The sequence below is a fragment of the Bubalus bubalis genome, chromosome 6 (assembly GCF_019923935.1).
Source record: "Bubalus bubalis isolate 160015118507 breed Murrah chromosome 6, NDDB_SH_1, whole genome shotgun sequence".
NCBI lineage: Eukaryota > Metazoa > Chordata > Mammalia > Artiodactyla > Bovidae > Bubalus > Bubalus bubalis.
In genome coordinates, this window is record NC_059162.1 from 32163668 (window position 1) to 32307846 (window position 144179).

General features: G+C 40.9%; 3 protein-coding genes and 1 long non-coding RNA gene across 4 annotated transcripts; 2 read left to right on the forward strand and 2 right to left on the reverse strand.

Annotated features, from left to right (window-relative positions):
• The first annotated feature begins 24470 nt into the window (after positions 1-24470).
• On the forward strand, positions 24471-37432 carry LOC102401144 (acidic mammalian chitinase-like). Its single transcript, XM_044945439.2, has 10 exons — positions 24471-24495; positions 26644-26673; positions 27674-27878; positions 28208-28264; positions 29991-30156; positions 32023-32147; positions 32774-32897; positions 33059-33241; positions 34204-34320; positions 36479-37432. The coding sequence occupies exons 1-10, from the start codon at positions 24471-24473 to the stop codon at positions 36725-36727; spliced, it is 1281 nt and encodes a 426-aa protein (XP_044801374.2). The 3' UTR covers positions 36728-37432.
• A 1464-nt stretch (positions 37433-38896) lies between these two features.
• Positions 38897-46535, reverse strand: PIFO (primary cilia formation). The gene is made up of 6 exons (XM_006069480.4): positions 46495-46535; positions 46096-46238; positions 45384-45482; positions 44497-44627; positions 42955-43072; positions 38897-41559 (listed from the first exon to the last, which is right to left on the reverse strand). The coding sequence occupies exons 1-6, from the start codon at positions 46511-46513 to the stop codon at positions 41491-41493; spliced, it is 579 nt and encodes a 192-aa protein (XP_006069542.4). The 5' UTR covers positions 46514-46535; the 3' UTR covers positions 38897-41490.
• A 13376-nt stretch (positions 46536-59911) lies between these two features.
• On the reverse strand, positions 59912-92504 carry CHIA (chitinase acidic). The gene is made up of 11 exons (XM_025288112.3): positions 92375-92504; positions 90271-90300; positions 88212-88413; positions 68242-68298; positions 67112-67277; positions 63297-63421; positions 62749-62872; positions 62281-62466; positions 61426-61545; positions 61196-61337; positions 59912-60250 (listed from the first exon to the last, which is right to left on the reverse strand). The coding sequence occupies exons 1-11, from the start codon at positions 92397-92399 to the stop codon at positions 60009-60011; spliced, it is 1419 nt and encodes a 472-aa protein (XP_025143897.3). The 5' UTR covers positions 92400-92504; the 3' UTR covers positions 59912-60008.
• Positions 92505-129615: 37111 nt separating this feature from the next.
• Positions 129616-132046, forward strand: LOC112585477. The gene is made up of 4 exons (XR_003109857.3): positions 129616-129963; positions 130346-130477; positions 131502-131566; positions 131900-132046. It is a non-coding gene; the product is annotated as an uncharacterized LOC112585477 (long non-coding RNA).
• The last annotated feature ends 12133 nt before the right edge of the window (positions 132047-144179 follow it).

Sequence of the window (144179 nt, forward strand, 5' to 3'; positions counted from 1 at the left end):
AGGAACAGGACAAATATATGTAAGAATTTGAGGGCAAAAAAAAAAAAAAAAAAAAAGAGTAAGTTATCCCTCTCTGTCTTTGCTTAAGGAGGGACCCTTGTTCTTACACTAAATGAATGAATGCAACCAGCAAATAAATGCAAAGTTAGTTAATGCTTCTGACTGTCAAAAAGAGTATGACATAGCCAATTAGTTGCCTCACTCTCCAAACAGAATATAGCCCACTGTACATAAACCATCCTGAATTATGTACGCTACTCAATGATGGAGCTTATTAAAATGGTTCCTGGGCTTGAGCCCAACCTTTTCTTCCTATAAAGTGAAATCAAGATAGCATGGCTTGGCTGTCAATAATAGGTTCTTAAGTATGCTTGAGCTTTGCTAGCACTACCAACATTAACATTTACTTTCAGGGCAATCATGGTAAAGCAGAATATGATAAGTCACCAGAGAGAAGGAAGAGGGTAAGAAAGATGGGTAAGAAAGGCAGGATGAGGGAGCCTCTACATCAAGGCATATGACCTAGCTCACTGTTCAGGAACCACCATAACTTTGTGCCCGTGAGTCACTCTCTCCCTCTTTATTATTATTACTATTTTTTTGCCCTTGAAATAAAATCAGATCACCTGACTTGATTGTTTTTGACTAAAGTAAACAGGGACATGTTTCCTTCCCTGCTAATAGATCTCACTACCCTACCTTATCCCTCCCTTCATCAAGCCTACACTCATGGCACTTCAATGGTTTTGAGAGGAGGAGCAGATGGAAGTGGGATTCCTGGAGAAAATTCTGAAGTTTTATCAGCCTCAGTAGGTTGGGATTCTACAGAGAGCATTAAAAGGACTCAAGGAAATAAAAGATAGCAAAACTTTCCTACTGCAAGCAAAGCAATAGTTTACAAAAGACATTCTTTTCACAGATGTATTCCTCTAGCTGCTCTCTGTTGCTTTAAGCTCTGCTCCTCGTGCTGACAGTTGAGATAAGTATGTATTTCTCTTGGGATGGACCACCATATGGTTTCTCTTTTGTATCCTCACAGTTTAGAAACTCAGCACAGCTCTTGTGCTTCTACTTTGAATAAAGAATATTAACTAATGTTTAATGAGAGTTTGAAATTCCCTAGCCAAGTTGCAAAATGGCAGAGTATAAGAATGTACATTCATCTTCTCCTGTAAGAATTCCAAAATTACAACTCGCTACTGAACAACCATCAACAGGCGAATGTTGGATCCCATCAAAAAATATACGCCACGTCCAAGGACAAAGGAAAAGCCCCAGCCAGACGGTAGGAGGGGTGAAATCACATTTAGACTCAAACCCCATACCGGCCAGAGATGCTCAGACAAAATCTTGTGCACACCAGGAAAGCCCACAGAGACTGAGTCAGATCAGCCTTTGAGTGTTTGAGTCTCCTACGGAGGTACAGGTCAGCAGTGGCCTGGTGCAGGGCCAGGGGCTCTGGGTGCAACAGACCTGGGTGTGGCATGAGCCCTCTTGGATGAGGTCGCCATTAACCCCACCATAGAGCTGCCTAGCAGATGACCCACAAACAGCAGAACAATTATATCAGATAAATTCTCACACTGTTAAGAAAGTTCTAGGACCCACAACAGATTTCCCAACCTGGGGATCTGGCAAAGGGGCTGAGAACCTCCAGGGAATTTGACTTTGAAGGCCAGTGGGATTTGATTACAGAACTTACACAGGACTAGGGAAACAGACTCTTGGAGGGCACAAAAAACCCTTGTGAGCACTAGGACCCAGGAGAAAGGAGCAATGACCCCACAAGAGACTGACACAGACTTACCTGTGAGTGTCCAGGAGTCTCCAGTGGAGGTGTGGATTGGTGGTGGCCTATCACAGGATCAGGGGCACTGAGTGTGGCAGTGCATGCATGCGACTTTTTGAAGGAAGTCACCATTATCTTCATTATCTCTACCATATTTTGGTCTCAGGTCAAACAATAGGGAGGGAACACAGCCCTGCCCATCAACAGAAAATTGGATTAAAGATTTACTAAACATGATCCCTCTCATCAGAACTAGACCCAGTTTCCCCCACAGTCTCTCCTATCAGGAAGCTTCCATAAGCCTCTTATCCTTATGCCTCAGAGGGAAGACGGAATAAAAATCACCATCACAGAAAACTGACAAAACTGATCTCATGGACCACAGCCTTGTCTAATTCAATGAAACTATGAGCCATGCCATGTAGAGCCACCAAAGACAGATGGGTTATGGTGGAGAGTTCTGAAAAAAAGTAGTGGTCCATTGGAAAAGGCAATGGTAAACCACTTCAGTATTCTTGCCTTGAGAACTCTATGAACAGTATGAAAAGGCAAAAAGATAGGACACTGAAAGATGAACTCCCCAGGTCAGTAGGTGCCCAAGATGCTACTGAGAACAGTAGAGAAACAACTCCAGAAAGAAAGAAGAGACAAAGCCAAAGCAAAAACAACACCCAGTTTTGGATGTGACTGGTGATGGAAGGAAAGTCCAATGCTATAAAGAACAATATTGCATAGAAACCTGGAATGTTAGGTCCATGAATCAAGGTAAATTAGAAGTGGTCAAACAGGAGAAGGCAAGAGTGAACATCAACATTTTAGGAATCAGTGAACTAAAATGGACTGGAACAGGTGAATTTAACTCAGATGACCATTATATTGTGGGCAAGAATTCCTTAGAAGAAATGGAGTAGCCCTCATAGTCAACAGAAGAGTCTGAAATGCAGTACTTGGGTACAGTCTCAAAAATATAAAATAATCTCTGTTAGTTTCCAAGGCAAGCCATTCAATATCACAGTAATCCAAGTCTATGCCCCAACCAGTAAAGCTGAAGAAGCTGAAGTTGAAGAGTTGTATGAAGACCTACAAGACCCTCTAGAATCAACACACCCAAAAGATGTCCTTTTCATCATAGAGGACTGGAATGCAAAAGTAGGAAGTCAAGAGACACCTGGAGTAACAGGCAAATTTGGCCTTGGAGTACAAAATGAAGCTGGGCAAAGGCTAACAGAGTTTTGCCAAGAGAACACACTGGTCATAGCAAACACATGCTTCCAACAACACAAGAGAAGACTCAACACATGGACATCACCAGGTGGTCAGTACCGAAATCAGATTGATTATCTTTGAAGCCAAAGATGGAGAAGCTCTATATGGTGAGCAAAAACAAGACTGGGAACTGACTGTGACTCAGATCATGAACTCCTTATTATCAAATTCATACTTAAATTGAAGAAAGCAGGGAAAACCACTAGACCATTCAGGTATGATCTAAATTAAATCCCCTACAATTATACAGTGGAAGTGACAAACAGATTCAAGGGATTAGATCTGATAGACAGAGTGCCTGAAGAGCTATGGACAGAGGTTCATGACATTGTTCAGGAGGCAATGATTAAGACCATTCTCAAGAAAAAGAAATGAAAAAAGCAAAATGGTTGTCTGAGAAGGCCTTACAAATAACTGAGAAAAGAAGAGAAGCTAAAGGCAAAGGAGAAAAGGAAAGATAAACCCATTTGAATGCAGAGTTCCAAAGAATAGCAGGGAGAGATAAGAAAGGCTTTCTAAGTGGTCAGTGCAAAGAAATAGAGGAAAACAATAGAATGGGAAAGACTAGAGATCTCTTCAAGAAAATTAGAGATACCAAGGGAACATTTCATGCAAAGATGGGCACAATAAAGGACAGAAATGGTATGGACCTAAAAGAAGCAGAAGATATTAAGAAGAGGTGGCAAGAATACACAGAAGAACTATACAAAAAAAGATCTTCATGACCCAGATAACCACAATGGTGTGATCACTCACCTAGAGCCAGACATCCTGGAATGCAAAATCAAGTGAGCCTTGGAAGCATCCCTACAAACAAAGCTAGTGGAGGTGATGGAATTCCAGTTGAGCTATTTCAAATCCTAAAAGATGATGCTGTGAAAGTACTGCACTCAATATGCCAACAAATTTGGAAAACTCAGCAGTGGCCACAGGACTGGAAAAAGTCAGTTTTCATTTCAATCCCAAAGAAAGGCAATGCCAAGGAATGTTTAAACTACCACACAATTTCACTAATCTCACACGCTAGCAAAGTAATGCTCAAAATTCTCCAAGCAAATCTTCAACAGTATTTGAACCAAGAATGTCCAGATGTTCAAGCTGGATTTAGAAAAGGCAGAAGAACCAGATATCAAATTGCCATCAACTGAATCATCGAAAAAGCAAGAGAGTTCCAGAAAAACATCTACTTCTGCTTTATTGACTATGCCAAAGCTTTTGACTGTGTGGATCACAATAAACTGTGGAAAATTCTGAAAGAGATGGGAATACCAGACCACCCGAATTGCCTCCCACGAAATCTGTATGCAGGTCAAGAAGCAACAGTAAGAGCTGGACATGGAACAACAGACTGGTTCCAAATCAGGAAATGAGTACATCAAGGCTGTATATTGTCACCCTGCTTATTTAACTTATATGCAGAGTACATCATGTGAAATGCCAGGCTGGATGAAGTACAAGCTGGAATTAAGATTGCTGGGAGTAACATCAATAACCTCCAATATGCAAATAACACCACCCTTATGGCAGAAAGTGAAGAAGAACTAAAAAGCTCTTGATGAAAGTGAAAAAGGAGAGTGAAAAAGCTGGCTTAAAATTCAACATTCAAAAAACTAAGATCATGGCATCTGGTCCCATTAGTTCATGGCAATAGATGGAGAAGCAATGAAAACAGAGAGACTGTATTTTGGGGGGCTCCAAAATCACTGCAGATGGTGACTACAGCCATGAAATTAAAAAATACTTTCTCCCCTGAAGAAAAGCTATGACCAACCTAGACATCCTATTATAAAGCAGAAACATTACTTTTCCAATAAAGGTCCATCTAGTCAAAGCTATGATTTTTCCAGTAGTCATGTATGGATGTGAGAGTTAGACTGCAAAGAAAGCTGAGCACCAAAGCACTGATGCTTTTGAACTGTGATGTTGGAGAAGACTCTTGAGAGTCCCTTGGACTGCAAGGAGATCCAACCAGTCCATCCTAAAGGAAATTGATCCTGAATATTCATTGGAAGGACTGATGTTGAAGCTGAAACTCCAATACTTTGACCACCTGATGTGAAGAGCTGACTCATTGGAAAAGACCCTGATTCTGGGAAAGATTGAAGGCAGGAAGAGAAGGGGACAACAAGAGAATGAGATGGCTGTATGGCATCATTCACTCTATGGACATGAGTTTGAGCAAGCTTCGGTAGTTGTTGATGGACAGGGAAGCCTGGCGTGCTGCAGTCAATGGGGTCGCAAAGAGTTGGATACGACTGAGCGACTGAACTGAGCCAAGTTTAAAAATTGAGATCACTGATCCAAAACTCCTAAAGCTGAAACTGACTAGCTAGTGGTCTTAAAAATAAATGTTAATAAGTACACATTACTATATATAAAATAGATAAATAACAAGGATCTACTGTATAGCATAGGGAACCATGTTCAGTATCTTGTAAAATGTGTAATGGAAAAGAATCTGAAAAAGAACCTGTGTAAATATAAAAGTTTATATATATAAAACTGAATCAGTTTGCTGTCCATCTGAAACTCATACAAATGTGTAAACCAATTACACTTCAATTAATGATTGATTGAAATCAATTTTAATTTTAATCATTGAAATTTTAATCATTGAAAAAAATGATTAAATATAAAAATAAAATTGCAAAAAAATATAAAAATTGTTAACAATAAAAAGTAAGATGGCAGGGCTTTTACATGGTGTCTTCTGCCTTGTTAAGCATTTTTAAATCTGTCATCTTACTGAGTCTTTAAAACAACTTTTCTCTGAGAAGTGAACAGGAAAGGTATTACCACACCATCTCACAGACCACTTAACTAAGGCAGAGATGCGTTTGATAACTTGTCTCTGGAAATACAGGGACTTCATGAAGATCATGGCAGAATCTAAACCTGAAGCCAGGATTCTTGACTCCTCCTGGATGGTTCATTTCCCCTTGGGTGAAATTACTACTCAGGGAAACAGCTCCAAGTGTCTAACACTATTTAATAGTCAAATACTAGTACGTTAAATAGACATATACTACTATGCTTTCTGTTTCAGTCTCCAAATGAGTAAAATGGGAGTAATGATAGTACTGAATACATAGAGTTATAGTGAGAGATAATGAGTGAACTTAACTATTTAAGAATTACTCAGAGCAGTGCTTGAAACATGACAAGTGCTGAGTAAGCATTGTGTGCATGCTTGCTAAGTTGCTTCAGTTGAGTCTGGCTCTTTGCAACCCTATGAACTTATAGCCCATCAAGCTACGCTGTCCATGGAATTCTCCCAGTAAGACTATTGGTTGGGTTGCCATTCCCTTCTCCAAGTGATCTTCCCTACCCAGGAATCTAACCCATGACTCTTATGTCTCCTGCACTGCGACAGATTCTTTACTGCCTAGGCAGCAGGGAAGAGTTCATTTAAATCAGAGTTTTCCAGCTTTAAGTTTTCATTTTAGCAAAAAGCACAGACATGGAACAACATACTGGTTCCAAACAGGAAAAGGAGTATGTCAAGGCTGTGTATTGTCACCCTGCTTATTTAACTTACATGCAGAGTACATCATGAGAAACGCTGGGCTGGAGGAAGCACAAACTGGAATCAGGATTGCTGGGAGAAATATCAATAACCTCAGATATGCAGATGACACCACCCTTATGGCAGAAACTGAAGAAGAACTAAAGAGCCTCTTGATGAAAGTGAAAGAGGAGAGTGAAAAAGTTGGCTTAAAGCTCCACATTCAGAAAACGAAGATCATGGCATCCAGTCCCATCACTTCATAGCAAATAGATGGGGAAACAGTGGAAACAGTGGCTGACTTTATTTTGGGGGGCTCCAAAATCACTGCAGATGGTAAGTGCAGCCATGAAATTAAAAGACGCTTACTCGGAAGGAAAGCTGTGACCAACCTAGACAGCATATTAAAAAGCAGAGACATTACTTTGTCAACAAAGGTCTGTCTAGTCAAGGCTATGGTTTTTCCAGTAGTCATGTATGGATGTGAGAGTTGGACTATAAAGAAAGCTGAGTGCCGAAGAACTGATGCTTTTGAACTGTGGTGTTGGAGAAGACTCTTGAGCTTACCTTGAACTGCAAGGAGATCCAACCAGTCCATCCTAAAGGAGATCAGTCCTGGGTATTCACTGGAAGGAATGATGTTGAGGCTGAAACTTCAATACTTTGGCCACCTGATGCGAAGAGCTGACTCATTTGAAAAGACCCCGATGCTGGGAAAGATTGAGGGCAGGAAGAGAAGGGGACGACAGAGGATGAGATGGTTGGATGGCATTACCGACTCAATGGACATGGGTTTGGGTGGACTACAGCAGTTGGTGATGGACAGGGAGGCCTGGCATGCTGCAGTTCATGTGGTTGCAAAGAGTCAGACACGACTGAGGGACTGAACGGAACTGAACTGATTTATAAGGTGTTTAATTATATCTTGGAAGAACAGAGGTACCTCTAAGAGATACTGTCAGCCCTGAATTGCCTATAAATTACAGGTTTGCTGTAACACACAAGGATCTCATTCAGATCCTCCCCTTCCCTCTTTAGATTTAAACAGAAAAGTTATTTGGAAATCTGTGGTTTCTTAAGCAATCTGCAACTCCCCAGGGAGCTTTCTCAGTGAGAGTTTCTGACTCTATTCCTCTGGGTAGTAGGTTCTGCCCACCAGCTGACCTAGTACTTCACCAACTAGGCCAAGTACCTGCCAGGTCTGGGGCACTTCAAGCCTGGCCTTACCTCTGCCTTCATACTCATCTCATCTATGCCTTTGCTGGAGTGTGGGAAATGAGATCACACCATCAAAAGAAAGGATGAGACTCTCTACAAAGCTCTCATTGGCCTGAAAGACACGTAAATGAGGAAAGGACTGTGAATAAAAATCTTTTTACCTTCAAGAACAGGTTGAACAAAACCTTCCACAGCAGCCCCCAAGCAGAAATTCCAAACAGGCCAACAAGAAGCACACAGATTTTTAATATTTCCAGCACAGTGATGACTCTAACATAAGGGAAATTGCTGCCTCACAGGAAGAGGTTGTCAGTTGAAACACAGCTCCATAGCCAAGGGAAATTCAGGAAAGTCCACATTCCTGTGGACTAGATGGAAACAATCTTCCACTCAGAATCCATCCAAAGCTGGCATTGATGAAGCACTCAGTGTCTTTACTCAAGGAATTCACTCCAAGGGGAGTAATTAGAACAGTAGAGACATTGAAACATAGCAACTTGAGGTCACCTACTCCAACCACTCTCATAATTCAGGAAACAAGGATGAGAATAAAGAAAATCAGCATGAGAGGCTGTGTGAGACTCCTGGTTTCCCAGTCCCTCCAACAGCTGATGTTGAAATGATCAGTCAATCTTTCTTTCCATTTGTTCTGATGCAACTCTTTGCTTCTTTTCCCTCAGAAATAGACAAATGGAAACTCTCCGGGCTCTTGGCAACTGGAACTTTGGAACTGCTCCATTAATTTTTCAAGATGACTTTCTACATTGATTTTACTATAGGCATTGGGATCACTAGAGTCTTACCATGCCTTCTTTGAGTCTCTATTAGTTTTGCTGCCATGGTTTCCACTCCTGAGAATCACCTGACTTTTCTATTGCTTTGGTCACCAGATTCCTGTGCCAGTAATGGTCTTATGGGACGGACTTTGGAAGCACCTGGCTCTTGTGGGAGTACTCCTTAGAATAATCATCTCTTCACTATCCTGATGCAGGCGAACTATAGTCCATATTATTTTGACTGGAAAGCATACAATCAGTTACCTATGAAAGATCACTGACACCATATAAAAAGCCTAAATCCCTACAATCTCAGTTGGAGATGAAGGATCTGGAGACTCCATCCTAGTGCGGATGCTGAAGAATGAAGGATAGTAATGCAAGTCGGCTTAGAGTTGACATTTATAGAATTTCTTCTACTCATGTATAGGGAATGTGTGAAACTTTTGAACAGAAGGCCAAGCAGATCAACAAGCCGAAGGTGATGGTAGTTGCTGACATCCCCAACATCCAGTCTGGCCATGAGATTCCCTGACCTGTCCCAGTGAGTGATAACATGTGCTGTAATTCCTCTGTGTACCACTTGTATAAGAGACATTCATCCTGATACAAAGAGCTGACTCGTTGGAAAAGACCCTGATGCTGGAAATGATTGAGGGTGGGAGGAGAAGGGGGCGACCGAGGATGAGATGGTTGGATGGCATCACCAAGTCAATGGCCATGTGTTTAAGCAAATTTGGGGAGATAGTGAAGGACAGGGAAGCCTGGTGTGCTGCAGTCATGGGGTTGCAAAGAGTAGGACATGACTTAATGACTGAACAACAACAGGAGTGGAAAATGACAATCAGAAATGTTTTAAATCCTTTGCCCCTCTTCAGGTACCTTCAGGACTGTATCCATGACATGACTTATGACCTCCAGGATCCTGGAAGGGCTACATTAGAGAGATCAGCTCTCTCTTCAAATACCAACAGTAATACCAACAGCAATGCCAACCTCAGTGGGTGAGTCCTTGCATAGACCAAACTGTAGACCAAAGATGTTGTAAATTACATGGAGATTCAAGGACAAAAGGGATCATAAATTTAATAATTTTCTTAAAGGAAAATTAAGTTGTTATAATTAGTTAACTAGTTCCTATTTACTAAAAATTCACCAACTAATTAGTATTGTACTAACAATTTTATCAGCTGGGAGACAAGATTAACAACCAGTGCTTTTTTAAATAGAAGAAAATGAAGTACCATTACTCATTTAATCATAAATTGTAAAATGTTTCTCCCACCTTTTCCCTTTCTGTTCCCTTTCTTTATTGCCTATTTTTTACTATTCTAATTCTTATACATGTATGTCATACAGAATTTCAGCCATTCACCAGTGAATCATAAGACAAAAGTCATGAAAAAAAGCCTTAGTCCTTATCTAATATATTTTTTGATGGGAAAGGTATATCTAAAGCCTATATATTGGTATGTTATTAAAAGAAGCTTGTTGAGATAGAGACATACTATTTCAAATGAGGGTGTATCAGTGATGCTCTAAAATACATTGCAATTACTTTGTACCACAGAAACAACCATACAACAAAGTTTATTTAATATCTAATTACTGGGCCACCGACTGAGTGGAGCCTCTAGCTAAACTGCCTGCCTTTGTAGGATTATGCCAAGAACTTCTAGAAGGACAATGGGGCCACAGCTAAGAAGCTCATAGTTGGATTACCAGCCCATCATCCCGAGGAACACTTGCAATCATGAAATTCATGCTCCGTCTGGCCCTGGCTCTCCTGGGACCTCCACCAGGCAGTCTGGATTCTGAGCCTACAGTGAGGTATGCTCCTGGAGACTCTAGAGAGAAGGGGGTAGGTGGCTTTTCCTTAGTCCACAGATTTAACAATATAAACAATATTCAACACTTCTAGGTTCATTTAACTAGTGGTTGAAGCTACTAATGGATACTTATGGATATTTTGAAGGGAGGCTAGATAAGCATTCATATTGGCTACTTTAGTTGGACCTCTGCTCTTTTAGGTTGGATTCCAAACACAGAGAAAGCAGGGAGGAAAAGATATCATCAGTAAGATTATATCAATTTATAGGTACTTCTAAGTGACTGCCAAGGTATTCTTTGATTTGAGAGCTTTTCCTCAAAGCAGAAAAAAAAAAGCCAACCCAAATGTGAGGAAGAATCAAAATCCTGAATTAATTTTACTGTTTTTTCCTATTTCTGCAAAAATAAAAAATGCCATTGAAATTTTGATAGGAATTGCATCAAATCTATAGGTGGCTTTAGGTAGTGTAGACATTTTAATACTACTAATTCTTACAGTTCATGGACACAGATGTCTGTTTATTTGTGTCTTCTTTAATTTCTTTCAGCAATGTTTTGTAATTTTTAGTGTATGAGTCTTTAGCCTTCTTGATTACGTTTATTCCAAAAACTTTAATTCTTTTTGGTGCTGTTGTAATTGATACATGTTTCTTAATTTACTTTTCATGTTTATTGTTCATGTATAGAAATGTAACTGATTTTTTGTATATTGATTTTATATCCTGCTACATTGCTGAACACGTTTACTAGTGCTCTTTGTGTGTGTGTGTGTGTGTAATATATTGGGTTCCCTTGTATAAAACTGTCATCTGCAAGCAAATACTTTAAATTCCTTCTTTCTAATTTGAATGCCTTTTATTCCTTTTTATTTTTTTTTTAATTGAAATATCATCAATGCGTAACACTGTGTAAGTTTAGGGACCAAAGAAGGAGAGACATGTGCAGTAGAGCACTAGGAGAGTCAGGTGTCTGGAAAACCAAGGAAGCAAATGTTTCTGGAGGAGAAGGTGATTAACTGTATTAAATACTACTGATAAGTAAGATGAAGTCCAAGAATTGACCATTAGATTTAACAGCATGTAACTCATCAACAAGAGTCAGTTTATTACATGGCTTTGTGGCAAAAGCCTGACTAGGTTTAAGAGAGAATGAAAGGAAAAGATTAGAAAAAAAAAAAAACACAAGCCTATCTAAGTGTGCCTTAAAGAGAAGAAGTTAGGAGTAAAAGATTATACAAACTAGAAGCTGGACTTTTGATTTACCTCAATTTTAGACGTATGAAATACAAAAACATAACATTCTTTTGATATCTCTCACCTCCTGATTTTTACGTTATTATTTTCATTAAGCCGAAATTTTTAATATTACATTTTTATAGTAGAGCTAAAGTCATATTAATGTGATGATGCTGGGAGGAATTGGGGGCAGGAGGATAAAGGGACAACAGAGGATGAGATGGCTGGATGGCATCACTGACTCGATGGACGTGAGTCTGGGTGAACTCCGGGAGTTGGTGATGGACAGGGAGGCCTGGCGTGCTGCGATTCATGGGGTCGCAAAGAGTCAGACACGACTGAGCGACTGAACTGAACTGATCACCAGTACTTATACTACAGCTTCTCTAATACTGAATTCTTTCTTTGTTAGCCAATAAGGGCTTATGTTGTTATGGTCTTTTTCTTGCATGTATGAAAAAGCCTGACTTTTGGTCATTAGCCTGACACTTTGTCATTAGCTTGCTGAACATAAAAGTCATGGCTCATTTTTATTCCAGTTTTTTTCCCACAAATTTTGTATTTTTTCTTTTTTTTCCCCTCTGGTATTACATATTGAACAATTTCTTTGCCTATGGTTTTTTAAATTTACTTTTTGTTATTGTTGGCTGGTTTTGCGGTTGAATAGTTTTTTTAAGTAGTGCTGTGGCTACTACAGTCCTTGAATTCTTTCATATTTGAGAACATCTGTTTGTTCCCTTTATATTTGATAACTTTCCAGCATCCAATAGGATAGAATAATACTTTCTTTTCCTCAGAATTATTCTCTCTGCTTTACCCTTTAACTTCAGCAACTGGGGCAGCAACCAGTTCTTCATAAGCTCAGTTACCTTCATGAAGTTGTAGACCTGTGTGTAGCGCTTCTTTCTTCCCACCCTGGGGCTTCTCAGATACAGACTTCTACTGAAACATGGACAAACTTCTACTAGACTTCAGAGGAGTTAGTGTCATCCCTGGGGATCAGGGGACCATGTTGTCTCCACCTTTCTTCCCTGGATAGTCTAAAAACACATTTCACAGGACTTTTAAGAGAGTCCCAAGGGATTGAACATCCAGCTGTCCCTATTAGTGGCCAACTTGAACATATATTTTTGTACTGACTCTCTTTCTTCCTGTAACATTCCTCCATCTTTTCCTCCTGCTCGTTAAATGCTACTTGAAAATAATTTATTCTCATATGAGCTGCTTCCAGGTAAACTTAGTTTTAGATAGTACGCATTGCTCCATTGTGTTCTGGCACTGAATATAGTTGTGAGGATGTTTGAGGCCAATGGGTACTCACTATGCCTTTATTAATCCATATCTTTTAAATTATTTAATACCCTTTCCTTCTGGTGCCTGAGGAGTTAATTATTATTCCTTGAAGTTCCATAACTTAACTAGGATACACTCTGATTATGACGGTTGTCAATTCCTCCTAGAAGACAGTTGAAAGGAAAGAGTTAATTTAACCAATACCCTGAAGGCTGGCTTCCTGGAAAGAAATTTGGCCTGCTGCCTCTGAAAACCAGATGTAGCCTAGGGTTTGACACAATCTATCCTGGCAAAGAAGTGACATGGTAGAGCAGGAATTCAGCCAAGTTTCCACCAAGTAGCAATGCTGTAATCTTAACAGTTATATCACACCAAGGGAAGTCCAAGTATTCTCCCAATCAGTCAATGCTGAGATAGTGGGAAGAGCTGAAAGCCACGGTTTTGCAACACCATTCTGCTATTAGGTCTTATACCCTAATCTTACTAGGAAGACTTTGGTTTTTTAAAAACTAAGAAGTTTAAAAACCCCAGCATCCAAGATCCAGGGTCTCCCTCTTAGACCTAGATTTGCTCTCTACTAGATTATTTTGTGTTGCCTGAGAACAAGATGGTCACAGGAGGATCAGTCACCTGCTATTGCTTTAATCTCTGGGTTTTCTGCCAATAAAAATCAGTTCTGGAAAGCCCAGCTTACATGCTGCTTGATCAATCACCCATAATTGTTTGACAGCTGGTGCAGAGATCTGGATTTCTGCCTCGTGGCATCCAGCATGGCCTTCTAGAAGTGAACCAAGGGACCTGGGACTAAAAACATCTGCCTGGAGTGCTGTGGCCCATCACAGTCAAAGTTGTGGCAGTTGTGGAGTCTAGTGTCCCAGATTCCTGAGAATCCAGAGAAGTGAAAAGAGACTGGGTGGTTAAGATCACCCAGCCTAATATTTGATGGCTGTTATTAGTGATCTTGGAGGAAGTTGCTCAAAAGAGGACTGGGGGAACCTTAAATTAGCATCTCTGGTGAAATCACAACTTGAAAACTTTGATTGGTTAAATATGAAGTGATTTCTTATATGGCCATATGCCATATAAGGTAGGTGCAAACATATAGGCAACTCCTCTGACTCTTTTCCTGTAACTGCTGCTGCTGCTAGCTGCTAAGTCGCTTCAGTCATGTCTGACTCTGTGCGACCCCATAGACGGCAGCCCACGAGGCTCCCCGTCCCTGGGATTCTCCAGGCAAGAACACTGAAGTGGGTTGCCATTTCCTTCTCCAATTTCCTGTGACTAGTAAGGTCAATTCAAAATGGCATGAATAATTAGCATACCAGGGTGCTACACACCCCAGTTAAGTTGGGGCAAAGGAGAGGACAGAACTTCAGTATGTGACATGTGATTAGTTTCCCACAGCAATTTAAGATAATCACAAGTAGACTGACTGAAACAACAGAACTTCTGGGTAGATTCCTGTTGATGTCACATCTCAGAAGTCTATGTGACTATGGCTGTTAAATAAAGGGCTCAAACATGATGAAATTGATAATGGTACTTACCTTGTTTATGGGAAAAAATAGCAACATGTTGCCAAAGGGATGAGTGCAACTGGACTAATCACTTAGTGAGTAAAGTGAAAGTCACTCAGATCAGATCAGATCAGTCGCTCAGTCGTGTCCGACTCTTTGCAACCCCATGGATTGTAGCTGGCAGGCTCCTCAGACTGTGGAATTCTCCAGGCAAGAATATTGGAATGGGTAGCCATTCCCTTATCCAAGGGATCTTCCCAACCCAGAGATTGAACCTGGGTCTCCTGCATTGCAGGCAGATTCTTTTCCATCTAAACCACCAAGAAAGCCCCTTAGGGAGTTAAGTGGAGAGAAAAATAAGGGACAGCAAATCCAGAATACAGTAGTCCCTGCTTGTCTGTGTTTCTCTTTCCATTTCCATGGTGGTCAAGCTTGGCCTAAAGTTATTAAGTGGGAAATTCCAGAAATAAACAATTCATAAGTTGTAAATTGTGCACCATTCCTTTTTGAGGAATGAACTCTCGTGTCATACCTCTTTGTCCTACTCAGGATCCCCAATATCGACACTGTCTTCTGCTGACATCCAAACATAGACATTGTCACAGCTTTGGACTCAGAATCACCCCAAGTTCATGATCCTCCCTCTGATCTATCATCGGAAGGTCAAGAGTAGTCTCATGCTATTTCATTCACCACATGTTAGCTCATCATGTAGGCATTTTGTCATCTCACACCATCACAAGAAGCATGAATACAATATGATGTTTTTAGAAAGAGACACTATTTGCATAACTTTTATTACAGTATATTGCTATAATTTTTTCTATTTTCTTATTGTTAGTTTTGTAAATCTCTTATTGTACCTAATATAAATTAAACTTTATCACAGGTATGTAAGCATAGGAAAAAACATATTATATATAGGATTATACTCATTTCACATGCTAGCAACGGTATGCTCAAAATCCTTCAATCTAGACTGCAGCAGTACACAAACTGAGAACTTGCAGATGTACATGTTGGGTTTTAAAGAAGCAAAGGAACCAGGGATCAAATTTTGTTTGACATTGGAGAAAGAAAGGGGGTTCCAGAAAAACATCTGTCTGCTTCATTGACTATGCTAAAGCCTTTGACCATGTGGATCACAGCAAACTGTTGAAAATTCTTAAAGAGATAAGAGTATCAAACTACCTTACCTGTCTCCTGAGAAGACTGTATGTGGATCAAGAAGCCACAGTTAAAACCAGACAAGGAACAATGGACGGATTTAAAGCTGGGAAAAGAGTACATCAATGCTATATATTGTCACCCTGTTTATTTAACTTCTATGTAGAGTACATCATGTGAAATGCCAGTCTGGATGAATCGTAAGTTGCAATTAGGATTGCCAGGAGAAATAACAAAAACCTCTGATATGCAGATGATACCACACTTAGCAAAAAGTAAAGAGAAACTAAAGAGGTGCTTGATGAAGGTGAAAGGGGAGAGTGAAAAGGCTGGTTTGAAACTCAATATTAAAAAAACTAAGATCAAGGCATCCAGTCCCATCACATCATGGCAAATAGAGGGGAAAAAGTGGGAGCAGTAACAGATTTTACTTTCTTGGGCTTCAAAATCACTGTGGATTGTGACTGCAGCCTACTGCTCAAATTAAAAGACACTCCTTGGAAGGAAAACTATGACAAACCTAGACAGTGTATTACAAAGCAGAGACATCCCTTTGCTGGACCAAGGTACATATAGTCAAAGCCATGTTTTTTCCAGTAGTCATGTATGAATATAAGAGTTGGACCATAAAGAAGGCTGAGCACTGGAGAATTGATGCTTTCTAATTGTGGTGCTGGAGAAGACTCTTGGGAGTCCTTTGGACTGCACGGAGATCAAACCAGGCAATCCTAAAGGAAATCAACCCTGAATATTCTTAGGAAAGACTGTTGCTGAACTTGAAACTCCAGTATTTTGGCCACCTAATGCAAAGAGCTGCTGCTAACTGACTGGAAAAGACCCAGATATTGAGAAAGCTTGAAGACAAAAGCAGAATGGGTGGGATAGGATGACACTGTTAGAGATTATCACTGACTCAATGGACATGACTTTGATCAAATTCTGGGAGATAGTGGAAGACAGAGGAGACTGGTGTGCTACAGTCCATGGGGTCGTAAAGAGTCAGACATGACTTAGCTACTGAACAACAACAATACTTAGGATTTGGTACTATCGATTTGGTACTATCTGAAGTTTCAGACATCCACTGGGGGTCTTGGATCATATCCCCTATGGACAATGGGGGTTACTGGACAGAATGGTGAAGTATTCAAAATAATACCACATTTCTATAAGCTTGGCTGTAAAATGTTTGATCCAATGAGATAGCATGGGAGAGCTGTTGTAGTCAACAATTCCCTGGCACCTCCTGACTTGATGAGTTGGAGGCATTTTGTTTTCTGAGCAGAATTAGTATCCACATGTATCAGCATTAAAGGGGTAATTCTATTATTGCAATGTCTACTATAAGCACAATTGTGTCCCCCAAAGTTTATATGTTGAAATTCTAAGCCTCATGTGATTTTATAGGAGCTAGGGCCTTTAAGAAGATAATTAAGGTTAAGTGAGGTCACAAGGGTGGAACCCTAATCCAATAGGACTGGAAGAAGAAGAGACACCAGAGAGCTCTCATTCTCTTCACCACAAAAGCAACCAGAGGTGGCTATCTATAAGCCAAGAAGAGACCTTTAACCAGAACCTGCTGCTGCTGCTGCTAAGTCACTTCTGTTGTGTCTGACTCTGCGCAACCCCATAGATGGCAGCCCGCCAGGCTCCCCCGTTCCTGGGATTCTCCAGGCAAGAACACTGGAGTGGGTTGCCATTTCCTTCTCCAATGCATGACAGTGAAAAGTGAAAGTGAAGTCACTCAGTTGTGTCCGACTCTTCACGACCCCATGGACTGCAGCCTACCAGGCTCCTCCATTGATGGGATTTTCCAGGCAAGAGTACTGGAGTGGGGTGCCATAGCCTTCTCTGAACCAGAACCTGAGCCTTCTCAGAAACTTGAACTTTCCAGCTTCAGGAATTGTGAGAAAATAAATTCTGCTGTGTTAAGTTCCCCAGTCTATGGTATTTTGTTATGGCAGCCCAATCAGACTAAGACAGTGTCCAAACATAATCTGATGGCTAGTTCATGTCTTATTACCCACAGAAGATGGGATCAGGGAACATGAAAAAGTCAGCCTGAAGACAAAGAGCTTAAGCCTGCTGTTTACTTCCAAGTGGGGGGGTGGGGTGGGTAACTGAATTTCCTACCCAGTGCTATAAATGTCCTGAATAGAGCCATCCCAGAAACAGTCCATCTGTTCTCAGCCATCTGTTAGGAACCTAGTAATCTTAGGAGAGAAAGCTTTCTGAAGTTGAATAATTGAAATTTGGGGACCCAATGCAGGTCTCCCTTCCACACATTCTCTTTTTATTTCCCCAACACTGACTATGCTGCTGCTAAATCGCTTCAGTAGAGTCCAACTCTGTGTGACCCCATAGATGGCAGCCCACCAGGCTCCCCTGTCCCTGGGATTCTCCAGGCAAGAACACTGGAGTGGGTTGCCATTTCCTTCTCCAACACTGACTACAGACAACTGTAAAATCAGGACTGTGCTCAGTGCTAAAGGGTGGGTTGAGACTAACCTGGGTTACTGCTATCTCTACCTGGACATTGAGGGTCTACCCAACTGCAGCTGTGTCCATTACCTTTACCCTGCTCTGCATCCAAAAATTCACTGTGAGGTACTGAGTAGCCATTCTTACCTGGTGCTGGCACAAATGAAATCCTTCAACTATGCCATGACCCATGGGAATGGGCAAGTGCTGATGCAGGATTCCTACCTTGGTGATAGCTCCAGTTCAGTTCAGTCGCTCAGTTGTGTCTGACTCTTTGCAACCCCATGAACCCCAGCATACCAGGCCTCCCTGTCCATCACCAACTGCCGGAGTCTACCCAAACCCATGTGCATTGAGTCGGTGATGCCATTCAACCATCTCATCCTCTGTCATTCCCTTCTCCTCCTGCCCTCAATCTTTCCCAGCATTAGGGTCTTTTCAAATGAGTCAGCTCTTTGCATCAGGTGCCCAAAGTATTGGAGTTTCAGCTTCAACATCAGTCCTTCCAATGAACACCCAGGACTGATCTCCTTTAGGATAGACTGGTTGGAGCTCCTTGGAGTCCAAGGGACTCTCAAGAGTCTTTTCCAACACCACAGTTCAAAAGCATCAGTTCTTCAGCACTCAGCTTTCTTTATAGTCCAACTCTCACATCCATACATGACTACTGGAAAAAACATAGCCTTTACTAGATGGACCTTTGTTGACAAAGTAATATCTCTGCTTTTGAATATGCTATCTAGGTTGGTCATAACTTTCCTTCCAAGGAGTAAGCGTCTTTTAATTTCATGGCTGCAGTCACCATATGCAGTGATTTTGGAGCCAAAAAAAATAAAGTCAGCCACTGTTTCCACTGTTTCACCATCTATTTGCTATGAAGTGATGAGACCGGATGCCATGATCTTAGTTTTCTGAATGTTGAGCTTTCACTCTCTTTCACTTTCATCAAAAGGCTTTTGAGTTCCTCTTCACTTTCTGCCATAAGGGTGGTGTCATCTGCATATCTGAGGTTATTGATATTTCTCCTGGCAATCTTGATTCCAGCTTGTGCTTCCTCCAGCTCAGCGTTTCTCATGATGTACTCTGCATATAAGTTAAATAAGTAGGGTGACAATATATAGCCTTGACATACTCCTTATCCTATTTGGAAGCAGTCTGTTGTTCCATGTCCAGTTCTAACTGTTGCTTACTGACCTGCATATAGGTTTCTCAAGAGGCCGGTCAGGTGGTCTAATAGGTATGGGTAAAATGACATAAATATTTATGGAAGAAGAAAGCCCCTTGCTAGTTGGAAGGAAGCATCTGAAACCAGAGCATCTGGATGAGATGCATTTTCACTTTCACTGGATCCTCTCAGGACAATTTCACTTAGGTTTTCATAAGTTCTTTGATGCAACTCTCATAGGTTGTGGATTCCTCTGCTAATCTTTATGATACTACTTCTACCATCTAGAATAAATGCAATCAGGGAGAGCCAGCGGCCATTCTAGTCTCTCCAAATGTCACTAGTCTTGTAAAATATTCTACTGAGTTACATCACCTACCACCTTACAGTTGAACTGTCACTGAAGGATCCTGGGTCCTAAGGCCTAATAGTCCATAGAGGAGAAATGTTCTTCCTTCTGGGATAGTACTGGCTACCTGGTCATTGGAACTGACATGGGACCAATGTTGTAGTCATTAGTGAGTTATTTCCTGAGCTTTGTACTGCATCCCCCAGCGATGGCTTTATTCAACTCCCTATGATGCTTTTATGCCTTAAGTAAGGAAAATTGTCATTGATGGGTTGATTCTGGATACACATGACAATTTCTGTTCTATGTAATGTGCCCATCAGGGGTTCTTCCTTGTGAATGAATATCTTCCTCTATTGGCCTCAGGCAAATGAGACTTGCACCCTGCAGAAGATTCACTCAATCATTCTTAGGTTTCCAGGACTCTGTGGCCATTATTTGTCCTTATTCAAAGAAGTCACCTTTCTATGAAATAGGCTTCATAATCCTCCTCACCTTTACTTGTAGTCTCATCTTTGGATGATAAAATGCAGAAGAGTTAACTTAATGTGATGTATGGCAGTAGTAATTCCATAAGATATTAATAACATGGAACAATGGTCCAAGAGATGAGACAAAATTAAATAGATAATCATCAGCTCCTGTATTTCACTTACATTAAATTGCAATCATTATACATTAGTTGATTAATACCTTGAAAGACCAAGAACTGTGCTAGAGATATAGAGATGAATAAAATAGTATCTGCCTCCAAGGAACTCCTATTAGCAGGAGATATGGGCTATAAACAAATGACACAAAGCACAGTGCTGTATCTAATAAAATTTTGCATAGGGTTACAAAAAATCAATTTTCCAAATACACATGAGAAAGATGTTACTTGAGTCCATTTCATATGCAGGCTCCATATGAAGCAAAACCGTGGTAAAGTTGCTGCAAGAGATAATAGTCTTAGGCTGCATTAGTAAAAATATTGAATTCAGCAAAATGATAAATGAACAAGTAAATAAAAACACAGAACTAGGAGTCAGAAGCTCTGAGCTCGAGTTCTGGCTACATATTTTACTGTGTAACTTCAGCAAATTCTCCTTCTCAGTTTCCCCTTCTGTTTATAGGAACAATAAAGAAACAATGAAGTCTGACTCGCCTCCTTAATTGCTATTGATAGAGCAAATTGATACAACTGCTTTAAAAAGAAGTGCTTAGCTAAGCAGTAAAGTTTAAGATGCGTGTGCTGTTTCACTTAGCAATCCCACTCCCAGGCATGCACACAAGAAATCTGAAAGTGTGCACCCAGAGTTGGGTAGAGGAATGCTTACAGCAGCAGGTGAGGGGGGAATCTGGAAAAAAAAAAAACACATGTTGTTCTAGACAGAAAGGATAAAGAAATCACAGCATATTCATATAATGAAATAGCATACAGCTGTGAAAAGTAAATAGTTTCTACTTGTAACAACTTGAATGAATCTCAAAAACTTAATAGTGAGCTAAAAACAAGAAAAAGAATATATATTGTATTATTTCACTTATACAAAAAACAAACTAATGAATATATTGTAACTAAATAAGAAACACATTTTAATAATTTATTATAAACTACTTAATATATTGCTTATGGATTCATATGCATATGTGATAAAATTATAAGTAAAGCAAAGAAATGGTTGGCACAAACTTCAGGATAGTTGCTTACTCCAGGGAAGTGAGAAGCATCTAACTGGGGAAGAACATTATAAGATAATTTTCAAAGATAATATTATCTCCTTCAAATTGGGTTTTGGCAGAGTTCCCTCATGGTCCAGTGGTAAAGAATTTGCCTTCCAATGGAGGGGATGCAGGTTCAATCCCTGGTCAGGGACCTAAGATTCCACATGCCATGAGGCAACTAAGCCCCCTTGCACCACGACTACAAACTCGCACTCCACAGGAGAGACCCAGCACAGTCAAAAAAAAAAAAAAAAAAAACAAAACCTGAAAAAAAAGCCTGGGTGCTGGGGACAGGGGTTTCACTTTATTATTTTTCTTTGAAATGTATACCTAAACTCATGTACTATAAAATTGAGAGAGACTAGAAATAGTATGGGTTTATTGAAAAAAGTTGGACAGTATAAGAAAATACACAATGCCAACACTTTTCAATATTTATTATTCTCAAATCTTATGATGATAGTAATTCTTTTTAGCATGGAAGTGCTCAGATGGAAAGCAAGTGTTACAGGGGCTGAGTGGATATCCTAGGTAGTTATTAAGAAGGGATCTTTTATGTGCAGGTCTTTGTATAGGTCCAGGAGAACCAAATTCAACAGAAAATATCTCATTAAGTTAGGTCCAAATATTAATAGGATAAATCTGGGGCTAGTGGTCTTACTGCTTGTTTTTGCGTATCTTTGACTTAACCTTGATTTGGCACAGTTCTGGCTCTTTGTCCCAACCGTATTCTCTTGGGCACTGCATAGAAATGCCTTTCCCAGTTCAACCTGGGACCACTTAATATGAGGAAGCAGTGCAGTGTAAATATTAGGATATTTCTGTTGTGGACACCTCTAACCTTGGCACTGAATCCCGGACCTGGTGCTTAAGATTTGTTTGATCAACTTTCTCATCTACAAAGTTGAAGTGACAGTAATAATCCCTTTTATAGGCTAAAAAAATAATGAAATAGAGCCCTCTGGTTGTTTTTCAGTCATTCAGTATTTACCCTCCATTCTTTTAGAATTTCATTTTGTGGCCAATCTGGATGGAAATTTAAATCCAAGTGCCCTGTCCTTTCCCTAAGTGAGGGACTGGTTCAGACAGAGAGCTTCACAATCAGACCATTTCTCCCAGGACTTGGATTCTTATGTGGACTGATGCATGAATGAAAAGTAAAATTGGAGCTTATTGGTCCTCAGTTCTCCTCATACATTGCTTCCCTAAGAAATGTGATTTCTGTCACATCAGGGGCAGGTTCTACATTCTTATCTTTCATTCTGTGAGCTTCTTCATATTCTCCCAATATACTCTTTTGTGCTTGTTAGAGTTGTATTTTTTGTTGTTGTTTGTTTGTTTTAGTAGCTAAGTCACGTCTTATTCTTTTGCAACCCCATGGACTGTAGCCCTTCAGGCTCCTGTGTCCATGGGAATTCCAAGGCAAGTATACTGGATTTCCTTCTTCAGGGGATCTTCACAACCCAGGGATCAAACCTGCATCTCCTGCACTGGCAGATGGATTCTTTATCACTGGGCCACCCGGGAAGCTCAGAGCTGGTTTTAGTCATTTGTAAAAAATAAATTCTTTAATTATATAAATACCAGAATGATCTCTGGCATATAGTAAGTGCTTATAGTGTTTGCTGATATTACTATTTTTATAACTGAAATCATCCCTGGAAGCACTTCTACCAGACTTTCTCTGGCCCTATTAGTCAGAACCAGATATCCAGGACCTAATCATCACTGGGAGAATGGATACAATTATTTAGTTTCTAAATGTGATAAAAATAAAAGTCAGTGTATATCTACAATAAGTCTGCTAAGGTGCCGGCATCCCATGATGGGCACTCATATGTCCACCACCTGCTTTGCAGGTACCGTCACGGGACAGCATCATGGAAGCAAGCACAGTATGTACTTGACATACTTGAGGCAGTATGTGCTAGAGGACATGAGTGTTTCAGAGGAAGGAGAGATCATTGAGCTTCCAAGAGAGGATCCGAGCTGGGCCTTGAAGAACTGTAATACTGGGGTAGGCAGTGAGGAGAAGGAGAAGACATGACAGGCAAAGTATGGAGAGACAGTGTGAGCAAAGGCAGGCAAAACACGTTGGGGACAATGAACAGACCATTTTGGCCGAGGCAGACGTTTTTAATAGGATAATAGTAGTGCATAATGTTTAGGAAGCTGAACTGGAATAAATTTTAAACAAAAAGTTCCATCAATGGTCAAGTTGCAAATATCTGTATTAAAAGAGACCCCAATAGCATCCCCATCATCTCTATCTGTCTGCAGCACAAAATATTTTTAAACGTTTTCTAGATATAATTTGGAACTGTGGATTAGAGAGTTCTTACTGACCTTCAGAGGGTACATTTTGGGAACCATATGTTTTTAGATAAAATTACTGTATAATCATGACTAAGGTTGCCTCACACTGGGGGGCTCAGTGGTAAAGAATCGGCCTGCTAGTGCAGGAGACACGGAGAAGTGGGTTCGATCCTTGGGTTTCCTCCCTGAAGGAGGAAATGACAATCCACTCCAGCATTCCAGCGTTCTTGCCTGGGAAATCCCACAGACAGAAGGCTACAGTCCATGGGATCACAAAGAGTAGGACATGACTGAGCAACTGAGCACATACATTCCAAAGAACAGGTGTAGAAGGTTCATAAAGTAGCACCTAAAGATGAACTTTTCTTAGGCACTGATTGCATAAGTTATATAAGACTAATTCTACAAAGAAAAAAGGTTTAAGAACAGTTAATACCTTCCAAGGATTTTTAGTGTTTACTTTTCAATAAATACATGCTTTGATGCCAGGCACTAAATGTCCACAGCATAAGAATCTAATCATAATGTTTAAATGGATGTCTATCAGCCCTGAGAACTGCCAAAAAAAAAAAAAAAAAAAAAACCCACCCTATTAAGCGGGTACTTTTTATGGTGATGGTTTCTGCCGCCTCGTTAGGAGATGTTTTGTCCTTATTGAGCAGAGGAGGTGGTGGAGGAGTGCAGGTTGGAGGTCCATGAGTGGTTGTAGGGGAGGAGATCTGTTGACTTACTGATTAGCTATATACACATCTGGGTTAGATGCTCTCCGCTTGGAAGATATCCTTTATGACGACCTGGTAGTCAGATGATATAAAAGGCAAATCCAGGCTCTGCAAGACCAGTACTGACAGCAACCATGGCAAAGCATATTCTCCTCACAGGTGAGTCTGTAATTGGTGTGTGTGTTAATTGCTCAGTCGTGTCCAACTCTTTGCAACCCACCAGGCTCCCCTGTTCATGTAATTCTCCAGGCAAGAATAATGGAGTGGGATCTTCCCTACCCAGGGACTGAACTTGGGTCTCCTGCATTACAGGTGGATGCTTTACCACCTTAGCTACTAGGGAAACCTGAAGTAAAGGTCACTCAGTCATGTCGGACTCTTAGTGACCCCATGAACTATACAGCTCATGGAATTCTCCAGGCCAGAATACTGGAGTAGATAGCTGTTCCCTTCTCCAGGGGATCTTCCCAACCCTGGGATCAAACCCAGGTCTCCCACACTGCAGGTGAATTCTTTACCAGTTGAGCCACAAGGGGAGCCCAAGAATACTGGAGTGGGTAGCCTATCCCTTCTCCAGGGGATCTTCCCAACCCAGGAATTGAACCGGGGTTCCCTGCATTGCAGGTGGATTCTTTCTCAACTAAGCTATCAGAGATGTCCCTCTATAATTGGAGATGGAGCCTTATTCTTGCCTGATTTCTTTTCTCTCTGGATCTGGTAGGCGTGAAGTAGTCTTTACACGGAGCTCTACACTTTTCTATTCTTCTTTCATCATTTCAAATTTCCAAGGGAATCCTGACATGCACAAATATGTCTGCTTCTAATTCTCCTATCTCAATTGACTATGGCAGCATTTCTATCTACATTGATGCTAGAAGCATGGTCCTAAAAGAAAGGCTAGTTTTCTTCCAATGCTTGTTTTACTCTCCCATCTCTTGTTGGGTTCTCTTTTCTCTATTCATCTTCCTGCACCACCTCTTTTTAATTGGTATTATTTTTATTTACATGCTTGTGTTTTTGGTATTTTTCAGAGATGAAAATCAGTAGGAACTGAGATAAAGTTATGCTAGCTACCTTTGTTCCACTCTTTTCAGGATTATTCCTTTTTTATCCCTTACTGTCCTACTATGCTGTTGATATATTATAAAAATATCAGTTAGAAAGTCAATCATTTAAATGGGTTGATTCAGTACATTGTTTAGAGCCCAGTTGTATCCATGGCTTTTTAGTTTACTCCAAACTTTTTATAGCTTCAGCTTGTCCAGATGAGATTTCTAACTCAATTTATAAAACAATCAGATCAAAAATGTTCCTTACACCCTGATGCCACCACCCCGTCCAAAATGAGGACAAGAGGGCAGAGGTACAAGGTTCATGTTTATCTGACAGCTGATGCCCTCTCCTCATCCCAATATGGGAGGAAAGCTGGCACCTGCAGCATCCTCTGTCTGCCTCTATCCTTCCCCCAGAACTGTGGCCGTAAAATCCCCAGGAGACAAGGGGGAGAAGATGAGGCTGATCCTGCCCCTTCCCTGTATCAGGTTCATTCCAGGACCCTGGCCACTGGCCTTAAGATAAGGGCTGGTCCTGTAGGAGGAAAATTACATTCCTTAAATGAAAGCTGCTCAGTATCACAACTAACCCCCATGTGTTTTTCTGGCTTGGGACCCTGACTCCAGAACCGTGCCCTTCATTCCTTCTCTGGGCTTTCATAGACTTGGCCTCGGTGCTGAGCTAAGTCCTCCAATTGTACAGGGTTCTGTCAGAATATCCAGGCCTGGGCTGGTGAGGGAATATTCCTGGGACTCTCCACCTTACATTCCTATGAGTCTGAGATGGGTGGAGGTATGAACGTGACAACCTTGGGCACCTGTGCAAGGAGGCGGCAGCTGTGCTTTTCCCGCAGGGATAAAAGTCTTATATAAGACTAAGCCCAGAGGCTGCCCAGGTGGCCAGTGTGTAGGCATGATGGGGAGGATGTTGTTCTGGGCCTATGAGTCTCCCACTCTTTTTGCTCTTCTTCCTTCCCACACATCATGGGGTATCCCTGGGAATGCAGAGGAGGGTGGGCTTTTGTTTTAGTGAAGCTTCTACATGAGTTATTCCCCCATGCCTTGGACTCTGTGTAGAGGAACTTGGGATCCAGGCCTGAGAAGGATGAAATGGGGTCCTGGAAAATACCACTGATAAATCCAAAAACTCCCAGGCCCTTGACATTCTGAAAGTCTCCTGGGTAGCACCGGATCCTAACTGGGAAGCCCATCTAAGGGTGCTTGTTTCTGAGTTTTGCTTCTTTGTTTATTTCAGCCTTGGCTGTTCTGCTGCAGGTACAACTAGGTAAGGAGTAACACAACCTCCTATCCACACTCCAATTTTCCTGATAGTTACTCTTCTTTCCCTCCTTTCTTCTGACTCTGAATTTCCTCCACCTTTCATGATGTCAGGACTAGGGCCTGTTTTGTGATGTCGGAACTTGAGCTAGCTCCCAGCCTGTTTTGCTTGATCTCAGAAAGGCAGCAATGGGAGGGGGCCTATAGCTCACCTAATCCAGAATAATTCACTTTATAGATGGGGAAACTAAAGCAGAGAGGCAGAAGTGATTTGTCCTTGATTGTTCAGAATCAGGACTTAAACCTATATTCTGATGCCAAGACTAGTAAAGTATTTATTACCTTTGTAGTTTATACTCTTCTTTGTTTTGTCTTTTTCCCCCTCAAATATCTTCACAGTATTTCTAATAACTAGGCATTGGCTGTAGATGTGAACATGACTAAAACCCAGATATGGGGACTCAGGAGACTGGGAAGAGCATGAGCTTTGGAGCAAGACTGCCTGGAAGTAGTGTAGGCACAATCAGTATTTGCGGAATAAATGGATGAATGAATTGGAATTCATCTTAAACTTTCAGCCTTGAGTAGTCCCAAGTCTCATCTGAAAATGAGAATGCTTCCCCCATTAGGCTGTATGGGAATTAAAATTTGCATAAAGCCTCTAAATAAAATATCAGTCATATCATATGCAATCAACAAAAGATATTTGTTTTATTGGTAGTGAAATTGAGTAATCTTTGAAATTATGAATTATTTGAGGGGCATCATTAACCTTACCACTTGCTGCTATGATGGCAAATTTATTTTATTTTATGTGTTGACTTGAAATGATCTCAAACTTTCTGGGTCAAGAAATAAGCTTAGGCCTTGCTGGGATTCTGATGACAAAAGTGTCATGACTGTCTGCCATGTGACCTCGTAGGGACCCCTTCCCCTTGAGGAGCTCATCAGCAAGTGACACAGACAGTGGAGCCCACCACCACAATGACTGCTGCTTTCTCTTGCAGGTTCAGCCTATAAGCTAGTGTGCTACCTTACCAACTGGTCTCAGTATCGACCAGAACCAGCCAAGTTCTTCCCCAAGGATATGGACCCATGTCTGTGCACACACCTGATATATGCTTTTGCCACCATGAATGACAACAAGATTGCTCCCTATGAATGGAATGATATTGATGTCCTGTATCCTGAGTTCCAAGCCCTGAAAGAACAGTCAGTAGGACTTGAATCCAAAGTGAATGGGAATCAATGAGGGAGAGTGGAGAGCCCAAGTTCTGTCCCCAGTTTATTCCCAAATATCATAAGATTCTGAAAGGCAGTCCTTTGCAGATTTCTGACGCATATGTGGTAACCTATGATGTAAAGACTAATGTGGGCAGATGGGAGGAGCACTTGCCATGGGAACTTTAGAGCTTGTACTTGGCTGTTGCCCATTTCCCAGAGACTCAAGAATGGGGATAGAAGAGTTGTTTTCTGCAATATATGTATCCTAAAGCTCACAGAGCTTTCACTTAAATGTGCCTCTTGGTTTCTTTCTGCAGCCACAAAGATCTGGTCACTTTGCTGGCTGTTGGTGGCTGGAACTTTGGCACTCAGAAGTAAGTCTTTCCATGGCCAGAAAATGAGAGTGGAGGCAAAAGAAAGAAACCCTCAAGCTGGAGTGGGAAAATAAGATACCAGTGGGGAGGTGAAAATGAATATTCCAGGGGGAAAGAGCCCAGCTCTTAAGAAGAAACTGTCCGTGGGTGGGAAGGGCTGACTGCAGCAGACCTGGAGAAATAGCAGTAGAAAGGGGGAAATAATGGGGAAACACTCAAAAGACGGTGGACAATGGTGAGTGAGACAGACTGGCTTGGTGACGGAGAAGCACCTGGGCTGCCATAAGAGCATGAGCCCTGGGCTGGGTCATAGGCTCTTTTCTGAGGAAGTATCGAGAAAGGAGGATTGGTAACCTCACAGGCTTTTTGACTCTGAGTTAGAAAAAAGAGATGATGAGGTTAGACTTGACTTGTATGTTGAAAGTTGTCCAAGTCAGTGGTAAGCGACTTTTTAAATTATGAAGTTGATGTCTCCCCATGTGCTGTGTGTGCTAAGTCACTTCAGTCATGTCCCACTCTTTGTGACCTTATGAACTGCAGCCTGCCAGGCTCTTCTGTCCATGGGATTCTCCAGGCAAGAACACTGGAGTGGGTTGCCATGCCCTTTTCCAGGGGATCTTCCTAACCCAGGATCAAACCCATACCTCATGTCTCCTGCACTGGTAGGCGGGTTCTTTACAACTAGTGCCACCTGGGAAGCCCAATGTCTTCCCATAATTATTTTAAAATTAGACAGCACAAAGTTATTTGACATGAAAATTAACTTGCCCCTCTCTTCTTCCCTCCACAATTTTCCCGAGGTAGCCAGTCATGCTTAAAATGCTGGAGCAAAATGTAATGAGTGTTTTTATTCTCACTCTAATAGCCAAGTGAAACTTCTGGCAGTTACCTATCAGGTAACAAGCTAATTCTCACATATAGCATTTGATCAATATTTCTTTTACCTCAAGTCCATTCTGCCAGTAGAACTTTTTCTTATCTTGCTCACAAATCATTTAAATAAGAAAATATTTGCAGGTCAATTCCCCCAAACTCCAGACAATATCTCTGCTCTTTACTTTTTAGATTACCCAGTTTGTGCTAGTCATTTTTTTTTTATTTAAAAAAAGTATAGCCATTGAATACCAGAACTAAAAAAGAAAAGAAAAAAGAAAAAGGAGATGAATTAGGGAGGTTGTGATCCAGTTTACAAAGGGTTTACCACAGGCTTTTTATAATCAGGAACTAACCAAGAGGGTTTGAATATATGTTAATAGACTATAAAATTACGACTATGGCAGAGGCACTAATTTTTCTAGATATTAAGTCACCTTCAAATACAAGACTCACAATATATTCATATATTGGGGGCCAGAAGTGCTTCATTAAATGTATTCACATTTTATAAATCACATCTTAATTTTGGAAACAGTAAATAGAAAAATAAACATCTTAGGATCAAAGAACTGTGGTAGCTAAACCACTGCCCCTGAAAGATCTCACTAATAAGTAAAATGCACATGTACCATTGATCCTATAAACAGAAAAATATTATTCATTGGGTATACTGAAGAAAATAAAATTTTAATTATAAACTTTTCTACTAATTACCATTAACAATTTGAATTCACCTTAGCTGTAAAAATCCAACAGAAGTTATTATAAAATGCATAATAAAATTGATATTCGAGGGTGTAAGGAGGATTTAAGGATCGGTGATGTTAATATAGACAAACTCTCTGCCTAGATTCACCACCATGGTCTCCTCAGCTGCCAACCGAAAAATCTTCATCTGTTCTATCATTGACTTCCTTCGTCAACATGAATTTGATGGCATTGACTTGGATATCGAATATCCAGGGTCCAGGGGAAGCCCACCTGAGGACAAACAGCGATTTACCATCCTGATTAAGGTGGGAATGAAGCACTAGTTCTGTGTCTTTTCGTAGAGAGGCTAGTGCCTTCATGGACTGTCTGTGAGAGTTGCGTTTCCCGGGGATAGCAAATGCTGTTGTCCTCAGAAGTACACTTATGAAGGTGTTTGGGAGTTGCAAGCAATAGAAACAGACTCTCTGGGCAGCTTAAATCAAAAGAGAATTTACTGGGAGGATACAGGTAGCTGAAGGAATCCAATGAAGAAATTCTTTTTTTATTATATGTTTCTGGTAACACAGCATTATAGTTCAACATCTGTGTACATTGCAGAGTGATCACAACCATAAATCCAGTTATTAGCCATCACCATGAAGCTGATGTCTTTCATCTGTTTTGTCCACCCCCCAACTCCCTTCCTCTCTGGTAACCACCAATTCATTCTCTATATCTATGAATTTGCTTTTATTTGTTTGCTGGTTTTTTTTTTTTTCTCCTCAGATTCCATATATGATTAATATAATACAGTATTTGTTTTTCTCCCTCTCATTCATTTCACTTAGCAAAATACCCTTACCTCTATCCATGTGGTTGCAAACGGCAGGATTTCATTCTTTTTTAAGGCTGAGTAGAATTCCTATAACATCTTATGGAAAGATCTAAATGAACTTCTAGGACAAACATATGTGTGTGTGTGTGTGTGTGTGTGTATGCTAAGTCACTTCAGTTGTGGCCAACTCTGCCACCCTATGGACTGCTGCTTGCCAGGCTCCTCTGTTCATGGGATTCTCCAGGCAAGAATACAGGAGTGGGTTGCTATTTCCTTCTCCAGGGGAGCTTCCTGACCCAGGGACTGAACTTGTGTATCTTGTGTCTCCTCCATTGGCAGGTGGGTTTTTTTTTTAACACTAGCACCACCTGGGAAGCCCTGTCATTTCATATATAGGAAGAGAAACTAATACCCTCCTCCCAGGACTTAGTCCTCATCCCCTTTCTTTCCTTATAGCTTAAGAATATGTAAGAATATGTTATGCCTCTTCCTACTGGCCTATAAGGTTTCTGCAGAAAAATCTAACGATAGCCTTATGGGATTTCACTTTTAAGTAACAGATTATTTTTTCCTTTCTGCTTTCCTTAAAGCAGCAAATTTTTTTTTTCCATTAAATTTTACCATTTGTATTACAATGTGTCTTAGAGCATGTCTCTTTGGGTTCATTTTATTTTGAATTCTCTAAGCATCTTGGACCTGGATGTCTATTTCCTTTCCCAGATTAGGAAGTCTTCAGTTGCTATTTCTTCAAATAATTTTATGTCCCTTTCTCTTCTACTTCTGGAACTGTATAATGAGAATGCTGTTCTACTTGATACTGTACCAAAGGTTCCTTAAAGTATCTTCACTTTTTAAAATCCTTTGTTCAACCTGCTGTTCTGTGTTAGTGAGTTCCATTACTTTGTCTTTTGGCTCACTGATTTTTCTACCTCTTCCAAATCTATTGTTGAACACATATAGGGTATTTTGCAGTTCAGTTATACCTTCTGTTTAGTTTTAGTTTTTTTTTTTTTTATATTTTCTAGCCATTTGTTGATTTTGTCTTTGTTTTCTTCCCTTCTCCTCCCAAGTTCAGTATCTTTATGATCATTTGGTTGAACTCTTTCTCAGGTAGATTGGTTATTTCCATTTCATTTCATTCTTTTTCTGAGATTTTGTCTTCTTCTCTTGACTGGAACATGTCTCCTCTTTTTTTTTTCTCCTAATTCTCTGTGTTTGTTTTGATGCATTAGGTAAAGTAGCTAAGTCTCCCAGTCTTGATGAGTGGCTTTATGTGGGGGATATCCTGTGGGGTTCTCACCATAGGGAATAGATAATGAAGACAACCACTAAAATCCACTCTCTTTTCTCTCTCCAGGAAATGATACAGGCTTTTGAAGAAGAGGCTGAAGAAACAGGAAAACCCAGACTGCTGATCACAGCAGCTGTGTCTGCTGGCAAAGAGACCACTGATGCAGGATATGAAATTGCAGAGATTGGAAAGTTAGTGCGATGAGCTTCCCAGGGCCTCCACATCCCAGAGCAGAGATTCCCCAAACATTTTAGTAGAAAGCATTCCCAGTAGTTATGTAAACATAATGTTGAGAAGGTTGGTACCATCAATTGCCAAAAATGTTTGAATATTTAGTGGTTCTGGGATAAGGTGGTGACCCCTTTATATTGTCACTATGGTAGGCTTTAGGGGAAAGAGAAATAAGATTTACGATCTTGGAAAATCTTTATATGTAACAGCAATTTTCACTGACAGTTTCTTTTGAAAAGCTGTAAAATCAAGAAAGCTATTATTGACAAAACAATAGGAAAGCTTTCCACCTGCAGTTCCCATAATCCTAGAGACATGTGTTTCTGAGACACATACTCTAACAACTATATTTCCTTATCTTCTGCTCTGGGTTTGCCCTTAATCTTTCAAGGAAGTAAAGGAGACTTTCTGTCTAGCCTCACGGGAGTCACAGAAGATAACCAGGAGACACCTAGGAAGCCACACTAATGGGATCATATGGATATCTACTTGACATCATGAATTTCCACGGCTATCATTTCTTGCTCTTAAATTGTCTATTAAAAAATGCTCCCGTATCATGATGGCTCAAATTCTCTTGTTCTAGGCTTCTTGATTTCATAAGCGTGATGACCTATGACTTCCATGGTGGCTGGGACCCATGTACAGGACACAACAGTCCTCTGCACGTGGGATCCAAGGATCAAGGCAACATGCATTATTTCAACTGTGTAAGAAAGAAAACCCCCTAATCATATGCAGAAGAAAGACAGGGGAGAGATTAGGAGTGTTGTTTGTTGGAAGGTTTTCTCTTTGTGGGACAATTAGCTAGACATTTTTCATCATGTGGGACAAACACTGGTGAGGAATAACGTCTGTGTTGCTTCTGCAGGAATATGCCATGAAGTACTGGAGAGACAATGGGGTCCCTTCAGAGAAGCTCATCATGGGGTTCCCCACCTATGGGAGGACCTTCCGGCTCAGCACTTCTGACACCTCAGTCTGTGCCCCAGTCTCTGGAGCAGGGTCATCTGGTCCTTACACATGTGAGGCTGGCTTCTGGGCTTACTATGAGGTAACCACCATGGCTAATTCAGGCTAAAATGCCCTGGGGAAAATTCTTCCACTCTCCAAGTCATCTTGTTATCCTTATGTTCTTGAGATCCTGTACCCTGGCAGCTCAAAGCTCAGAGCATATAGCCTGTGGAAAGGCAGGTTGATGGCTGAAGAACACTTTTCACTTAAAAAAAATCAATGTGAATTTCCTTTTGGGTTTAGAAGTATATGGGACCATCTTTTCTATAGCTCAAAACTATACTGAATTCTATTACATCCATGTAAATAGATGGAGAAGGATTTAATAATTTAGCTCAGGGATGGCAAATAATTGGATCTTTTTTCAAATCTGATTTGATTGCATTTACTCAAATCTGAAGCTCTAATACTTGGGCCACCTGATGTGAAGAGCCAACTTATTGGAAAAGACCTTGATGATGGGTAAGATTGAAGACAAAATGAGAAGAGGACTGGAGAGAATGTGATGGTTAGATAGCCTCACTGACTAAATGGATATGAATTTGAAAAGATTCCAGGAGATAGTGGAGGACAGAGGAGCCTGGCATGCTGCAAGCCATGGGGTTGCAAAGAATCAGACATGACTAAGTGACTAAACAACAACTATTCAAATCTTGTGTTAAAAATTCAGACCGATAGAATAGTTAGCAGTTTTTGCCAGAGACTCAAGTGTTTTCAGAAGAATGACCTTATCACTCATGGTCATGCTTACCATTTCTCAACTAAACTGTGGTTATAGAATTGGAATTTCACTTCTTTGTACCTGGTTTCATAGAAATTTGTATCTTTGTTTTATGATATAAAGTTACTTTCTAGAGAAATATGTGAAATTAATGTAGGTATTTCACAATGCCACTTTTTCCATCCCTCTTCCATTTCTTACTATTTTTCCCCTCCTTTCTCGTGCAATGCATGACATAATCTGTGACATGCTCAATGTTGCCTTCTTCCTTCGCTTCATAGATTTGCACCTTCCTAAGTGAAGCCACAAATGCCTGGATTGAAGACCAAAAGGTTCCATATGCTTATAAAGACACTGAGTGGGTTGGCTATGACAATATTAGGAGCTACAAATATAAGGTATGAGCAGTGTAAAAAAATGCAATTCTAGCTTCAAATCCTAAGTTCATCACGAGCCCATTTTACTAAGATCTGTGCCTTCAAAGTTATAAATATGTACAAAGTGGAATAAATCAACCTCATTGTGATTTACCTTTCCCTCAAGACAGAGCAAATGATATGATTAAATACAGATTTAATGATCCAGTGTACAGCATATACTACTATACACTAACATATAGTATAATATTCTAAGGTGGTTAAAATTTATTTCCCCAATTTTTGTCCAGAATTAATCTATACTAACTTCCGTGAAATGATTATATAAGCCAGGCTTAAGACTAATATTTTCATGGACAATAATGAAAATATCCTTTACATTTTTACTTAAATACTTTACAACCATTACCTAACTTGATTCTACACAATCCAGTGAAGTAAGAAATAGCCTCTCTGGTTTACAGATGTGTACACTGAGGTTCATAGATGCTGTGACTAATCCAAGGTTTCATAGCTGGAAAATGCAAAGGCAGTAATGGAACATGTTGTCTGGCTCAGAGTCTAGGCTCTTTCCATAATGCTGCATCTTTACTGAATCTTGGTCAGGAGAAGGTGGTCAAAATGGAGGAGAAAAAGAGCTGTATGGTGCAATGGTTAAGAATCTAGACTTTGGTGTCAGATATACCTTGTCCTCAAGCCCTGAAAGACAGGATGAGTTCCTACAAACTTGTGAAAGAGAAAGATCAACCTAGTAGTTCCTGTAAAGATTAAGCAAGTAATGAAAGCTAAAATGAAATGTAGCTTACCCTAGAATACTAGTATTATTTAATAGTATGTTAAATTAGCTATATATATATATTAGCTAATTTAATACACTATTAATATACTATTATTAATAGTATATTAAGCTATATATATATTGGCTAATTTAATATACTATTAATATACTATTATATTAATTAATGCTATTAATATACCATATGTGTATGTATATACCTAAGAATTTATACGGAGAAGGCAATGACACCCCACTCCAGTACTCTTGCCTGGAAAATCCCATGGACAGAGGAGCCTGGCAGGCTGCAGTCCATGAGGTCGTGAAGAGTTGGACACGACTGAGCGACTTCCCTTTCACTTTTCACATTCATGCATTGGATAAGGAAATGGCGACCCACTCCAGTGTTCTTGCCTGGAGAATCCCAGGGATGGGGGAGCCTGGTGGGCTGCCGTCTATGGGGTCGCACAGAGTCAGACATGACTGAAGCGACTTAGCAGCAGCAGCAGCAGCAGCAAGAATTTATTAACTGGAGGAAGAAAACAAGAATGGAGCTGAGATAGCCCATCAAACCTTGAATTCACAAAGTGCATATCACGTCCTTTCATAAAAGATATATGATCCAGCAATCCCACTGCTGGGCATACACACTGAGAAAACCAGAAGGGAAAGAGACACGAGTACCCCAATGTTCATCGCAGCACTGTTTATAATAGCCAGGACATGGAAGCAACCTAGATGTCCATCAGCAGATGAATGGATAAGAAAGCTGTGGTACATATACACAATGGAGTATTATTCAGCCATTAAAAGAATACATTTGAATCAGTTCTAATGAGGTGGATGAAACTGGAGCCTATTATACAGAGTGAAGTAAGCCAGAAAGAAAAACACCAATACAGTTTACTAACGCATATATATGGAATTTAGAAAGATGGTAACAATAACCCTGTGTACGAGACAGCAAAAGAGACACTGATGTATAGAACAGTCTTATGGACTCTGTGGGGGAGGGAGAGGGTGGGAAGATTTGGGAGAATGGCATTGAAACATGTAAAATATCATGTATGAAATGAGTTGCCAGTCCAGGTTCGATGCACGATACTGGATGCTTGGGGCTGGTGCACTGGGACGACCCAGAGGGATGGAATGAGGAGGGAGGAGGGAGGAGGGTTCAGGATGGGGAACACATGTATACCTGTGGCGGATTCATTTTGATATTTGGCAAATCTAATACAGTTATGTTAAGTTTAAAAATAAAAAAAAAAAAAAAAAAAAAGATATATCGACAGGGTTTCAACCCACCTGCATTTTTCTCCCTAATATCACCTTGTCGCCCTGTACTCCACTGTTTGTTGTGTAGATGCCATTTGATTTTGGTTGCCAAATGCTCTTTGTCCACAGGTTGACTTTCTTAAGGAGAACAATTTTGGTGGGGCCATGGTTTGGGCCATGGACCTGGATGACTTCTTAGGCTCCTTCTGCAAGGAGGGCAAATATCCACTCATACGCGAGCTGCAGTCACTCCTGGGCCTGTCGTCAGCTGGGTCACTACTGAGTTCACCACATTGTTCTAAAGATGATGCAGGTCAAGCTGCAAGAATGACAACTGCAGAGGGACAAGAGTGCATGAGGCAGCCACAGAGCATCTAGACCCTCACATGGGAAAAAGGGACAGGTTTATAGGAAGAAGCTTTTTAGAAATGCATTCTTCAATCAAAGAGGCCAGTCTAAGTTCAGTAGCTATGTGGGTAAGGTTTTGAATATACCTTATACCTCAGAGATGGGCTTTTCTTCTCAGGAAAACTTTGTCTGGGAGGAAGAATCAGATCCTTCAAAGTGAGTCTGATGTATGTGCTAACATTTTATCTAAGGTAAACTGCATCTCTCTCAGTTCTGAGCACCATATCCTAACTTAGAAATAGGCAGGCTGGCTTAGCCACTTCCCTCCTGCCTTAAAGGCAGATATTGTCTTTGGCTGCTAGTGGTGAGGGTTGGAGGTAGGTCTTGAAGAAGAACAGGGATAAAGACTCACATTGCTGACTCAGTAGTGTGTGACAGTGTATGTTCCTTGGCTAAGCATCTCTGGAGAAGGCCTAAAGGTGGAGGCAGAGGTAAAGAAGTGGAAGATATAGGGTTCTCTATGTCTCTGCTTTCAGGAAATTCACAGAATCATTGTTTGTTTGTTTTTACTGTAAAACCTGTTAAAAGATAATTACAAAAAGATGGGTTCAGGACTTTCCTGTTTGTCCAGTGGTTAAGAATCTGCCTGCCAATCCAGGGAACTTGGGTTTAATCCCTGGTCTGGGAAGATCCCACATGCTGCAGGGCAACTAAGCCCATGTGCCACAACTACTGAAACCCACACACTCTACATTCTGTGCCCTGCAACAAGAGAAGCCCGCTGCAATGAGAAGACAGAGCAGCCAACTAGAGAGTAGCCCTGCTCGCCACAACTAGAGAAAACCTACAAACCTACACACAACAGCAAAGACTCATACAGCCTAAAGACACAAATATATAAAATTAATTTTTAAAAAGATGCGCTCAAATTACAGAATGAGGGAGTAAGAGGCAGCAAATTGTGGTGGTAGAGAATGTTCTAGCAATAGAGTAAAATGAAAAACAAAATGTCTGAATTGACAGAGGGAGAAAAAAAACAGCAAAAGGGCAATGTTGAAAGGAAACAAGCAAAAACTAAAGCCTAAGAAACAAAACATAAGAAGATGACAAAAATCAAAATACAGCACTTAAGGTTAACAAGATGACAAAAATACAGATGTATTACTTATGGCAGAAAAATGGACAGATAAGCCTCCCCTGCTAACACAAGTGTTAATTAGCCTCCCACATAAAATCCTTGATCCAGTCACTATAGTGCTGTGTTCATTCCCCCCTTGAGTGGAAACAGAGTAGAAGCCAAGGACTGCTTGGACCACTGCTAGGACTCCAGTGGCCCTGTTCTCCCTTCCACCTTGCTTGGACATCTGTCCCCTTGTAACATTCTTCCTGGCCACAGCTTAGAACTCTCATGGGGCTCAAGTTCTTGGAGAACAAAGCCAATACAGGAGGAAGTCTAGAGTTGTTGCTTCTGGGCTCAAAGATAACTTATGACGATGCTCTGAAGTGATCTTCTTGTTCTTCTAGAATGCACTCCATCAGCCACCAAGACTTAGTATCATCAACAAGTGATACCCAGAAGTGAAGATTTCTGTGCCAATATTGGTGGAGACAGTGGCAGTGGTGGAGAAGGTGGTGGTGATGGGGGCAGTGAAGGAGATGAAGGTTTCTGCACTGGTAAAGCAGATGGCATTTATAGCGATCCTGAAGACAACACCAAGTTCTACCAGTGTGCAGGAGGCAGGACCTTCTACTTCCAGTGTAACCAAGGTCTGGTGTTTGACCAAACCTGCACATGTTGTAACTGGCCTTCAATTTAAAATGTTGGAAAAACTCTACTTTGCTTCTGATTTTCTCATGCTGCATGTCAAACTCCGTCTTCCAATACTCCATGTTGTGTATGTATTATATCAGTCTATCTGTCAATTTGGAGGCCCTACCTTACTAAAACAGCATTATGATTAGGTTTTACTCCATTAGAACCTAAAAAAACTATAAACACCTTGAACCAAATCCATATGTAAAATAAAGATGACACTCCATGTTTTATTTTTTATAATCATCTGTATTTTTTCTTACATACTTGTATATATAGCTCAGCATTTCAAGTGACCCTGAAGTTTAATAGAAGCTATTTTTGTTGTTGTTTTTGTTGTTGTTGTTGTTTTTAATTTTATTTTATTTTTAAACTTTACGATATTGTATTGGTTTTGCCAAATATTGAAATGAATCCGCCACAGGTATACATGTGTTATGGAAGTTAAAATTTTACTTTTTATCAAATCAGACTACTCTTTTGGAAAGGGGAGTTTCCTTCCCTGGCAAAAGCCTTGAGAGTGTGAACCAAACAACAGTGTGAAAAAATTCTCTCACTCTTGTCAACACCTCCAAAGAAGGGGCCCAAGACCCTGTGTCAGAAAAATAACAAATGCTAAATTACCACCTCTGAAAAAAGCTGCATTTATATGGATCCAAAGGAGAAAAGAAAGGGATGTGTGTGAGAGAGGTGAGAAAGGTTAATCTTGACTAATTTCAAGTCATAAAAATACTTTTAACATGATAATAAAAATCTTTAAATCATCAGATCAAATGGAGTAAATGTTTTTAGATTGAAGTATCTAGGATTATCTTAATATTTTAAGTTGATTTCCAGTGAACTCTCACTATTTTCTTCAGAGGATCCTGTCTCCTAAAGAATTAGGCCTCTCAGCATAATTCAGTAGGTTTCACCCTCCAGTGCCTCGTTCACCAGCTAACACTTACCATGGGCTGGCCTTGAAGAGTACAGCAGGTTATAGTTTTCTGAGGCACTAGCAGCATCTCACTCTTTGTTATCCAGACACATGAAGTCTTGCCATCAGGCTAAGTAGGGGACTACTCTGGTAGTCTGGTGATGAAGAATCTGCCTTGCAATGCAGGGCACACGGGTTCAGTCCCTGGTAGGGGAACTAAGATCCATGTGAGTACCTCACATGTTATCCTGTGAGTAACATGCTGTGAGTAACTAAGCCTGTGTGCCGCAACACTGAGCCTGCATACTCTGGAGCCCATGTGCCACAACTAGAGAGCCCAAGTTCCACAACTACTGAAGCCTACATTCTCTGGCGCCCACACGCTGCAACTACTGGGCCCACACGCCACAGTTAGAGCATCCATGCACCGCAAAGAAAGCTCCTGCATGACACAATGAAGACCCTCTGTGCCACAACAAGGACCCAACGCAGCCAGATAAGTAAATAAATAAGAAGGCTAAGTAGGCATAGAAGGACCTTCCCAATACAAGAAGCTAGACCACACTTAATGCCCATTCTGAAGAAACTATACTTGAGTTATTAAGGTTTGTGTTGGAAGTAAAAGGCCTGTCTTCCAGGCAATGTCTGGGCTTCCCAGGTGGCTCAGTGGTAAAGAATCCACCTACCAACATAGGAGATGCAGGTTCGATCCCTGGATGGGGAAGGTCACCTGGAGAAGGAAATGGCAACCCATTCCAGTATTCTTGCCTGGAAAATTCTATGGACAGAGGATCCCAGTGGGCTACAGTCCATGAGACTGCAAAGAGTGGGAGTGCAACTGAGCAAATGAACACACACAAGGCAATGTCTAGATGAGTACTTTGAACATGTCTCTCATGACTTTTGACCTTGGCACACCTAGAGCAACTTGTGAGGCTTTAGGGTATGACTCAAACTGGAAGACGGGAGCAGATCCAAACTACTAGCCTCCCTGGGAAGTCCTTCTCACATTGCAGTCCAGGGCCATGGAGCCAGTAGATGAGTCTACTCTGATGCCTGCTGCATCCCCAGTGCTTGCCACTCTGCCTGAGGCACGTTTGGAATTCAGTATGATGATGACCGATAGACTAAATAGATGATGAAATAGGAAAGGGGGAGGGGGGATTATTGGTTCTTTGAGTTTTACACGAACATGAGGAAGGCAATCAAATCAACAACCCACTCCAGTATTCTTTCCTGGAAAATCCCATGAACAGAGGAGCCTGGCTGGCTAGAGTCCACAGAGTCACAGAGTCAGACTCAACTCAGCACAGCACAGAGAAAGGCAGTCAAATCAGGACCTTCCCACTCCATGCTGGGAAACTTGGACACTTTGAAGCACTCCTGAAATATTTACTCTGCCTTTAAGTGTCCTCTGCATCCCCAAAGCCCCAAAACAAGGCCCAGCAAGCCATTCAAAGCCTTGGCATGTACAGAACAATAAATAGTCTCCTATCACCGGGGCTAGTGGTGTGGTGGGTTAGTTGCCAAGTCCTGTCTGACTCTTGCAACCCCATGGACTGTAGCCTTCCAGCTCCACTTTTCATGGGATTTCCCAGGCAATAATACTAGAGTGGGTTGCCATTTCCTTCTCCAGAGGAGAGGATCTCCCAACTCAGGGATTGAACCCATAACTCCTGCATCACAAGCAGATTCTTCACTGATGAGCCACCAGGGAAGCCCCGGGCTAGTGGTAGAAAACATAAAACTTGTGGCTGGGAATTAGAGGGCGAGGAATCACAAGTATAATATTTCAGTCAAGTGAAGCCACCCCACTGAACATTCAGTAGGAACTAGCCCTTCTACATGAATACACAACAAACCAGCACAGGGAGAAAGAGCCTTGTAAACTAGTGTTTACAGTGTCATGTAGTACTTATGAGGCCCTTGCCCCTCCCTGTGCCCCATGCTGGCAGACAGGAGGGTCAGAGCAATGCAGAAAGACAAGAGCACCTCTGGGCTCTGCATTGCTCTGTCCTGGAGGATCTGTGGTCAGGAGGCGCATGTGAAGGGAGTCGCAGCTTTTCAGTCATAGTACAGGCTTAGGTAGGCCAGACGGTTCCGATGCTTTCTAAAGTCTTTGTCTGTGGGCAGCTGCAATGAAAGAATATTATCTAGGTCAATATTCAAATGAGAACTGACTGCCTCTGGTCTTCCTGGCTCTGTGAAATAGGCATGTATGTTATACCTGTTGTGGCCTAGCTGAACCTCAACCCCATAGTAACCTAGCCTCACATTGCTCTGTACATCTACTCTTTGTCGTCTTACTCTGGAAATGTCATACTAGGAATTATTTTCTACTTGGGAAATTGTCAAGTATAGCTGGTAGGACTTCCCTGGTAGTAGAGTGGGTAAGAATCCACTTGCCAATGCAGAGGACATGGGTTCCATCCCTAGTCCAGTAAGATTCTACATGACATGAGCATCTAAGCGCATGCACCACAACTACTGAGCCCACACCCTAGAGCCCACAAGTCACAACTACTGAGCCCATGTGCTGCAACTACGGTAGCCTGTGTGTCTAGAGCTTGTGCTCTGCAACAAGAGAAGCCATTGCATTAAGAAGTCTGAGCACTGCAAGGAAGAGTAGCCCCTGCCTGCCGCAACTGAAGAAAGCCTGCCCATGCGCAGCAACGAAAACCTAGCACAATGAAAAATAAATAAATAATTAATTATTTTAAAATTATAGCTGGTAAACCTCTTGAAAAGAAAAATTTTATGTTTAATTCTTGAATGTTACCCATAGGCCCTAGCATAATGATGTTAATACATTTGGCATTTAATACATACTTGGAGAATTAATCCCAGGTTCCACGGGAGAATAAAGGGCACCTCTGGAATTATGATAGCTGATATGGACTGAGCATTTATTATGCTACAAGTATGGCACTAAATACTTTTCTACACTATCTCAATCTTTACAACTTTATCAGATAGAGTCTATTATTATATGCATTTTAACACTAAGCACACTGATGCTTAGAAAAGTAAGATTATTAGACAAAATCACACAGCAAGCAAATATGGAACTAGAATTTGAACCCAGGCAGTCTGTTCCTAAAATCCATATTCTTGGCAGAATGATCCACAGCCCTTGATGATCTAACACTAAGTGGTGTGATGGGAAACGCAGTGGCTTAGGAGTCATCAGATCTAGGCTCTATTTGAGCAACTTCAACAAGCCACTTAATCCATCTGAGCCTGTTTCTCCTTAGTCGCAGAGGATAATTATTTTGGACTAACCACAGAAGATTATTTGAAGACTAAATAAGAAAATGTGACTTCTGTTCCATCATACTCACCTTTAAAAATCTAGTGAAATTGGGTGACTCTCCAAAAAAATTCCCATATGTATATACACAAAATTGTGCAAGTAATTTTAGGGGAACAAGGACTTAACTGAAGCTTATTCACAGACTTCTGCTTAAGAATCACTGATACACATGGAAGTATTAGGTAAAGGACTCCAGAGAAGTCCAATCCTATTACCTCAGTTCTCAGGGTTCTTTTCTGTAAACATGGAACCTGAGCCCAGTCTGGAGATCCAAATTTCATTGGCCATCTGACTCTCTTGGGTGGCTTTATCTCTAGGTTGTATGTGGTAGGGCTAGAAAAAATACAGAACATCATATGTAATGAGTTAGCAATCATATATAACCTTCCACCCCTGATCTAGAGTCCTAACCCTTTGGGAAAAGGCAGTCAACTGATTCACACAGGATTCTTTTGCCTGTTAAAGTATTTCTGATTAAGTTTCAGTGTTCAAGGTATCTAGTCTTGACAAAGTAAAAACTCAACTCCAGTTTAAAATATTTCTGGAAGTTCAGTCTCCTTAGCTGAGAGATCAAAAGATCCCAGAAATGGTGGATGATAAAGTTAACACAGTGATGCATAAGTACTGCTCATGATGTAAAATTGAGGAGGAAAGAAAAATGCTAATTTAAAGTATCAACAAACTGGGGTCAGTAAAGTAGAACCATGTACAATTCCTTGACAATGGGATTATTTAATTATAGCCTTTGTTCATAACATTCTTTTGGTATAGACTCTTTGCTGTGGAAATATGTAGAGTGGACATAGGAATCAAGATTCAATATCTCTATTCCTTACTACAACCTTGAAAAAGTTACACTCACTCTCTGATCTTTGAAATTCTCACCAGTAAAAAAAAAAACCTTGACCCCATGCCCTACCATTCCACACATTCTCAACAGCTTCCTCAAGCACAGAGATGCCTCCCTTGGTCTACTGGCCTATGTAATATAGCCACCAGCACCCCACCTTCCCCACCCCATTCTCACTTCCTCTTTGCCCATGATACTGTAGCCACACTAGCCTTCTTTTTTTCTGCACACCAATTTCCTTCCCAACAACAGCCTTTGTACAAGTTCCTTCTGCCTGGGAAACTCTGGGCCTAGATTTTCACAGGGCCAGCTCATTCTTGTCATAATGATTTCAGACCAAGTGTCATTTCCCTAAAAGATCTATCTTGACACTCCTTGCCAAAGTATATAGATTTTAGTCCACCACTCTGTATTATATCATCATCTTGTTTGGTTTCATTCAGCATAATACCAGGTCACCTTACTTCCTATGTGTCTATGATAGCCCCAGCTAATGGCTACTGTCTTGGTATAATTATTAAAACCCCATTTCAAGTCTCAGAAGTGTCATGTGCTGACTAATAAATTATATAGTCACTCTCTTTATTACTATTGATATTTTCTTGTTTGTTTGCTTCTCATCTGTCTGGACTCTAGAATGTGAGCTCCAAGAAATCAGGAATCTTGCATGATGGGTTTAATGCAAAATCTTTGGAACCCACAAAACTGCTTGGCTTTTTATAAATATTTATTGAATGAACCACTATACTCTACCATTCTATAATTTCTAGAGATCTAGAAGGCAAGAGGTTGAATTTTTAAAGCTAGATGGTTTCTTATTTAGAGGGCATGGTTGGGATGAAACTGCTTTTTGTACTTCCTTTCCTATTGCTCTTTGTTGAAGTGCAGCAGAAAAAGGGGCACATACCCAGGATAATAAGAGTCCTTTGAGTATGTCCAAAAGCGAGGCAACAAGGCATTAAATGGAGCAAAATTTGGTTTGTGTGTTTGCTCTCGAACATTGACTGTCTGGTACATGCCTGGGTAAGGTGTCATATCCTGTTTCCAAGAAAAAGATCAATATGTTAGAGGGTGATATATACATGTAAAGCCTTTTAATTAGAAAAAAAAAACAAAGTTATCCTCTCCCTGTTCATGTATCAGCTATGGTTTAACTACCTCAATCTATAGAAATGGCCTACAGTAGGTAGAAAACCAAGATACGTGTATGGTTCAGCTACATAAAGGTGCCTAATGCTTAGGCTGTAGAAACAAACCTATGAGGGTAGAGAGCCATGGTAACTTATTACAGTTACTACCCCCACCATCCCACCATCCCACTCAGATTCTTTTGGAGCCAGTATCCCTCTCCCTGAGCTTAAGTGTCAAGAAAAAGTCTAACAAGAGATTAACAGAAGATAATTAAGACTTGAAATCCAGTTACACAAAAGAATGAAGAAGTTGGAATTGGTTTTTTAATTGATAAGATATTATACTATATATTACATATAATTATATGATGCATATAAACAAAGCTTCTAGTATTTTACAAGCAAGTGTCGCAGGGCTAAAACCTTGCTTTGGTATTATTTCTTCTTAGAATTATTTTCCACTCTCCCAGGACACTCACACACACATTTGCCATGTTAACATCCATGCTTTTAAGGTAGGTTTTTTAGTGGCTTTGCCCAAAAGACTTTTTTGTCTTGAATTTTGGGCATATTCTTTAGGTAGCCTCCAGCTATGCTCCCCAATGCAAATACATTCAGCAACATGGATCACAGTGAAATCTAAGCACATTCAGCCATGTCTAACCTTGCTAACTGGCTTAAACCTCGTGGCTGTTCTGGCACCAAGAGTGTATCCTTTTTTACTGGTCGGGATCTTGGAGAGGTTGTATGCCAAGCCATACTTCTTCAGGTGTTATGTAGAAAACAAACAAAGAAAAAAACACATATAGAGAACATTATAGTTATTAAAACTGTGAACTTAAAGTATTCCTGAATCTTCTCTGCCAAAGTTGCTCTTTCTTTCTTGATTCTTCTGAATCATGACCATAGAATTACATAAGTAACACAAACAGTTGCATTCCTACAAAGGAATGTGGCTAGATAGGTAGAGAGAATGCCATTTCTATACATTCCAGTGAATCCAGTTCTCTGGGTCCCACAGAGCTGAATCTGCTCTAATTCAACTATCAGTATGATCATACAATTTCATAAACTACCTATCAGCACAGCCACTGTCCAGGTTTGGACTAAGAGGAGATACTGAGTCACTGGTCTTTCTGACTGTGAATAGTGAAGGAACAATACTGGGAACTGCATGAGGCCCAGGCTTGCATTTGGTGGGGATGGCAAAGGGGAACAGTGGCCCTTTACTTTCTGATTGTAGAGGACCAGGGCACTTTCTCATGTTGGGACCCTGATGGTCACAAATCCCATAGGGCTTTTCTTTGGGAAAACTTGGGTTTCCTTAGATAATGGTCTGGGAACTGACACCCATCTAAGGGAAGGTGAATACTCACATCTTCTGCTATATAACATCCAGGCCCTCTGTTGGGGGCTCCGCTAATAGGGGGAAATTTGTTTCCCAACAAGCTTTGGGGATGGATGTGAGGAAAGATCTTCCTATTCTGACATGTTCCAAAGGAGTAGTTAAGCAGCGGCTCTGCAGGTAGAGAAAGAAGAGAAACTTCACATGAGGAAAGGCCCCTTGGTCTAAGTAACTAGCTTCAGGGCTAGTTGGGGGTGGGCCACAGGACAGAGCTCTTAAGGGCAGACCCTTAAGAAAATCCATGTAAAGGGTAGCTCAAATCTGTGTAAGGGGATGAACTGCATTTTCCCCTCCCTTTGCCCTTCTTTCCCAGCCTTCCTACTCTTCCTCCTGCCTCTACTGTAGACTCCCCTACTACAACCCTCCTCACCTGCTTTAATGAAGCACATCTCAGGAGCTCCACCAGGCCCCGGGTTTGTGTACTGCGTTGCCCAAGAAACAGAGGCGGGCCTGGCAGCCCCAGCCGCGGAGCTCCCAGAGAGGAGTGGCTCTGAGCTAGCCTACTCAGCAGTGGGGATTCCTGCAGAGCCCGCTTTGGGGCAGGAACTGTGCCTCTCAGGCCAGAACCCCAGGGGAGTGAGAACTCTGAAGCTAGCTGGGCAGGAGGTAGGGGGTTTGCTAGATCCAAGTTGTAGGCTGAAGAGCTTTGAAAGCTGGGCCACTGGAAATGCACTACTGAGGAAGGATGGACTCCTCCATGTGCAGGATGCCCTGAAATCCAGGCTGCCAGGACCAGGAATATAGAAAACACAGCCTCTGCAGTGATGATCTATGGAGGAGGGCTTCCTGGGCAGTGCCAGAAGAGGGGAGTTGGGAACCTAATGGAGCCTAGATAGTTCCGTATTAAGCCTGTTTTAGACCCATTTTTCCTTTTCTTCAAGGCGAAATTCCCATCAGGTTACCCCCTTATACCCTTAAGAGGGGCTCAAGCCTATAAAAGTTCTGGAATCCTTAAGCAGAACAGTAAGAGTACAATGGAATAAAAGAAGTGCTTAAATTTGGAGGCAGTTACTTAATGTTTAAGTCCCAGGTTCCTCAGACGCTTTACCATCTGAGCCACAAGGGAAGCCCTATCTCTAAATTAGGAACAGTAATTCCTTTTTATAGGGTTGTTGAGAGGGTTAAGATAACAGGATTAAAGAGAGTCATTGCCTAGTGCTTGGTAGGTCACAATAGGAGAGATTTTTACTACTGCAACAGTATCTAGCCAGCTTAGGAGTACTCCCACCCTAACCTAAGAAGAAATATCAGGGGGGATGATGACTTCTTTACCTTTGTCCTAGATATTAACCCTAACTTGTTCTCACTTGATTTTAGGATAACTTTCAGAGTTGGCAAGTGTGGCAGGCAACAGAAAGCACAGTGTGATAGTGTGATTGGTACATTCTGACTTTGGCTTCTAAGAATGATCTTGGGATCCACACATACCCAGGGTTAGCACTGTCTACAGGCGTGATTTTATAGCTCTAATGTAGGGTTCCAAGAGAAGTGATCCTGAGTCCTAGAGGATATTTTGGAAACTTAGAGAAGTCTTTTGGGCTTCCCAGGTGATACTAGTGGTAAAGACTCCGCCTGCCAATGCAGGAGACATAAGAGACATGGGTTCGATCCCTGGGTTGGGAAGATCCCCTGGAGGAGGGCATGGCAGCCCACTCCAGTATTCTTGCCTAGAGAATCCCATGGACAGAGGAGTCTGGTGGCCTACAGTCCATAGAGGTTGCAAAGAGTCGGACACGACTGAAATGACAGCACAGAAGCTTTTTCCTTGTTAAAAATTATTGAGGCGATGCTCCTGGTCAGTGGACCAGGAAGGCTGGATACCTGTAGCTCATTGTGCAATTGTACAGCGAATTGTGTCAAGTCCTATATAACAAACACTCCAGTGCTTTCCTGGCCTCTACGAAAAAAAAAATTATATTTGACATACATACAAAAAAGACAGTGTTTTGTTTTGTTTTGTTTTAAGAAGTAATGCAGAAAGCCGATAATATAGGAGAAAGTCTTAAGAGAAACAAAACTTAACTGGAATAATGATATGGTCTCAACATTATTGAACAATTTGCTTCAAGTCTCCTTTCTACTCAAAATATAATTGCAGTAACAATGATGGTAAACAAAATGTAAAGAGACATAGTATTAATTTGATTATTTTCACTGTCTTTAGGAATATTAATATTTTTAATACCCACAGTTTTTTTTGGAAATTAATGTTTACATTATTAGTAACATGAAACAGGTCTCACAAAGTACTTTGAAATTATGACAACATATTCTTCACTGGTAGGTTGGTTTGCTTCAGACTAATTCTCCAGTTGAGAAGAGATAGAAATACCAGATAAAACATACATATTTCAAGATATCAGAGATAGAGCAAAGAAAAAAGAAACTGAAGGGCCAAGACCCTGGAGAGAGGGCAGCCCAAAGTGGTGAGCCCAACAGTTGATGCTCTTGTTCCTTTTGAAGAACATTCACTAATCACAAATCTCACTGAGAAGCAGAGAATTTGAGCAGAACTTTGATCAGGCAGAGGACAGACTGGAAAACACCCTGGACTTTTAGTTAGGAGTCTAAAGAGATACAACTCAGCTACAAAAGTAAATAAATAGAGCAGCTGTCAAAAAAAAAAAATTCTGAAGTTCAGTTTTGTATCAACTCTAGTCCCCAGCTCCATTAAGATAATCTATTTCTACCCTTACTGCATACCCAAAAGTAAATCATCTTGTACAATAGCATTATTTGAGCCCCAAATAATTTGTATGATTTTTTAAGCAAAATGTTCAGCATTCAGTATAAAGCAACTTCTTGTACCAAAACAAAAAACAAAACACCTAAGTAGACATAAACCCAAAAGGAATCCAGAGATTGGAGTATCAAGAGTAGACTTTAACTGTACTTGGCTTCAGGTTTTACAAGAAGGCTGAAGACTGCAGCGTGAACATAGGAAACAAAAGAAAGCAAGGAAATTTGTGATGATGAAGTAGATTCTTGGCTTCTCAGGTAAGAGGCTAAAAGAAAAATATAGATTACACTCTAAAAACAAAGTCAATAAAGACTACAGTGTACTTAGGGAAAGAGACAATTTCCCCCATCAATCTTTATGTTTATGTTACTAATATAACACAAGAGTGTCCACATACATCCAGATTGATGCAAATTTATCAACTTTTCATTAAAGCCAATCCAGACATAGTACAAAGATAGACTGTATTTTATGTATATTTCCTGTATTACTAATTGTGTGATGGTAAAATTCAGAAGTTAAACAGAATTTCAGGTAGCTCTAAGGATTGTCAAGAATTATTGAATCTTTAAATGATGGATTTTTTGGACGATGATCATGTGTAAAGGAAACTTTGCAGGTGACTGCTTGGAACATAATAATAGACAAAATTTTATATGTAGCCACTTTTGATGAAGACTTTTTAAAGACTTTAGCAGGTCCTGTCATGTCCATTTCTAACTATGATGATAGCATCAAGGGATGCCTCATGCTTATGGAGACTGTTGTGGACTTATGAGTTAGTTATCTGCTTTCTTCATCTGACTATGTATGAGGCCATTGTATTAATAAGAATTACAATTCTAGGAAACCACCTCCTCTGTTGAATGGAGATGAGTAATTCAACATTTATATAATGTTTTAAATATATTTTTGTCTCATTTTAAAACATATTGGATTTAATGGTATTATATCAATTCAGCAAATGGTAAAAGTGATAATTGTATTTAAGAAACTAAATGAAAAGATGGAGGAATTTTAGAAACAGTAAGAAAAAAGCAAATAAAAACTGTAGAAATAACTGCCATCACCAAAAGTAAGAACTGAATACATGGGGAACAGAAGATTATAAAAGTTGAAAAAAAATTAATGAAATGAAAAATGAATCAGAAGAATGTATACAGACCGAAGCTTGAGGAGGCAAGGACAGAAAATACAGAGGCAGAGGAAAAAAAGTGAAAAGTTCTAACACACATGTATTTGAAGTTCCACAAGGAATGGAGAGAAAGAGAATGTGGCAGATGCTAGAGTTGAAGAGATAATGGCTGAGAATATTTCAGAACTGACGAAAAACATTAAACCAGAATTTAACAAATGCTATAGTCTACAGCAAGATAAATACAAAGAAAATTTCATTTGGTCATATCATAGTGAAACGTATGAAAAATAGAAAAATTTGAGATTGGCTAGATAGAAAAAGTAGGCTACTTTTAAAGAAGTAACAATAAGCCTGGAGGATGAATTCTTAAGAGAAACAAGAGAAACTAGAAAACAATGGAATAGTATCTTTAAGTGCTAAAGAAATAACAGTAAAAAGGATGGAATACATATTCCATATGAAGACTAACAAAAACAAAGTTAATGTATGTGTACCAAGGATATGAGGGACATAGAAAAACTGAGCAATTACTTCAGATTGAGGTATACTGATGAACACAGTGTAATACAACATTTAATCCTGGATAGGATCCTGGGTGAGATAGGAAAGATACATTGTTGGGACAACAAATTTGAATAGGGTGTGTGGATTTAAGAATAGTGTATCAATCTGATTTTCAAATTGAAAGAGCTGTTCTGATCGTGATTTATGAGAATCTCAGCGGGGGTAAACAGTAGAGTTTTTAGAGGTGATGGGGAATCATTGCAGAAAAAAAGAAGATATATATATGGAAAAAAATAGAAGCAAAATTTAACAAGTGAGGAATTTGGGTGAATGGGGCTGAGGGAATTCTTCGTACTGTTTTGAAGCTTTTTCTTTAGATTTGAAACTTTCAAAATAATAATTAAAAACATGTCTGTATAATTATGGGTGAGAAAGGAAGCCAAGATATGAGAGAAAATATAAGCAAGTGAAAGTGTTAGCCTCTCAGTTGTGTCTGACTCTTTGCAACCCCATGGACTCTAGCCCACCAGGTTACTGTCTATGGAATTCTCCAGGCAAGAATACCAAAGTGGGTTGCCAATCTGTAACGTACAATAAAATATCCACTACCCATATGTAACTACTGAGCACTTGAAATGTGGTTAGCCCAAATTGAGATGTATGTAAGTATAAAATGCACACTAGATTTTAAAAGCTTAGAATGAAAACAAAGTGTACAAACTATGATTTAAGTGTCATATTGGTTACATGTTGAAATGATAATAATTAGATATATTTGATTAAATAAACATATATTTAAGTTAACTTCATATTCTACTTTTTGCTCTTTTAAATGTAACTGTTAGAAAATTTAAACACATTGTTTGGGTTGTATTTCCATTGGATAATGCTGATCTCTATAAATAAAACACTTATAGATCAATAAGGAAAAACAACCTAATTTTTTTAAGTTGGTAAAATGCTTGAATGCACACTATAGACAAAAAGAATATCCAAATGACTAGTAAACATATTAAAAACTGCTCAATATCAACAGTCAAAAAGGAAATGCAAATTAAAACCACAATGACATACCCACCTGATGGCTAAAATTATCAAGATGGAGAAGAGTGCTAAGGACGTGAAATAGCTAAAAACCTTTAATACACTTTTAGCATAAGTGTAAATTGATATATTCACTTTTAAAAATAGATAGTATTTGCTGAAGCTGAACATAGACATCTCTATGATCCAATAATTTCTACTCCTTGGTATGTTTTCAGCAGAAACGCATATAGTTGTGTTCCAAAGACATTATAAGAACATTAAAAAACATTACCAATAATACTCCCCAAACTAGAACAACTGAATGTCCATTAACATTAGAATGGAAAAATATGTTGTGCTATACTCATGTAAATGAACACTATACAGGAATGAAAATGAATAAAATCCTGCACATTTAATAATGTAGATTAATCTTACAGAGTTGAATGAAATAATTCAGACATGAATATTTACACACTGCATGAGCAAATTTACATGATGTTCAAAAATGGGCAAAGCTAATGGAGAAGGAAATGGCAACCTACTCCAGTGTTCTTGCTTGGAGAATCCCATGGAAGGAGAAGCCTGGTAGGCTGCAGTCCATGGGGTTGCACAGAGTCGGACACGACTAAAGCGACTTAGCAGCATCAATCTATATGTTAGAAGTCAGGATGGGAGTAGCTTTGTAAAAGAGAGTGGAAGGAATAACTAAAAGGGAACTTGAGGAACACTTGGAGTGAAAGCAATGTTCCATTTCTTTTTTAATTGAGGTATCGTAGATTTATAATATTATATTGGTTTAATGTGTACAACATAGATTCAAAGTTTTAACAATTATACTCCATTTATAGTTATTATAAAATGTTGACTGTATTCCCTGTGCTGTATGACATATATTTGTATCTTATTTATTTTATACATAGTAATTTGTATCTCCCAATCCCCTACCCCTATTTTACCCAGCCTTACCCCGCCCCCTTCCCTCTCCCCACTAGTAACCACTGGTTTGTTCTCTGTATCTCAGTCATTCTTTTTTGTTATTTCATTATTTTACTTTATGTTTTAGATTCCACATCTAAGTGATGTCATACAGTATTTGTCTTCCTCTGACTTATTTCACTTAATATAATACCCCCTCATCTCCATCCATGTTGTTGCAAATAGCAACATTTTGTTATTTTTCATGGCTGCGTAGTATTGCTTCCATACCTTGGCTATTGTAAATAATGCTGCTACGAACAATGGGGTACATGTGTCTTTTCGAATTAGTGTTTTTGTTTTCTTTGACTGTATACCCAGAAGTGGACTTGCTGGATCATATGACAGCAAGTGACTAACCTAAAATTGGCATTTAACAAATATTAATGCCTCAACCTACCACCCCCATGCCAGGGCTATATCTAACTCCAAGGGTGCCTTTGTGCAAATTTTTTAATGGTGCCCTTTTATCTGGATGGGTATTACCCCTAGTCAAGGTTCATGACTTGTTGAGTGGAGCACTGACCCTGTCCCCACTGGGATCAAGGTTCCTACCCCATTGCTTTCCAATTAGACTCCAATACTGAAGGAATGAATTTTCATATATGTGCTAGAGTTCAAGAATATGATTACCATGATCGAAGTCCCAAAGGAATGGCTGGGTGATCTGTAGCATAATGTTGTTTTCCTTCAAGCTCCTGGATAGGACAGATGGCATGATCTTTGAAAATCTCCGAGAAGCTCTGGACCATAACTCTTCCCTATAGGGACTTTCAAAAACCCTGGCTCTCTCGTGTATTGACTCCATTAGTGACAAATTTTATAAGTGGACTTTAACCAAGACTTTGGACAGTGTAACTCAGACTGGCTGCTAAGCAACAGCCCCACCCTTGAAGTCACCTCTTCAAGTCATTGTGACAGAGCTTTCTACAAGGCAACATTATGGTGTAGAGGAAGCCAGAAAGGCCCAATTTTGAATATAAGCTCTGCCATTTATTATAACTTCATCATCTTGGACAAGTTTTCCCTCAATTTCTTTACCTGTAACACCAGGACAATATTCACCATGCAGGAGATAACCTATATAAAGTACCCAGTCCAGTGCTTGGCTTACTTAACTTGTTCACCATCTCCCTTCCTGCCCTCATTGATTTATTCATTCAATAGGTATGTACTAAACTCTTATAATATGCTCTAGGCATTGGGAATATAGCCATGATCAGAGGTTCACAGAGGTTAATCCTCATTGACCTTAATTCTAGCAGGGGAGGCAATAAAAATGATAAACACATAAAATGCATGTGATATCAGGTATTGATAGGAAAAACAGAGGAATCAGAGGGAAGAAGGGAAAAGGAAGTTTCATGGCCAGAAATGGTGAAAGGTAGCTTCGAGGAAAGGCCTACAGGAAGTGAGGTAGAAAGTCAAATGGAAATCTCAGGAAAGAATACTTCAGCTTGTGCAAAAGCCCTGAAGCAGTAACAAGCCTGGACTATTGGAGAAACAGCACAGATGTCAACATAGTTGACGTAGAGGGAATAAGAAGAATCAAAGGAGGTGAGATTAGAGTGGTCATGGGTGCTGGGTTCTGCCTGTCCTCTTCTTGCACATATTAGGTATACAGTACACATTAATTTGAATGACTAATTAATATGTAAATGTAGCACAAAAATAGGGGGCAAACCAATTTTTTAGGTTGCCATGATTTCTGCATTCTAGAAATGGTGACAGGATTAATCTTTGCAGGAAAATAATGGCATTAGTCTAGGAAACCACTTTGATCTAGCTGGTAGCCATTGTGTTGTTCAAAAATGCTTTTCCTCAAATTCAGCAGTATTTTTCATGCTCTTCATGAAAAAGGTCAGTTTTCATTCCAATCCTAAAGAAAAGCAATGCCACAAAATGTTCAAACTACCACACAATTGCACTCATCTCACACGCTGGCAAAGTAATTCTCAAAATTCTCCAAGCCAGGCTTCAATAGTATGTGAACTGTGAACTTCCAGATGTTCAAGCTGGATTTAGAAAAGGCAGAGGAACCAGAGATCAAATTGTCAACATTCGTTGGATCATCAAAAAAGCAAGAGAGTTCCAGAAGAACATCTACTTCTGCTTTATTGATTTCCCCAAAGCCTTTGACTGTGTAGATCACAACAAACTGTGGAAAATTCTTAAAAAGATGGGAATACCAGACCACCTTACCTGCCTCCTGAGAAATCTGTATGCAGGCCAAGAGGCAACAGTTAGAACCAGACATGGAGCAACAGACAAGTTCCAAATTGGGAAAGGAGTACGTCAAGGATGTATAATGTCACCTTGCTTATTTAACTTATATGCAGGGTGCATCATGCGAAATGCCAGGCTAGATGAAGCACAAACTGGAATCGAGATTTCTGGGAGAAATATCAATAACCTCAGATATGCAGATGACACCACCCTTATGGCAGAAAATGAAGAGAAATGAAAGAGCCTCTTGATGAAAGTGAAAGAGGAGAGTGAAAAAGCTGGCTTAAAACTCAACATTCAGAAAATGAAGATCATGGCAACCAGTCCCACCACTTCATGGAAAACAGATGGGGAAGTAACAGAAACAATGACAGGCCAAACTCACTGCAGATAGTGCCTGTAGCCATGAAATTAAAGATGCTTACTCCCTGGAACAAAAGCTATGAACAACCTAGACTGCACATTAAAAAGTAGAGACATTACTTTCCTGACAAAGGTCCATAGACCTATGGTTTTTCCGGTAGTCATGTATGGATATGAGAGTTAGAGTCTAAAGAAAGTTGAGCACTGAAGAATTGATGTTTTAGAACTGTGGTGTTGGAGAAGACTCTTGAGAGTCCCTTGGACTGCAAGGAGATCCAACCAGTCAATCCTAAAGGAAATCAGTCCTGAATATTCATTGGAAGGACTGATGCTGAAACTGAAACTCCAATACTCTAGCCACCTGATGTAAAGAGCTGACTCATTGGAAAAACCCCTGATGCTGGGAAGGATGGAAGGCAGGAGGAGAAGGGGATGACAGAGGATGAGACAGTTGGATGACATCACTGACTCAATGGACATGAGCTTGAGCAAGCTTGGGAAGTTGATGATGGATAAGGAAGCCTGTTGTGCTGCAATTCATGGGGTCACTAAGAGTCAGACACAACTGAGCAACTAAACTGAACTGAACTGCATGCTCTTCACCAAGTCTAGTGCTCCACATCTTCACATCCCCTCCTCAGTATTATAGGAAACTCCTTTCAAAAAGACTCCCCCAAATCCCTGTGTTTTCTTTTGCTGTTGTTGAGTTGCTAAGTTGTGTCTGACTCTTTGCAGGCCCATGGAGTGCAACAAGCCATGCTCTTCTGTCCTCCACTATCTCCCAGAGTTTGCTCAATTTCATGTCCTTTGAGTCAGTGATGCTATCTAACCGTCTCATCCTCTGCTGCCTCTTTCTCCTTTTGCCTTCAATCTTTCCTAGCATCAGGGTCTTTTCTAACGAGTCAGCTTTTCTCATCAGGTGGAGAACATATTGGAGCCTCAGCATCAGTCCTTCCAATGAATATTCAGTGTTGATTTCCTTTAGGATTGACTGATTTGATTTCCTTGCAGTCCAAGTGGCTCACAGGAGTCTTCTCCAACACACCACACTTTGAAAGCATCAATTCTTCTGCACTCAGCCTTTTTTGTGGTCCATCTCTCACATCTGTATGTGACTACTGGAAAAACCATAGCTTTGACTATACAGACTATTGTCGACAAAGTGATGTCTCTGCTTTTGAATATGCTGTCTAGGTTTATCATAGCTTTCCTTCCCAGGAGCAAGCATCTTTTAATTTCATGGCTGTAGTCACCATCTAAAGTGATTTTGGAGCTCAAGAAAAGAAAATCTGTGACTACGTCTACTTTTTCCCTTTTTATTTGCCATTACATGATGGTACTGGATACCATGATTTTAGTGTTTTGAATGTAGAGTTTTAAGTCATCTGTTTCACTCTTCTCTTTCAGTCTCATCAAGAGGCTCTTCACTTTCTGCCATTAGAGTGGTATCATCTGCATATCTGAGGTTATTGGTATTTTTCCTGGCAATCTTGATTTCAGCTTGTGATTTATCCAGTCCAGCATTCTTCATGATGTACTCTGCATATAAGTTAAATAAGCAGAGTGATAGCCTTTTTGTACTCCTCTCAGAATTTTGAACCAGTCTGTTATTCCATATCAGGTTCTGTTTTACTCCAGGCTTTAGCATTCTTTGGCTGGAAATGTAATTACATTAATAACCCAATTTTACTGGCTCTTGCCTTTACCTGCTCACTGAGGACACTAGTCCCCCATATCAATGTCTTCAATCTCCAAGGTAAGTCATGCAAGTGCTCAGCTATGATCATCATGAGTGCTGTTTTTCCATGTTCTATAATCCTATCTCAGCTCCATTTAGATCATGATATAATCTTCAAATTACTTCACAGTTCACTTACAATAAAATCCAAACTTTTAACCATGTTTCAACACCTTGCATGATCTGACCCTTCCCTAGTTTTCCCTGGCAACACTGGTCTCCCCCCCCCTTTTTTTTTTTTACTGAAGTGACATTGGCTTATAACATTATGTAAGTTTCATGCATATAACATTATTGTTTGACATCTGTGTATACTTCTGCATCCCCACCACCAAAAGTCTTGTTTCCATTCATCATCTCACATTTGACCCTTTCTACCCATTTTTTCCTCCCTTTCCTGCTCTTCCCCCCTGGTAGCCACCAATTTGCTCTCTGTGTGTATGTGTTTTGATTTTTATATCCACAATGAGTGAAATCATACAACATTTGTCTTTCTCCATCTTATTTATTTCACATGGATTAATATCTTTAGGTTTCATTTGTATTGTCACAAATGGCAAGATTTCATTTTTGCTTAATGGCTGAGTACTATTTCATTGCATACACATACCATACCTTCTTTATCCATTCATCTGTCAGTGGTCACTCAGATTGTACCACATCTTGGCTATTGTAAATAGTGCTGCAGTGAACATATGGGTGCATGTATCTTTTCAAATTATGTTTTCATATTCTTCAGATAACTACCCCAAAGTGGAACAGTTGAGTCTCCCAGAGGCAGCATATAATTGAATCTTGTTTTGAATCCATCCAGCCACTCTGTGTCTTAATTGGTGAACTTAATTCACTTGTATTTAAGGTGATCACTGCCAAGTGAGGGCTTAGTACTGCCATTTAATCTTTTGTTTACTGGTTGCTCTGTATCGCCATTGTTTCTTTTCCCTTGTGTTTCTGTCTGCCATTTTAGTTTGATAGTTTTCTATGATTTTTTCTCAGTTTCCTCTTTTCTTACATTTTGTTTCTCTGCTTTAGATGTTTTATGGTTATCATGAGGTTTGTATAAAACATATCACAGGTAAAATAGTCCTTTTTCTGCTAATAGCAGTTTTTTTGCCTGTATGGATTCCGTCCTTTTCCTCTTCCCCTCTTATGTTTTTGTTGTCTCAAATTAACCCTTTTTAAGTTGTGAGTTCATTACCAAATTAAAGTAGGTATGGTAATTTTACTGCTTTTTCCCTTTAACTTTTACTCTATAACTGTTTAACAATCTGTTCTGAAGTTGCAGTTTTCTGATTCCATTTACCACTTTACTCAAAGTTTTGAATTCTTTTGCCTTTTTGTTTGAGTTAGAAGAGTTGTTTTCAACATCTCTTGTAAGGCAGGTTTGGTGATGATGAACTGGAGTGTCTCATATCACCATGATATTGACGTCATCCCTGATCCTTTTTCTAACATTCATCTCCATTTACACCTGAAGGACTTTGTACCTGGTGCATCTCTGTCTGAAATGCACTTTTCCCAGATCTCAAAACAATTGGTTGTCCTGTAATATCAAGGCTCATCTCATATGGGATCTCTCCAGAGAGGCCCTCCTGGAGTGCTCAAACTAAAGTTGGCTCTTCCCTTGGTCACTTTCTATTACTGTTTCATTTTTCCTCTTTTTTATTTTTTGGCTAATTTATTGCTTAAGATTCTTATCAGCAAAGTATAATCCCCATAAGGTGAACTCTTTATTTTATTTACCACTGTGCCTTTAGTACCTAGAACATTATCTGGCACATAATAATAAAGAATCATTGTAGACTCATAAATGAATACTCATTACCCAGAAAGCTGCATGTGCCTCATCATTAACACCAGTACTGCCGTATGCCTTGAGAACACTGAGGTCTGTGTCAAAGAAGGCAGTGAAACATAATAGTTAGGACTGTGACTTCTTTGAATCTGGCTCTGCAATTAATGAGAAGTGAGATGTTGGATGGGTTATTCAGTTTTAGATTAATGTTACCTTCTCTTCCTCACTAAGTTGTTGGGAGAATTAAACAATAAAATACATGTAAAACATTTAGAATAGAGTTTGACTTTCAGCAAGTATGCCAGAAAATAGGAGCCATTATATTCTTATTTTATTAGTTAGGATCCTTTTAGTTGCAAATAAAGAAACAAACAAGCCGGCTTATGTAGCAAAGAGAAATTTATTATATAGTTATAGAGGTGTTTCACAGAACCCAAAGGCAGAAATGCCTCTAGGCCTCAGGAAAGAGCTAGAATCAAGAGTTGGAAAGCCATCAATAAATGTTCTCTCTCCATCTCTCACCATGGCTTTTCTCCATAACCCGCACCCCCCCACCCTGCCTTTAATCTTCTTGCTCTGCATGTGCAGCAACTTTCCCTTCTCCTCAGCTTCTCTCTACAGAGCCTGAACTTACATATTATAGGCAAAGCCACTCTCAGACACTGACAGCTGTTCCTTGTTCTCTGTTGTAGATTCCAAGGGATGATAATCTAATTAGCCCTTGTGAGTCTGATGTCTACCCTGTCAATCAGCCAAGCCAGGGGAGGATGTGATGCAGTACAATTACAGCCGCAAGTGACCACTATATATGGTTTCAAGGAAGGGACCTCTTCTTTCACTCCTGAGAAAAGCAGGCATCCCCAGAGGAGTCCATTGCACAGACCTTCCCAATGCTGACAATTCAGAGGGTTGGACAAGCTCCAGGACTTCAGCAGGCATGGAGAGAATGCCCTAGCCTTCTATTCCTTGTGCAAGTCAAGAGGCCTGTGCCCCTAAGACTCCTAGAATCACTTTGGCTCCCTACCGAGGACCCTCACCAAACTAGAGACCTATCTTCTTCATGACTTCATCCCCTGCCAACACCAAACATGCATAAATTTCCTTCTGACAGCTTTCAACCTTCATAAAGATCAACCTAAGCAAATAAAAGACTTGTGAGTTTGTTGGTGCCATGACTTCCTCACACACACTCTTCTGCCACTCCAAGCCCATGCACAGCCTATATTTTCACATCTAGAAAGGTCTCCACCGAAATCACTTAAAACCAAGGACACTCATGTTTTAACTGATGCATTTTATTGCAGAACTCTGGGTAGGAACAAGGTGTGTTAGGCAAAGGAGACTTGTACCCTAGGAAATGGAGACACAGGTCAGTTTTATGCCCAGTTGCAGCAGTGACAGCTGGTGTCAAAGACAAGCCCGGTTGGGCAATTTTGCTTGTATGTGATTCCATTTACGCAGTTCCAGAAGGCATTTCTGTTATCCGCCACTGGGTAGAGGCCATCGGCTTTGCCAGCACAGTATCCTCTACCCTCAGAGCTGCTGCTCTTATTTCCACTCCCACTTTCTTTTCCAGGACTGCTGTTGGGCTCACTGGACTGAGTGGAGGCGTTACAGGCTGAAACAGCACAAAAAGCAGACCTGGCAGAGGCTCCCAGATTCACCTAGAGGTGAAGAACTAGCAGGCCTGAGGTGAGGTCTGGAGATGGGTTGCTGTTCGCTCTGGGTCCTGACACCTGAGAAGCTCACAAGGTAACTCCATACTTAGGAATTAAGAGCAGCTCTAATTTCAAGCCAGCCCGGTTTTAAATTTTAAAAGTTCTCTCTTATGATGCTAAAATCATTTAAAAAAATTTTTTACTGAGCAATCAGTATATGCAAAATGCTTTTCTAGGATTTGGGTTTAAGTGGGAAGCAGATAGGCTCTAAGAGAAAATCTGGACAAAATTTAGAGAATTGGTACTTCCCCTGAATTATAGATTTAGAAATATGTCAGTATGGGCTTCCCTCTTAGCTCAGACGGTAAAGAATCTGTCTGCAATGCAGGAGACCTGGGTTCTATTCCTAGATTGGGATGATCCCCTGGAGAAGGAAATGGCAACTCACTCCAGTATTCTTGCCTGGAGAATTCCATGGACAGGGGAGCCTGGCAGGCTATAGTCAGTCCATGGGGTCGCAAGAGTTGGACACAACTTAACGACTAAACCCTAAACCCACTCCAGTACTGCTTAGGGTTTGTTATTCAGTCTCCCCAGGCAGGCTGAAGGAGACTTTTAATAAGGGTTTCATAGAAAAGTAAATGCTAATATTGAAGGTCAGCCTAATTTCTTGAGGCTTTTCCACACCTTTAAAACTTAACAGACCTGGAAAACCCTCCCAGCAGAACTGGTTTCTCATTAGAGCATACAATTTCTAACAAGGAAAGAATGTAAGTGCCTCTCTCTCAGCCAGGCAACAGCAGTGAGGAGACTCCTGGGGGCAAAGGGCGTGGGAAGATGTTAGGCTGTCTTGAGTTGGAAAAGGAGCATCTATATACCCTGGGCATTCCCCCACTGTCACTTACTTGCATTCTTCAGGCCAAGAGCATCTTTCAAGGTATTTATCAGGGGGAACTTGCCCTGGTTGCAGAAAGTGCCTGTGAAATCATCCAGGTCAATGGCCCAGACCATGGCTCCTCCAAAGTTGTTCTCCTTAAGCCACTGAGCCTATTTAAGGATCGAGGACACCAGGAGTCATTTTTATTTCTTGAGACTCTGGGCTGAGCTGAAAGCATATTGGAGGGGCTGACCTTACCTTGATTCTAAAGCTGTTAACATTGTCATAACCAACCCACTCAGTGCCCTTGTAGGCATAGGGCACGTTCTGAGAATCATCCCATGCCTCAGTGGCTCCATCTTTCAGGAAGGTGCAGATCTTTAAAAAGTCAAGAGATTCAAATCCTTTAAATATGACTCCCATGAAAAATAAAACATACACCTTCCTCTTTGATTATTTTTTTTCTGTCGTGTCTCCAATTGGGGTTTTCCACAGGTTTCTAATTATGGCCTTTTATCTGCAGTAAATAGCAAAAAGTTGTTATTGAAATACTCAGATGTTAACCTTATTCTTAGTGCTTGATTTTGGGAACCCACATCAGTATGGGAGATAGTTACTTAATTCCCTTATGTGTTAATATAAATGACCTTAAGTATGCAGTCTGTTGTTTGAATGGGCTTCCCTGGTGGCTCAGCAGTAAAGAATTCACCTGCAATGCAGGAGATGTGGGTTCAACCCCTGAGTTGAGAAGATCCTCTGGAGAAGAAAATGGCAACCCACTCCAGTTTTCTTGCCTGGAGAATCCCACGGACAGAGGAGCCTTGCAGGCTACAGTCCATGGAGTTGCAAAAGAGTCAGACATGACTTAGCGACTAAACAACAAACAACAATTGTAGTTTGAAAGGATATTGCACGCTATAAATCTTCATACTGGATTAGGTAAATGAATAGGTTACTTATACATCTGAAGCATCTGGAGTAATATTTGTGTTAAAGTAGGTAAATAGTGGACAGAATGAACATTCAAGTTTCTTGCAGGTTCTAGCCCTAAGGCTATTGTGCAGCCCAGGACATGGCATTCCTAGAGTTCCATGTACAGCCCAGCCTACCTACCTCATAGTAGGCCCAGAACCCAGCCTCCCTAGTGTAGGGCCCGGCAGGACCAGCACCAGAAATAGGGGCACCGATGCCATTGTTGGAAGCGTCTCTAAGGATGAAATTGTGTCCATAGGCAGGGAATCCAACGATGAGCTTCTCAGCCGGGGCCCCATTGTTCTTCCAGTAGTTCATGGCGTATTCCTGAAAAGGTAGCAGGTGAGTTAGAGGCCTGCCCAGCTGAAGACCCCACGCTTAGTTATGCTAGTCCACTGGCCTAAGAGGTAAAATTTAATGATGCTCATGACATAGATTAGTTTGTACTTTTTCAAAAATATTTTGGTGAGGTTATAGTTAATGAGAAAAATCGGTCACTTAGAAGATTTATCCAAATGAGACTTTTGCAGAATTTGTTTGTTTTGTCCCTGAATCTGCATGTAATTTACAACATCTCTGGTCTGCATCTGCATCTGTGTGGAGACTCACCACATTGAGGTAAGTATTGCTGCCAGTGTCAGTTGGATATTTGTAGAGAGGGCTGTTCTCTCCAGTGTAGCCTTCCCAGGAGCCATGGAAGTCATAGGTCATGACATGGATGAAGTCCAGGTACCTGAGGTAGAATAAAGGGTTGTAAAGCATTTCCCATGGCTATTTCCCACACTTACGTGGGCATCCCTGGTAGCTCAACAGTAAAGAATCAGTGATTAAGAATCCACCTGCCAATGCAGGAGACACAGGTTCTGAACCCGGGTAGGAAAGATCCCCTAGAGATGGAAATGGCAACTCACTCCAGTATTGCCTGGGAGTTCCCATGGACCTAGGAGCCTGGTGGGCTACAGTCCATAGGGTCCCAAGAGAGCTGGACATGACTTAGTGACTAAATAACAACAGTAGTTATATCGCAAACTTAAGTGAGCAAAAGATACCACCTCCAAAACACCCTAAACAAAGTCCCTGGGTAGCAAGACAAAGCACAAGTCTACCTTGCAAGAGTGATGCCTACAGGAGGTTTGAGGATAAGGTGAATCACTCACTGGGATAGCTGGGGAATCTCATAGCCAGCCTGGATATTGGAGATGCCAGCAGCTACTGCAGCGGTAACCAGCAGCCTGGGCTTTTTGGTTTGCTCGGCTTCCTGTTCAAAAGCTTCACGTGTTTCCTATAGAATAATCAAGTATAGTAAAGCATCTATGAAACTGATTTCAACTCCTTAACTATTATAAATTTATATTTGTATAATGCTTTACTTTTTCAAAATGCTTTCACATATTTTATCTTACTTTTGTTTCTCAATACTCCTATAAAGTAGACAAGATTGATGGTATTGATTGTATAGCTAATATGTGTATAAGTTAGATAATTTCACCAAAGTCTCACAGCAAACTGTAGCCAGGTCATGACCAAAACCCAGGTCCCAGATGATGAGTCAGAACTCTACTTATATCACTGCACTATGAAGTTATAGTTGCTGTAATAATTTATATCCAGGTTTTAGCAGTACAGAAATTTGCTTCCCTCTGTCCAGTAAATGAGCTACTTTATTGGACTGACATCCCAATAAATGAAATGTTCAATTGGTCGATGAGGAAGCTATGAACAGCCAGGTGATAGGTTCCCATTCAAGGCTAGAGGTTAATTCACCTTTATTTTGTGTGACTCTAATCTCATCCTGAGTACTGAATTCAGTTTTCATAACTGCATTATTAGGGTGTACCAGAGTGTGCTCAAGTGAAGAATGTGTCTAAAAATTGTCATATGTATGCTTGTTAAATGAACTAGGTTATTTAACTAGAAGAAAATTATTAACAAGATATTATAGCTGTCTTCAAATATTGGACCAACCAATATATTGCCAAAGGGAGAAGCTTTATTCTTTGTTAGTTCAGTGAACAGATTAGAACCAATGATTGGAAGTTATTAATTGTGACTGGAAGTATGTCTTGACTAAGAATATAGATGTTCTTTTTGATCACTAGAGCTGTTCAACAAGTAAGTGGATTGATTTTTCAACCAATGAATTACTTGATATTGAAATTATTGGATACTGGCAGACAATCGGGTATAACAGATGGTATAGGAAAAATCTCTATCTTGGGGGAGGATAAATCTATGAAAGCCTTCCTCAGTGATCAATGCAAAGAAATAGAGGAAAACAATAGAATGGGAAAGACTAGAGATCTCTTCAAGAAAATTAGAGATACCAAGGGAACATTTCATGCAAAGATGGGATCAATAAAGGGCAGAAATGGTATGTACCTAACAAAAGCAGAAGATATTAAGAAGAGGTGGCAAGAATACACAGAAGAACTGTACAAAAAAGATCTTCATGACCCAGATAATCACAATGGTGTGATGACTCACACTCACCTAGAGCCAAACATCCTGGAATGTGAAGTCAAGTGGGCCTTAGGAAACATCAGTATGAACAAAGCTAGTGGAGGTGATGGAATTTCAGTTGAGCTATTTTAAATGCTAAAAGATGATGCTGTGAAAGTGCTGCACTCAATATGTCAGCAAATTTGGAAAACTCAGCAGTGGCCACAGGACTGGAAAAGGTCAGTTTTCATTCCAATCCCAAAGAAAGGCAATGCCAAAGAATGCTCAAACTACCACACAATTGCACTCATTTCACACACTAGTAAAGTAATGCTTAAATTTCTCCAAGCCAGGTTTCAGCAGTATGTGAATTGTGAACTTTGTTCACAGCTGGTTTCAGAAAAAGCAGAGGAACCAGAGATCAAATTGCCAACATCCACTGGATCATTAAAAAAGCAAGAGAGTTCCAGAAAAACATCTATTTCTGCTTTATTGACTATGCCAAAGCTTTTGACTGTGTGGATCACAATAAACTGTGGTCAATTCTGAAGGAGATGGGCATACCAGAGCACCTGACCTGCCTCTTGAGAAACCTGTATGCATGTCAGGAAGCAACAGTTAGAACTGGACATGGGCCAACAGACTGGTTCCAAATAGGAAAGGGAGAACGTCAAGGCTGTATATTGTCACCCTGCTTATTTAACTTCTATGCAGAGTACATCATGAGAAACACTGGGCTGGAGGAAGCACAAGCTGGAATCAAGATTGCCAGGAGAAATATCAATAACCTCAGATATGCAGATGACACCACCCTTATGGCAGAAAGTGAAGAGGAACTCAAAAGCCTCTTGATGAAAGTGAAAGAGGAGAATGAAAAAGTTGGCTTAAAGCTCAACATTCAGAAAACTAAGATCATGGTATCCAGTCCCATCACTTCATGCCAAATAGATGGGGAAACAGTGGCTGACTTTATTTTTGGGGGCTCCAAAATCACTGCAGATGGTGAGCGCAGCCATGAAATTAAAAGATGCTTACTCCTTGGAAGGAAAGTTATGACTAACCTAGACAGCATATTAAAAAGCAGAGACATTACTTTGTCAACAAAGGTCCATCTAGTCAAGGCTATCGTTTTTCCAGTGGTCATGTATGGATGTGAGAGTTGGACTATAAAGAAAGCTGAGCACCGAAGAATTGATGCTTTTGAACTGTGGTGTTGGAGAAGACTCTTGAGAGTTCCTTGGACTGCAAGGAGATCCAACCAGTCCATCCTAAAGGAGATCAGTCCTGGCTGTTTCTTGGAAGGACTGATGTTGAAGCTGAAACTCCAATACTTTGGCCACCTGATGCGAAGAACTGACTCATTTGAAAAGACCCTGATGCTGGGAAAGATCGAGGGCAGGAGGAGAAGGGGACGACAGAGGATGAGATGGTTGAATGGCATCACCGGCTCAATGGACATGGGTTTGGGTAGACTCTGGCGGTTGGTGATGGACAGGGAGGCCTTGTATGCTGCGGTTCATGGGGTTGCAAAGAGTCGAACACAACTGAGTGACTGAACTGAACTGAAATCTAAAAGCCATCCTTGCTTTTCTTACTCCATTTTTCCTCAGTGATCTCTTAATTATTTAACTTTATTGACAATGTCAATAAAATATATCAAATCAAGTTCTTGTCCTGAACACCAGTTTCTCATTCATCCAGTGTCTATTGGACATTCTTATGACGCCCTACAAATTCCTCTCACTCATCATGTTCAAAGACAAATTAATGAGTTTTTCTTATTATTTCAAATCTACCTTCTTCCTGTATTTACCATCTTAGTTAAGAGGACCACAGTCAAATCAATTCTCAAGGACAGAAAACTGGAAGTTCTCTCTTTTCACACTTCCAATTGGTCTCCAAATCCTATTGATTCTACCCTCCTAATATCTCATATACTTCCTCTTTCTGTCCTCTCTGTTAGGATCTTTGTTCAGATCCTCAGCATTTCTGGCTTGAGTTATTGTAATGGACTCCTAACTCTCTCCCTGCCTCCCTACCTCCTTGTAATTCATCCTCCATGGTTAAAGTCAGAGTAATCCTTCTAAAACATGAGTTTTGCCATATGTCTAGATTACTTAAGAATCCTTCAAAAAATTAGTACTCATTAGTACCCATGTAGAACCCAGATTACATAGGTAGTTATGACACCTATTAGTTGTTTGATATTAGGTTACTTAAACTCTTTATATTTTAGCTTTCTCATTTGTAAAATAAAGGTTATTATAGTATCTTTTTCATAGGGTACATATGAAGATGAAATGGGTTATGACTTTAAAAACAGCTTATAAAATTGTGTCTGGCACATAACACATGTAATGTTGTTGTTGTTATCAAATGCTGTTGAATGTAGGCATGATATCCAATAATATTTGTGATGCAAAGATCCAATAAGTCAAAACTCCAGTTTACTTTCATTCTGGAACCACTAGATTCTCCTTGCAAAGAATTCTTTGAATTTTCTTGGGCTCAATGCTGCCACCTTCCTCCTCACCTGCACCAAGACAGTGAAGAGATGCTTGTCCTGAGAAGGGCTTCCACGAGAGCCAGGGTACTCCCAATCAAAATCCAGCCCGTCAAATCCATACTGGTGTAGGAATTTGATGACTGAAGAAATGAAAGTCTTGCGGTTCTCTGGAGTGGCAACCATAGCAGTGAAACTGAGGGAGATTCAAAGAAGGCAGAGTGAGGCCTTGGTGGCCATGTCTTGTTGTAAAGTCAAACTCCTATATTTTTGCCTCAAAGCTTTTCATTAGGACCCAAAGCCCAGATAAAAGTATATTGCTGGTTTTCTCCTGTACTTCTTTGTATAACTACTCTGCCAGCCATGGTACCTCAACGTTCTCTTTACTTTGTTATCCAACCAACTGATTTTTCTCCCAAACTGGACCTGTTGCTTTGAACACCTGTCTACCTTGGCTCACTGCGTTGTCTCTCTAAACAGTCTCTGAAGTTCATATGCCCTTAAAAGAGTCTCCTTATTTATTTTCATGACTTTCTCTTCCTTTCTTCCAGAAGGTAAATGGAGAAAAGTGCTATAACGCTCTTCTCAGGCGTTGTGCTTCTGAAATACTTTAAGAAGAGATTGTTTTGAAGTCTCAGTCACTGAATCTCTGTGAATGGAGTCCTGGAATATCCATCTAAATGTAAATATATACAATAAATTGTGTTCTATTTAGTATTGAGATTCTGGTATAGTAATTTATTTAAGTAGCATATTTGTTTAATATACATCCTTAATACCCCATCTTAGGTTATGAACTCTGAAGGAAATGGCAACCCACTCCTGTATTCTTGCCTAGAGAAACCTGTGGACAGAGGAGCCTGGTGGGCTGCTGTCCATAGGGTTGCACAGAGTCGGACATGACTGAAGCGACTTAGCCTGCATGCATGGATTGGAAAAGGAAATGGCAACCCACTCCAGTATTCTTGCCTGGAGAATCCCAGGAAGAGAGGAGCCTGGTGGGCTGCCTTCTATGGGGTCACACAGAATCGGACACGACTGAAGCGGCTTAGCAGCAGCAGCAGCGGGTTATGAAATCTGAAGGGACATGGGTCACACTGGGCTAACCTGTTACCCATAGCAAATTAAATGAACATCCAACGCTCTCATAGAGGACTTACGGGGCAGTTCCAAAGTTCCAGCCTCCAATGGCCAGGAGAATTTTCAGCTGGCTGTTCCTGTAAAACAAAGTAGAGAAAAGAAAAACTTCAAAATCCATGAATCCCTCAATTTAAAATAATAATGCTTTGTATCGGGCCTGATTATAAACTTTAATGCTGTCTTGATAAGATATTCTGTAGAACAATTACCCATCACTACAGAACAATTTCTTTATAAAAATTATTTGTGTTATCATTATGAATGCACAGAGTTCTTTAGCGAAATCTAAATTAGAGGACTGCTTTTTTTCCCTTGATAATAAAAGAACAGTTTATCCATGAGTTAAAAGGAACATGGGCTTCCCAGGTGGTGCTAGTGGTAAAGTATCTGCCTGCCAATGCAGGAGACATGACAGAAGCAGGTCTGATCCCTGTGTAGAGATCTCCTGGAAAAGGGAATGGCAACCCACTCCTGTATTCTTGCCTGGAGCATCCAATGGACAGAGGAGCCTGACAGGCTACAGTTCAGACGATCTCAAAGAGCCAGACACGACTGAAGCAACTTAGCATATAAAAGAGACATATAAGCATACTATAGTTTAAAATATTATAGTAAAAATTTGAGGAAAAAAAATAGGTTGATACTTATGAAACTACAGAGCTTCCCTGGTGGCTCAAAAGGTAAAGAATCTGCTTGCAATGTGGGGGACCCGGGTTCGATCTCTGAGTTGGGAAGATCCACTAGAGGAGGAAATGGCAACATACTCCAGTATTTTTGCAAGGAGAATCCCATGGACAGAAGAGCCTGGAAGGCTACAGTCCGGGGGGTGGGGTGGGGTGGGGGTCACAAAGAGTCAGACACAACTGAGTGACTAACACTATTAGGGCAGCCCCTTCGCGTGGGATGGATGTTTCAGGGCAGCACTTAATGGGTGAGCAGGATCTCCTGAATCTTGTCCTGGAAGTTCTTTTCTGCAGCTATCCCTGCTTCAAACTCTCAAAGTTCGTCTTCCTTCTCTGTTTCTCAGGCCTAATGTTGGAAGCCCATTTGCATCTGAAGTTGCTTCCAGTACTCCTGGGCTAAACTGCAGCAAGTAAGTGTCTTATAAAATTCTCCCTCTCTTCATGGTTAAGCTCTTTAAGACCTTCATTTATGAGTTCCTGTTCCATAGGACTAGGTTTTTTAAAAATAGGATTGTACTGGGAATTCTTACATTCTATCCTATCAGCTGAAATGATAAATGTTGCTTGGACATAATTACTTTCTCAGACTCTGTGATAATGAATATGAATCAATTGGCTTAGAATCATGAACATTTTCTGGACTAGTGGTTCTCAACCATCAGCTTAGATAAGAATAGAGTACAAGGACCAGAGTTGGAAGATAACATTAAAATTTCAGGTGTTAAACCCCTTTCTCAAAGACTGATTCAGTTGGATTAGGGACTGAGATTTTTATCAACTGCCTTATATGTGATTTTGAAGCAAGATCAATAATAAATCACAGTTTAAGAAATACCACTTTGAAAGGCCTTGGGCTTCCCAGGCAGTGCTAGTGGTAAAAAATCTGCCTGCCTTTGCAGGAGATGTAAGAGATGTGGGTTCAGTCCCTGGGTGGAAAGATCCCCTAGAGGAGAGCATGGCAACCCACTCCAGTATTCTTTCCTGGAGAATCCCATGGACAGAGGAGCCTGGTGGGCTATAGTCCATACAGTCGCAAAGAGTGGGACATGACTGAAGTGGCTTAACATGCACACACACATCATAACTCAAATTCTAGTAGCTACATTCTAGATACTGCCACTACTGATGTTTGCAATAGCCCATAGCCTTACTTCTCCTAGATATAACTAACCAAACAAATTAGAAATTTAAAGATACCAAGATTTTCTTGCTTGTTTTGTTTCATTTCCCCACAAAGTAGAACTCTATTAAAATACAGTAAACTCTTCTGATTTCCTGACCTCTGCTATGTCTAATCTTCAGTGTCCTCTGCCTCCTGCTCTCTGATTCAAGTAGTTAAGATGGTTTGCAGTTTCCTAGGTCATAAAAAAGATATCGAGAAGATGGCGGAGGAATAGGATGGGGAGACCACTTTCTCCCCCACAAATTCATCAAAAGATCATTTGAACACTGAGCAAATACCACAAAACAACTTCTGACGCTGGCATAGGACACCAGGCACCCAGAAAGGCAGCCCATTGTCTTCAAAAGGAGGTAGGACAAAATATAAAAAATAAAAAGAGAGACAAAAGAGGTAGGGATGGAGAGCCGTCCCAGGAAGGGAGTCTTAAAAGAGGAGAAGTTTCCAAACACCAGGAAACCCTCTTACCAGCAGGTCTGTGGAGAGTTTTGGAATCTCAGAGGGCAACATAACCAGGAGGAAAAAACAAATAAATAAAACCCACAGGTTACGCGCTTAACTACAACTCCCAGCAGAGAAGTAGCCCAGATGCTCGCATCCACCATCAGCAAGCAGGGCCTGAACAGGGAGGTGCAGGCTGCATTGCTTAGGGTAAGGACCAGGCTTGAATGCCCTGAGGGCAATCTGAGGGAGCTAACGTGAGATAGCAACCCAAACTCTGGGATAGCCAGAAAGAGGGAAAAAAAAAAAAAAAAAAAAAAAAAAGAGGAAAGAGAACTTTCTGGCGAAAAGCTCTAATCTAAAGCTCTGCAGGCCCGCTCACTGAACAAAGGACTGAGTGAATACCAGAGGAGAGCCAGCCGGCAGTGAACCGGCCCACCCCCACTGGAGGCAGGGAGGCAGGTGGGTGACAGCCAGAGCTGGAAAGGGGCAATCTCCGCCCCAGAGATGGCATCCTCTACCAAACTGAGAGCAGGCTTCCAGTTGTTAACCATGTCTTCCTGGGATCCTGGATGGTTGACATCCACCAGGAGGGTCACAGCCAGAGATCAGCTCCCCAGAGGAGACACAGACACACCTGAGACAGTGCTCCCGCTGCGCACCCAGGAAACCTAGTGACTGGAACAGAGGAGGTGATAAGACGCCCGGCCCCACCTGGGGAGACTGAGCTTGCCAAGCACCTGGTCACCTGAGCTACTCGGACCTGGGAAGTGCACAAAACGCAGGCCCAACCAAGTCTGTACCTTTGTGGAGTACCTGAGAACATAAACCTGAGTGGCTTAGACCTGGGAAGTGCATACAACCCAGGGCCTGCCTTTGATAGTTCCCTTGCAGAGCAACTTGGAGCCTGAGCAGTGTAGACCGGGAAAGCACACACATGGTAGGCGGGGGAAAACCCAGTGTGGCCCAGACACTGTGAACACTCCCCACACACGCCAGTGATATTTGTTTGTGGTGCTCCTCCCTCCCCGCAGCACAATTGAAAAAGTGAGCCTAAATAAATGGCCACCTTCGCCAACTTGTGTCGGGGCAGAAGTTAGATTCTGAAGAGACTTGCAGAGGAAGCCAAAATAAACAAAGAAGAAGGAACCACTTTGGAAGTGACAGGTGCAACAGATTAAAACCCTGTAGTTAGCATTGGCTACATTGGACGAGACCTATAGACCTTGAGAAGAAGTATAAGCTGGAACAAGGAACTATCTGAAACTGAACTGACCCCATACTGCCCTCAACAGCTCCAGAGAAATTCCTAGATATATTTCACTATTATCATATTTTAATTTAAATTAAAAAAATTTTAAGTTCTTTATCACTCCTTTCTTTTTTTTAATTTAATTTTATTTTTTAACTTTACAATATTGTATTGGTTTTGCCATATATCAAAATTAAGCCACCACAGGTATACATGTGTTCCCCATCCTGAAGGCTCCTCCCTCCTCCCTCCCCATACCATCACTCTGGGTCGTCCCAGTGCACCAGCCCCAAGCATCCAGTATCGTGCATCGAACCTGGACTGGCGACTCGTTTCATATATGATACTATACATGTTTCAGTGCCATTCTCCCAAATCATCCCACCCTCTCCCTCCCCCACAGAATCCAAAAGACTGTTCTCTACATCAGTGTCTCTTTTGCTGTCTCATATACAGGGTTATTGTTACCATCTTTCTAAATTCCATATATATGCGTTAGTATACTGTATTGGTGTTTTTCTTTCTGGCTTACTTCACTCTGTATAATAGGCTCCAGTTTCATCCACCTCATTAGAACTGATTCAAATGTATTCTTTTTAATGGCTGAGTAATACTCCATTGTGTATATGTACCACTGCTTTCTTATCCATTCACCTGCTGATGGACATCTAGGTTGCTTCCATGTCCTGGCTATTATAAACAGTGCTGCGATGAACATTGGGGTACACATGTCTTTTTCAATTCTGGCTTCTTCAGTGTGTATGCCCAGCAGTGGGATTGCTGGATCATAAGGCAGTTCCACTTCCAGTTTTTTAAGGAATCTCCACACGGTTCTCCATAGTGGCTGTACTAGTTTGCATTCCCACCAACAGTGTAAGAGGGTTCCCTTTTCTCCACACCCTCTCCAGCATTTATTGCTTGTAGACTTTTGGATCGCAGCCATTCTGACTGGCATGAAACGATACCTCATAGTGGTTTTGATTTGCATTTCTCTGATAATAAGTGATGTTGAGCATCTTTTCAGGTGTTTGTTAGCCATCTGTATGTCTTCTTTGGGGAAATGTCTATTTAGTTCTTTGGCCCATTTTTTTTAATTGGGTCATTTATTTTTCTGGAATTGAGCTGTATGAGTTGCTTGTATATTTTTGAGATTAGTTGTTTGTCAGTTGCTTCATTTGCTATTATTTTCTCCCATTCTGAAGGCTGTCTTTTCACCTTGCTTATAATTTAATTTGTTGTGCAGAAGCTTTTAAGTTTAATTAGGTCCCATTTGTTTATTTTTGCTTTTATTTCCAATATTCTGGGAGGTGGGTCGTAGAGGATCCTGTTGTGATGTATGTTGGAGAGTGTTTTGCCTATGTTCTCCTCTAGGAGTTTTATAGTTTCTGGTCTTACGTTTAGATCTTTAACCCATTTTGAGTTTATTTTTGTGTATGGTGTTAGAAAGTGTTCTAGTTTCATTCTTTTACAAGTGGTTGACCGGTTTTCCCAGCACCACTTGTTAAAGAGATTGTCTTTAATCCATTGTATATTCTTGCCTCCTCTGTCAAAGATAAGGTGTCCATATGTGCGTGGATTTATCTCTGGGCTTTCTATTTTGTTCCATTGATCTATATTTCTGTCTTTGTGCCAGTACCATACTGTCTTGATGACTGTGGCTTTGTAGTAGAGCCTGAAGTCAGGCAGGTTGATTCCTCCAGTTCCATTCTTCTTTCACAAGATTGCTTTGGCTATTCAAGGTTTTTTTGTATTTCCATACAACTTGTGAAATTATTTGTTCTAGCTCTGTGAAGAATACAGTTGGTAGCTTGGTAAGGATTGCATTGAATCTATAAATTGCCTTGGGTAGTATACTCATTTTCACTATATTGATTCTTCCAATCCATGAACATGGTATATTTCTCCATTTATTAGTGTCCTCTTTGATTTCTTTCACCAGTGTTTTATAGTTTTCTATATATAGGTCTTTAGTTTCCTTAGGTAGATATATTCCTAAATATTTTATCCTTTTCATTGCAATGGTGAATGGAATTGTTTCCTTAATTTCTCTTTCTATTTTCTCATTATTAGTGTATAGGAATGCAAGTGATTTCTGTGTGTTGATTTTTATATCCTGCAACTTTGGTATATTCATTGATTAGTTCCAGTAATTTTCTGGTGGAGTCTTTAGGGTTTTCTATGTAGAGGATCACGTCATCTGCAAACAGTGAGAGTTTTACTTCTTCTTTTCCAATTTGGATTCCTTTTATTTCTTTTTCTGCTCTGATTTCTGTGGCAAAAACTTCCAAAACTATGTTGAATAGTAATGGTGAGAGTGGGCACCCTTGTTTTGTTCCTGACTTTAGAGGAAATGCTTTCAATTTTTCACCATTGAGGATAATGTTTGCTGTGGGTTTGTCATATATAGCTTTTATTATGTTGAGGTTTGTTCCTTCTATTCCTGCTTTCTGGAGAATTTTTTATCATAAACGGATGTTGAATTTTGTCAAAGGCTTTCTCTGCATCTATTGAGATAATCGTATGGTTTTTATTTTTCAATTTGTTAATGTGGTGTATTACATTGATTTGTGGATATTGAAGAATCCTTGCATCCCTGGGATAAAGCCCACTTGGTCATGATGGATGGTCTTTTTAATGTGTTGTTGGATTCTGATTGCTAGAATTTTGTTAAGGATTTTTGCATCTATGTTCATCAGTGATATTGGCCTGTAGTTTTCTTTTTTGTGGCATCTTTGTCAGGTTTGGTATTAGGGTGATGGTGGCCTCATAGAATGAGTTTGGAAGTTTACCTTCCTCTGCAATTTTCTGGAAGAGTTTGAATAGGATAGGTGTTAGCTCTTCTCTAAATTTTTGGTAGAATTCAGCTGTGAAGCCGTCTGGACCTGGGCTTTTGTTTGCTGGAAGATTTCTGATTACAGTTTCAATTTCCGTGCTTGTGATGGGTCTGTTAAGATTTTCTATTTCTTCCTGATCGAGTTTTGGAAAGTTGTACTTTTCTAAGAATTTGTCCATTTCTTCCACGTTGTCCATTTTATTGGCGTATAATTGCTGATAGTAGTCTCTTATGATCCTTTGTATTTCTGTGTTGTCTGTTGTGATCTCTCCATTTTCATTTCTGATTTTATTGATTTGATTTTTCTCCCTTTGTTTCTTGATGAGTCTGGCTAATGGTTTGTCAATTTGATTTATCCTTTCAAAGAACCAGCTTTTGGCTTTGTTGATTTTTGCTATGGTCTCTTTTGTTTCTTTTGCATTTATTTCTGCCCTAATTTTTAAGATTTCTTTCCTTCTATTAACCCTGGGGTTCTTCATTTCTTCTTTTTCTAGTTGCTTTAGGTGTAGAGTTAGGTTATTTATTTGACTTTTTTCTTGTTTCTTGAGGTATGACTGTATTGCTATGAACTTTCCCCTTAGGACTGCTTTTACAGTGTCCCACAGGTTTGGGGTTGTTGTGTTTTCATTTTCATTCATTTCTATGCAAATTTTGATTTCTTTTTTTGATTTCTTCTGTGATTTGTTGGTTATTCAGCAGCGTGTTGTTCAACCTCCATATGTTGGAATTTTTAATAGTTTTTCTCCAGTAATTGAGATCTAATCTTACTGCATTGTGGTCAGAAAAGATGCTTGGAATGATTTCAATTTTTTTGAATTTACCAAGGCTAGCTTTATGGCCCAGGATGTGATCTATCCTGGAGGAGGTTCTGTGTGCGCTTGAGAAAAAGGTGAAATTCATTGTTTTGGGATTAAATGTCCTATAGATATCAATTAGGTCTAACTGGTCTATTGTATCTTTTAAAGTTTGTGTTTCCTTGTTAATTTTCTGTTTAGTTGATCTATCCATAGGTGTGAGTGGGGTATTAAAGTCTCCTACTATTATTGTGTTATTGTTAATTTCTCCTTTCATACTTGTTAGCATTTGTCTTACATATTGCGGTGCTCCTATGTTGGGTGCATATATATTTATAATTGTTATATCTTCTTCTTGGATTGATCCTTTGATCATTATGTAGTGACCGTCTTTGTCTCTTTTCACAGCCCTTGTTTTAAAGTCTATTTTATCTGATATGAGTATTGCTACTCCTGCTTTCTTTTGGTCCCTATTTGCATGGAAAATCTTTTTCCAGCCCTTCACTTTCAGTCTGTATGTGTCCCCTATTTTGAGGTGGGTCTCTTGTAGACAACATATGTAGGGGTCTTGTTTTTGTATCCATTCAGCCAGTCTTTGTCTTTTGGTTGGGGCATTCAACCCATTTATGTTTAAGGTAATTATTGATAAGTATGATCCCATTGCCATTTACTTTATTGTTTTGGGTTTGAATTTATACACCCTTTTTGTGTTTCCTGTCTAGAGAATATCCTTTAGTATTTGTTGGAGAGCTGGATCGGTGGTGCTGAATTCTCTCAGCTTTTGCTTGTCTGTAAAGCTTTTGATTTCTCCTTCATATTTGAGTGAGATCCTTGCTGGGTACAATAATCTGGGCTGTAGGTTATTTTCTTTTATCACTTTAAGTATGTCTTGCCATTCCCTCCTGGCTTGAAGAGTTTCTATTGAAAGATCAGCTGTTATCCTTATGGGAATTCCCTTGTGTGTTATTTGTTGTTTTTCCCTTGTTGCTTTTAATGTTTGTTCTTTGTGTTTGATCTTTGTTAATTTGATTAATATATGTCTTGGGGTGTTTTGCCTTGGGTTTATCTTGTTTGGGACTCTCTGGGTTTCTTGAACTTGAGTGATTATTTCCTTCCCCATTTTAGGGACGTTTTCAACTATTATCTCCTCAAGTATTTTCTCATGGTCTTTCTTTTTGTCTTCTTCTTCTGGGACCCCTATGATTCGAATGTTGTAGCGTTTAATATTGTCCTGGAGCTCTCTGAGATTGTCCTCATTTCTTTTAATTCGTTTTTCTTTTGTCCTCTCTGATTCATTTATTTCTACCATTCTATCTTTTAATTCACAAATCCTATCTTCTGCCTCTGTTAGTCTACTATTTGTTGCCTCCAGAGTGTTTTTGATCTCATTTATTGCATTATTCATTATATATTGACTCTTTTTTATTTCTTCTAAGTCCTTGTTAAACCTTTCTTGTGTGTTGTCAATCCTTGTCTCCAGGCTATTTATCTGTGATTCCATTTTGATTTCAAGATTTTGGATCAATTTCACTATCATTATTCGGAATTCTTTATCAGGTAGATTGCCTATTTCTTCCTCTTTTGTTTGGTTTTGTGGGCATTTATACTGTTCCTTTACCTGCTGGGTATTCCTCTGTCTCTTCATCTTGTTTAAATTGCTGAGTTTGGGGTGTCCTCTCTGTATTCTGGCAGTTTGTGGAATTCTCTTTATTGTGGCATTTCCTTGCTGTGTGTGGGTTTGTACAGGTGGCTTGTCAAGGTTTCTTGGTTAGGGAAGCTTGTGTCCGTGTTCTGGTGGGTGGAGCTGGATTTCTTCACTCTGGAGTGCAATGAAGTGTCCAGTAATGAGTTATGAGATGTCTATGGTTTTGGAGTAACTTTGGGTAGCCTGTATATTGGAGCTCAGGGCTGTGTTCCTGTGTTGCTGGAGAATTTGCTTGGTATGTCTTGCCCTGGAACTTGTTGGCCCTTGTGTGGTTCTTGGTTTCAGTGTAGGTATAGAGGCGTTTGATGAGCTCCTGTCAATTAATGTTCCCTGCAGGAGTTCCCTGGAGCCAGAGTTTGGACTTAGGCCTCCTGTTTCCAGTTATCGGTCTTATTTTTACAGTAGTCTCAAAACTTCTCCTTCTATACAGCACCATTGATAAAACATCTAGGTTAAAGATGAAAAGTCTCTCCACCGTGAGGGTCACCCAGAGAGGTTTACAGCATTAAATGGAGAAGAGAAGAGGGAGGACGGAGTTAGAGGTGACCCAAATGAGATGAGGTGGAATCAATAGAGGAGAGAGCAGGCTAGCCAGTAATTACTTCCTTATGTGAACTCCACAACTGGACCGCTCAGAGATGTTCACGGAGTTATAGAGAGAAGAGAAGAGGGAGGAAGAAGACAGAGGTGGCCAGGAGGATAAAAGGGGGGAATGAAAAGGAGAAAGACAGATCCAGCCAGTAATCAGTTCCCTAAGTGTTCACCACCATCTGGAACACACAGAAACTCACAGAGTTGGATAGAGTAGAGAGGGGTTAGGGAGAAGACACAGGCGACCTGATAGAGAAAAAGGAAAGTGCAAAGGGGGAGAGAGCAGTCAAGCCAGTAATCTCACTCCCAAGTAAAAAATGGGTACTGAAGATTGGGTTCTTAAAGGTACAAAAGTGGTAACAAATACCTAAAAGCAAAAATTACAAATCTAGAGTAGAGTTTGGAATTTCAAAAATACAATGTTAAAGAAAAGAAGAAAGAAAAGAAATATAGAAAAAGAAAGAAAGAAAAAAAGCAAAGTCACAAAAATTATAAAGAAAATATAGGTACAAAATTGATAACAAATACCAAAAAGCAAAAGTTAAGAATCTAGAGTAGAGTTTGGAATTTCAAAACTTCAGTGTTAAAGAAAAGAAGAAGAAAAAAAAGAGAAAAAAACAAACAAACAAAAACAAACAAAGTCACAAAAATTATAAAGAAAATATAGGTACAAAATTGATAACAAATACCAAAAAGCATAAATTAAAAATCTAAAGTAGAATTTGGAAGTTCAGAAATACAATGTTAAAGAAAAGAAGAAGAGAAAGAAAGACAGAAAAAAAAAGTCACAAAAATTATTTTAAAAAAATAGGTACAAAATTGATAACAAATACCAAAAAGCTAAAATTAAAAATCTAGAGTAGAGTTTGGAATTTCAAAAATACAATGTTAAAGAAAAGAAAAAAAAAAAAGAAAGGAAAAAAAAAAAACAAGGTCACAAAAATTATAAACAATATATATATGAAGTTTGCTTTTAAAAAAATAGGGTCTTTTTTTGAAAAGTAATAGTAGATTATAAAAGTGAAAATTAAAGGATTAATAGAGGACTTAAATTTTTTTAAAAAAACTAAAAAAAAAAAAAAAAAAAGAAAGAATGATCGTAAAAATAGTAAAAATATACCTAGGACTTTCTCTGGTGTTGTTGTGGGTATTGTGGGGTCAGTTCATTTTAGGCTAGTTCCTTGGTCCAGCTTATATTTCTCAAGATCTACAGGCCCCTTCCTATGTAGTCGGTACTAATGACAGGGTTTTAATCTATTGCACCTGTTGCTTCCAAGGTGGTTCCCTCTGTTATAGCTTCTTCTGTTTGCTGGTCTCTTCAGGGTCTGATTTCCACCCTGATACAAAGGGGGCAGTGGTGGACACTTTTTTTTTTTTTAGGCTCACTTGTTCAGTCACGATGTGGGGAGGAAGGGACGCTGCAAACAAATAACACTGGTGTGTGCTCGCAGTGCCTCAGCCACACTAGGCCTGCCCCTGTTCATGGTGCGTGTAGCCTCCCTGCCCACACTGCTCAGGCTCTAGGTTGCTCCACCAGGAACCATCCGAGGCTGGCCCTAGGCTGCTTGCACCTCCCAGGTCTAAGCTGCTCAGGTTCAGGCACTCAGGTAGTCCTCAGAGGCACAGACTTGGTTGGGCCTACATTTTGTGCCCTTCCCAGGTCCAAGCAGCTCAGGTGATGAGGTGTTTGGCGAATGCGGTTGCTGCGACTTATCACCTCCCCGCCGCTCGGTTTTCTGGGTGTACAACTGGCACACCTTCTCAGGCGGATGTTGACCATCCAGAACTCCAAGAAGTCTTAGTTAGCAAAGAAGCCTGCTTACACTTTCGTAGATAATGTCTCTCTGGGGCTGCGATTGCCCCTTTCCGGCTCTGGCTGCCTGTCACTGGAGGGGGATGGTCTGCAGCCAGCTCTCTCTGTTCAGTTCTTTGTTCTGTGTGCAGGCCTGGTGGTGTCTTAGGTTAGGGCTGGCTTTTCGTGTGGTAGATATCCCACAGTCTGGTTTGCTAGCCCAAATAAGTTTGCTCAGATAGCGCTCGGGGCATTCAGGCCAGATCCTTACTCTAAGCGATGCAGCCCTCGCTGCACCTCCCTGTCCAGCCCCCGCTTGCTAGTGGCAGGTGCAGGCGTCTGCGCTGCTTCTCTGCTGGGGGAGTTACCATTGGTCTCGTAATCTGTGGGTTTTAATTGTTTATTTATTTTTCCTCCCTGTTATGTTGCCCTCTGTGCTTCCAAGGCTCAGCACTGACTCAGCAGTGAGAGTGTTTCCTGGTGTTTGGAAACTTCTCTCTTTTTAAGACACCCTTCCTGGGACAGAGCTCCATCCCTCCCTCTTTTGTCTCTTTTTTTGTCTTTTATATTTTTTCCTACCTCCTTTCGAAGACAATGGGTTGCTTTTCTGGGTGCCTGATGTCCTCTGCCGTCATTCAGAAGTTGTTTTGTGGAATTTACTCGGCGTTTAAATGTTCTTTTGATAAATTTGTGGGGGAGAAAGTGGTCTCCCCGTCCTATTCCTCTGCCATCTTAGCTCCTCCTCTCCACTCCTTTAATTCTTATGTTTAAAACTTACTATTACCTTGCCAAAAAAACAAACTCTATTTTTAAAGCAAATTTCATATTTTTAAAATAACTTTTGTGATTTTTTTTTAATATTGTATTTTTGAGAGTCTAACCTCTACTCTAGATTTTTAATCTTTGCTTTTTGGTATTTGTTATCAATTCTGTAACTTTAAGATCCCACTTTTCAGTTCTCATTTTTACTTAGGAGTGTGATTACTGGCTGGAGAAGGCAATGGCAACCCACTATGGGGAGACACAACTGAGCGACTTCACTTTCACGCATTGGAGAAGGAAATGGCAACCAACTCCAGTGTTCTTGCCTGGAGAATCCCAGGGATGGGGGAGCCTGGTGGGCTGCTGTCTATGGGGTCACACAGAGTCGGACACTACTGAAGCGACTTAGTGATTACTGGCTTGATTGCTCTATCCCCTTTTGACTCTCCATTTTCTCCCCCAGGTCACCTCTATCTCCTCCCTCTCCCTTTTAATCTCTACTTAACTCTGTGAATCTCTTTGGGTGATCCAAGCTGTGGAGAACACTTAGGGAACTGATCACAGGCTAGATTGGTCTCTCTCCTTTTGACTTCCTCTCCTCTCCTCCTGGTCACCTCTATCTCCTTCCTCCCACTTCTCTTCTCTGTGGAACTCTGTGAAACTCTCTGAGTGTTCCAGATTGTGGAGAGCAAATAGGGAATTGATTACTGGCTAGATTTCTCTCTCCCCTTTTGATTCCCCCTCTTCTCCTTCTGGTCACCTCCTCTGTCTTCTCTTCTCCATGTAACTTTGTGAACCTCGTGGGGTGTCCCTCACTGTGGAGAATCTTTTCACTAAAATCCTAGATGTTTTATCATTAGTTCTGTATGGATGGAGAAGTCTTGAGACTACTGTAAGAATAAGACTGAAAGCCAGAGGCAGGAGACTTAAATCCAAAACTCAAGAACACCAGAGAACTCCTGACTCCAGGGAACATTAATCAGTAAGAGCTCATCCAAAAGCCTCCATACCTACACTGAAACGAAGCACCAACCAAGAGCCAACAAATTCCAGAGCAAGACATTTCAAGCTAATTCTCCAACAGCTCAGGAACATAAACCTAAGCACAAAAGTACAGGTGGCCAAAAGTCACACCAAACCCATAGACACCTCAAAACTCACTACTGGACACTTCATTGCACTCCAGAGAGAAGAGATCCAGCTCCACCCACCAGGAAACCGATACAAGCGTCCCTAACCAGGAAACCTTGACAAGCCACTTGTCCAACCCCACCCACAGGGAGGACCCTCCACAATAAAGAGGAACCACAAACTTCCAGCATACAGAAAGGCCACCCCAAACACAGCAACCTAAACAAGATGAAAAGGCAGAGAAATATTCCGCAGGTAAAGGAACATGATAAAAGCCCACCAAACCAAACAGAAAAGGAGGAGATAGGGAGTCTACCTGAAAAAGAATTCATAATAGTGATAGTAAAAATGACCCAAAATCTGGAAAACAAAATGGAGTTACACATAAACAGTCTGGAGACAAGGATTGAGAAGATGCAAGAAAAGTTTAACAAGGACCTAGATGAAATAAAAAAAAGTCAATCTTAATGAATAATGCAATAACTGAAATCAAAAGCACTCTGGAGGGAACCAACAGTAGAATAACTGAGGCAGAAGATAGGATAAGTGGGATGGAAGATAGAATGGTGGAAATAAATGAAGCAGAGAGGAAAAAAGAAAGAAGAATTAAAAGAAATGAGGACAACCTCAGAGACCTGTGTGACAATGTTAAAAGCCCCAACATTCAAATCATAGGAGTCCCATAAGAAGAAGACAGAAAGGCCTTGAGAAAATACTTGAGGAGATAATAGTTGAAAAATTCCCTAAAATGGGGAAGGAAATAGCCACCCAAGTCCAAGAAACTAAGAGTTTCTGAAAGAGGATAAACCCAAATTGAAACACCCCAAGACACATATTAATCAAATTAACAAAGATCAAACACAAAGAGCAAATATTAAAAGCAGCAAGGGAAAAACAACAAATAACACACAAGGGGATTCCCGTAAGGATAACAGCTGCTCTTTCAATAGAAACTCTTCAGGCCAGAAGGGAATGGCAGGACATACTTAAAGTGATGAAAGAGAAAAACCTACAACCCAGATTACTGTACTCAGCAAGGATCTCATTCAAATATGAAGGAGAAATCAAAAGCTTTACAGAGAAGCAAAAGCTGAGAGAATGCAGCACCACCAAACCAGCTCTTCAACAAATGCTAAAGGATCTTCTCTAGACAGGAAACACAGAAAAGGGGTATAAACTCAAAACCAAAACAACAAAGTAAATGGCAATGGGATTGTATTTATCAATAATTACCTAAAATGTAAAAGGGTTGAATGCCCCAACCAAAAGACAAAGACTGGCTGAATGGATACAAAAGCAAGACCAGTATATATGCTGTCTGGGGCTTCCCTGGTGGATCAGATGGTAAAGCGTCTGTCTGCAATGCTGGAGACCTGGGTTCGATCCCTGGGTCGGGAAGATCCCCTGGAGAAGGAAATGGCAACCCACTCCAGTTCTGTTGCCTGGAGAATCCCATGGACAGAGGAGCCTGGTATGCTACAGTCCATGGGGTCACAAAGAGTCGGACACGACTGAGAAACTTAAATTTACTTATATATGCTGTCTACAAGAGACCCACCTCAAACCTAGGGATACATATAGACTGAAAGTGAAGGACTGGAAAAAGATATTTCATGCAAATAGAGACGAAAAGAAAGCAGGAGTAAGCAATACTCATATCAGATAAAATAGACTTTGAAATAAAGGCCGTGGAAAGAGACAAAGGACCAATAATGATCAAAGGATCAAGCCAAGAAGAAGATATAACAATTATAAATATATATGCACACCAACATAGGAGCACTGCAATATGTAAGACAAATGCTAGTAAGTATGAAAGGGGAAATTAGCAGTAACACAATAATAGTGGGAGACTTTAACACCTCACTCACACCTATGGATAAATCAACTAAACAGAAAATTAGCAAGGAAACACAAACTTTAAATGATACAATGGACCAGTTAGATCTAACTGATATCTATAAGACATTTCACCCTAAAACAATGAATTTCACCTTTTTCTCAAGTGCACACGGAACCTTCCCCAGGATAGATCACATCCTGGGCCATAAATCTAGCCTTGGTAAATTCAAAAAAATTGAAAACACCTCAAGCATCTTTTCCCATCACAATGCAGTAAGACTAGATGCCAACTACAGGAAACAAGCTGTTAAAAGTACAAACACATGGAAGCTAAACAACACACTTCTGAATAACCAACAAATCACAGAAGAAATTAAAAAAGAAATAAAAATATGCATAGGAAAGAATGAAAATGAAAATACAACAACCCAAAACTGATGGGATTCAGTAAAAGCAGTGCTAAGGGGAAGTTTCATAGCAGTACAAATGTACCTCAAGAAACAGGAGAGAAATCAAATAAATAACTTAACTCTACACCTAAGGCAACTAGAAAAAGAAGAAATGAAGCACCCCAGGGTTAGTAGAAGGAAAGAAATCATAAAAATAAGGGCAGAAATAAATGCAAAAGAAGGAAAGGAGCCCATAGCCAAAATCAACAAAGCTAAAAGCTGGTTCTTTGGGAAGATAAATAAAATAGACAAACTAGCCAGACTCATCAAGAAACAAAGGGAGAAGAATCAAACTAACAAAATTAGAAATGAAAGTAGAGAAATCACAACAGACAACACAGAAATACAAAGGATCATAAGAGACTACTATCAGCAACTATACGCCAATAAAATGGACAACTTGGAAGAAATGGACAAAGTCTTAGAAAAGTATAACTTTCCAAAACTGGACCAGGAAGAAATAGAAAATCTTAACAGGCCCATCACAAGCATGTAAATCAAAACTGTAATCAGAAATCTTCCAGCAAACAAAAGCCCAGGACCAGATAGCTTCACAGCTGAATTCTACCAAAAATTTAGAGAAGAGCTAACACCTATCCTACTCAAACTCTTCCAGAAAATTGCAGAGGAAGGTAAACTTCCAAACTCATTCTATGAGGCCACCATCACCCTAATACCAAAACCAGACAAAGATGCCACAAAACAGATATGAACATAGATGCAAAAATCCTTAACAAAATACTAGCAAACTGAATCCAACAGCATATTAAAAAGATCATCCATCATGACCAAGTGGGCTTTATCCCAGGGACGCAAGGATTCTTCAATATCCACAAATCAATCAATGTGATATACCACCTTAACAAATTGAAAGATAAAAACCATATGATAATCTCAATAGATGCAGAGAAAGCCTTTGACAAAATTCAAAATCCATTTATTATAAAAACCCTCCAGAAAGCAGGAATAGAAGGAATATACCTCGACATAATAAAAGCCATATATGATAAACCTACAACAAACATTATCCTCAATGGTGAAAAATTGAAGCATTTACCCTAAAGTCAGAACTGGACATAGAACAACAGACTGGTTCCAAATAGGAAAAGGAGTACATCAAGGCCGTATATTGTCACCCTGCTTATTTAACTTATATGCAGAGTACATCATGAGAAACGCTGGATTGGAAGAAACACAAGCTGGAATCAAGATTGCTGGGAGAAATATCAATAACCTCAGATATGCAGATGACACCACCCTTATGGCAGAAAGTGAAGAGGAACTAAAAAGCCTCTTGATGAGAGTGAAAGTGGAGAGTGAAAAAGTTGGCTTAAAGCTCAACATTCAGAAAACAAAGATCATGGCATCTGGTCCCATCACTTCATGGGAAATAGATGGGGAAACAGTGGAAACAGTGTCAGACTTTATTTTTGGGGACTCCAAAATCACTGCAGATGGTGACTGCAGCCATGAAATTAAAAGACGCTTACTCCTTGGAAGGAAAGTTATGTCCAACCTAGGTAGCATATTCAAAAGCAGAGACATTACTTTGCCAACAAAGGTCTGGCTAGTCAAGGCTATGGTTTTTCCTGTGGTCATGTATGGATGTGAGAGTTGGACTGTGAAGAAGGCTGAGTGCCGAAGAATTGATGCTTTTGAACTGTGGTGTTGGAGAAGACTCTTGAGAGTCCCTTGGACTGCAAGGAGATCCAACCAGTCCATTCTGAAGGAGATCAGCCCTGGGATTTCTTTGGAGGGAATGATGCTAAAGCTGAAACTCCAGTACTTTGGCCACCTCATGAGAAGAGTTGACTCATTGGAAAAGTCTCTGATGCTGGGAGGGATTGGGGGCAGGAGGAGAAGGGGACGACAGAGGATGAGATGGCTGGATGGCATCACTGAATTGATGGACGTGAGTCTGAGTGAACTCCGGAAGTTGGTGATGGACAGGGAGGCCTTATGTGCTGCGATTCATGGGGTCGCAAAGAGTCGGACACGACTGAGCGACTGAAATGGACTGAACTGAACTGAACCCTAAAGTCAGGAACAAAACAAGGATGCCCACTCTCATCACTACTATTCAACATAGTTTTGGAAGTATTAGCCACAGCAATCAGAGCAGAAAAAGAAATAAAAGGAATCCAGATTGGAAAAGAAGTAAAACTCTCACTGTTTGCAGATGACATGATCCTCTACATAGAAAACCCTAAAGACTCCACCAGAAAATTACTAGAACTAATCAATGAATATAGCAAAGTTGCGGGATATAAAATTAACACAGAGAAATCCCTTGCATTCCTGTACACTAATAATGAGAAAACAGAGAAATAAAGAAACAATTCCATTCACCATTGCAATGAAAAGAATAAAATACTTAGGAATGAATCTACCTAAAGAAACAAAAGACCTATATATAGTAAACTATAAAACACTGATGAAAGCAATCAAAGATGACACAAATAGATGGAGAAATATACCGTGTTCATGGATCAGAAGAATCAATATAGTGAAAATGAGTATACAACCCAAAGCAATCTATAGTTTCAATGCAATCCCTATCAAGCTACCAATGGTATTTTTCACAGAACTAGAACAAATAATTTCACAATTTGTATGGAAGCACAAAAAACCTCGAATAGCCAAAGCAATCTTGAGAAAGAAGAATGGAACTGGAGGAATCAACCTGCCTGACTTCAGGCTCTACTACAAAGCAACTGGTCATCAAGACAGTATGGTACTGGCACAAAGACAGAAATATAGATCAGTGGGACAAAATAGAAAGTCCAGAGATAAATCCACACACCTATGGACACTTTCTCTTTGACAAAGGAGGCAAGAATATACAATGGAAGAAAGACAGTCTCTTTAACAAGTGGTGCTGGGAAAACTGGTCAACCACTTGTAAAAGAATGAAACTAGAACACTTTTAAACACCATACACAAAAATAAACTCAAAATGGATTAAGAATCTAAATGTAAGACCAGAAACTATAAAACTCTTAGAGGGAAACATAGGCAAAACACTCTCTGACATAAATTATAGCAGGATCCTCTATGACCCACCTCCCAGAGTAATGGAAATAAAAGCAAAAATAAACAAATGGGACCTAATTAAACTTAAAAGCTTTTGCACAACGAAGGAAACTATAAGCAAGGTGAAAAGACAGCCTTCAGAATGGGAAAAAATAATAGCAAATGAAGCAAATGACAATTAGTCTCAAAAATATACAAGCAACTCCTGCAGCTCAATTCCAGAAAAATAAACCACCCAATCAAAAAATGGGCCAAAGAACTAAACAGACATTTCTCCAAAGAAGATATACAGATGGCTAACGAACACATGAAAAGATGCTCAACATCACTCATTATCAGAGAAATGCAAATCAAAACCACTATGAGGTACCATCTCACACCAGTCAGAATGGCTGCTATCAAAAAGTCTACAAACAATAAATGCTGGAGAGGGTGCAGAGAAAAAGGAACCCTCTTACAGGGTGGGAATGCAAACTAGTACAGCCACTATGGAGAACAGTGTGGAGATTCCTTAAAAAACTGGAAATAGAACTCCCATACGACCCAGCAATCCCACTGCTGGGCATATACACCGAGGAAAACAGAATTGAAAGAGACACGTGTACCCCAGGGGTCATCGCAGCACTGTTTACAATAGCCAGGACATGGAAGCAACCTAGATGTTCATCGGCAGATGAATGGATAAGAAAGCTGTGATACACATACACAATGGAATATTACTCAGCTATTAAAAAATGCATTTGAATCAGTTCTAGTGAGGTAGATGAAACTGGAGCCTATTATACAGAGTGAAGTAAGTCAGAAAGAAAAACACCAATACAGTATATTAATACGTATATATGGAATTTAGAAAGATGGTAACGATGACCCTATATGTGAGACAGCAAAAGAGACACAGATGTAAAGAACAGACTTTTGGACTCTGTGGGAGAAGGTGAGGGTGGGATGATTTGAGAGAATAGCATTGAAACATGTATATTATCATATGTGAAATAGATTTCCAGTCCAGGTTCAATGCATGAGACAGGGTGCTCAGGGCTGATGTACTAGAATGACCCAGAAGGATGGGATGGGGAGAGAGGTGGGAGGGAGGGTCAGGATGGGGAACACATGTACACCCATGGCTGATTCATGTGAATGTCAGGCAAAAACAACCATAATATTGTAAAGTAATTAGCCTCCAATTAAAAAAAAAAACTGCCTTGAACAATTAAAAAAAGATATTGATAGAGAAAAGAAGGAAGAAACAGAACTAATTTTTTAATACTAGCTAAAGCAGGCAATGTTCTATTTTATCTATAGCCTCAATACTTGAAGTTCAGTTCCTGGACAAGAAGCATCGACATCACTGGGAAGCTTGTTATAAATACAGTGTCTTAGTTTCCACCTGAGACTCACTGAACCTGAACTGCATTTTAAGAATCACTTGTTTGCACATTATTTAATGTCTGGGAAATATTGGCCTGGGAGATACTAACTCAGATATCTCCCCTTTCTCTTACTTTTTTTTCAGGTCATTGAAAGAACTGTAGAGAGCCACATCATTCCATTCAATGGTGGTGATCTCACTGTTACTCATCCCAGCGAAGGCATAGATCAGGTGAGTGCAGAGGCAGGGGTCGATGTTGTCAGGCTTGAAGCTTCCCAGGCCTGGACGGTACTGGGCCCAGTTAGAGAAGTAGCATACCAGCTGGTAGGCAGAACCTGAGGATAGTGAGAAGTAAGAACAATGGCCTGAGTTAGGTACCACTGAAATGTGCTATAAGTGTTAGCCTTGACTCTGTTTGCCTCCCTTTCCCTCAAATACCTGTTCTCTGTGCAGGGTTGGTTAGTAGGAACACCTTCACAAATGAGTTCAAAGCTTCTAATGTGGGAACCAGTCACTGACTTGAGGCTGTGCCGGGGTCCAGCCCCGGCTGATCCAGAGTATTCGAAGGAGAGACGGCTAGGCGACCTATTCAAATGTTAATTAGAGATAATAAAGAGTAATAGAATGAGGATAGCTCAGTAGGAAAATTCAGTGGAGAAAAGAAGCTGAGTGGCTTGGTTTACGCGGAAAATCAATATAACCCGTGACACCAGGTTAGCTCTGACCACGGAGGCCGCAGGCGCCCTCTCGAATAGCGGAAGGTGCCCCACCTTAGACACCTTCTCGAGCGGGTCTTAGAAGCCCAGGCAAATAAATGGTCGCAGAGGACATCCGCGCTCCAGATGGACACTCAGCTGGAAGTTAAAGGGAAGAATGACATGGGGAGACCAAGCGTTGGTGAGCAAGGCCCATAGCTTTATTTTCAACAGGGGTTTTTATACCCTAAGTTACACATAGAGGATAATAGGGGATGCAAAATCAGCAGTCTTTGATGCTTATCAAAAAGCAGGGTTTCTTTCCTGCAGATTTATTGTATACAAATGGTTTAGGTGATTTACATCATCTTCTGGCCAGAGGCCTATTAACATTTTATGACTCTTGACAAGGACTTATCAACAAAGACTTATTTTCTCCAAGAGTAATTATTTTAAGGTTTGGCGCCATCTTCCGAAGATAAGATTACGTTCCTATAGGGGGGATGTGTAATGGGTTTACAAAGGAAAGAATTTACTACCTTAAGGGTCTAAAGTTACTAACACCAAGGCCACTACTTATTTTTTCTACATACCAACTATATTAATTAATGCACATTCAAGGATACAATTCAGGGGATGTGAAAACTTGGCAACAAACATTGGCTCATCAATGAAATCTTTTACTAGTTTTATTCTGACAGTTTCTAATTCTCTGAGAGGTTCTAAGCTATTTGAATATCTTAAGCTTCCCGTGCCTCTGGAGGCTGGGAGACTGTAAACTATCGTATGCATAGCTGTAGGTGTCCGGGTAAACTTGTCAGGCGAGTTAGAGAGCCATCTGAGGGGTTTGGATTTAAACACTCCTAATTGCCCAGGAACTTTATTAATTGGAGCTGTAAGTTAACTCTTTGACAGAGAGAGCGAGATGGTGGTGGGGGACAGCCCCCAGTAAAGTCAGAGGCGAGAGCACAAAGCAATAAAGTAGGCAGACTCTGGTTTTTGGGGGGTAGATGCTCGAGAATATCCGGGGGCACTCCCGAGGCTCGATCCCGCCTTTGCGTATGCCGAGCCTCCTTCCTCATGACCTTTGTCACGAGTGGAATGTCTCTCGCCGGCTCCCGGCAAGGCTGGTTATTTTGAACTTTGACAGATTCACTTTGTGATCTCAGCTAAGCTGGAGAACCACTTAAGAAAAGATGCCTGGTAGTCCTCCTATGAAACCCAGTGAATACCAATGTATACTCAGGTGATTATGCTGAAGAGGATAGTAGTAGCAGCCAATACATCAAACCCATCTGTTTGTGAAGAAGACAGTAGCTTTCTTTCCCTAGTACAGCTTATCTCTTGGTATATTTTTTTTAAGTAATATTGGGATATGAAAAATAGCATTTAATACATTAAGCAGACAAAAATTGCATTTTGTATAATTTACAGAGATTGGAGGTTTATGGTAGGGAAACATTATGTCAAGGATAAAATACAGAGTCCATGACTTACCTAGCTGAGCATTCAGCAGAAAGGCCAGACCTAGAGAGAAAGAAACAACATGAATTCTGAACCAGTTGTCTGTATCTTGCCAAATATAATTCTGAGGCCTTGCGTACCATGCTATGGGTCATAGATGTTTACAACCCAAGTGGCACTCAGGGGTTATGCCAAATAGTAGGCTTTTCAAGGAAGGCAAAGGGATTCCCTGGTGGCTCAATTTGCCTGCCAATGCAGGTGACATGGTTTGATCCCTGGGTTGGAAAGATCCCCTAGAGGAAGGCATGGCAACCCTCTCCAGTATTCTTGCCTGGGAAATCCCAAGAACCGAGGAGTGTGGTGAACTATAGTTCATGGAGTTACAAAAGAGTAGGATACAACTTAGTGACTAAACGACAACAAACAATAAAGCTGCAATTCCTTTCTCTTAGTCAAAAATGAGCATGGCTCCCTATTCTTCCACTTCCATGTCAGTAACAAATGTTATTGAATGCGGAGTAGATCTACTTACTGAAACTATCCAAAATGTACTCCACTTAGTGACTACACACCCATCCGTGCTTCACTGTCCTTAATTCAGATGAATACAGCCTTCACACACAAAGCATCTTCTAAATCAGTGAACTCAGTATCTCTGGGAGCCTTGGGATTTATTTAAACCAACTTTAAGAACACTTCGGAGAAGGCAATGGCAGCCCACTCCTGTACTCTTGCCTGGAAAATCCCATGGACGGAGGAGCCTGGTAGGCTGCAGTCCATGGGGTCGCTAAGAGTCGGACATGACTGAGTGACTTCACTTTCACTTTTCACTTTCATGCATTGGAGAAGGAAATGGCAACCCACTCCAGTGTTCTTGCCTGGAGAATCCCAGGGATGGGGGAGCCTGGTGGGCTGCCGTCTATGCGGTCGCACAGAGTCGGACACAACTGAAGCGACTTAGCAGCAGTAATAACACTTATAGCAGAAGAGAAGAACTAGGAACTGTGAGGCAAGACTCCAGATGGCATTCCCTGGCTTCTACCAGAGCACTTTTTTTTTTTTTTTTTTGCTCACAGTCACATTTTTTAATGAAATATATCTTTAAATTATACAGGGCAGTGACACAGCTTCCTGGGCCCTCTAGAGCTTCTTACTCAATGGGTGTGGGATGAAGCCAAGAACTTGTAAAGTTTAACAAGTATGCACAGAAGATTCCCAGCAACAGAGAAGTTTGGCAAACACTGAGCTAGCATTGGCCCTGATGTCCAGCACTCCTCCAAGGACTCTCTGCAGAGGAGGCAAACTTCAGCACAGCAGTCAGCCTCCTGGTCAGTTAATGATTAACTCGTGTGTACCAGAGCACTTTTGATCTGATTGTTTTATAAATTGAGTTGGAGATCTCATCTGGAAAAGCTGAAGCTATAAAAAGTTTGTAAATCTCAGCTCTAAAGCAACTAATAAGCTGTGGATACTGATTGGGTCTAAACAATGTACTGAATCTACCCATTTAAATGATTGAATTTCTGATATTTTTATAATACATCAGCAGCATAATAGAACAGTAAGGGATAAAAGAGGAATAATCCTGAAAACAGTAGAAAAAAAAGACAACTTGCATAACTGTATCTGAGTTCTTACTGATGTCCATCTCTGAAAAAGATAGACCAAAAACACAAACATGTAAATAAAAATAATACCAATTAAAATGAGTTGGTGTAGGAAGATGAATATAGAAAAGGAAACAACGCAACAAGAGATGGGAGAGTAAGACAAGCACTGGCAGAAAACTAGCCTTTCTTTCAGGACTGTGCTCATGGCATCAAAGAATATAGAAATGCTGCCATAGTCAATTGAGAAGAGAATTAGAAGCAGACATATTTGTGCATGTCAGGATTCCCTTGGAAATTTGAAATGATGAAAGAAGAATAGAAAAACGTAGAGCTATGTGTGAAGACTACTTCATGACTTTCAGATCCAGAGAAGGAAAGAAATCAGGTAAGAATAAGGTTCCTGTGGTGGATTCATGTTGATGTATGGCAAAACCAATACAATATGTAAAGTAATTAGCCTCCAATTAAAATAAATAAATTAAAAAAAAAAAAAAAGAATAAGGCTCCATCCCCAATTACGGACTCACCTGTGAGGAAAATAAGTTTTGCCATGGTTGCTGTCAGTACTTGCAGAGCCTGGACTTGCCTTTTATACCATCTGACAAACAGGTCATCACAAAGGATATCTTCCGAGCAGAGAGCATCTAATCCAGATGTGTATATAGCTAATCAGTAAGTCAACAGATCTCCTCCCCTACAAACAACCACTCATGGACTTCTAACCTGCACTTCCCCCTCCCAACCTCCTCTGCTTAATAAAGACAAAACATCATGTCTCCTAACGGGGTGGTAGAGACCATCACCATGAAAAATACAAGCTTGATAGGTTTTTTTTGGCAGTTCTCAGAGCTGATAAGCATCCATTTAAACATTATGATTAGGTTTTTATGCTGTGGACATTTCGTGCCTGGCATTAAAGCATGTATTTATTGGAAAGTAAACACTAAAAGTCCTTGGAAAGTATTAGCTGTTCTTAAATATTTTTCCTTTGTAGAATTAGTCTTATATAATTTGTACAATCAGTGCCTAAGGAACTTTCATCTTATTCAGTTCAGTTCAGTTGCTCAGTCGTGTCTGACTCTTTGCCACCCCATGAATCGCAGCACACCAGGCCTCCCTGTCCATCACCATCTCCTGGAATTTACTCAAACTCACGTCCATCGAGTCAGTGATGCCATCCAGCCATCTCATCCTCTGTTGTCCCCTTTTCCTCCTGCCCCCAATCCTTCACAGCATCAGAGTCCTTTCCAATGAGTCAACTCTTCTCATGAGGTGGCCAAAGTACTGGAGTTTCAGCTTTAGCATCATTCCTTCCAAAGAACACCCAGGGCTGATCTCACCTAGAATGGACTGGTTGGATCTCCTTGCAGTCCAAGGGACTCTCAAGAGTCTTCTCCAACACCACAGTTCAAAAGCATCAATTCTTCTGCACTCAGCCTTCTTCACAGTTCAACTTTCACATCCATACATGACCACTAGAAAAACCATAGCCTTTGTTGAAAAGGCTATGAAAACTAGATGGACCTTTGTTGGCAAAGTTATGTCTCTGCTTTTCAATGTGCTATCTAGGTTGGTCATAACTTTCCTTCCAAGGAGTAAGCGTCTTTTAATTTCATGGCTGCAGTCACCATCTGCAGTGATTTTGGAACCCAAAAAGATAAAGTCTGACACTGTTTCCACTGTTTCCCCATCTATTTCCTATGAAGCGATGGGACCAGATGCCATGATCTTTGTTTTCTGAATGTTGAGCTTTAAGCCAACTTTTTCACTCTCCTCTTTCACTTTCATCAAGAGGCTTTTTAGTTCCTCTTCACTTTCGGTGCTATTTTATGAACATTCTACCCACACCTGTTCTTTGAAATGATCTTAGTCATGTGTGCTCAGTCACTCAGGCATGTTTGACACTTTGTGAGCCCATGGACTGTAGCCCACCAGGCTCTTTAGTCCATGGGATTTCCCAGGCAAGAATACAGGAGTGGGTTACCAGAAGGAAGTAGGTTCCTTCTCCAGGGGATCTTCCCTACCCAGGTTTCGAACCCCTGTCTCCTGAAATGGCAGGCAGATTCTTTACCTCTGAGCCACCCAATGTGAGGCAATCTTAGTCATGATTATACAGTAATTTTATCTAAGAACATATGGTTCCCAAAATGTACTCTCTGGAGGTCAGTGAGAACTCCTGAAACCACAGGTCCAAATTACATCTAGAAAATGTTCAAAAATATTTTGTGCTGTGGAGAGATGGTAGTGATGATATTGAAGAGTTTCTTTTAATAGAAATATTTGCATCGTGACCTTGTATAGAATTTTTTGTTTAAAATTAATTCCAATCCACCCTCCTAAACATTATGCACTACTATTATCCTATAAAAAAAATTTATGCTTCAGCCAAAATGGTCTATTCTTTGTCCCCAACATGTTTTGCATGCCTTTGCTCACACTGTCTTTCCATACTTCGCATGTAATGTCTTCTCCATCTCTTCACTGTCTACTACAGCATTAGTTCTTTAAAGCCCAGGTCAGATCCTCTCTTTGAAGCTCAATGATCTCTCCTTTCTCTGAAATACTTATATCCTCCAGTGCATACTGCCTGTGCTTGCTTCCATGATGCTGTCTTATGACAGTACCTGGAAAGCAGTTGGTGAACATATGAGTGCCCATCATGGGATGCCAGCAACTTAGCAGACTTATTGTAGATATAGACTAGTTTTTATTTTTATAGCATTTAAAAACTATATTGTATCCATTCACCCAGTGATAATTAGGTTCCCACTCATAGGACCAAAGAAAGTTTGGTAGAAGTTCTGCCAGGGATTTCAGTTATAAAAATAATGTCAACAAACACTACAAGCACCTATATATGCCAGAGATCATGCTTGATGTTTCTATTATTAAGAATTTATTTTTTGCAAGTGAATAAAACCAACTTTGGGCTTCCCAGGTAGCTCAGTGGTAAAGAATCACCTGCCAATGCAGGAGACAGAAGAGATGTGGGTTTGATCCCTGGGCCAAGAAGATCCCTTAGAGAAGGAAATGGCAACCCATTCCAGTGTTCTTGTCTAGGAAATCCCATGGACAAAGAAACTGGAGGGCTACAGTCCATGGAGTCACAAAAGAGTCAGGCAAGACTTAGTGACTAAAATAAACAAACAAACAACAACCAAAAACCCAACTCTAACAAGCACAAAACATTATATTAGAAGAATATGAGGAAGCTCACAGAATCAAAGATAAGAACATGGGATGTGCCACTGATGACAACAAATATCACATTTCTTAGGTTAGCAAAGTAGAAGGTGGGCCTAGGACCAATAAGCTCCGATTTTATTTTTTATTCATGTGTCAGTCCACACAAGAATCCAAGTCCTGGGAGAAATAGTCTGATTGTGTAGCTTTGAGATTGAGCCACTCTTTTGCTTAAGGAAAGAACAGGGCACTTGGACTTAAAGTTCCATCTGGATTGGCCACAAAATGAAATTCTAAAAGAATGGACAGTGAATACTGCAAGACTAAAAAACAGTGTTCGTCAGAGGGCTCCACATAATTATTTTATTTAACCTATGAAAGGATTATTACTGTCACGTCAATTTTGTAGATGAGAAAATTGATCAAACAAATCTTAAGCACCAAGTCCTGGATTCAGTGCCAAGGCTAGGGGTGTCCACAATGGAAATCTCTTAATATTTACTCTGCATTGCTTCCTTATATAAAGTGGTTTAGTTGGTGTCCTAGGTTGAACTGGGAAAGGAGATTCTTTCAGTTCAGTTAAGGTTCAGTTCAGTTCAGCCACACAGTTGTGTCTGACTCTTTGTGACCCCATGGACTGCAGCACACCAGGATTCCCCATCCATCACCAACTGCCGGAGCTTGCTCAAACTCATGTCCATAGGGTGGGTGACACCATCCAACCATCTCGTCCTCTGTCTTCCCCTTCTCCTCCTGCCTTCAATCATTCCCAGCATCAAGGTCTTTTCCAATGAGTCAGGTGGCCAAATATTGGAGTTTCAGCTCCAGTATCAGTCATTTAAAAGAATACTCAGGACTCATTTCCTTTCGGATGGACTGGTTGGATCTCCTTGCAGTCCAAGGGACTTTCAAGAGTCTTCTCCAACACCACAGTTCAAAAGCATCAATTCTTCAATGCTCAGCTTTCTTCATAGTCCAACTTTCATGTCCATACATGACTACTGGAAAAACCATAGCCTTGACTAGATGGACCTTTGTTGGCAAAGTAATATCTCTGTTTTTTAATATGCTGTCTAGGTTGGTCACAGCTTTTCTTCCAAGGAGCAAGTGTCTTTTAATTTCATGGTCCAAGTCACCATCTGTAGTGATTTTGGAGCCCCCCAAAATAAAGCCTGTCACTCTTTCCACTGCTTCCCATTCTATTTTCCATGAAGGGATGGGACCAAATACCATGATCTTAGTTTTCTGAGTGTTGAGTTTTAATCCAACTTTTTCACTCTCCTCTTTCACTTTCATCAAGAGGCTCTTTAGTTCTTCTTCACTTTCTGCCATATGGATGGTGTCATCTGAAAATCTGAGGTGATTGATATCTCTCCTGGCAATCTTGATTCCAGATTGTGCTTCATCAAGCCTGGCATTTCACATGATGCACACTGCAAATAAGTTAAATAAACAGGGTGACAATATACATCCTTGACGTACTCCTTTCCCGATTTGGAACCAGTCTTTTGTTCCATGTCTGATTCTAACCGTTGCTTCTTGACCTGCATACAGATTTCTCAGAAGGCATGTCAGGTGGTCTGATATTCCCATCTCATTAAGAATTTTGCACAGTTTGTTGTGATCCACACAGTCAAAGGCTTTGGCATAGTCAATAAAGCAGAAATAGATATTTTTCTGGAACTCTCTTGTTTTTTCAATGATCCAGCTGATGTTAGCAGTTTGATCTCTGGTTCTTCTGCCTTTTATAAATCCAGCTTAAACATCAGGAAGTTCTTGGTTCACATACTGTTGAAGCCTCGCTTAGAGAATTTTGAGCATTACTTTGCTAGCGTGTGAGATGATTGCAATTGTGTGGTAGTTTGAGCATTCTTTGGCATTGCCTTTCTTTGGGATTGGAATGAAAACTGACCTTTTCCAGTCCTATGGCCACTGCTGAGTTTTCCAAATTTGCTAGCATATTGAATGCAGCACTTTCACAGAATCATCTTTTAGGATTTGGAATTCCAAATTGGAATTCCATCACCTCCAACTGGAATTCCATCACCTCCACTAGCTTTGTTCATAGTGATGGAATTCCATCACTATGAACTCAACTGGAATTCCATCAACTGGAATTCCATCACCTCCACTAGCTTTGTTCATAGTGATGCTTCTTAAGGCCCACTTGACTTTGCATTCCAGGATGTCTGCCTCTATGTGAGTGATCACATCATTGTGGTTATCTGGGTCATGAAGATGTTTTTTGTGTAGTTCTTCTATGTGTTATCGCCACATCTTCTAAATATCTTCTGCTTCTCTTAGGTCCATACCATTTCTGTCCTTTATTGTGCTCGTCTTTGCATGAAATGTTCCTTTGGTATATCTAATTTTCTTGAAGAGATCTCTAGCCTTTCCCATTCTATTGTTTCCTCTATTTCTTTGCATTGATCACTTAGAAAGGCTTTCTTATCTCTCCTTGCTATTCTTTGGAACTCTGCATTCAAATGAGTATATCTTTCCTTTTCTCCTTTGCCTTTAGCTTCTCTTCTTTACTCAGCTATTTGTAAGGCCTCCTCAGACAACCATTTTGCCTTTTTGCATTTTTTTTTTCTTGCTCATTCCCTCTGTACAATGTCATGAATCTCCATCCATAGTTCTTCAGATAGAGTTATCAAATCTAATCCCTTGAATCTATTTGTCACTTCCACTGTATAATCATAAGGGATTTGATTTAGGTCATACCTTAATGGTCTAGTGATTTTCCCTACTTTCTTCAACTTAAGTCTGAATTTTGCAATAAGGAGTTCACGATCTGAGCCACAGTCAGCTCCCAGTTTTGTTTTTGCTGACTGTATAGAGCTTCTTCATCTTTGGCTTCAAAGAATATAATCAATCTGATTTGGGTATTGACCATCTGGTGATGTCCATGTGTGGAGTTGTCTCTTGTGTTGTTGGAAGAGGGTGTTTGCGATGACCAGTGCATTCTCTGGGCAAAACTGTTAACCTTTGCCCTACTTCATTTTGTACTCCAAGGCCAAACTTGCCTATTATCCCAGGTATCTCTTGACTTCCTAGTTTTGCATTCCAGTCCCCTATGATGTAATGGACATATTTTTTGAGTGTTAACTTAAGAAGGTCTTGTAGGTCTTCATAGAACCATTCAATTTCAGCTTCTTCAGCATTACTACTTTGGGCATAGACTCGGATTACTGTGGTATTGAATGGTTTGCCTTGGAAGCGAACAGAGATCATTCTGTTGTTTTTGAGACTGCATCCAAGTACTGCATTTCAGACTCTTCTATTGACTATGAGGGCTACTACATTTCTTCTAAGGGATTCTTGCCCACAGTAGAAGATGTAACAGTCATCTGAGTTCAGTTTACCCATTCCAGTCCATTTTAGTTCACTGATTCCTCACTCTTGGCTACTCCTATTTGACCACTTCCAATTTACCTTGATTCATGGACCTAACATTCCAGGTTCCTATGCAATATTGTTCTTTACAGTATTGAACTTTATTTCCATCACCAGTCACATCCACAACTGGGTGTTGTTTTTACTTTGGCTCTGTCTCTTCATTCTTCCTGGAGTTGTCTCTCCACTGTTCTCCAGTAGCATATTGGGCACCTACTGACCTGGAGAGTTAATCTTTGAGTGTCATATCTTTTTGCCTTTTCATACTGTTCATGGGGTTCTCAAGGCAAGAATACTGAAGGGTTTTCCATTCCCTTCTCCAGTGGATCACATTTTGTCAGAACTCTCCACCATGACTCATCTGTCCTTGGTGGCCCTACATGGCATGGCTCATAGTTTCACTGAGTTAGACAAAGCTGTGGTCCACTTTATCAGTTTGATTAGTTTCCTGTGATTGTGGTTTTCTTTCTGTCTGCCCTCTGATAGATAAGGATAAGAGGCTTATGGACAAGGTATCCAGGAGAATACTGTTGGGATGAAGAGCTAGAATTGTATCAAATTGAGGTCATGTCAAAGATATGCAAAACAAAACAAAACAAAACAAAAAAACAGCAAACCACTAGTCCCAGATTTATCCTATTAGTATTTGACTCTATCAAACCTAACTCCGTTTAGATTTAGTGAGATATTTTCCATTGAATATTGTTCTCCTGGCCCTATATAAAGACCTGAAGATGTAACATCCCTTCTTAATAGCTACTTGGGAGATCTATATGAGTCTCTGTCAAACTTTCCTTCCATCTAAGCACTTGAGTGTTGGAAAGAATTACCATGATCATAAGATTTGTAGAATAATAAAGGTTTAAAAGTGTTGGTATTGTATATTTCCTCATATTCAACTTTTTTTCAATAAGCCTATATTATGTTTAGTCTCCCTCAATTTTACAGTGCAATGTAACATACACTTGAGTTTAGGTATACACCTTAAAGAAAAATATTAAAATGAAACACCTATCCCACCACCCAGGCTTTTTTTCAGCTCCTTCTACCCCCCACCCCCACCCCAGCTGTGCTGGGTCTTCATTGTGGAGTGCAAGTTCTTAATTGTGGCACAAATGAGCCTAGTTGCCCCACAACACGTGGGATCTTAGTTCCTTGACCAGGGATCTAACACTTGTCCTCTGCTTTGGAAGGCAGATTCTTTACCACTGGACCATGAGGGAACTCCCCCAACACCTAGTTTGAAGGAGATAATATTACCTTTGAATATTATTCTGTAATGTTCTTCCCCATTAGATGCTTCTTACTCCCCTGGAGTAAGTAACTATCCTAAATTTTATGCCAACTATTTCCTTGCTTTACTGATAATTTTATGATGCATGCATATGTATCCCTAAGAAATATGTTAATTTGTTTTATAATAATCACTACAATTAGTTTATTATTCAGTTTTAATATAGTCATTAAATTTGATTTAATGTAAGTGAAGTAGTATCATATATATATTCTTCTATTTCTCATTTTTTGCTCACCATTAAGTTTCTGAGATTCATCCAAGTTGTTACAAGTGCAAACTGTTTACTTATTTTCACAATTGTATGGTATTTCATTATATGAATATGCTGCAACTTCCTTATCCTTTCTGTTTAGAACAACATGTGTTTTTGTTTTTTTTTCCATGTTCCTCCCTTACCTGCTGCTGTAAGCATTCCTCTACCCGACTCTGGGTGCACATTTTCAGATTTCTTGTGTGTGCACCTGGGAATGGGATTGCTGAGTGAAACAGCACATGCATCTTAAACTTTCAGTTCAGTTCAGTTCAGTCACTCAGTTGTGTCCAACTCTGCGACCCCATGAATCGCAGCACACCAGGCCTCCCTGTCCATCACCAAATCCCGGAGTTCACTCAGACTCACGTCCATCGAGTCAGTGATGCCATCCAGCCATCTCATCCTCTGTCGTCCCCTTCTCCTCCTGCCCCCAATCCCTCCCAGCATCAGAGTCCTTTCTAATGAGTCAGCTCTTCACATGAGGTGGCCAAAGTACTGGAGTTTCAGCTTTAGCATCATTCCTTCCAAAGTAATCCCAGGGCTGATCTCCTTCAGAATGGACTGGTTGGATCTCCTGGCAGTCCAAGGGACTCTCAAGAGTCTTCTCCAACACCACAGTTCAAAAGCATCAATTCTTCGGCACTCAGCTTTCTTCACAGTCCAACTCTCACATCCATACATGACCACAGGAACAACCATAGCCTTGGCTAGATGGACCTTTGTTGGCAAAGTAATGTCTCTGCTTTTGAATATGCTGTCTCGGTTTGTCATAACTTTCCTTCCAGGGAGTAAGCGTCTTTTAATTTCATGGCTGCAGTCACCCTCTGTAGTGATTTTGGAGCCCAAAAACATAAAGTCTGACACTGTTTCCATTGTTTCCCCATCTATTTCCCATGAAGTGATGGGACCGGATGCCATGATCTTCATTTTCTGAATGTTGAGCTTTAAGCCAACTTTTTCACTCTCCACTTTCACTTTCATCAAGAGGCTTTTTAGTTACTACTTAGCTGAACATTTCTTTTCCAAAGCAGTGGTATCATTTTGCTCTATCAACAGCAAGTTGCCGGTGCCAGCCGGCAAAGTTGATCAGGTCCCGAGAATGTGCACGGCGGGGCTGAGAAAGGAAACTAAAGCAAGAGAAATCTACAACAAAGATGGGGTCGAGAGGTTCAGACACGTCTCCACGAAGGGACGCAGTCTGACACCAACTTTATTCAGCATCTCATATTTATACAGAAGAGCGTGAGAAAGACAAGACAGTTAACATTTTCTTTGTTGACCTATACATCTTACAAACAGTCACAAGAAATCTTGAGAGCATGGGAATGGCACCCTGTTATTATTTCTTACACCAGATAACATTTCTCTGTGCGTGAGAAGTTTGCACAGAACTCTAGGTGCCTGCAGTAAATAAGCGCCTAATCTCTGGGGTGGCGGGACAGAGAGCTATGTTTGCAAGCAAACCCTCAAGGACTGAGGCAGCTCCCAGAGCTGTGTCCTTTGGACAAAGGACCCCGTTCTCACGGGCAGCTCCCCGAAGCAAGTAGGGAGGTAAATTAGACTTCGTTGTTTCTTTATTGTTCCTATAAATGGATGGGGAAACTGAGAAGAGAATTTGCTGAAGTTACACAGTAAAATACATATCCAGCACTTGGGCTCAGAGCTTCTGATTCCTAGTTCTGTGTTTTCTATTTACTTATTTGTTTATTGTTTTGCTGAATTCAATATTTTTACTAATGCAGCTTAAGACTATTATCTCTTGCAGCAACTTTACCACAGTTTTGCTTCATATGGAACCTGTATATGAAATGGACTCAAGTAAAATGGACTCTTGCTCATATGTACTTGGGAAACTGACTTTTTGTAACCTTATGCAAAATTTCATTGTACACAGCTTTGTGTTTTGTGTCATTTCTTTATAGCCCACATCTGCTGACAGGTAAGTTCCTTTTTATTCATGTCTACGTCTCTAGTGACTAGCAAAGTTCTTGGCCTTGCAAGGAATTAATCAACTAATGTATAATGATTTCAATTTAATATAAATGAAATACAGGAGCTGATGATTATCTATTTAATTTTGTTTCATCTCTTGGGCTGCTGTTCCATCTTATCAATATCTTCTAGAATTACTACTGCCATACATCACATTAAGTTAACTCTTCTGCATTTTATCATCCAAAGATGAGACTACAAGTAAAGGTGAGGAGCATTATGACTTCTACCTCACAGAAAGGTGACTTCTTTGAATCAGGAGAAATAATGGCCACAGAGTCCTGGAAAGCTAAGAACAATTGGGTGAATCTTCTGCAGGGTGCAAGTCTCATTTGCCTGAGGCCAATAGAGGAAGATGTTCATTCACAAGGAAGAACCCCTGATGGGCACATTACATAGAACAGAAATTGTCATGTATATCCAGAATCGTTCTTCCCCGGTGGCTCAGAAGGTAAAGAATCTGCCTGCAATGTGGGAGACCTGGATTCGATCACTGGGTTGGGAAGATCCCCTGGAGAAGGGAATGGCTACCCACTCCAGTATTCTATCAACCAGTCAGTGACTATTTCCTTACTAATGGACATAAGCATTACAGGGACTGAATAAAGCCATCATTGGAAGATGCAGTACAAAGGTCAAGAAGTAACTGACTAATGACTACAACACTGGTCCCAAGTCAGTTCCAATGATCATATAGCCAGTACTATCCCAGAAGGAAGAAAATTTCTGCTCTGAGGACTACTTGGCCTTGGGACACAGGATCCTTCACTGACACTCAGTTATATTGGCAGGTAGTGAGTGGTGTAACCCAATAGAATCTTTTAGAAGGATAGTAATATTAGGAGACCCTAGAATGGCTTGCTAGCTCTCCCTGACTGCATTGTATTCTAGACAGTAGATGTAGTATCATAAAGATTAGCAGAGGCATCCACAACCTATGAGAGTTGCACCAAAGAACTCATGGCAACCTAAGTGATAACTGTCCTGGGAGGATCTAGTGAAAGTGGAAACGCATCACATCCAGCAGCTCAGGTTTCAGATGCTTCCTTCCCAACTAGCAAGGGGTTTTCTTCTTCCATAAATATTTATGTTATTTTACCCATACCTAGGTAGGAATCCTGCATCAACACTTGACCATTCCCGTGAGTCATGGAATAATTGAAGGGTTTCATTTGTACCAGCACCAGGTAAGAATGGCTACCCAGTGTCACACAGTAAGTTTTGGACCCAGAGCAGGGTAAAGGCAATGGGCACAGCTGCAGTTGGGTAGACCCTCAACATCCAGGTAGAGATAGCAGTAACCCAGGTTAGCCTCTACCAACTCTTTAGCAGAGAGTGCAGTCCTGATTCTATAGTTGTCTAGAATCAGTGTTGGGGAAATAAAAAGATTATGGAATATGTGGGAAGGGAGACCTGGATTGGGTTCCCAAATTATAGTTGTTCAGCCCCAGAAAGCTTCCTGTCCTTGGATTCCTAGGTTCCTACCAGACAGCTGGAGAATAGGTCAGCTATTTCTGGGACGGCTCTATTCAGGACGTTTATAACACTGGGCAAACAATCCACTTAGTCTACCATTTGGAAGTAAACAGCTGGCTTAAGCAGTTTGTGTTAAGCGCATTCCCTTGACCCCATCCTCTGTGGGTAATAAGACATGAAATAGTATCAGATTATGTTTGGACATTGTCTTAGTCTGCTTAGGCTGCTATAACAAAATACCATAGGCTGGGAAACTTAAAATAGCAGAAATTTGTTTTCTCATGGTTCCTGAAGCTGGAAAGTTCATGTTTCTGACAGCGTTTAGGTTCTGATGAAAGCTCTTTTCCTGGCTTACAGACAGCCACCTTCTGGTTGTTTCTTTTTTTTTTTTTTTTTTTTTTTTCGTGTTGACAAAAACAACCCTTTTTGAACTTTAATTTCCACACAAACTATCTGGGGATCTTGTTAAAGTAGAGACTCTGGATTCAGCAGGTCTTGGGTGGGTCCTGAGATTCTGCATTTCTTTCTTTTTTTTTTTTTTAATTTTATTTTTTAATTTAATTTTATTTTTAGACTTTATATAACTGTATTAGTTTTGCCAAATATCAAAATGATTGTTTCTTTGGTGGAGAGAAAGAGAGATCTCTGGTGTCTCTTCTTTTTCCAGTTCTATTGGATTAGGGCTCCACCCTTGTGACCTCATTTAACCTTAATTCTCTTCTTAAAGGCCCTATCTCCAATACTGTCACAGGAGGCTTAGAGCTTCAACATGTGAATTTAGAGGGACACAATTCTGGTCACAGTAAACATTGCAATAATAGAACTATCCCTTTAATGCTGATACATGTGGACACTAATTCTAATTAGAAAGCAAATGCTTCCAAATCATCAAGTCAGGAGGTGCCAGGGAATTCCTGACTATGACAGCCCCTGAGCGCTACTTCATTTGATCGAACATTTTACAGCCAATCTTTTAGAAACAAATTCTGTCCAGTAAATAGCCCCTTATCCACAAGGGATAAAATCCAAGATCTCCAATGGATGTCTAAAATCGCAGATATTGCAAATCCTAAATATTGCTGTTGTTGCTACTCAGTAGCTAAGTTGTGTTCACTCTTTGTGACCCCAAGGACTGTAGTACACCAGGCTCTTCTGTCCTCCACTATCTTCCAGAGTTTGCTCACATTTATATCCATTGAGTTGGTGGTGCTATCTAATGATTCATCCTGTGTTGCCCTCTTCTTCTTCTGCCCTCAACCTTTCCCAGCATCAGTCTTCCAATGAGCCAGCTCTTAACTTCAGATGGCCGCATTAGATGGCCACTCAGCTTCAGCACCAATCCAACAGAATATTCTAATGAATATCTAGGGCTGATTTCCTTTAGGATTGATTGGTTGGATCTCCTTGCTGTCCAAGGAACTCTCAAGAGTCTTCTTGAGCACCACAGTTCAAAAGAATCAATTCTTCAGCGTTCAGCCTTCTTTATGGCTAAATTCTCACATCCATACATGATTACTGGAAAAACCACAGCTTTGACTATACAGACCTTTGTCTGTATAGTCAAACATTGCTTTTTAACTGCTTTTTAACACACTGTCACTGCTTTTTAACACACTGTCTAGGTTTGTCATAGCTCTCCTTCCAAGGAGCAAGCATCTTTTGATTTCATGGTTGCAGTCACCATGCACAGTGATTTTGGAGCCCAAGAAAAGAAAATCTGTCATTGCTTCCCCTTTTTCCACTTCCACTTGCCATGAATCTTAGTTTTTGGAGTGTTGAGTTTTAAACCAGCTTTTTCACTCTCCTCTTTCACCCTCATCTAGAGGCTCTTTTGCCGGGGTCCAGCCCCGGTGGATCCAGGGAATTCGAAGCGGGGACGGCTTCGGCGAGGATCAGGAAACAACTGCTTAATTAAACGTTAATTAAGGATATAAAGAGTAATAGAATAAGGATAGCTCAGTGAGGAAATTCAGTGGAGAAAAGAGGCTGAATAATTCAGCCAGAAGGTGAGAGAAAGGACGACATGGGGAGACCAAGTTTCGGTGAACAAGGCCCGCACTTTATTTTCCAAAGTAGTTTTTATACCTTAAGTTATGCATAGAGGATAATGGGGGAAGGGGTAGAGTCATGCAGTAAGCCAGGCTTTCTTCCGGCAAACTTATCATATGCAAAGTTTAGGTGATTTGCATCATCTTCTGGCCCGGAGGCCTGTTAACATTTAAGACCCTTTCTTCAGAAAACTTATTTTTCTCTACCCTCCAAAAACATTAGATAAAGTTGCATTCCTACAGAGCAAAGGTGTGATGGGCTATAACAAGACAAAGAATTAACTCAAGGGTCCAAGGTTACAAACACTGCCAGGGACACAGCAGGTAAGGGATATGGAGACTTAGCAGCAAACATTGGCCCAACAAGTGAAAAACCCTTCACCAATACAATTTCTAATCAATCTTTTAACTGTTCAAAGGAATCTGTATTTAGACAGTTTAGAACATCTCATGCCTCTCACAGTTGTGAGGCTCTGAGCAATCACATGTGGCCAGAAAAACCTCTTCAGGCAGGCTAGAGGACTTCCAAAGGAGTTTGTAGGTTGAAACACTATCACACCCAGAAACTTTATTAACTGGAGCTATAAGTTAACTCTTTTTTCAGAGAAAGGTAGTGGGGGACAGCCCCCCCCCCATAAAGTCAGAAGTGTAGGTGAGAGCACAAAACAGAAAGTAGGCAGACTCTGGTTTTGGGGGTAGATGCTCGAGAATTTCCAGGGGGACTCCTGAGGCTCGATCCGGCCTTTGCGTATGCCAAGCCTCCTTCCTCATGACCTTTGCCATGGGCGGAGCTCCTGCTCCTGGCACTCTTTAGTCCCTCTTCACTTTCTGTCATTAAAGTGGTATCATCTATATATCTGAGATTGTTGATACTTCTGCCACAATCCTGATTCCAGCTTCTGATTCATTCAGCTCAGCATTTCACATGATGTACTCTACATAGAAACTAAATAAGCAGGGTGACAAAATACAGCCTTGACTTACTCCTTTCCCAATTTTGAACCAGTCCGTTGTTCCATGTCCATGACCAGTTCTAACTATTGCTTCTTGAGCTGCACACAGGTTTCTCAGAAGACAAGTAAGGTGATCTGGTGCTCTCATCTCTTTAGGAATTTTCCACAGTTCGTTGTGATCCACACAGTTAAAGGCTTTAGTGTAGTCAATGAAACAGAAGTTTGATGGGTTTTTGTTTTTTGGGGGAACTTCCTTGCTTTCTATATGATCCAATGAAAGTTGGCAATTTGATCTCTGGTTCCTCTGCTTCTTTAAAACCTAACTTGTGCATCTAGAAGTTCTTTGTTCATGTACCACTGAAGCCTAAATTGAAGGATTCTGAACAAAACCTTACTAGCTAGCATATGAAATGAGCCCATCCTATATATATTGTTTTTTTTTTCCTATACTTACATCTCTTTGGTAAAGCTTAATTTATATTACACACAGTAAGAGATCTACAACATTACTAAGGAAATAGAAAGTTATAGCAATATACTGTATTCATGGGGTTGCAAAGAGTCAGACATGACTGAGTGACTGAACTGTAATAAAAGTTATGCAAATATGATCTCTCAAAGTATCTTACTGTATTCATACTTTTTGTGATGGTGTGAGATGACAAAATGCCTACTCGATGAGTTAAAGTGTGTTGAATGAAATAACATTAGACTATTCTTGACCTTCTGATGATATGTCAGAAAGAGGATCATCTGCTTGGGGTGATCCTAAATCCAAAGCCATGACAATGTTCATATTTGGATGTCAGGAGAAGACAATGTTGATCTTGGGGATCCTGAGCAGAACAAAGAGAAATGGCACAAGAGTTCATTACTCAAAGAGGAATGGTGCACAATTTACAACTTATGAATTGTTTATTTCTAGAATTTCCCATTTAATAGCTTTATACCATGCTTGACCAGTAGTAAACTACACCACGGAAAGAGAAACAACAGACAAGGAGGGAATACTGTATTCTGGATATGTTGTCCCTTATTTTTCTTTCCATCTTACTCACCAAGTGATCAGCCCAGTTGCACTCATCCCTTTGGTAACAAATTGTTATTTTCTTCCATAAACTAGGATAGGTACTGAGATAGTCAATTCCTAGTCAGGTTGATAAGAAGTCCGGGGGTCTCCAAGGAGAGAAGGGTCTGCAATTCTCAAGGAGGAAGAAAGGACAAACTTCTTTTTCCCCTTTACATTCTTTCAGTTCAGTCAGTTCAGTTGCTCAGTTGTGTCCGACTCTTTGCAACCCCATGAATCGCAGCACGACAGGCCTCTGTGTCCATCACCAACTCCCAGAGTTCACTCAAACTCATGTCCATCGAGTCAATGATGACATCCAGCCATCTCAGCCTCTGTCGTCCCCTTCTCCTCCTGCCCTCCATCCCTCCCAGCATTAGAGTCTTTTCCAATGAGTCAACTCTTCGCATGAGGTGGCCCAAGTACTGGAGTTTCAGCTTTAGCATCATTCCTTCCAAAGAAATCCCAGGGCTGATCTCCTTCAGAAAGGACTGGTTGGATCTCCTTGCAGTCCAAGGGACTCTCAAGAGTCTTCTCCAACACCACAGTTCAAAAGCATCAATTCTTCGGCACTCAGCTTTCTTCACAGTCCAACTCTCACATCCATACATGACTACTGGAAAAACCATAGCCTTGACTAGATGGACCTTTGTTGGCAAAGTAATGTCGCTGCTTTTGAATATGCTATCTAGGTTGCTCATAACTTTCCTTCCAAGGAGTAAGCATCTTTTAATTTCATGGCTGCACTCACCATCTGCAGTGATTTTGGAGCCCCCCAAAATAAAGTCTGACACTGTTTCCACTGTTTCCCCATCTATTTCCCATGAAGTGATGGGACCAGATGCCATGATCTTCGTTTTCTGAATGTTGAGCTTTAAGCCAACTTTTTCACTCTCCTCTTTCACTCTCAGCAAGAGGCTTTTTAGTTCCTTTTCACTTTCTGCCAGAAGGGTGGTGTCATCTGCATATCTGAGGTTATTGATATTTCTCCCAGCAATCTTGATTCCAGCTTGTGCTTCTTCCAGCCCAGCATTTCTCATGATGTACTCTGCATATAAGTTAAATAAGCAGGGTGACAATATACAGCCTTGACATACTCCTTTTCCTATTTGGAACCAGTCTGTTGTTCCATGTCCAGTTCTAACTGTTGCTTCCTGACCTGCATATAGGTTTCTCAAGAGGCAGGTCAGGTGGTCTGGTATTCCCATCTCTTTTCAGAATTTTCCACAGTTTATTGCAATCCACACAGTCAAAGGCTTTGGCATAGTCAATAAAGCAGAAATAGATGTTTTTCTGGAACTCTCTTGCTTTTTTAATGATCCAGTGGATGTTGGCAATTTGATCTCTGGTTCCTCTCCCTTTTCTAAAACCAGCTTGAACATCAGGAAGTTCACAGTTCACATATTGCTGAAGCCTGGCTTGGAGAATTTTGAGCATTACTTTACTAGCATGTGAGATGAGTGCAATTGTGCGGTAGTTTGAGCATTCTTTGGCATTGCCTTTCTTTGGGATTGGAATGAAAACTGACTTTTTCCAGTCCTGTGGCCACTGCTGAGTTTTCCAAATTTGCTGGCATATTGAGTGCAGCACTTTCACAGCATCATCTTTCAGGATTTGAAATAGCTCCACTGGAATTCCATCACCTCCACTAGCTTTGTTCATAGTAATGCTTTCTAAGGCCCCCTGGACTTCACATTCCAGGATGTCTGGCTCTAAGTCAGTGATCACACCATCGTGATTATCTGGGTCGTGAAGATCTTTTTTGTACAGTTCTTCTGTGTATTCTTGCCACCTCTTCTTAATATCTTCTGCTTCTGTTAGGTCCATACCATTTCTGTCCTTTATCGAGCCCATCTTTGCATGAAATGTTCCTTTGGTATTTCTAATTTTCTTGAAGAGCTCTCTAGTCTTTCCCATTCTGTTGTTTTCCTCTATTTCTTTGCATTGACTGCTGAGGAAGGCTTTCTTATTTCTCCTTGCTGTTCTTTGGAACTCTGCATTCAGATGCTTATATCTTTCCTTTTCTCCTTTGCTTTTCACTTCTCTTCTATTCACAGAAGATTGTGCTGCAATTCATGGGGTCGCAAAGAGTCGAACACGACTGAGCGACTCATCTAATCTGATCTGATCTGTGAGAACACAAGCGTGGGCGGTTGCGACACCGCACAAGCAGGGCCGAGAGGAGCTACCCCCACTTCCGAGGCCAGGGGCGGCGGCCGGGAGGAACTACCCCACACAACAATCTGCTGCTGCTGCTAAGTCGCTTCAGTCTGTGTCCGACTCTGTGTGACCCCATAGACGGCAGCCCACCAGGCTCCCTGTCCCTGGGATTCTCCAGGCAAGAGCACTGGAGTCGGTTGCCATTTCCTTCTCCAATGCATGAAAGTGGAAAGTGAAAGTGACGTCACTTAATCCTGTCTGACTCTTAGTGACCCCATGGACTGCAGCTTACACAACAATCTAATAGAAAGCAAATCTAGGTCTAAGAGGGAGACCCTGGACTTTGGATGTTACGGTTTTTTAACTTTTTAGTTTTTAAAAACCAAAGTCTTCCTAGTGAGATTAAGGAATAGGACCTAATAGCAGAATGGTGTTGCTAAACCTTGGCTTTCAGCTCTACCCACTATCTCACTGTTAATTGATTGTGAGAACACTTGGCCTTCCCTTGGTGTGATATATATAACCCTTAGGATTACAGCACTGCTACTTGGTGGAAACTTGGCTGAAGCCCTGGTCTAACATGTCAGCTTTTTGCCAAGATAGACTGTGTCAAATCCTAGGCTACATCTGGTTTTCAGAGGCATCAGGCCAAATTTCTTTCCAGGAAACTAGTCTGCAGGGTATTGGTTAAATTAACCCTTTCCTTTCAACTGTCTTCTAGGAGCAAATGATTAAGAACCATCATAATCAAAGTGTATCCTAGTTGAGTTATGGAACTTCAAGGATAAATAAGTCACTCCTCAGGCACTGGAGAGAGAAAGGTATTGATAATTAGAAGATATGGGTTGATAAAGGCATAGTAAGTATCCATTGGCCTCAAACATCCTCACTACTATATTCAGTGCCAGAACACAATGGACCAATACCTACCATCCAAAACCAAGTTTACCTGAAAGCAGATCATGTGAGAATAAATTATTTGAAAGTGGAATTTGGAGCAGGAGGAATAGATGGAGGAGTGAAACAGGAAGAAGGAGGGCCAATACAAAAGTATATTTTGAGTTGCCCACTAATTGGGACAACTGAATGCTCAGTCCCTTGGGACTCTCTTAGGAGTCCTTGAAATGTGTTTTAAGACTATCAGGGAAGAAAGATGGAGACAACATGGTCCCCTGATCCCCAGGAATGACATTAACTCCTCTGAAGTCTAGTTTGTCCATGTTTCAGTAGAAGTCTGTATCTGAGAAGCCCCAGGATGGGAAGAAAGAAGTGCAACACACAGGTCTACAACTTCAAAAGGTGACTGAGCTTATGCATGATTGCTGCCTGAGTTGCTGAAGTAAAGGGTAAAGTAGAGAGAATAGTTTTGAGGAAAAGAAGGTATTAGCCTGTCTTATTGGACTTTGCCAGAAAGTTTTCAAGTATAAAGTATATGTTCTCAAATATGAATGAACTCAAGGATTGTTGCAGCCACAGCACTATTTGAAAAAACTATTCACTGCAAAACCAGTAAACAACAACAATAACAAAAAGTAAATGAAAAAAACCATAGGCAAAAAAACTAGTTCAATATGCAATGCTGGGGGGTGGGGGTGGGGGAGTAATACTTACAAAACTTGTGAAAAAAATTTGGAAAAAAGTGAGCCACAACTTTTATGTTCAACAAGCTAATGATCAAGTATGAAGACAAAAGTCAGGCTTTTTCATACATGCAAAAAAAATGGAAGGCAGCATAAGCCCTTCTCAGCAAAGAAAGACAAAACGAAGGAAGAGTTCAGTGTTAGAGAAGCTGTAATGTAAGTACTGGTGAAAGCTTAGTTGCTCAGTCACGTTTGACTCTTTGTGATCCCATTGACACAGGGATCCCACCAGACTTCTCTGTTCATGGAATTCTCAGGCAACAATAGTGCAGTGGGTTGCCATGCCCGCCTCCAGGGGATCTTCCCGACCCGAGGACTGAACCGTATCTCCTGTTTTCTCCTGCATTGGTAGGTATATTCTTTACCTGCTAAGCCCCCAGGGGACAACACATTAATTCAAATATGACTTTAGCTCTACTATAAAAAGGTGATGTTAAATTTTTTTGACTGAATGATAATAATAATGTAAAAATCGGGAGGTGAGAGGTGAGAGCTATTGAAAAAGTTTTAAATTAAATTTTTATTAAAAAATTATTAAAAAGTTTAAAATTTTTATCTTTCATATGTCTAAAACTGAGTTAAATCAGTAAGTTCAGCTTCTAGTGTGCATTATCTTTTACTTCTAACCTCTTCCCTTTGAGACACACTCAGACAGGTTTGTGTATTCTGTCTATTATCCTTTTACCTTCATCCTCTCTTAAACCTAGTCTACTCAGGCCCAAGGCATGTAATAAACTGACTCTTACTGATGACCTGTGTGTGTGTGTGTGTGTGTGTGTGTGTGTGTTAGTCGATCCATTGTGTCTATTTGCTGCCCCATAGACCGTAGCCCGCCAGGGTCCTCTATCCTTGGAATTCTCCAGGCAAGAGTACTGGAGTCAGTTGCCATTTCTTCCTCTAAGGGATCTTCCCTACCCAGGGATAGAACACAGGTCTCCTGCACTGCAGCCAGATTCTTTACTGTCTGAGCCACCAGGAAAGCGCCCTATTGACAACCTTCAGTTCATTTCAGTTGCTCAGTCATGTCCGACTCTTTTCGACCCCATGAACTGCAGCACTCCAGGCCTCCCACTCCATCACCAACTGCCGGAGTCTACCCAAACCCATGTCCATTGAGTCGGTGATGCCATCCAACCATCTCATCCTCTGTTGTCCCCTTCTCCTCCTGCCCTCAATCTTTCCCAGCATCAGGGTCTTTTCAAATGAGTCAGCTCTTTGCATCAGGTGGCCAAAGTATTAGTTTCAGCTTCAACATCAGTCCTTCCAATGAACACTCAGGACTGATCTCCTTTAGGGTAGACTGGTTGGATCTCCTTGCAGTCCAAGGGACTCTCAAGAGTCTTCTCCAACACCACAGTTCAAAAGCATCAATTCTTCAGCACTCAGTTTTCTTTATAGTCCAACTCTCACATCCATACATAATCACTGGAAAAACCATAGCTTTGACTAGATGGACCTTTATTGGCAACGTAATGTCTCTGCTTTTAAATATGCTGTCTAGGTTGGTCATAGCTTTTCTTCCAAGGAGTAAGCGTCTTTTAATTTCATGGCTGAACTCACCATCTGTAGTGATTTTGGAGCCCAAAAAGATAAAATCTGACACTGTTTCCACTGTTTCCCCATCTCTTTCCCATGAAGTGATGGGACCAGATGCCATGATCTTGGTTTTCTGAATGTTGAGTTTTAAGCCAGCTTTTTCACTCCCCTCTTTCACTTTCATCAAGAGGCTCTTTAGTTTCTCTTTACTTTCTGCCATAAGGGTGGTGTCATCTGCATATCTGAGGTTATTGATATTTCTCCCAGCAATCTTGATTCCAGCTTGTGCTTCCTCCAACCCAGCATTTCTCATGATGTACTCTGCATGGAAGTTAAATAAGCAGGGTGACAATATACAGCCTTGATGCACTCATTTTTCCTATTTGGAACCAGTCTGTTATTCCCTGTCCAGTTCTAACTGTTACTTCCTGACCTGCATACAGGTTTCTCAAGAGGCAGGTCAGGTGGTCTGGTATTCCCATCTCTTTCAGAATTTTCCACAGTTTATTGTGATGTTGTTAAATCTAATCGTCAGTTCTCAGACCTCATCTTACTTAAATATCATTTAAATATCTTACTTAAATATCAGTAGAATTTGACACAATTGATCACTTTCTTCTCCTGATACATTGGTTTTCCAGACACCTGACTCTGCTGGTCTTCTACCACACACATCCCTCCTTCTTTGGCCTCTAAACCTACACAATGTTATGTGTCGATGATATCTCAATAAAAAAGAAAGAAGTAATAAAAGCATTCAAATTAAAAAGAAAAATTAAAATTATTTGTTTGCAGATGCACAATCTTATATGTAGGAAAACCAATATTTCCACCCAAAATATTCCACGTGCATTCTGTGTGTGAAATCACTTCAGTCATGTCCAACTCTTGCGACCCCATGAGACTATAGCCGACTCTTACCATGGTCTGTAGTCTGAAAGGCTCCTCTGCTCTTGGAATTCTCCAGGCAAGAATACTGGGGTGGATAGCCATTACCTTCGCCAGGGTTTGAACCTGGGTCTCCTGCATTACAAGCAGATTCTTTACCATCTGAGCCACCAGGGAAGTCCAATAGCTTTTTGGCGCTTATCTGCTGGGAGTGCTTGCTAAGCAGCTTCAGTCATGTCTGACTCTTTGCGACCTTATGGACTATAGCTCACCAGGATCCTCTGTCCATGGGATTCTCCAGGCAAAAATACTGGAATGGGTTACCATGTCCTCCTCCAGGGGCTCTTCTTGATCCAAGGATTGAACCTCAGTCTTTTGTCTCCTGCATTGGCAAGTGAATTCTTTACCACAAGCACCACGTGGGAAGCAACCCGCCCCCCCCGCGCCCCCCCCCACACACAAATAGCACTAATAAACCAGTTCAGCGATGTTGCAGGATACAAAATCAATGTACAAAAATCAGTTACATTTCTATACATGAACAATAAACAACATGAGTAAATTAAGAAAACATATCCCATTTACAACAGCACCAAAAAGAATAAAATATTGAGGAATAAACTTAATCCAGGAAGCTAAAGGCTTGTACACTGAAAATTATGAAACATTGCTGAAAGAAATTAAACACAAATAAACACATCTGTGTTCATGAATTGGAAGAATTAGTAGTATTAAAATGTCTGCACTACCTAAAGCAACCTACAGACTCAATGTAATTCCTATTGAAATCTCAATGGCATTTTTTTTAGAAATAGGAAAAAATACCAAAGCTAATTTAGGATTTTGATTCTTTCTCATATTTAGATTGTTTTTTTTCACTTTGGGGAGAAGTTCTCAAATCAAAGAATACCTTGGCAATTCCTTAGAAGTATCTATAAGTTGATATAATCTCATTGATTATATCTTTTTTTCTTACTTTCTCTTATTTGGAATCCAGCCTATGAGAGCTCTTAGTGGGGGGTCCAAATAGAGCTGCCAATATGAGTGCTTATCTAGCCTCCTTGCCAAATAATCATGAGTGTCCACTAGTAGCCCCACTAGTTATATGAACCAAGAAGTGTTGAATATTGTTTATCATGTTAAATTTATGGACCAAGAGAAACCCACCTATCCCCTTCTTTCTATGGTTTCCAGGAGCATACCTCATAGTAGGCCCAGAACCTAGACTGCCTGGTAGAGGACCCAGGAGAGCCAGGGCCAGTAGAAGAAGCATGAATTTTGTGGTTGTAAGGGTTACTCAGGATTATGGTGTGTTCATAGACTGGGAATCCAGCTATGAGCTTCTTAGCTGGGGCCCATTGTCCTTCCAGTAGTTCTTGGCATAATCCTGCAATCACAGGCAGCTTAGCTTGAGGCCCCACCCAACTGATGGCCTAATAATTAGGTATTAACTAGACTTTTTGGTAGGGTGGCTATGTTATCAAAAGAAGCCTTTTGTGATAGAGACATACTATTTCAAAAGAGCTATATCAGTAATGCTCTAAAATGCATTGCAAATATTTTATAGCAGGTAAATTTGTACAGCAAGTAAAACCATACCAAAAAGTTTGGTTAATACCTAATTACTAGGCCATCAACTGGATAGGGCCTCTAGCTAAGCTGCCTGCCATTGCTGGATTACCTCAAGAACTACTAGAAGGACAGTAACATACCAATATTTAGGCTTTGGGGCTTCCCTGGTGGCTCAAGACAGTAAAGAAACTGCCCACAATGCAGGATACTTGGGTTTGATCCCTGAATCAGAAAAATCCCCTGGAAAAGGGAATGGCTACCCACCCCAGAATTCTTGCCTGGAGAATTCCAGGGACAGTGGAAACTTGTGGGCTACAGTTCATGGGGTAGCAAAGAGTTAGACACAACTGAGCAATTAACACACACACACACACACACACAATTTTAGGTATAACCTTCACACCAAAAATATATGACAGAAGGACTTGGTTCATTTAACTAGTGGTTGAGGCTAACTAGTGGACACTCATGGTTATTTGGCAGCGAGGCTAGATAAGCACTCATATTGGCTGCTCTAGTTGGATCCCCCACTAGCGGTTGTTTTTTTGTTTTTAGTAATTTTTCTGGTATGAGTCATTGGTGAATGGTGAATGGCTGAAATTCTGTACCGTGTACGTGTGCAAGAACTGGAATGGCATGAAATAGGCAAAGCAGAAAGGGAATAGAAAGAGGGGAAAGGTGGAAGAAACATTCTATAATTTATGAAAAAAAATGAGTAATTGTGCTTCATTTTCTTTTATTAAAAAAGCACTGGCTGTTTTCTTGTCCCTTATCTAATACAACTGTCAGTACAGGGTAATTAGTTGGTGAATTTTTAGTAAATAAGAACTAGTTAATTAATTATAAGCGCTTAATTTCCCACTAAGGGCTTCCCAGGTGGCACTAGTGGTAAAGAACACTCCTGCCAATGCAGGAGACATAAGAGACGTGGGTTTAACCCCCTGATTGAGAACATCCCCTGGAGGAGGGCATAGCAACCCACTCCAGTATTCTTGTGTGTAGAAGCCCATGGACAGAGGAGCCTGGTGAGCTACTGTCCATAAGGTCACAAAGAGTCAGACATGACTGAAGCTACTTAGCAAGCACTCCCAGCAAATAAGCACCAAAAAGCTATTGGACTTCCCTAGTAGCTCGGATGGTAAAGAATCTGCCTGTAATGCAGGAGACCCGGTATTCTTGCCTAGAGAATTCTAAGGACAGAGGAGTCTCTCGGGCTACAGGCCACGTAAACCAAGAGTTGGAAATGACTGAGCAACTGGCGCACGCGGTGCGTGCGCGTGCACACACACACACACACAGACTTGAGATATACCCTTCCTACCAGAAATATATGGGAGAGGGGCTAAAGGTTTTTGGTGTGTTTTTTTTTTTTTCATAATTTTTCTGGTATGATTCATTGGTGAATGACTAAAAGTCTGTACAGCATACATGTCCAAAAGTAGAATAGCAGAAAATAGGCAAAGCAGAAAGGGAACAGGAAGAGGGGAAAGGTGGGAGAAACATTTTATAATTTATGAAAAAATGAGTAATGGACTTCATTTTCTTTGATGAAAAATGCACTGGTTGTTAATCTTGCACTAAATATATGATCCCTTTTGTCCCTGTATCTCCATGTAATTGATAACATCCATGGGCTGTATTTGGTCTGTGCAGGGACTCATCACACTGAGGTTGGCATGGCTTCCGGTTGGGTATTTGTAGAGACAGCTGATCTCTCCAGAGTAGCCCTCCCAAGATGAGTGTCTCTTGCATAAGCAATACCCAGAGAAGTTATGGGGCATGTTATTGCTCACTGGGACAGGTGGGGGAATCTCACAGGCTGACTGGCTGGTGAGGATGCCAGCAACTACAGAAGTGGTGACTATCAGCTTGGGCTTGTTGATCTACTTAGCCTTCCATTCAAAAGCTTCACACATTTCCTGTACATGAATAGAAGAAATTCTATAAATTTCAACTCTAAGCTGACTTGCATTACTATTTTTTGAATTACATTAATCTCTCCCATCCTTCATTCTTCAGCATCCTCACCAGAATGGAGTCTCCAGATCCTTCATTTCCAGTTGAAATTGTAGGGATTTAGGCTTTCTATATGGTCTCAGTGATCTTTCATAAGTGACTGATTGTGTGCTTTCCAGTCAAAATGATATGGAACATAGTTCACCTGCATCAGGACAGTGAAGAGATTATTATTCTAAGGAATACTCCCACAAGAGCCAAGGTGTTTCCAAAGTCCAGCCCATCACACTTGTAGTGGAGCAGGAATTTGGTGACCCAACCAATAGAAAAGTCTGAGTGGTTCTCAAGAGTGGATACCATGGCAGCAAAACCAGGAGAAACACAAAGAAGGCAGAGTAAGACCTCGGTGGTCCCAACACCTTGTAGTAAAATCAAAGAAAGTCATCTTGAAAAATTAATGGAGCAATTCCAAAGCCCCAGTTGCCAAGAGCCAGGAGAATGTTCATTTGTCTATTTCTGAGGGAAAAGAAGCAAAGTGCTGAATCAGAACAAATGGAAAGATTGACTGATCATTTCAACATCAGATGTTGGAGTAACTGGGAGGCCAGGAGTCTCACACTGCCTCTATGCTGATTTTCTTTATTCTCATCCTTATTTCCTAAATTTGAGAGTGGTTGGAGTAGGTGACCTCAAGTTGCTATGTTTCAGTGTCTCTACTGTTCTAATTACTCCCCTTGGAGAGAAGTCCATGACTAAGGATACAGTGCTTCATCAATGCCAGCTTTGGATGGATTCTGAGTGGAAGATTGTTTCCATCTGGGTCCACAGGAATATGGACTTTCCTAAATTTTCTTTGGCGATGGAGCTGTGTTTCAATTGACAACCACTTCCTATGAGCCAGCGATTTCCCTTATGTTAGAGTCATCACTGTGCTGGAAATATTAAAAATCTGTGTGCTTCTTGTTGGCCTGTTTAGAATTTCTGCCTGTGAGCTGTTGTGGAAGGTTTTGTTCAACCTGTTCTTGAAGGTAAAAAGATTTTTATTCACAGTCCTTTCCTCATTTACGTGTCTTTCAGGCCAATGAGAGCTTGGTAGAGAGTCTCATCCTTTCTTTTGATGGTGTGATTTCATTTCCCACATTCCAGCAAAGGCATAGATCAGATGAGTATGAAGGCAGAGGTGAGGCCAGGCTTGAAGTGTCCCAGACCTGGCAGGTACTTGACCTATTTGGTGAAGTACTAGGTCAGCTGGTGGGCAGAACCTACTACCCAGAGGAATAGAGTGGGAAACTCTCACTGAGAAAGCTCCCTGGGAGTTGCAGATTGCTTAAGAAACCACAGATTTCCAAATAACTTTTATGTTTAAATCTGAAGAGGGAAGGGGGAGGATCTGAATGACTTCCTTGTGTGTTACAGCAAACCTGTAATTTATAGGCAATTCAGGGCTGATGGTATCTTTGTTTCTCCAAGAGGGAATTTTAAACTTTATCAATTGATGGTTTTTGCTAAAATGAAACCTTAAAACTGGAAAACTCTGATTTAAATGTACTCTATTTCCCTTACATGCTAATATTAGCAATTACTAATGCTTACTCAGCATGTGCTGTGTTCCAGCAGTGTTCTGAGTCAATCATTAATAATTAAATTCACTCATTAACTCTCACTAAAACCCCACGTGGTCGGTACTGTATTTATTCCATTACTCCCATTTTACTTATTTGGAAATGGAAACAGAAAGGATAATAGTGTATGTCTATTTAATACCTGTAGCTATCTCCCTGAGGAGTAATTTCACTCAGGGCAAAAATGAACCATCCAGTAGGAGTTGAGAGTCCTGGCTTCAGGTATAGATTCTGCCATGATAACTTCATGAACTCCCTATACTTCCAGGGTCAAGTTATCTGACTCATCTTTGCCTTTTGTTGTTGTTGTTGTCACTCAGTCATGTCTGACTCTGCAACCCCCTGGACTGCAGCACACCAGGCTTCCCTGTCCATCACCATCTCCCAGAGCTTGCTCAAACTCATGTCCATTGAGTCAGTGATGCCATCCAACCAATTTGTTCTCTGTCATGCCCTTCTCCTCCTGCCTTCAACCTTTCCCAGCATCAGAGTCTTTTCCAATAAGTCAGCTTTTTGCATCAGGTGGCCAAAGTATTGGAGCTTCAGCTTCAGCATCAGTCCTTCCAATGAACATTCAGGGTTGATTTCCTTTAGGATTGACTAGTTTGATCTGCCTGCAGTCCAAGAGACTCTCAAGAGTCTTCTCAAAACACTGCAGTTCCAAAACATCGATTATTCAGCACTCAGCCTTCTTTATGGTTCTACTCTCACATCCATACATGACTACTGGAAAAAAACATAGCTTTGACTCTATGGACCTTTATTGGCAAAGTAATGTCTTTACTTTTTAATATGTTGTCTAGGTTTGTTATAGCTTTTCTTCCAAGGAACAAGTGTCTTTTTAAAAAAATAATTAATTTATTTTAATTGGAGGCTGATTACTTTACAATATGTGGTGGTTTTTGACATACAGTCACATGAATCAGCCATGGATGTACATGTGTCTCCCATCCTGAACCCCCTTCCCACCTCCCTCCCCATCCTATCCCTCAGGGTCATCCCAGTGCACCAGCCCTGAGCGCCCTGTCTCTTGCATTGAACCTGGACTGGAAATCTATTTCACATATGATAATATACATGTTTCAATGCTATTCTCTCAAATCATCCCACCCTCACCTTCTCCCACAGAATCCAAAAGTCTGTTCTTTACATCTGTGTTGCTTTTGCTGTTTCACATATAGGGTCATTGTTACCATCTTTCTAAATTCCATATATATGCATTAATATACTGTATTGATGTTTTTCTTTCTGACTTACTTCACTCTGTATAATAGGCTCCAGTTTCATCCACCTCATTAGAACTGATTCAAATGCATTCTTTTTAATAGCTGAGAAATATTCCATTGTGTATGTATACCACAGCTTTCTTATCCATTCATCTGCCAATGAACATCTAGGTTGCTTCAATGTCCTGGCTCTTGTAAACAGTGCTGCAATGAACATTGGGATACATGTGTCTCTTTCAATTCTGGTTTCCTCAGTGTGTATGCCCAGCAGTGGGATTGCTGGGTCATATGGGAGTTCTATCTCCAGTTTTTTAAGGAATCTCCACACTGTTCGGAGAAGGAAATGGCAACCCACTCCAGTATTCTTGCCTGGAGAATCCCAGGGACAGAGGAGCCTAATGGGCTGCCGTCTATGGGGTCGCACAGAGTCAGACACAACTGACGTGACTTAGCAGCCACACTGTTCTCCATAGTGGCTGCACTAGTTTGCATTCCCATCAACAGTGTAAGAGGGTTCCCTTTTCTCCACACCCTCTCCAGTATTTACTGTTTGTAGACTTTTTGATAGCAGCCATTCTGACTGGTGTGAGATGGTACCTCATTGTGGTTTTGATTTGCATTTCTCTGATAATGAGTGATGTTGAGCATCTTTTCATGTGTTTGTTAGCCATCTGTATGTCTTTGGAGAAATGTCTGTTCAGTTCTTTGGCCCATTTATTGATTGGGCTTATTTTTCTGATATTGAGCTGCATGAGCTGCTTGTATATTTTTGATATTAATTCTTTGTCAGTTGCTTCATTTGCTATTATTTTTTCCCATTCTGAAGGCTGTCTTTTCACCTTGCTTATAGTTTCCTTCGTTGTGCAAAAGCTTTTAAGTTTAATTAGGTCCCATTTGTTTATTTTTGCTTTTATTTCCATTACTCTGGGAGGTGGGTCATAGAGGATCCTGCTGTGATTTATGTCAAAGAGTGTTTTGCCTATGTTTTCCTCCAGGAGTTTTATAGTTTCTGGTCTTACATATAGATTCTTAATCCATTTAAAGTTTAGTTTTGTGTATGATGTTAGAAAGTGTTCTAGTTTCATTCTTTTACAAGTGGTTGACCAGTTTTCCCAGCACCACTTGTTAAAGAGACTGTCTTTCCTCCATTGTATATTCTTGCCTCCTTTGTCAAAGATAATGCATCCATAGCTGTGTGGATTTATCTCTGGGCTTTCTATTTTGTTCCATTGATCTATATTTCTGTCTTTGTGCCAGTACCATACTGTCTTGATGACTGTAGCTTTGTAGTATAGTCTGAAGTCAGGCAGATCGATTCCTCCAGGAGGAACAAGTGTCTTTTAATTGCATAGCTGCAGTCACTGTCCTCAGTGATTTTGGAACCCAAAAAAATAAAGTCTGCCACTGTTTCCATTTTTTCCCCATTTATTTGTCATGAAGTGATGGGACTGGATGCCATGATCTTCATTTTTTGAATGTTGAATTTTAAGCCAGCTTTTTCACTCTCCTCTTTCACCTTCATCAAGAGGCTCTTTATTTCCTTTTCACTTTCTGCCATTAGGGTGGTGTCATCTGCATATATGAGGTTATTGATATTTCTCCCGGCAATCTTGATTCCAGCTTGTGGTTCATCCAGCCTGGCATTTCACATGATGTACTCTGCATAGAAGTTAAATTAGCAAGGTGACAATATACGGCCTTGATGTACTACTTTCCCAATTTTGAACCAGTCTGTTGTTCCATGTCCAGTACTAACTGCTGCTTCTTGACCTGCATACAGGTTTTTCAGGAGGCAAGTAAGGTGTTCTGGTATTCCCATCTCTTAAAGAATTTTTCACAGTTTGTTGTGATCTACACAATTAAGCAGAGCTAGATATTTTTCTGGAATTTTCTTTCTTTTTCTATGATCCTACAGATGTTGGCAATTTGATCTGGTTCCTCTGTCTTTTCTAAATTCAGTTTGTACATCCAGAAGTTCTCAGTTCATGTACTGTTGAAGCCTAGCTTGGAGGAGTTTCAGCATGACCTTGCTAGTATGTAAAATGAGCGCAATTGTGTGGTAGTTTGAACATTGTTTGGCATTGCCCTTCTTTGCAAATGGAATGAAAAGTGACCTTTTCCATTCCTGAGGCCACTGCTGAGTTTTCCATATTTGCTGGCATATCAAGTTCAGCACTTTCATAGCATCATCTTTTAGAGTTTGAAATAGTTCAGTTGAAATTCCATCACCTCCACCAGCTTTGTTTGTAGTTATGCTTTCTAAGGTCCACTTGACTTCACACTCTAGGATGTCTGGCTTTAGGTGAGTGATAACACCATCATGGTTATCTGGGTCATTAAGATCTTTTTTGTATAGTTCTTCTGTGTGTTGTTGCCACCTCTTGTTAATATCTTCTGCTTCCCTTAGGTCCATACCATTTCTGTCCTCTATTGTGCCCATCTTTGCATGAAATGTTCCCTTGGTATCTCTAATTTTCTTAAACAGATCTCTATTCTTTCCCATTCTATTGTTTTTCTCTATTTCCTTGCATTGATCAATTAGGAAGATTTTCTTATCTCCTCCTACTATTCTTTGGAACTCTGCATTCAGATGTCTATATCTTTCCTTTTCTCCTTTTCCTTTTACTTCTCTTCTTTTCTCAACTATTTGTAAGGCCTCCTCAGACAACTATTTTGCCTTGTTGTGTTTCATTTTCATGGGGATGGTTTTGATCACTGCCTCCCATACAATGTTATGAATCCCTGTCCATAATTCTTCAGGCACTCTGTCTATCAGAGCTAATCCCTTGGATCTATTTGTCACTTTCACCATATAATTGTAAGGGATTTGATTGAGGTCATATCTGAGTGGCCTAGTGGTTTTCCCTACTTTCTTCAATTTAAGTCAGAATTTTGCAATAAGAAGAAAGCCCTTATAGGGCTATTAATGTTCTTTCATTCTGGCCTTTTTTCATCAGTAAAGCCAGTCTATGATTCTAAAGCAGGAGTATGATTCTAGAGCAGGTGCAGTCTCTCAAAGGACTGTAAGGACTAGGACTACAGTGGAAATGAGGGTAGGGTGAGGGAGGAGGGCGAAATGCAGGTACAACCCTTAATCCAAGTACAGGGTATAATGGATGAGAACACATCCTGGACTTGGAACTTAGGAGAAGTCTAGTGCAGCCTCTACCACTAACACTGAGGGGCTTGAGAAAGTCACTTAATCCTCCGGCTTCCTAGCTCATGCATGTGTAGCAAACAATCTCACTGGTCCTTCTCAGAAGGAATGACAACCCACTCCAGTATTCTTGCCTGGAGAATTCCATGGACAGAGAATCTGGTGGGATAAAATCCATGTGGTTGCAAAGAGTGGACATGACTGAAGCAACTAATATTCCCAGAAGCAGATTAACATGCTTCACTCTGTCTCCCTTTCCCCTGTGCCTTCACTCCTGATACTAGAATATCTAACAGTGCTTTTGAGTGGGACAAATGTCCAGATTCTCAAATTTCTTATGTACTTACCACTAGAATTCATCTGCCTGAAAATGAAGTTTATAATCTCAAGATTTTCCTTCTTTGCTTTCCCTTTTTCACAATTGTTGTTCTTCTCAATGGAGAAAGAAAACAATATAAAGCATATGGGTCACAAACATTATAGGTTTAGCTCTTTCTCTTCAATGAGGCAGCCAGTAAGAAGATGCAGAGATGCAAATCTTTGTGAGACACTGATGGGGGTCTTTGGTCTTGAGGTTGAGCCCAGTGACCATGTCAAAGGTGTCAAAGGAATTTCAAAGGCAAAATTCAAGACAAAGAGGGCATCCCACCTATCCAGCAGCTTCCAATTTCCATGGGCAAACAGCTGGAGGGTTTCAATACTCACTCAGACTACAATATCCAGAAAAAATTCATTCTGAACTTGTTCCTTCACCTACCAGGTGGCATTACTTCCACTAGTTAGACCAGAAATATCACTTTGACAAGGTAATCTGTCCCAAGGGCTTCGCTCACCTGCACCCCTACACTGCAAATCTTACAAGCTGTACCAACAACCTGCCCCTCAAGAAGAAGGTCCATTACAGCCCCTCCTGCTCTGTAGGGTGGTATTCCCTTAGCCATGGGTCTCAATAAAGTTTCCTTTAAGTTGATCGGAGCAGCAAAAAAAGGATTTCAGATTTAAACTATAACTTAACTATGGGGCTTCCCTGGTGGTGCTAGTGGTAAAGAACCCACCTGCCAATGCAGGACATCTAAGACACGGGCATTTGATCCCTGGGTTGGGAAGATCCCCTGGAGGAGGGCATGGCAACCCACTCCAGTATTCTTGACTGGAGAATCCCATGGACAGAGGATCCTGGTGGGCAACAGTCCATAGGGTTACAAAGAGTTGGACATGACTGAAGCGACTTAGCAAGCCACATGCAAACCTTAACTATATCAGTAAGCACAGTGAATGTAAATGGGCTAAATACTCTAGGCATAAGTCAAAGATTTCTTATTTATTTTCTCATTTTAAAACTGCTTAAAAGTATGCTGCTTATGAGACACATACCACAAATAAACAGCAAGACAAGTATAAGGATGGGAAAAATATACAACATAAACACTAGCCAAAGGAAGTTGGTGTAGCTATATTGATATCAGAAAGAGTAGACTTTAAGATAATAAGTAGTCTTTGAGAATAAAGAAGGACATTTTATAAGAATTATGAATTATTATATAATATTAATTAGTATAATAAATATTAGATCAATTATTATAATAATTGATCCAACAAGAGATATCAAAATTGAAAATCTCTATCATATATAAACTGACAAAACTGAAAGGAGAAATTGACAGTTCACAATTACACTGTGAGCTGTTAAAGTATCTCTCCACTTTAAAGTATCTCTCCACTTTAACAGAACATAGAAAAGTCAGTAAGTGTCTAGATATGAGTGGATTATTAATAAATTTGACCTAATTTGCATACATACATCACTGTATCCACAGTTGCACAATCATGCTTTTCAAGTGTACAAGAAGAAATAAGGAGTGTAGGGATACTTGTTTCCAGAGAGTTCCATCACTTAAAGTACATCCAAAGAGGCAATACTCTGATAGAGAGACAGAATCTAACAGGTGGCACTCATAGATGTGTACATAGATATCTGAGATTGTTGCCATAGGAATGAGCGTATGGGAAGCCAGGTAAGAGTATTAAAAGAAGGCATTCTTCCAGTAAAAGGTTAGTCACAGGTTGGAAGAAATAAAGGGAGGAGGTGCAGTTCCCAACCCTTATAACCTTGTAGAGAGATACTGTACTCACAGTGAAAATCATCAGCCTATACCTGTATCAAACTATTCATTAATGTTCATTTATTTATTTAATAATGACCTAATGAATGCCTATATTGTGCCAGGTACCATGAGAATGCTCAGTTATATAAGTAAACAAGACATAGGGCTCACTGTCACTGGTACAGATAGGTAAATAAGTGGGAAATTATGATCTGGTGAATTAAGTTCTATAAGAAAAGTTCATCTGGATTTAATTGGGTCCAACTATTAGAGCCAAATAAAAGGGAGCCCAGCTTGAGGAGTGGGCAGCTCTGCATCTGGAGTTAAGGATTCCCAAGGGAAGGGACAGAGGTAGATAGAGGGAATCAATAGAATGTGTTTGGATAAGATAATCTTGAGAATATCCTGCATTTAGTACTGAGAGTCTAGAAAGATGGGGGAAGGGAAGCTTAACAAAGTGATAATGCAAAAATTCACCACTAAAAAAATTAAATAGCTCTAATCTACAGATGATATGTCTGAGGAAGCAAAAAAAGTGAAATACTAAAAACTGTGCTTCTGTACATATAAACCATAAGAAACAGATAATAATGGATTATTCTGGAAAATGGGACTACAGAACAAGTGTGGACCATTGTAAAAATAGCCATGCTGGTTTATAGCTTTTTGCATCAGGATTTGATTTGGCCTTGCTATTTGCTTTGATTGATAGAGAGCAGTTGAAGGGATAATACTGTGTGAGTTCCTGGTCTAGTTTTGAAGAGGCCATGTGGTTTTTGCTCTCACAATCTTAGAATGCTGAGACTGCCATGTGAGCAGGGCTAGCCTGAGGGAAGACAAGAAACATGCGGCCTGTCACTTTACTGGCCCTAGCTGATAGCCAGGCAGCCCCAACAATGGGCCAGGCTGCTGACTGTCAGCTGACCATAGAGGCATATGTCAGCCCAGCCAAGACCAGTAGAAAGAATACCCAGCCCATCCTAGCCCAAATCGTTGATTCATAGAATTGAGAACTAAATTCATTGTTGCTGGTTTTTTTTTAATTTAAACTTTTTGAATTGTGGTAAAAAACATGTGCTGTGATATTCACCCTCTTAACCATTTTTAAGTGTACGTTCAGCAGTGTTTACTATAGTCACATTGTTACACAACAGCTGTCTAGAGCGTGTTCATCTTCCCAAGTTGAAACTCCATACCAACTGAACAAAACTCCCCATTTCCGCCTCCCCACAGTCTCCTGTAACCACAGTCTACTTTATGTGTCCATGCTTTTGACTAATCTAGATACCTCCTGTAAGGGAAATCATACAGCATTTGTCTTTTTGTGATGGGTTTATTTCACTCTGCAAAGTTCATCCATGGTGTAGCATGTAAAATGGTCACTATTATAAGCCACTATATTTGAGGGAGGTTTATCATGCAGTAAAAGTCAACTGATATAAAAAGGATAGTCTCAAAGGGTTTGATTCATTAAGTCTGGGATAAAGACTTGAAATCTGGTGAAAATATTGGTTTAGATAGTAGTTGGAGGAAATAGCAAGAGAAGAGACTTCAGAGTTAAACTACAAGCCACACAAGAGACTTGAGGACTAGGGTAAGTCCTGTGAGACATTGTTTAGATCAGTGTTCCCTCAACTGCCCTTCAGAGTTGTGTCAATGAGTGCTGTGTTCAGGATGAAAAAAGTTCTTTGGTTGAATATGTTGGGGAAATGCTGCATATATATTATATATAATTATATCATATTATATATTTTTATATACTTATTATATGTAGAATATAGTCTAAGTAATATTGCTTCTGTTCAATAGAAATATATTGGGAGCCCCATATATAACTCTAAAATTTTTAATAGCCACATTTAGAAAAATAAAAAGAAACAGGTAAAGTTAATTTAATAATATTTTATTTAATCTAATTGATCTATAACATTTTATCATGGGACTACTAATTTATATCAATTATATAAAAGTTATTTGGATATTTTACTTTTTTTTCCTTTATGAGTCTTTTGAAGCTTGTGTGTATTTCAGCTTAAATATATATCTCAGTTTGGATGAGCCATGTTTCAAGTGCTGAGTAGTCAACTGTGACTCATGGCTACTATTTTGGACAGCCCATTTCCAGAGAGCCCAGCAGAAAGGCCAGGTTAGGCTCTTATGTTATAGGCTTGCTACTGGTCGGCTCTGATTGATCGCATTTCCGACTTAGGCCCTCCCCTTCTTTTGAGGGATGCTATAGGAGGCAACTGTCTATAAAATAGGCCTTGTGTTTACTGGGAGGATGCTCATCTTCCCATTATACAGTCTTCTTTTTATGAAAATCCTGGGGAGAAGTCTGTTTTTGTTCTTAGAATCTAAAATAGTTGGGCTTGTCTTGTTGGTTTGTTCTGATCTTTCAGACATTATATATTGTGTAACTGATTTCTTTTTCTATTTTTTACTGGCTACTAGAAATGTAGAATCAAATCTGTGGCCTACACACAGTATGAATATAGGATACATTTCCCCAAATGTGTTCTGTTTACTATCAGTTTGCAAACCACTGGTGTTCTTCAGAGCATGTTTTGTGAGACACTACAGCTGATTGGAACAGTCACTTGTCAGATCCAAATGATAACACTGATACTGATTGAAAAAAAAAAAACTGGTTATGGAGAGAGCAACTAGAGACAGCAGAACAAGAGTGGGGCAGGTGAGCATCCATGGGCAGGAACAATGGGCAAGGTCTGAGCACCTGGTCCAATAGATTTCCTGCCTTCCATCTGGGTTCTCAGAGCTTCTAGCCAGGAGGCTTTTAAAGAACACCTTCCCTGGTGGCTCAAATGGTAAAGCGTCTGCCTACAATGCAGGAGACCCGGGTTTGATCCCTGGGTTGGGAAGATCCCCTGGAGAAGCAAATGGCAACCCACTCCAGTACTCTTGCTTGGAAAATTCCGCGGACAGAGGAGCCTGGTAGGCTACAGTCCATGGGGTTGCAAAGAGTTAGACTCGACTGAGCAACTTCACTTTCTTTCTTTCTAGCCAGGGTGTGGCCCATCTGTTTCTTGTTGCTGGAAATGGTGTCAGCTGCCTCCGGCTAGTCTGTGGTGGCCCAGATCGACTGGTTAGAAGGGAACCCCAGCAGCCAGCACCAAGCAGCCTTAGGAATCCAGGGGCCCTGCAGCTGAGAGGGTCCTCACTTCCCTGGTGATTTTCCCAGGGCAGGACCCAGGACAGGCCACTCCCTCCAGCGGATAATCCACCTTTGGATTCTGACCTTGACAGCTCAAGCCAACACAAGACGCCCCTACCGAGGTTTTGGGGGTAGGGGGTGGGAACTGCCAATCTTCAGCACTGGATCACCCAGTCTGTGGGTGTGGATGAAGAGCGCAGGTAGCTGGGAGAATTGTGAAGGGCAGGAGATGTAAATCACTGACACCTCCAACACGCTGTCACTTGTCTCCTTCTGGGAACAGGGATGGGGATTTCCTCACTGGGCTCCTCCACCCTTCCCGTCCAGTCCAGGCCAGCCATGACAGCAAACAGGCTTTCTTCAACCTGTCAGCTACAAATTGGCACTTACCAAGAGCATTGCCAATGACTGAACAACAAAGCCATTTGCCATCTGCCTCTATGAAGATTGAATCCCATGCTCCTAAAGCTGTTGAGCTTCAACAATCCCTGAGGGAGTTCAGGGTGGAGTGAGGCACTCTGTGATCCAGGCAATGTGGTGGGACAGGTCTTTAGATAGTTGGATGTTTTTAGGAACAGATTTTATGATCTCAGTCCTTGCATCTCTTCATATCTAGAGAAGCACTAAATCCCTTCATGGTGACATCAGATCCTCATGACTAACAAAAAACGTTTTGTAAATTGAGTGCTTCATGATATTAAACTCCCCCTTCACCAAAACCTTATATATTGACTTTCCTCCAATGCCACTTTAGAGCAGTCTCTCATCTATCTGAGTTGCTGCCTCCCGGGCTGCAGTCCTCATTTTGCCCCAAATAAAACTTAACTCACAACTCTCAAGTTGTACATCTTTTTTTAGTCGACAAACCTAAGAGATTTTGGGCCCTCTGCCCTTTACCTATGCTCTGTGCGCCTCCACCTCCACACCCCTCGGCCTGGGAAAGGGGAGTGATGGAAGATGTGGGGTGAGACACAGGTAGAAAAAAGGAGAGAGCGCCGAGGTGCCTGCAAGTGCGCTCGCCAGGGAAGCCACTTGGGGTCGCTCCGTCTGAGCTCCAGCGCCCAGGGGCCGAGGTGGGGAAGGGAAGGCGGGGGTGAGGGGGAAGAGGAGCAGCCGCTTTCACTGCCCGGGGATCTTTCCTTGCAGGAGCGGGTGCTGGTGGTTCTCCGCCACACAGCTCTGGGCAACCGACTGCTCCACCCGGTCGCCTGGGGCAGCGCGGTTGGGTCACCACCTGTCATTTTACTCCAAACCACCCCGGCTCCCGCTTGGAGGCCCCTTCCTCTCCCCGAGGGCGATCAGTCAGGCGCAGCGTGATGACTTCAGATTCCTAGAAGGGGTGTGCTGCAGTCAGGGAACCAGGTCCTAAAATACCGAGTGCTAACCCCCTGACCGCTCCACTTCGCTTTCCCCCTCAGGTTTGAGTGTGATCCAAAAATTGGAGCCTGGACTGGGATGAAGAGTGGCCTCAGGGTGTGGGTGGGCCAAAGGGCGGCAGAGTGTGGGCTAAGATCACGGACACCTGAGTCATGCCGGCAGCTTTCAAAGCATTTTCCAGCCCTTTGACCTTAGGCAAGTCTCTCAGCCTCTCTGTGCCGGTTTCCAGTGAAGTGGGAATACTCACCATGACTACCGCAGGGGGTCCTCACGGAAATCCAGAGATATGATGTTTATTAGAGAGCTGAGGACCGGGCTTGTTCATAGAGTGCTATGTAAATGTTGATTAAATAAAGAAAGCAGCAGGAAGGGACTTGGAGAGAGTTCTGGGGGGAATACCGAGGGTGACTTCCTTCCTGGCAGAGCCAAAGCAATGAGATAAGGAGCCATGTGGTGTGTGGACTCTCCAGATGAAGACAGCAATCCAGGCACATTACAGAAGGCTAAAGTGCAAGCCACCGGGATCACAGAGGGATGCGGATCTCTGGGCCAGAGGTGCTGTAATGGCTGTGAAATATGTCAGATCCACAAAAAATTAAGTTCAAGTTTTCCCCTTTTAGTTCGTATACAAAATGACTGGGTCCCCACTCTGTGTACATCTGGAATCTTCTTTTCTGCAAACTTATAAGGGCATTCAGTTTACAGTGGAATATCTGATCAACAGTTCTGAGACCTTTCACATAATTTATCATCCAAACCCAGACACGCTTGAGATGAAAGGGGCATTAGAAATACATAATTTTTAAAAGCAACTATACTCCAATAAAAATTAATAAAATTCTAATGCCTATTAAAAAAAGAAATATGTAATTTTTGAAATGTTTACTTTTGCTCAGTGTTTTGTTATACAAATGAACTTAAATAGTTCTGTTAAAACTATTCGCAAAGATTTTTTTTCTAAAAGGTGAATATATATGCACAGTAAATAAATATTTAAAATTTCAAATAATTATTCTTGCTATATATTCACAAACATCAATAAATTTCTTAGCCATATTTCTAAGTAAGGTGTTACTGGCATTTTTCTGAAGAATAAAGATTTTTCAGTATGGTTTTATTATTTTTTATAATGTTGCTTGAAATCTTTAAAATTGCTTTTCATGGTTAATCATTTCAAAGATGTTGATACCTTTGATGTGAGATTGCTAGGGCTGCCACAACAAAATGCCAGTCTAGATGGCTTATACAATATAAATTTATTTCCTCATAGTTCTAGAGGGCTGGGTTGGCTTCTTCTGAGGCCTCTCTCTTTGGTTGATAGATGCCCGTCTTCTCCACGTGTCTTCACATGGTCTTCCCTCTGTTTGTCTCTACGTGTGTGTCCTAATCTTTCATAAGGAAACCAGTCATGTTGGATTAGGGGTCACCCTAATGACCTTGTTTTACCTCAATTACTTCTTTAAGGGCCTTATCTCCAAGTACAGTCACAGTCTGAGGTACTTAGGGTTAGCACTTCAACATATGCATTTTGGAGTGATAGAATTCAGTCCATAATAACTCTACTGATTTTTCTTTGTAGGCCAGAAAATTTTTAATTGAGGAAAACTCTCCTTAAAGATGCTCAGATGAAATTCTGCTAAATGGGTATGTTTGTACTCAGTCAGTCAGTCGTGTCCAACTCTGTGATCCCATGGACTATAGCCCACCAGGTGCCTCTGTCCATGGAATTTTCGAGTCAAAACTATTGGAGCGGGTTTCCATTTCCAAGGGGTTCTCCCTACCCAGGGATTAAACCTGTGTCTCTTGCACCTCTTGCATAGGCAGTGTATTCTTTGCCACTGAGCCTCCTAGGAAGCCTGCTAAATGGGGGATATTCTCAGTGGGGGATATTCTCAATTCTGTTTTTTTCTATTAAAATGTTTTAATATTATAATGCTAATATTTTAACAGATGCTATCTTTTTGCTTCCATCCACAGAAGATTTCTTCAACAACTATCTTCATGACTCCTTCGAATGTTTCCCCAAACTTAGATGCAAGATTGTCCACCTCTTCAGTACACCTCTTGTACACCTCTCATCTAATTAGCAATAAATATATCCAATTAAAAATCATACTAAAAATAGTAGCTCTATCAAAATGGTCTTCTTTACAAATTGAAATATTTCAAAATTTTAAAATTTCAAAATTGTACATTATATACATTTGAGCACTTCTTGTTTAATTTGTTCAGTGCCTCTTTCAAGGTCTTCTTATTTGCAAAATTCTTTTTTGATAATATTAACTTATGAAAACTTCAAACATTAAAATGTTTTAGAGCTTCTCCATTAAATACTTTGTTAAAACATTTATAACCAGTTGGGAATAAAATGCAACCAAAATGCAGAAGACATACAGATTTTTTTAAGTTCAGTACCACTGTGGAACACTTTGAGTTAATTAAGAAATAATTCTTTAATGGTCCAAACATTTCTAAAATCAAACAGAAAATAGGCAGCAAAGAGAAGCTTGTACTGTCACATTGATGTATATTTTCTTGATTCAACATCAGCATTGTCTAAAAAGTTATAGATCAGTTACTCTTTACATACAAAAATATTTGAAAATTTTATAACTTTTATCTTGAATGATAGAATGTCACATTTTAAAACACATTAGTGAGTGATTTGTGACTTCAGCTAACTCCCAGGACATTTCTGCTCTGTAGAGTTTTTTAAATTTAGAAAGAATATTTTTTTTTTACATAATGTTGTTTTCCACTGATATTTAAATTCATCACCACAAAAATAATTTTTAATGTTTAACTTTTAAACTGAATTTACAATAGCATTTACAATAATGTCAGATGTTTCACCTTTGATGAAATAAACCACAAAAGGATTTACTTTGATTTCATGAACTAGGTGAAAAAATTCAACTATTATTAGAATTAACTTATCTGATTTTCTATATAATGCATCGGATTACATCAATATAAATTTGGTATTGTGTAAAAGCTTGTGAATTTATTCTGCAAACAGAATTTGACTTTAATAATTGTGTGCACACATACACACATACATACACAGTAGAAAAAGAAATGAATTTGGTACTTCTGTTCTTATAAGAAAAGTGTTCTTATATTTACCTAAATTGACATATTATGCTTCACCAAGTGATATAAAATACCTTTAGTAACTACCTCTGTTAAGTAATCAAATTTAAGTAAAATCTTCCTAAACTAATTAGTAATTTAGAAATAGATGGTGATGCTTATTCAGCAGATTTGTGTCCTCTGGTTTTCACGCAATACACAACAACCCTATGGTAGACAGTTAATGTCAACTAACATCTTACACAAGTTATACATTCATCTCAACTTTCTTGGAGTATGAAAATTCAGTACTTAATTTTTCATTATATAGTCACTTTAATTGTATATAGCTTATTGCTAACAAAAGCAGTTACTTGAAAAATAGAAAGTGTTGTCAGAGAATAAAATAAGTGGTTGTAGATTTATGCCACACAACAAATGACAAACCCTGTAGCAAGAGTGTTCAGATTAGTCTCTACAAGCTCAATGGTATGACTGCTTGATTTCTCCTGTTCATATTTCACATAATTCTAACCTGTATTTTCCAAAACTTCCCACTGATCCCATGTTGGCGACCTGATGATTTTATGCATCTTGCAGGCCATGGTTCAGGGCACACACAGTAGGTGGCCCACCAAGAAGCCACAGTATCAAGACCTCCCCTTCTAGCTGGGCTGCTGCTGCTGCAGCTAAGTCGCTTCAGTCGTGTCTGACTCTGTGCGACCCGACAGACGGCAGCCCACCAGGCTCCACCATCCGTGGGATTCTCCAGGCAAGAACACTGGAGTGGGTTGCCATTTCCTTCTCCAATGCATGAGAGTGAAAAGTGAAAGTGAAGTCGCTCAGTTGTGTCTGACTCTTCGAGACCCCATGGACTGCAGCCTACTAGGCTCCTCCGTCCACGGGATTTTCCAGGCAAGAGTACTGGAGTGGGTTGCCATTGCCTTCTCCACTCTAGCCAGGCAGACCAGAGGAAATAGCTGTCCTTAGCCACTTCCATCCAAGCACACATTCATTTGTCAGTGAGCATCTGCAAGTGGTCATTGTAAGAGGCAATAATTTAAGCTTTGTCAGAAAAGAACAGGGCTTCCCTGGTGGCTCAGATGGTAAAGAATCCGCCTGCAATGTGGGAGACCTGGGTTCAATCCCTGGGTTGGGAAGATCCCCTGGAAGAGGGCATGGCAACCCACTCCAATATTTTTGCCTGGAGAATCCCCATGGACAGAGGAGCCTGAGAGGCTACTGTCCATGGGCTCGCAAAGAGTTGGACACAATAGAGCAACTAAGCACAGCACCACCTGGAAAAGAACCAGGAAAAGAGAGATGGGTTATCACCAAATGAACATTTAGATTAAACCATGTGTACAGACCATGGCAGAAATTGGAAGTAATATAAAGTGAAGATGTGTCAAATCCATTCCAGATAACTTTGCTATGGCTAGTAAAAAAATTTTTTTTAATTTTTTAAAATTTTAAAACCAGTAAAACTTATTAAATCAACAGGAGGCAAAGACAATAGTTAACAACCAGGACTATCCCAGACAAACTGAGATGGATAGAAACCCTGCTCATATTCAGCTGATGAGATGGAAAGGAAAGAAATTAACTTCCAGGGGTTCTGCTTGTTGTTTACACTGGTTTTGTCCAAAGAGCACGATGCACAGAACCACCCTTCCCTGACCCAAAAAATGAGCTGGTTAGTGTGGAAGCTCTTCCTGGCTTGGTGAGCTGCTCTCTTCCTCAGCTCCTTGGAGCAGGGGCCATGCCACCCTGGAGATGTCAGGAGCGAGATCTCCCATCCCTGTTATAATGTGCATTTTCATTTTCTTTGTGCTTTCCCTTAGGGAACTGAAGGTACATTCAGGTGTGGTGTGGCAATGAAGATGATGAACTAATTCTTTTTAAGTGAGCTAATTTCAAAATCATGCTGATGAACTTTATTCCTAGGCTCACAGGTGTGGAAGTGGAGTGTGTGGACTGTCCTGCAGTTGGCTGTCATGCTCTGTCCTCAGACAAGTGTGGTTTGCTTGGGTTGTATAGCCCTGGAGTCTGGAGATGAGTAAACCTGGTGAAAGAAGAGTTTCCTGAAGGAGGAGATATAGTAAATTAAGTGTTCTGAGTTCAGCCACTTTTCTAGGTCCTTTTGCAAGACCATTTGGAGGCATACTTATGAGAAAGAATACAGATCTGATCTCCCTTTTCTCCTAGACCTTCCCAATTCCACTCCCCTTCTGTCTCAGGAGGAGCCCAGAGCTCCAGAACTTCCCACAGAGATGCTCAGAGAGGTCCCAGTCACTACCCCTCCTCTCCCAGTCCCAACCTCTCCAGCCATCTAGGGAGCAGGAAGGCAGGACTTCTCTTTTACATGCAGGAGAGTATCACACAGACTTATAAATCAAAGCAGACACTTGGCATTCTGAGGCAAAACTTCCATTTAATCATCATTCTGTTCCTAGAGTCCCCGGTGGACCCCACAAGGGGACAGCTTAGCCCAGTTACCGCAAGAGTAGCTTGTGTCAAAGACCAGGCCTGTCTGACAAGCCTCCTCATAGGTATGTCCATCCATGCAGTTGTAGAAGGCATGCTTGCTGGTGGGGCTGGGATAGAGACCATCAGACTTTTGGCACAGAATCCACTATCATCAGCACTGCCAGTCTTGGGAGCTTCAGTGTTTGTGGAGGAGCCCAGAGTAGAGGTGGGCACTGTGCAACCTGAGAGAGTAAGTAAAGGAACCCATAGGTGCTAGAGTGGTCTTTCCCAGCACAAGTGTCATGTCTGTAGTGTCACTGGGGGTTCTGTTATCTGAACCAGTGGTTACATGCTCCAGGCCTGAATCAGTGATACGCAAGTTCATAGCCTAGCTCTGGCATGAGCTCAGTGACCACAAACAAGTCATGAACTTCTCTGAGCCTCAATTTCCTCCCTTTACTTGTATTAGAGACACTAATCTTAGAATTACTCTGTGAAGCACTTTCCAGTGTGTATGGTATATAAAATAGTAAGTGCAGCACAATTATTAGTTTTGTTTTTAGTTTAAGGAGAAAATAATGCTTATTTATTACCTCCATCACTTAAATGCTTGCCCAAATACTATGTTCCGTGTGTACTAAGTTGCTTCAGTCATGTCTGACTCTTTTATGACCCTGTGGACTGTAGTCTGCCTGGCTCCTCTGTTCATGGGGATTCTCCAGGCAAGAAATTCTCCAGGTTTGCCTTGCTCTCCTCCAGGGGATCTTCCTGACCCAGGGAGCTAACATGGGTCTCTTATATCTCCTGCATTGGCAGGTAGGTTTTTTACCACTAGCACCAGCTGGAAAGTCCATACCTCCCCACCAAAATCCTACAGAGTGGAGGAATTTTAAAAATCATTTTATTCATGTCAGCTAAGGTGAGAACTGAGATTCAAAACCAGTTCTGTCTTGAGCACAGAGCCTGTGCAATGCCAACTACACTAATACCTTTCTTTTTAAACCACTTTATTAGGTATGACTGACATTGACTCATTGGAAAAGACTCTGATGCTGGGAGGGATTGGGGGCAGGAGGATAAGGGGACGACAGAGGATGAGATGGCTGGATGGCATCACCGACTCAATGGACGTGAGTTTGAGTGAACTCCGGGAATTGGTGATGGACAGGGAGGCCTGGCGTACTGCGGTTCATGGGGTCGCAAAGAGTAGGACACGACTGAGCGACTGAACTGAACTGAACTGACATAAAAAACTGTTAATGCATACAACTTGATGAGATGGAGATAAGTATGCATCATGGTTACCACAATCAATGCCATAAACATGTTCATCCCCTCCAAAAGTCTCCTCTCACTCTCTTTATTATTAACTTTTGCAGTAAGAGCACATATCATAAGATCTATCCTTTTAGCAAATTGTAAAGTATACAATAAAGCATTGTTAACTATAGTTACTGTGTTCTACAGTAGATCTCCAGGATCTATCCATATTGTACAACTAAAACACACCCTTTGACTAATACCTCCCTAGTTTTTATGTTTAAATAGACTAATTACGCCTGGTCTCCAAGAGCACCTGTGAGGATAACTTGAAATTTGAAAGAACCGGCAGACCTGACATGGTCCATCAGTCAGCACTGGCTGTCCCCATAGTTTCCTGCCCCCTACCCCAATCCTGCTTCTGCTTTCTACATGTGCCCTGGACCTTATGTTAGGGGCAAAATTGTATCCTGAGACCAATCATAACTCTGCTCCTCACTTCAGAAAAAGGGCCAGTTGGACCCCTTCAGAGTTGTCTTTTTTTCCATCCCTTTCCTCATCATCGAACTTTGGCATCCCTTCCTTGGTTTGTCTTCTTTACTCCACATAGTTCCTGGGGCTGGAGCTGGACAGATGAGAACAGAAACAAGGTGTTTATGGTCCCCTCCCTACCCAGGCTCCCGGATGTTCTCCAGGGGCTCCCAGAACAGCTCTACAAGAAGAACTCTTGGGAACAGTGATGGACCTTTCATGAGGGCAGCCACCCAAGGGCTGCCCCATAGCAGCCATCTGAGTCTTTCTTTCTGAATCACAAATCCCAGTGCCCATGGACATGCTAGGACAGGTGGAAGATCTGAAGGAGGCCTCCTTTGAGGCCAAGCTGAGGGGAGCACTGGATAGCCTTTTATTCCTCCTTAACCATGTCCAGTTTGTCATCTTGTGGATGGTGAGAGGTGCATCACTACTCACCAGGAGTGGAAACACCAAGTGCAGACTTAAAGGTGTGCATGAGAGGGTATTTTCCTTGTCCACAGAAAGTGCCTGTGAAGTCATCCAAGCCAGTGTTCCAGACCATGGCCCCCCAACCTGTTCTTCAGCAGCCACTGGGCCTGTGGAAGAGAATCAGGGGGACTGTAGGGTGGCCTTTGCACAAGCGCAGGGAGTGACTCCAGCAGAATGATGGGGAAGGCCATGATCCAGCCATGGAGAGGAGGGAATGGAAAATGGCTTTCCACAGGTACTTTGAAGGACTTGTGGACATAGCTGTGGACAGGGAGAGATTTTAGGAGTACCAAGTCAGGGAGAATGAGTCTCACCCCTGCTCTCTGTATCACCAGCCACCTTCTGAGAAGGGCTGTCTGAGCTGAGCTTGAGTGGGTTGCAGTGGCAAAAGATACACAGGGCCCTTCACGTGGCAAGTATCTGGGCAGAGAGACAGAGCTGGTGATTATGAGATATAGAGTGAAGGGCTTTGGGGCTGTTAAACAGTAACCATCCAGATGTGAGTATGAAAGGCCAGTGGGCAGATGCCTAATGGCCCCATGGATCTCTCATCTCCAGATTTTGGGTTCTTCCTGCATGAAGTTACTGTAAGCAGGAGCAGAGGAGAGGAAGGAACCCAGATCTACTCCGTGGTTCTGGGGCAGGAAGAGTTTCAGAGAGCTGGATCAGGAGCAGAGTCGTAGAGTTGAGGAGGGCAGGGGGTCAAAGGGGAGAGTCCAGGAAAGGACATGGGGGCCAGGCATGGGAAGAGGGAGGGGCTGAGGGAGGGGAGGAACCAGCTGCAATTGCTGAGGGGCAGAGGGGCTGTTCCAGCTGCTGGACTCTGCAGCTGGGTCACTGGCTCGAGACCTCGGGGCCACCTTGGGTTTTGCTTTTCCTCTCTTTGGTATTTTCTTGTACTAATTCCAATATACTTGGAGGGGAGGTTCCCTGCCTCTCCCAGGTGTACAGAAGGTAGGGTTTGGAGGGACTTACCTTGATCATGAAGCTCTTGGGGTTGGCATATCCAATCTACTGATTCCCCTGTAGGCATAGGGCACCTCCTGGGGGGCATTCCGCACTTCAGTGGCTCCTTTCAGGAGGGAGCAAACCTGGGGCAAGAGGAGCAGTCACGGCTCAGATGGACCTGGCTCTGCCTGGCTCATGTCTCCCTCTCCCTCTCTTTCTTTTCTGGAATACACTCCCACCCCACCCCTCTTTACTGGAAATAAGAGCGCATGGCTCCCATTTCACCCAGGCTCCTTGCTCTTCCTCCTGTGGGCGGCACAGTGGAAAGGGCACTGGCTGGGAAGATGAGACCTGAATTCCTGCCATTCCTGGGTGTGCCAATACCCATCTGTGCATAAGGAACAGGGCAGCTTCTTTGTGACTTGTGCCCCAGTTTCCCTTTGAAACTAGCTTGTTTGTTCCTTTATTTGAAAGAATGTTTGTCACAAAAGAGCCAACAAGGGGATGCTAATGTGTAATGGTTAGGGTCTGAGATGCTGGAGCTGGACAACCTTAGTAGTAGTTCTGTGACCTTGAGCAGGTTTCTTAATCCCTCTGTGCCTCCCTGTCTTCTGTGTAAGATGATTAAATGCATCTCACCATTGTGAGTGTTAAATAGGATAATATATAAAAAATCACTGACAACAGAGCTGGCTATCCATTTGGACTTGGTAAATGTTAACCATTATTAGTATTAATCATGCATATTTACTCTAAAAGATTAAAATTTAAGATATTTTATTAATAGTTTACCCTTCCCTCCCGACCACATACACTTGGAGCAGGCAACATGGGGTACCCTGATTAGAAATCAAAGAATAAATTCTCTTCTTTTTTGGAAGTATTTTTGACACTTTAGGACATAGAGTCAATCTCCTTGGTTCTCCCAGCCCTCTGGGACATTACCTCAAAGCAGGCAAGACTCCCTGCCTCCTGAGTGTAGGCTCTGGCAGCCCCCAGGCCAGAGGTGGGAGCATCCAGGCCACGGTTGGCAAGGTTGGTGAGAGTGAAGGTACTGGCATAAGCCCCAAAGCCCACCATCAGTTTCTCAGCAGAGCATCTTGGTTTTTCCAGTAGTTCATTGCATAATCCTAGAGGAAAGGTAAGGAAGATGTTTACTAAGAAGCAGCTGAGCTTGTGCCCAGAGGCCTGTGGAATAGTCAACATTTTCTACTCAGTTTCCCAGCCACTTTAGACATAGACTCTTCCATAACCCAGCCTCATAGAAGGGAACAAAGTCTGACACTGTTTCCACTGTTTCCCCATCTATTCCCCATGAAGTGATGGGACCAGATGCCTAAGGTCATAGGTCATCACATTGATGAGGTCCATGTACCTTGGGTAGTGAGGGGATAGGATACAAGAGAAGAAAAATGACCCAAGGAAAATAATACTGTCCATCCCACTTCCCCTAAAGGTCCTAGTCCCAATTGAATATGGTTTGTAATCATGTCATGAAGGATTATGCTTTAGTATTCTTTACTCCATTCTGTCTCACCTTTATTTGAAAAGTTGATATATAGAAGACACACAATCTATAACCAATAACTCGTTGCACTCAGACCTTCGGGTCTAATTGAAGTTTGAAACTCAACTAACTTTTCCAAGTAGACTTTTGTCATTAAGAATTTTGACTGGCTTCCCATGTCTCTCTCAGGCTTTGAGATCATCTTATTCTTTTGGGACAGAGCCCTCTCTCTCCAGGGTATCTGAGCATTAGCCAATCTATGGGAGAGGTCTCAATGTTAATTAGCTCTGAACTTGGGCCCACAGGCCTGAGGGTTACTTACTTTGACGTTTCAGGGATCTGGTAGGCAGTCTCAAGGGTACCTTTGCCAGCTGACACAGCAGCAGAAATCAGCAACCTGGGCTTGTCGCTCTGGGTGACTTTGTGCTCAAAAGCCCCATACATTTCCTATGAGACAGAGGACACTGGACTGAAGCTGCAAGGACCAATAAGCATCTTACAAGGTCATGATTCTCATAAAGGAAGTTGAAAAGTATTCAGCTTAGAGTTCTTTGCTTCAGAAAGTGTTGTTGGTCTTTGGGAACAATAATGAGTTTTTCTTAAAAAAAAAAAAAAAAAAAGAACCAGTATTGAGAGAAAATTGGTGACCTTCTAAGAGTCCTTCTATATAAAAGAGACCTTTTAAATATTAAAACAAACAGGGCTTCCTTGGTGGCTCAAAGATAAAGAATCCACCTGCCAGTGCAGGAGACACAGGTTCAATCCCTGGTCTGCGAAGATCTCACACACCATAAAGCAACTAAGCCCATGTGCAACAACTACTGAGCCTGTGCTCTAGAGCCCAGGAACCACAACTCCTGGAGCCCCAGCCCTAGTGCCTGTGCTCAACAACAAGCGAAGCCACCACAATGAGAAGCCCGTGCACTGCAACTAGACAGGAGCTCCTGATCACTGCAACTAGAGAAAAGCCCATGCAGCGGAAATCAGCAACCTGGGACTGGCTGGCAAGACCCAGCACAACCAATAAATAAACAAAATTATTAAAAAATAAATAACTAAAATGAACAAATAATGTCCAGAGCATAAAAACAAAACAAAGAAGCTTCTATAGGACAAAAAATGGCTCCTACCTCTACAAACTAAATGTTGTTAAATATAGCAATTGGAAAAAGCAATCAGGAAAGATGAGGAAGTAAGAGTATCAAAGCAATCACTGATGCTCAAACAAGCTGCCCAGGGGAGAAAACACTCTGGCCCAACAACTTTGTCTGTTCCTGGTGGCAGAAGTACCCCCTGGAGGCATCTGCCTCCACTTACCAAAGCTAGGGGCTATTGAGCATTTCAGTCTGTAACCAGCTCATCTTATCCTGTACACTGTCCCTCAGGGAAGGACCTATTTGAGAACTATTTGACTTCCAGTCGTGGTGCTTAGAACATGAATGTTTCAGACTCTTTGGCAGGTTTCTTACTGTAAATAAAATACCTTTCATTGTGTTGCCTTACACTAGTCTCTATAACTTGGCTCTATGAGTTTTCCCTGAAAGCATGATCTGATCTTGCACTAAAGAAATCAGGCTTTGAGCCAGGCAGGCTGAGATTCACACTTTCAGCTGTATTCAGAACTCCTCATGCAGAGGTCTTCCCTCCCGCCGAGATACTATATTCTTTGGACACAGAGAAGCTAAGTCACCTTTAACAGTACAGTGAAGAGTTGCTTGGTGTCAGCTGGGCTGCCACGGTTGCCAGAATACTCCCAATAAATATCCAGCTCATCGAAGTTGTTCTTCCTCAAAAGCTGTATGGCTGACTGGATGAAGGTCTGGCTGTTCTCAGCAGTGGCCACCATGTCAGAGAATCTGGAGTCAACAAGTCATTATGATCTTAGTGGCAGTGGGAGTCTTCAACATGGACTTTCTCAAGTGCAGGTTTCTCCCATGGAGCACTTGGGGCCAGGGGATGGGGGACATGGAACACAGGAAGAAGCAATAGTGATCTAAGCTCTTGGATCCTGTCTTGTCATTTAACTTATTTGTCCAGATGCATATTTAATTATTCAGGTGTTCATCTGACATTTGGTAGTGCTGGGGTATCGTGATGAACAAATAGTTTCTGCCCTGGAGGAGCTTTTTTGGAGGAAGGTATAGATAAGTAGACAGTCAGTTAAAATACAGCCTGGTAAGAGCTATGATCAAGGAAGGAAAGACTTCAAAGAGAACTCTGATGAGAAAATTAAGGGATATCTAAACTGATACCTGAAATCTAGGGACAACCCATGTCAGAGAATCTTAGAGCACTTGAAGCCTGGAGACTGAGTAATCTGGGAGTGATTCTGCCTTGAATACAAAGTCTTACCCCGGGGTCCCGAAGTTCCAGCCTCCACCAGATATCAGGGTTTTCAGTTCTGTATTGCTGGAGATAGGAAGATTCTGGTGTAAATGAAATTCCCCAGGGAGAGTGAAGTCATCTGCTGACCACCCTCTCATCCCACACCTGAGCAGCCCCAGGTCTGCCCTATTACCAGTCTATGCTCTTGTGCTGGGAGCAAAGCTCTCTGTAAGAGCAAGGTACTCTCTTACTGGGGCTTCCCCAATGGCTGAGCGGTAAAGAATCCGCCTGCAATGCAGAAGACACAGGAGTCCTGGGTTCGATCCCTGGGTTGGGAAGATCCCCTGGAGGAAGGCATGGCTACCCACCCTCACATTCTTGCCTGGAGACTCCTATTGACAGAGGAGCCTGGTGAGTTAGAGTCCAAGGATGGCAAAGAGTTGGACACAACTAAAGTGACTTAGCCCACATGCACTCTCTTACTATAGGTACCTCCAGGACACAGTATTAATACTCATTGAACAGGTTCCTGTTCCTGGCCCTGAGAGTAGGCTGATGGATTCTGCTTTGACAGGAAGCTTCAGGGGAAGACAAGGCAAGCCATCCTAGGGAGGATGAAAGAATCCAAAAGCAGTCCCTTAACACAGATGGTAGGTGGGCTGGAGTTGTCAGGACATACAAGACCAGAAAGCTGAAAGTCTGAGTCTTTTAAAGGAAAGAGCAAGGAATAGGGGCAGTAGAAGTGTCTACAATTTACTAAATGCTTACCAAATGCCAGGCATGTCACATGCACTGCTCCTGTCACACTTACAATCAGGCAGGAACTATTAGTCTCACATTGCCCCCTAAGCAATATTCAGAAAAGTTAAGCAATTTGTTTCACATCACCCAGCTACCAAGGCTGGCAGAGCAGGATTCAAACCTAGCTCCTCTATTCCATGGTGACTCCCAGCAGGCACCAGGTCCTTTGAGCTTGATCTTAAAACCTACCCACTGATTCCCAACTGGACCAAAGTGTCAGTTAACCTATCTGATTAACTGGTTGGGCATTCCTGGATTCTGCCACTTACTAATTGTATGGTCTAAGGAAAACCTCTCTATGATACAGTGTCCGCAATTTAAAATATCTGTTAAAACTTTGCATCTGTTGTGAGGGTTACATTAAAAAAAATAAATGAAAAGCACTTAGCATAAGGCCTGGCTCACCCAATTCATTGGTAGTCACCCAATAAATATGCCAAGTGCTTAATTGGCATGAGAGCCATCTTAAGTTAAACTGGTAGCTAGCTCATAGGGTGGTGTAGGACTTTACTGCAATGCAGCAAACTCTAGGGGACTGTACTCACAATGAATCCCTTGTAGGTTGTACCTCATGGGACCTATAGAATACGATGCAGAGGGTCTGCTAAGAAAATTATCTAGGCAAATGACAGCAACCTGCCTCCCCTGGGGAGAGTGATGTTAACAACTCTGCCAATGAGGCATGAGGGTGATTGCAAACAGGACTCAAAGACTCAAAGGACATGTAGCAGGCAACCCCAGAGCAGTACTGGCTCCAGTTAGTGAAGTAACAGACGATTTTGGTGGCTGTGCCTGGAATGGCAGGGAAATAAGAGATGGTCCCTGCCCTGACTAATGTGCCTTGTACCCAGGGACCCCTGACACTCTGCATCC

Bases quoted from the DNA above. Each gene is read 5' to 3' on its own strand.
- LOC102401144 (XM_044945439.2), top strand. From the start codon at position 24,471: ATGGCAAAGCATATTCTCCTCACAG. The intron at 27,879-28,207 runs GTCAGTAGGACT...TTCTTTCTGCAG, and splicing joins TTCCAAGCCCTGAAAGAACA to CCACAAAGATCTGGTCACTT. The intron at 34,321-36,478 runs GTATGAGCAGTG...CTTTGTCCACAG, and splicing joins TTAGGAGCTACAAATATAAG to GTTGACTTTCTTAAGGAGAA.
- PIFO (XM_006069480.4), bottom strand. The intron at 45,483-46,095 runs GTGAGTATTCAC...TAACACCTGAAG, and splicing joins GATGTTATATAGCAGAAGAT to AAGTATGGCTTGGCATACAA. The intron at 41,560-42,954 runs GTAATAGGATTG...CTTTCATTGCAG, and splicing joins AAAGAACCCTGAGAACTGAG to CTGCCCACAGACAAAGACTT.
- CHIA (XM_025288112.3), bottom strand. From the start codon at position 92,399: ATGGCAAAACTTATTTTCCTCACAG. The intron at 61,546-62,280 runs GTAGGTAGGCTG...GACTTTTTAAAG, and splicing joins GGTTCTGGGCCTACTATGAG to ATCTGCACCTTCCTGAAAGA. The intron at 60,251-61,195 runs GTAAGTGACAGT...GTGCTGTTTCAG, and splicing joins TCTTGGCCTGAAGAATGCAA to CCTGTAACGCCTCCACTCAG.